At 38.4% G+C, this 144179-nt stretch overlaps 1 protein-coding gene, 2 non-coding genes and 1 pseudogene across 6 annotated transcripts; all 4 read right to left on the reverse strand.

Annotated features, from left to right (window-relative positions):
* Window positions 1-383: 383 nt before the first annotated feature.
* Fnip2 (folliculin interacting protein 2) lies at window positions 384-112208 on the reverse strand. 4 transcript variants are annotated; one of them, XM_076864247.2, is made up of 18 exons: window positions 111922-112208; window positions 59317-59443; window positions 56425-56577; window positions 53658-53758; window positions 53408-53479; window positions 51650-51750; window positions 51382-51471; window positions 49801-49872; window positions 40937-41066; window positions 33942-34143; window positions 33530-33618; window positions 30971-31117; window positions 30683-30852; window positions 24139-25474; window positions 22949-23105; window positions 9546-9746; window positions 5879-5994; window positions 384-3977 (listed from the first exon to the last, which is right to left on the reverse strand). In XM_076864247.2, the coding sequence occupies exons 1-18, from the start codon at window positions 112026-112028 to the stop codon at window positions 3899-3901; spliced, it is 3450 nt and encodes a 1149-aa protein (XP_076720362.2). In that variant the 5' UTR covers window positions 112029-112208; the 3' UTR covers window positions 384-3898. The 4 variants fall into 4 exon arrangements, with proteins under 4 accessions (XP_076720362.2, XP_076720361.2, XP_076720364.2 ...); XM_076864246.2 differs by lacking the exon at window positions 111922-112208 and adding an exon at window positions 77877-78084; XM_076864249.2 differs by lacking the exon at window positions 51382-51471.
* On the reverse strand, window positions 89634-89706 carry Trnaa-cgc (transfer RNA alanine (anticodon CGC)). Its single transcript has one exon. It is a non-coding gene; the product is annotated as a tRNA-Ala (tRNA).
* A 15442-nt stretch (window positions 112209-127650) lies between the features above and the next one.
* On the reverse strand, window positions 127651-127791 carry LOC143406618 (U4 spliceosomal RNA). Its single transcript, XR_013092253.1, has one exon. It is a non-coding gene; the product is annotated as a U4 spliceosomal RNA (small nuclear RNA).
* Window positions 127792-133005: 5214 nt separating this feature from the next.
* Window positions 133006-133796, reverse strand: LOC143406302 (ATP synthase peripheral stalk subunit b, mitochondrial pseudogene; annotated as a pseudogene).
* Between the last annotated feature and the right edge of the window lie 10383 nt (window positions 133797-144179).

The following is a 144179-nucleotide window of genomic DNA, read 5'->3' on the forward strand; positions in this document are numbered from 1 at the left end:
CAATTGCATCCCTGGAAAATTCAGTATATACCCAAATCATGTACAAAACCCACTGTGCTTTTATATAAAGCAGAACTCAATTTTCAGGTAAGATAATTTTTAAGAGGGCTTTCACCCACATGAATGTCCAGAGGGCATTTGAAGGTCTGCTGGTCCTGGGGCTATCTCACATGTTGCAGGACATTTCACGGGTCACCTTGCCCCCCACTCCTACATGCCGTGCAGTAGCCCTCACCTGTCAGTCTGCTAATCAAAAATGTCCCATTTCCAAAACACACCTGTGGAAAATCATTGATACATATAATGAACTTGTTTCTTATAAATGAGACTCTAGATTTAATTAAATTCAACAAATCACATGCAGCGCCAGGAAATGTTCAAGATAAATTCAAAAGGTTTATTGCACCAAATGCCACAGAAAAATTGATCAAAATAATACATGAACAAGTTTTAAGAAAAAATTTCCACACGTTGACATTGGTATCTATTCAGCTCATCAAGATTATAAAGTCCGATCAATTTCTCTTAATGGACTTTCAATAAGAATTCCCAGAATTTTCTCCTTATCTGCCTCAAATTTAAGCATACTGCAATCTCACTTCCTAGATATATGGTTCACCAAATTCTGACATTTAAAAGTTAACATTCAGAGGGGATGTTTGATTTAGGCAGAAATTATAATAAAATATCCCCCCAAGCAGAATTAAACAAAACAAAACAAATCGTTCACATTAACTAAGAAAAGCTAAAGACTTTTTTTTCAATGTAATGGTGAAAGTATGCAAGAATGAAATGCTCCCCAAAGTACATATTAGTGGAAAAATCCAGACATTTAAAAGAATTTTGGGGTCACTTTATATTCTTTATATACAACCAAACTCTAGTGAAGAACCTAAAAAGCTACAGACTAAATTTTTATAAAATCTGAGGACCTAATTATAAGAGCCCAAACAACAGTTTAGTATCATTTAGCAAGGGGGAAATTTCCTCCCTCCAAAAAAGTTAATTTTGAAAAATATGGTCAGTTTAAAAAGTTGCAATGTGTAAACGGCAGTTCCATGGGATGTGAAAAGATTATAGTTACTTTCATTAAAAAACAGCACACTTCAGAAAATGGATTTGAAGCCTGTACAAAAAGCTATTTAACACTGATAAAAATAAAATACTTTGGAATTATGCACAAGTATGGAAGCTACATTTCAAATTTTCATTGTCATGTTTAAAACATACACAATTACCTTTACATTCATATCACTTATCAATTTATTAAAAATAAAACTGCAACATGCTAGAAAGAGGTCCATCACAGTAACATTCACATACTTCTGCTCTGTCATGCCTCACTAGCTTGCTTGAGAAAGCAAGATGCCACAAAAGTTACACTCAACAGGTAAGACTTAAAAGTTGAAGAAACCCTAAAGTTGGAATCCTGTCAACTGAGGTAGATTTCTTTATTTTTTTTTAATTTTTATTTTTTTCTTGAGGTGGGCATGGGAGCAGGTGGGATCCCTCCAACTGTTCAGCTGAGACAGAATGAAGTCACGGGGTGGTCTGTGATGTGCGAGCGGTTGTCTCTCAACACAATCCCATGAGATTTTTTTCCTTTTTTGCTTTTAGGAAGAGGTTGAATTTAAGACAAAGACTTGAATGTTAAATATTAAAGGAGGCTTTAAAAAAAGAGCAGCAACATTCTTGGTGTGTTTTTGTAGGCGACAGATATGAGGATTCGGCTCTGACAGGAATCCCGAGTGTCACTGAGATAACCCTGACCTGTGACCCTCTTGTAGCTTCCCAATAGGTGTTTTCCTAAGAGTGAGTTTTGGAATATTAGATCAAGAGGCAAATTAAATTTTCGCAGGCATTGGGGAGCTGGGCTAGATTTTTTATGTATGGGATTGAGAATCAGTCACTTAAAGCTCAATTTTGCCCGTAAGGGTCTGATTTTCAGCACGCCATGATGCCCACATTAGAACTGAACTGATTTTCAATCAGGTTATTTTCTATGAAACCCTGGAAGTTGGTGACTGAGGCAAGGTGCCCACAACATGTAAACAAGGAGAAGGGAACCAGAGGGGAATGCTTTAAGCTGGTGCAGACGGAAGAGCTGTAATGACAGCTTTGACAATTTATTCACATGCAAGAAAAAGCAAGTGCAAGTGGCTGAGCTACAGGTGGGGTCCATTTTCCTTCCGTAACGAAACAGCAAACAATGATGTCACGGAACCAGAGAATGGAAAACACCAAACTCCAATGTTAGGCAAAAGGAAATGGAAAACTTCAATTTTGCGAAACCAAGACATAAAATGCAAATTAAAGATCTCCAGAACCTTGAAGCACCCATCTACTTTCACAGCACAAAGGAGAAAGAGGAAGGTAGCAGTTCTGACCTATTCCTAATAAATAAACAGTACAGCCATTCACCTCCATTGGAACAGCTGCAGACGCTCTCAAATATACAGACAATAATGAGAGACGAACTTATGGATAGGGTCAGGATTTTATCGAACATAAAATCTGAACTAATTCCAAATCATAAAAAAGAGGTTACCTCATATTCTTAGGAAAGAAGATTCACAGAAAGGGCTGAAATGATAACAATGTTTTGCCTTATTACATTAGCTCCTGTCTTTTGACCATCATTTTTAAAATTTTTGAAGTGTTTTACTTTATCCTGGATGTCAGGACTGTTTCATGGTCAGTAAACTAAGTTTCTTTAATATTAACAGACAATTCAAGTTTTTTTTTTTAAGTGAATTGGACTACTTATTCTTTACTTTGGTAGGTTTTATAAAATGGTCAAGTCAATTTCTGGGAAGATGTTTTGAAAAGACAGGGATTAAGAGGTGCAGAGATGATAATGTAAAAATTTAGGCCAAGTATGAACCTTTTTCTTAATGTTCAAACTAATTGCTTTTTACTGACCATCCTGAATTATTGCAGGTTTCATTTCCCATGGGGACAGCAGTGTCTTTTTAAAAGTATAAATAGTCATTTGTATAAACTATTCTAGGAAGAAAGTGGCTCTGGCTGGAAGAATTCACCCACAGAAACACTCTTGAGCTTATAGAAATAACTTTGGTAAATGGCCTCTCTTGAAAAGGCTGCTGAGAACTCTAAATCATAATGATAAAACATATGGCATCAGACTATGCTTTGCTGCTACAAACTACATCTTGATGGGATCAGGATGCTACATTGACTCTTGGGTGTATTGCACCAGCAATCCATCTCTAACCTACTTGTGACTGCATCTGGAACAAGGTAAACTCTGAGGAGAAATGAGAACAGAGGGTCCCCAAAGCACTCTCTCTCTTCCCAATAGGCAGTTTTCTTTCACATCTTATGGCAAACAGCTGCTACAGTCAAAAATGGCTTTCTTCATTTCACTTTTCTTTTCTAAAAAGCAAACTCTGACCTGGAATCCAAAGTCCTTGTTCTGACTTTAGCCTAGTGTACTCTGCTGTCTACAGCTTGCAGTGCTTAGACTTAAACTCTGAAACATTTCCTACTGGAATGTTACATACACTGTTTACCTCCCTGCTCCAAAGTCACCCATCATTATTCTGCCCGACAGCACAAGGCAATCAGTACCAAATGCTGAGTGTTCAGTGTAGTGCTTACGTTTTCCCCCACCAGAAAGGCCACTCTCTCCCCTGATTGATTCATGGGTAACAAAGGCCTAAAGTGTTCCTGAAAATCACAAATGCTAGTATTTAGAGTAAACCTGTCTTCTCTTCCAATGAAGCATCCACTCAAAAGTAACAATGCAAAACAAACGGTGGAATGACTATTTGTTTGCTCTTCTCATGCTTTGGATGTCCCAGAGAGCTTATTCCTCTCTTCTTCAGTTGAGAATTTGTTTTTCTTATTCCAAGGAAGAACTGTCCTGAGCTTCAGCTTATAGGAGTATTTGAGCCACGTAAGGAGAATGAGTACTGGCTACAGCAGTCAGCAGCGGCAGGTCATTAGATTCAATCCTGGATGTTAAAAACAGAAGGGAATGGTACTTAAAGTATTATTTCTAGGGTTCAAGCTTGCTAGATTATCACTGAAAACAAATGAAAAAGTAAAACAGATGAAAACATAAGCTCTCCCAGGGCACACAGCAAGGTGGGACAACGAGGAGGAGGTGCCAGAGCTGTGCTGCCTGAATGTGGGACATAAGGCCAATCCTCCTGCAGCAGGGTCACCAACTCCATTTACTTCAAGTCTCTCCCTGTTCTGTGTGGCCTATGTGACTCCATTCCCCCACAGTCTCCTCATTTCCCAAGGCCTACTGATTTGGCACCTAGGTTCAAGTTAGTCTTAGGAAAATGATGATGGCAGTTAATGTCTTCAAAAACCTTGGCGATCTCTGTTCAAGAAGTCGTACAACTTAGATCTCCTCTGAACTCCTGAGCCACAGTGCTCTGAGAGCAAAGTACACTAGTAAGAAGCATGAGTTCCAGACAGACACAGTTCTGGTTGCCTCTCAAAGGTGAGACGGACACAGAACGGTCACTGGCTAAATGCTGCCAGTTGTGGAGAAAAAAAAACGCTGGACTGTTTCAGCCTGTGGAACACGTCCTACTTCTTTCCCTCAAATTCCACAAATTACAAATACAAAAACAGGAGCTGACATTATTTCGTGGAGTTTTCTATTCCTTCTCCAGTAAAGCCACCTACGAATCTCATTCAGGTGGACCATGCGTTTTCTAGTACTGGAGGTGCTGCTGGTTCTGGCCATGGAAGAAGGGGATATAAAGAGAGAGGATGAACACGACAAGACCTAGAGAGGAATGCTGAGGGGAAAACATTCTTGCAGTTCTTCAGTGTTGATGGATGACTGTCAGCGTCAGGAACCAGGGGAAAGTCCTAGAAATTAAGGACTATGCCTAGCAATAGGAAACCTTATGAAGCAGACTACAATATGAGCCTGGTAAGGAGACATAAACCAAAACTAAGGGAAAGAAAACAACAGAGAGAGATTGTGAAGTAGCTGCAAGAGTGGCCATCTCAAAGGGGGAAAATATTTTTAAATGAGGTATGTAAGAAAAATGTGTGACAGAAAATGCCAAATAAAACAGCCAGTCACATCCTGGGTGTGAAAGATGAAAAGTCTGACAAGAATGCAAAGGCCAGAGTTTTAAAATAATACTTTGCTTACAGGCTTAAAAGAGAATTTAAAGGTTGGTATTATAAACACAGTATTTTCTTACTCCCATATAGGGAATCATCACCATGGATAAAGAAGACAATTTCTCAAAGACACAATACCCTGTTTGTGAGTTCTCTGTTGACACATTAAGCAGAATAACTCAAGTCAGAATTTCTCCTAGAGAAATTATGGTAAATGCCCTCGGAAGATGACATGTGTTATTAGAAACTAACATAAGCAAGTCTCCTTTTCAGTGGGCTCACAATGAAAGGCAGAAAGGGACAGTTGCTGGGGACATGTAGGCAGCACCTGAAAGCCCAGGAGAAGGGCTCTCTCTCCTTGTTGTCCAGTGGGAGGTGCCTGCAACTCCTCCTCCAGGAAGTGAGACATACACCAGAGCTACCACTGCACATCTGACAGTCTTGACTTTGGCATCTTACTGACTGACTTACTAGAAATGGACAGAATGGTATTAAATGTTCCCTTTCAAGGGTAAAATAACCAGGGAGGAGACTGACATAAAAGTACCACCAGCCCAAAGTTCCATGATGGTTTCCAGGTGTGAAACCAGGTATCAAGATACAAACAACATGCTATTCATCAAGGAGCTGAGAGGCACACGTCTGAGGGAACCTGGGCCTGGCTTTGGGTGGTGCAGGTTGAACAGGTCAGAGGATATAACATGAGGGCAAAGGCCGGCCATCACAGGGAGAAGACACAGTAGTACTTCACAGGACTCACCCCAGCACAACACCTAATTCCTTCACGTGGACTCGTGTGTGTCCCCGAAGATACTCAGACAGCATTTTGCTTTTAAGGTACATCTCCTGCAGTCTGTCCTCAAGATGCATGATGCACTGTGGAGTCAACAGCATTTACAATGAGGGCTGGAACTCAAGTGTACAGCTGTAATCTCAAACCTTTTCAAATATACTTAAAAAAAAAAACTACAAGCCCCATAACTAATAGGTATATAAACAGGTTTTTGTTAAATGACAAGATTTTCATATATTATTCTAGTGTTTTTTTTTTCAAAAAAGCATTTCCACATAGTTGATTGATATTCTATAAGTACTAGAATTGCCTTAAATAACTTCCTAATAAAATATTAAGAATTTCTTATTGTTGTAATTTTTATGGCTTAGAATGTGAATTTGCCATTAGTTACTGAACCACACAGCAATTTGTATTTTTCTTGTAAGGCATTTTTGTGAAGAACATCTTCACTATTGTTTTCTTCCTGTGTTTCAGATTATTGGGGCCTAATACATTCCCAGAAGTAGAACAACTGGAGCAAGGTCATTTTAAACTTTGTATTTTGCTTTTGAGAGTGTCTTTAACTAGGTCTTCTTAATGACAAATAAGAAAAGGCAATTATTTTCAGGACATCTTTACCCTTGGAACTGTGTCCAGCTTCAGTTTTTAGAGAATACCAACCATCTGTGTCTTTCACCAGAGGCAAGTACTTTTGTACTTGGCAGGCATGGCCACCCCAGCACCTTCAGTGAGACACCTGATGGCTCTGGCAAGGGCAATTCCATCATACATACTTTTCTTCTAGACCATTAGGCCTGCTATTTTCAAGGTAAAAAGATTAACAGATGCATTTGAAAATGTTGATCTTGACCATCTGGGCTGATCAGTGGCATGGAAAAAGTATCAGAGATTCGATCTTGTCAGCCTCTCATTGGCTCACAACCTTAGACGCATTGTGTACGGTAGATGAAACACTGCTAAGTAGCTAAGTGATATCAAAGCAGGGAGATTCCATCAGTTCTCATGGAAATGTTTCCCCCAGTGAACAGAGTGAAGTGGCCTCCAGTTAAGTTTCAGTTCCTTGTGGAGTGGAAATACAAAGGTTTCTGTAAGACTGTTCCAAAATATAAAAAAGACCATTCATATTATATTAAATCCTTGGGTCTTTGTGTATGCGTGTGTGCTATGTGGTGTGTGTGCTGGAGATTGAACCCAGGGATTCTCTACCACTGAGCCACATCCTCAGCCCCTTTTATTTTTTGAGACAGGGTCTAAGTTGCTAAGGCTGGCTTACAACTTGTGATCCTCCTACTTCAATCTCTCCATGTAGATGGGATTCTAGGCAGGTGCACTGGGTCTGATAAACATCCTTTGTTTTAAAACAGCTAATTTACAATGTTTTCACAGACTGCATGAAAAGTATATAATGCAACATGGAAATAAAGAGAATTCTTTATGAAATCAAAAGAATTAGAAAGTTTTTCAAAAAGACTTAACTTATGATGGTTTTAAAAAATTCCTCCTCTTTTATGGGATTTTACTTTGGAGATGTATTTCTTGAATTTCAAACTTCTAAAATTTTAAATAGCTATTTCATCCATTGGTACTAAAGGGCGTAATCATTTATGTTTCATTGAAACAATATAGAGAATTTTAAACTACAGATGAAATTTTCTTTGACATTGGTTTATCAGGTTAAATAAATCATTATTACAAGTTTAAATATTCTATCCAAATGAAGTAAAAAAATCAGCTATAATAATGTGTTGCTTTAATAAGCAAAATGTTGTATGTAACAAGAACTATGTATTACAGATGTTTGGCAAATACTTATGAGTAAAAACTTGAATTTTAATATGTCCTCTTTGCCCATAAAAATGGAGACATCATCCTGTAAGTCAGCACAACCCAACCTGCTTGTAGAAGAAAACCTGCCTACAAATGTAGAACGGAAAGTAAGGTCGTAATAACCCATAAATGCTTCTCATATTACCCTAAGACAGACATCCTGCAAGAGTATGCTTTAATTTAAATCCCAAATAAAGATTTTAGTAAAAATGTATTGTCAGTTTTTATTGTTCCATGAAGTTAATTAATACTGTTCCAGAAAACTAATTATTAATTGATAAGCCAATAATATCGATTCAGTGAGAGTTTATAACATTTAACTCTATTCCAAATCCTTTACATGAATTGCCTGATTTACATAAACATGAGATAGGTTCTATTATTTCTCTAGATTTGCAGATAAGGAAACTCAGGCTTTGAGAGGTCACAAAGTAAGTAGTAGAACTTGAATTTGACTCTAGCCTGGGCACTGGCCACTGGCCACTAATGTATGCATGCTGGCTTTTTAAAAAATTTTATTTTTCCGTTGTTGAATGTACTTGTATTTTTTATTTATTTATATGTGGTGCTGAGGATTCCAGTGCCTCACATATGCTAGGCAAGCGCTCTGCCACTAGGCCACAACCCCAGCCCCTACATGCTGGCTTTTAACCTGGTGTTTTGAAAGCATTATCCTATCCCTAATTTTCAGAAGATTCTCCCAGCACAGTTGTAGTCTCTCCATTTTACAAACGAGAAAGCTGAGATTCAGAGACACTCAGGATTGTGACTGGCACGCAGTAATCAATAGCAAAGCTGAGACCTTAGTCCAGTTATGTCTTTTTGCCATGCCATGCTGCCAGTTTTGATGACAATCATTATTTCAGAACACTTCTTCAAAGCCATTAAAAATCCTGACCATTTCTGAGGACTTATGGTATCACAGATTTGACTTTAAGAATCTAGGAAAGTGATCAATTCATTGGCAAATAGTATATTTAATGAATATTCATCTTCCTACATTGTTGTTACATAGCTCTGAATCATTTCCCAAGGCCAGAAAGGAGCCAGAGGTTTTGGTTCCGGACTATGCTGCAGAGAGCAGCCCTGCACAGAAGGAAGGAAAGAGCAGAGCAAGCACACTGCACCAGTGAAGCGTCTTCCCGAGGACAGCTCACCTAGACTTTTCTTAGATGCCCTTCAGCTTCCCTCCTCCTTCTGAAACATTTCTCCTTCTCTTACTAAATATATTTCCTCTTCTAATCTCTACATACATCACGTGCACACATGCACTGAAAGGTAAATACTAATTCCAGTCACTAGGGGTGAACTGCTGACAATTCGTGAGGAATTCTTAGGCTTTGTTGTTCATATTTAAAATAATGTTATGAAAGTGATCTTCAAGTCCCATTTGAAAAGGAACAACTGATACCATCTTACATATATACAGTACTTCAAAATTTAAGTGTTTCCACAAACCGTGGTCTACTTTATCCTTAATAGTTCTGTGAGGATGGCTGCATAGCAATGAGTTCTCCAAGGAGGATTTCAGATTTCTTTTATGCTGGATCCCTCCCTAATACCCTCTTTACTTTGCCATACACCTTATTAAAAAGATGTCGATCCACTCTCTGTTATTTTATGGAAGGGCTAGAGTTACTGAAATCCATCCTGTTGGCTGGTTTTATGTTGCATGTTCCATTTTAATTCATGCTAACCTCCGATTTTATTAAAAACAATATCCAGATTTCTGCTTTCATAATCAAAATGTGGCTGAAAGTATTTTTAGCTAACTTTCTCTGATGATATGAGATCACATACTTACAAAATCAGCAGGGAGGTGAAGCTTGTAAAGCTGTAAGATAGACTGAAGTAAACTGGACACCTGACTAGAGACCAAGACATCCTGGCCCAGCTTCATGTTATCCATCACTTTCCTCTGACTTGTGGCCACTTGGACACTCCACTTGTCTGTGTCTGCGATGATACAGACAGCTTCAGCTATTGGCTCATCAAGCACTGGATGCTGAAAGAGAAACACAGTAGGTCAGCTTTTTATATCTCTTCCAAGCAACACTCAAAATGCCCAGAGTGTTTTTCTTTAGCATTAGACTAACTTCCAATTTTGAAGCTGTTTAGCAACAATTATGGGAGCTACAGAAATTTAGGGTTTGATAGGGACTCAAACAGGAGTGACACTAAATCATTTAAAATTAATTAGATAAAAAGTGAGTCATGTTTTTTTTTTTCTATCAACCAGGAGGTATATTGTAACTGTTAAATTTTCATAGAGAAGCACAAGGTATGTGTCCTCCCACAATCCAAGAATTAAAAATTCATTTCTTTTTGAGACTGCATTCTCCTTTTAAGTAGTGAAAATCAGACTGAAGTATAGAATTCCATTGCCATTTTCCAATAACAAGGATAGTTAGGGTACCTTAATATTCTCTTAATGTTACAGTTTTATTCATTAAGTAAAATTTATTTAGTAACTATGTATGCTATATATATCAATCATCTAACAAACAACTAAAATCAGACTGAAGCCTGAATTATTTATCCAGGTGAGTACAAAAGGTCAAAGTTGGGCTACTGATAAACATGCTTAAAATGTGAAATTCTTTAGAATAACTGCCATAGGATGAACACAGAGCAGGCAAGGAAAAGGGCCTTAACTACATCTAATCTCCCTAAACTGATCAAAGAGGAACTGCTTTGCCACCAGCACCTCCTGGTATGCACATGTAGCACCCTGTGCGTGTGCAAATCCACATCCCAACAGGATGGCCCTGCTAGGCTCCAACTAAGAGAGGAGGAAGGGGTGAGGCTAAGAACAGCAGCAGACATGCTGACGACAAACCTCACAGCCAAGGCATGTGTGAGCACACTGTTCTAACCCTTTGTTTCCCAAAGGAAAACCAGTGCTGTCTTTCTTCTGTCATTTAATCCATTCTACCACCCTGCGCTGACCACTGGTTACTTTTGGCTGTGGAGCATAACTTCTCCCCAGTAAATTCATTCTGATTCCCCTCTGAAGAATGACCTTATTTGGATAAGCCCTGGTAAGTCTGTAATCCAGGCCTCACCCTCCCCTTTATCAAGCTGTGGTCAGTCACAGGACCCAAGCTACGTCAATGAGATGCTCCTACCCTGGAGTGGGGCACCACCGCATTCTTGCCCAGATAGCAATCAGTACAAACACCTTCATGTAGTTCATGGTTCTTTGCCTCGTCAGAGTTGCTTTGTTTTCCGTCTATTCCAGGCCTAGTTCTTTGCTCTGCCCCTTACATCAATTCTATGAGTTCCTAATATTATTCCAATAAATCCCATTCTGCTTAAGTAAATAAGAGTTGTTGGTTTCTGCTAATTACAACAGAGAACCCAAACAGACACACAACCTTGGTTGGTTTCTAAGACTTAAGCAAGTTGTGGTACTGCTGCAAACAGAAACCTAAGATGCAGTCATCCTATGATTCAGGAGATGTGGCTACCAAGTCCTGAACTCTTTTATTATAGGGGAAGCAGATTAAGTTTTATTTCTTCTCAAATTGGGGAAAGAGAAATGGCGGGATATTCTTTAGTTTTGGAGTCTGGGTCTGGGGACTGAAGAAAACAGGAGGGGAGGTTGGATAGCATCCTGATGCTGAATGTGAACCACATGAGTCTCACTTTCCTTCCTGTACACGGTAAGATGAAGGGAGAGAAATATTAGCTTCATTAAAGAAAGTTACTTAGTAAAATTCCTCTTTTTAATGTCAAAACTCTTCCCAAAGGGCTTTGACTAAATATCACAAGAAAAGTAAATAAACAAAAAAAGCCCACACTATATGTTTGCCCTTTAAAAAAATTCTCCTCCAAACCATTATTGTTTCAGATTAATCAGATCCTCTGATGATTGAGTTTTAAATGAACATATGATGGAAAGATTGACATTAAAACGTCATTCTGGGTTTGGGGTATAGCTCAGTGGCGGAGTGTGTGCTTAGCATGCATGAGACCCTGGGTGCAACCCCCAGCATTGAAAAAAAGAAATGTCATTTCCACTCAAAACACTTGTTTAATTGATGAACTTGGCAAACCATATGGATGCTCATATACATTGACTTGCTTTTCTCTTCCAAGTTAGAGAATCAATTTCAAATGTTACCTGCCCACAGGTTTGTCAAATTCTCTCATAGTATCATATCTCTTCTTTCTCCATCACCTGAGACCTCCACAAGTGCTGCCCTGTCACCATGCTCCACCCCCACCCTGTAGACTGCTGCCGGTCTCCACACCACCCACAGAAACGTGACCAGGCAACTCAGAAACTGCTAACAGGCTTCAGGATAAAAGGTCACTAGAGAACAGGAATGAGCGGAGAAAAATGAGGGTGGATGGCCGGCCTCCACCAGAGCAAGGAGGTAGCAGCCATGTGCTATTATTCTTCCCTCACTCCGATCACATGAGAAGTTACAGATGATCATTTATTCAGCTCTACCTTGTCAATATCTCACTTAACCCAAACTACTTTCCTGTAAAGAGTTCTCAAGAAAGAGAAACAAAATGCTTTGTTTTCCAGATCTTTTATAAGACTTTTCTTGACTATCGTACCTTATTGAAACAACACAATTAGCCTGGCTAATCTGAAGCTTTTCAGGATTTGTGGATCCATTTCCTGGGAATGTTAAATGCTTGGGACATTCTGATTTCAAGATTCCTGGTTACATTGGAATACACGCCCTGTTTCACATATGCTGACTTTGACCTAACTTAATCCAGGAAAAAGAAAAGCCTACGCAGTGTGGAGCAGAAGAGCAGAGCTTCTGATAATTCCACAAGGGACAATGATGAAGGCAAGGACTCTAATCAGATAGGAGCAGGCTAGAATGCCACTTTGCTCTCTTGCTAGTTGTGGAACCTTAGCAACTTACAGTTTCTACATCTGCAAGATGAAACAGTACTTAGTTCAGAGTTTCTGGTTTAATTCACAAAAGTTTTCTGTGGGAAAAATGCTGTGAAAGATTTAGCAAAGTGCCTAACACACTAGGGACTTGAACATCTGTTTTCTTTCCACATCACCCTTGCCTCTACAGACCTTGTGCCCTAAAACCTCAAACTCAAAGCTCATCAACAGTGAGACTGGACAACACTGCCCAAGTTTATGACCCTTACTTAAACCCTCACTCTCCTAAAATACCACATTATTATTTCCCTTACTGACCCAAAAACCTATGCTAGCAACACATCACCCACACTGTTAAGTTAAAGGTGCTCTTTTCCCACACACTCTTCATAGTCTGGGCCTATGCTACCCACAATATTTACCTCTCTTAAGAAGACCCACTTTCTCCAGGTCTTCAGGACCACCACCTCCTTCTCGTTCCTCAGGTTGTGGCCAGAATATCTTCCCTGATACTTTCTCAGTGTGACATTCCTCCAAGGCCTTGGTTTGGGGTCCATCCTTGCCCATGAAGCCTTCCCTCACTCTTCCTTTGACCTCCAAGAGCCTGAACTTTCTACATCATTCTCTTTGGCATTTAATCACACACAGTCTTAACTTGTTCTCAATTTCACATCTCTGTCTACTCAGTGACTTTATAAGTCACCCAAAGAGAGAAATCACAGTTATCTTTTTTCTGTAGTATTTCCTGAAATGAGTATAACAAAGTGTTGTGCATGTGCAAAACATCAATACATCCTAGCTGTGCTGAGCAATTTCTGGATTTAACCCAGTTCCTATTAAATCTTCTGCACAATTATTCATTTCTTTCCTATGTACCACATTTAAATGACTAGCATTTCATGTGATAGATAATCTTTTAATTTGACGGAGGGTAAGAAAATGCCATTCTTACATCTATGCTTCCTCCAAGTACTTATCACTTCAAATGCCATTTTCTCCTGTGCAGTGGAGAGGAACACAGTCGTCCTGGCTTTATGACTGGGAATACTGAGGCTCCAAAATTAGGTGATTAGGCTTCTCAGTGTGTCAGAAATATAATTGAGGGCCAAGTGCAGTGGCCCCAGCAGCTTAGGAGGCTGAGGCAGGAGGATCGTGAGTTTGAAGTCAGCCTCAGCAAAAAAGTGAGGTACTAAGCAACTCAGTGAGATCCTGTCTCTAAATAAAAATACAAAATAGGGCTGGGGATGTAGCTCAGGGGTCAAGTGCTCCTGAGTTCAATCCCTGATACCCCTCCCCAAACAACCCCCCATATATGTATATGTATATGTATACACACACACACACACACACAAACACACGAAAATCAAGGAACTCACAAAGTATTTCCAACTTTTAGTTCAAGGAGTTTGCAAAACCCTTTGCTACAAAAATCTCAGGACCTCACCAGAGTGGAAATTCCTTGGATTATACTTCAAGAAGTATGAAAGATGTTCTCAAGTTATTATCAACAGGAGAAAACACGGCTACTGCTATTCATATTAGTCTTGTGTAATAATTTTATATTATTTATATTAATAATAGTCTTGTGTAATAATTTTATTAAGCACCTTGCTAAGAAATTTTACTCTCCCATCTTAATGCTGCTTGTGTTGCCTAAAATATACTGTAAACTGACTCTATAATCCTCAAAGATATCTCAGCCCACATGTATATTAGGGATAGCAGGAGAGCAGAGATCTGTATTCAACCAGTTCAAAAGTCTGCCCAGATCATAATAGTACAAAATCCACCCACTGGTCCCCATACTGGGGATTGAAACCAGGGTGCTTTACCACTGAGCTACATCCCCCTTTTCACTTGCTGTTTTGAAAATAAAACAGGGTCTTGCCAAGTTGCAGAGATTGACCTCAAATTTGAAACCCTCTTGCCTCAGCCTCCTAAGAAACTGGGATTTCAGGTGTGTGCCACCATGCCTAGCCAACAATACAGATTTAACCATCAGGGATGAGCCTCTGGGAAGCTTCTTTACAACACAAAGGGAACAGGTGCCTTATGATACCTGTAACTTGAAATGATTTCCTATATCTTTGATTTTTCTAATCCATTTTATATAGCTCTGGTGAATTTTATAACTTTACTACACTGTACTAGAATTAAGAGATGCTATGTGACCAAACACCTTTCTGCAATGATTCTCATCATTAGACTATAGCACCATGATCTATTAATAATAGTCTTGTGTAACAGCTAAGAGAGAGGCCTTTAGTTACTCATGCAGAGAAAATGGGATGGTGCACACAGTGAAGGTCCCTTCCCACCACTCACTCTTAGATGAATGTCCTCAGATCCCCTGTTTTCTTCTGCCTCCTTAGGGTAGAAACCTACTGATATAACCACATCCCTCATGACCTTGGCATTAAAAATTTAACTGTGCAAGAAAGTCTTCAGTCCACCCAACTTCTTGATGGCCAAGGGTGGCAAAAAAGGACTGAGGATGTATGTGGATCACTCAGTTCTTACAAATATAAACAAAAAACACCTCTAGACTTAAATCTATCCAGAGGGAAACAACCTGGTTATCACCATTCTTAAACAATACCCTTTAGTAATATGAAGTAATCTAAGAAGTTTTCTTTTTTTAATATTTATTTTTTAGATGTAATTGGACACAATACCTTTATTTCACTTATATATTTTTATGTGGTGCTGAGGATCGAACCCAGGGTCTTACATGTACGAGGTGAGCGCTCTACTGCTGAGCCAGAACCCCAGCCCTAGGAAGTTTCTTTCACAAAATACTGAATATTCAGACATTCCTGATATGGTTTACTAAGAGAGGGCCAGGCAGAACCTCCTGTTGGTGGCCATGCCAGCAAGTGAGTCGGCTGAGAAGATACCCATCAACCCCTGCTCCCCACCAGAGGGATCTTTAGTTCCTTGATGGCCATATTGTCCCCTGCACTCACAACCACCCACACCCAGCCTGGGGGGTGTCTACCACCCTGCACACTCTTCAGTACCCTGTACATCCCATGGCTGCACACCAGTCCATAGTGCTTTGCACCTCCTGCTTATTTCTTTATATTTCTTGTGAGATTTCAAACTCCTTGAGGATGGGGGCAGGGGAAGTGGGGCTTCGACTTCTCACCTCTGTTTATCTCTTTATCTTTGATATGCTATCTCAGAAGTGTGGATTTGTTTTTATTTACCCTCCTTGGGAGGCAGTGTGCTTCTTTAATCTGAAGAATCCTTTGAATACTGTTTTCCCTATTCTTTTCTGAATATGCTATCAAATCTTTTCATTCCAGATTCCATGTCTCTTACTTGCTTTTTCACATTTTTCATGTCTTTTTGTCTCAGAGCTGCTTTCAAAAAGGTGGCCTGATGTTCAGCCTCCATTTCACAAATGCTTTAATTGTATTTTACCTGCTCTGTCCTTTAACTAACCCCCAGAGTTTCGATTTCAATGACTGTTTTTCAATATCAGAAGTTGTTTTTAGTTCTTATACCACTCTAAATAATCATTTGTCACATTATCCCCCCTGCCATTTTCAATGTTCCAGTTGCTTCCTTCCATCAGAGTAAACACTTTAAGCACAGCTACAGAATGGTTACTATAGCTGGAGAGCACTGTCTCTCCACCTGTGTCTGCTTGCTCGCCCTCACCATGGCTGTGGGTTTCCTCATCCGAGGTTTGTAGTTTCTGAACATGGGCCCATCTTGTTGGAGTTCTTTGTTGTGTTTTCTTGTATGTGTCTCATGAGCTTGAGTCAAGTGTCTGAAGCAGTGTGCTTCCGTTAGCCAGAGTCCTAGTGGCTCTCTGCTCCTGGTGTTCATGTTTATTTCTTGGGTAGGCTCTCGGGTCACTCAGGTGGAACAGAACTGGACCACAATCCCACAAACCGCACAGGCCTTGGTCTTGATTCCTCACAGGTGGCCATATTCCCACCCATGTTTCCACCTGTTTCTTTGCTGCTTTGCTGCTTACGTCTGGCGTTTTCTAGTCCCCCTTTCATGGAAAAAGCACTCCAGGTAAAGGGCTCAGTTCCAGGTTCTGAGTCTTATGTGCATGGGTAACCAGACTGCTCACCCAAGGAGAATCTCATAACCACAGCACCCAATTCCTAGGACCTGTGTCCAGAATAAGATCCAAGAGGTTTTGATTTCTACTAGTCTGAGACAAAAGGATTTCCAGTTTTTCATATGCACAGATATCATAACACGGGATTTGGATGGTAAATTTTAACTCTTGCTCTACTGTTCTGAAGGGCAGATAGGTTACCTACAGCCATTTAGTACAACATGTGGCTAGAATCCTCTTGCCTCAGACCTTTAGTAAACACAGTGCCTAGCATATGAATGGTGCTTAGTATTTTTCAAGAACTAAATCTCTGAGGTGAGACTCTCTTACTTTTCCCCAAAAGCCATCTCTAGGCTCCACACCCGTGATAGTGAACTGAGTTAGCTGGACCACCCGGGATGCCACCATCAGACTTCCAGTGTACCACACAGACTTGCAGCATTTGAAAATGCCAGGAGGGGTTAACAATTACATGATCTTATCACACCTCCATCAGAATTTTTTCTCTTGGGAACTAAGCTCAATGTCAGTCACTGAAGGCTGAAGAATTGTAAGAAGGCAAAGAAGACAAAGAGGAAAATCAACCATTGTGGACTATGGAACATTGCTAAGGGATCCTGGTAGGTATACAAGGTGGAAGACTCTGGGGAGCACTAAGATGTCATGAAGATTTGGGGGCAAAGGGAATGAGGGGGAGGCCCCAAGGTAAGGTGAGATGATCTTGGAGGGGTACAAATGCCTGGCTCTGTGTGCCTATGCCCATGACTGGCTCTCAAATTCATCCTATAGCCTTGAAGATCAGTGTGCAGCTCTTAATGGGCTTAACTGTCAGGGTGAGGTTGTGGAGAGGTGCTCAAGGTCAAAGAGGGTCACCAGAATAAAGTTATGTGAAGATGTGGCAGCCTCAAAATAAAAGAGTGTTGCTAGCTGCTGGCACAGAATGGCACAGATGTTCCAGTATATTGAGGGTAGTGAAAAAAATTAGGAAAACATCAAAATTAGACATGTGTCTAATTCTGACACAATATAAGAGACAAGTAGTCTGAGAGACCTAAAATAAGCATTTATTTATTTTTAGGTAAAGAAAACAAACACAAAGAGCCATAGGCATCATGTCTAAACACGTTACTCTTCCCTTTATTTTATTTATTATTATTTTTTAAACGTGGTGGGGCCCAGTCACACGGGGTCTCCACATTTTTATTTTTTATTTTTGTAGTTGTAGATTGACAGCATGCCTTTATTTTATTTTTGTATGCGATGTCAAGGATCAAACCCAGTGCCTCATTCTGCCACTGAGCCCCAGCCTCAGCCCTTTTATTTTTAAAAGAAAGACCATATGCCATTGTTCTTTACTTCAGAAGAAAGAGGCATGCTACCTAATGAAGTTTTACCTGTACTAACAAATACACACTCCACTAAACACAGTTTTATGGGAAATAGTCAACTAATATCAGTGAGTACTTTCAATGTGACAGTACCAGATGAGGTCCTGGGTGCGGGTATGAAGGAAGTGAGTAAGTCTGTTTTCTGCTTCATGATACCTACACCCTCCTTGGCAGAAATAAGACTTCTGACCCAGTATACATGTTTGTACAAAGTGAATGTACAATATGTACGCATGTCTGAACGTATATGCACATATACTCACACATCTGTAATGATTTCAGTTCTACTCTACATTATTCTAAAAAACTGGCCATGAAAACCCAGTTATAGGATAAAACATGTACTTTAATAAACTCTCCAAAGGCAGCTCCTAGCCCTAGGTAGTGCTGCATTCAGGTCTATAGATTAAAAGACAGTGGTACAGGCCCAAGGCATTGGCATACTCATTATCCAACCCAGGGATATAAAAGCAACAAGGATATTCTAAACAGCCGGCTTGTCCTACATAGCCGTTTCCTCTGCAACCTATTGATTCTAAGGTTGTTACTGACCGGAGGCACATGTTAACTGTGTTGCTTAAAGTAGTGATTAACTGTTTGATGGAACTTGCTGTTGTTTTGTGGTCTTACTGGTGATATCCTGCATCAATTAATTAGGTATTCATGAGCATACATCACAGCCATGCTTTTAGCAAAGCTCCTTATCTGTGCTACCGATTCCTGCATGGTTATTTCTGGAGTCAATCTGTTGCTATTCTTAAAATTAAATGGAAGAAGCTACTATATCCAAATGTTATTTCATTTTATAGATTATTCTGTAAAATGCCTGAAGCTCTGGAGCATCATTTTTAAAAAGTTATAATGTGATGTTAATTTTGGTCTTAATGACCCTGCCCAGCAGAGTTCCCTATGACATCACAGGTAAATGGAAGGAGATGCTTCAGCACTGAGTGAACGTCTGTGGTTCCATCTACTCACCTCTGACAGGAGCTTTCTGGAAAGGACAAGGATGTTGACTGGTCAGGATAGCTTAGAGTGCATCTGCATATAACCCTCTCAACTCAGACAGTACTTTCATTTCTACTAAAATAATGCTTGTCATTTTGCTCTTCATATTAGAAACATGTTGTATTGCTTTATCACTTACAAAGCACTTGCACATGTATTATCTTAATAGCTAACATTTACTGGGCATTTAGTCACATACCAGGCACTATGCTAAACATCTGATGTGAATTATCTTGCAGAATCTCCAACCAAACCTGTGACATCAATCGTGTCCATTTTATAGATTAGAAAACCAAAGAAACTTGCTTAAAGGCCGCAAAGCCATCAAGGGGTAAGCTACGATTCAAACTAAGGTCTGTCTTCAGAAGTCACACTCTTAACCACTGGACTATATTCCATCTGATCCTCTAAACACATTCTGAGACTTAGCAATGCAAATGATTTACCTAAGGTTAATGAATGAGTGGTAATGCCAAGCCCTTGATGCCAAGCTGGTGCTCTTCCACCACCCTCACTGCCCAGTGGTTTAGAAAAACCCCAATGTTCCCCAAGTCTGCAGGATTCACAAGCCCACAGGATGCAGGAGGGAAAAAGAGAAAAAAATGATTGACTTGAGGGTCATAGGTACAGTGTGCTAGTGGCTTATCCCCCTGCCTCCCCAACTTTTCAAGTCAAAGGAAAACAGGAAAGAATGCATATTTGGATGTGGCAGGGGAAAAAAAAGAAACAATATTACTTTGAACTAATTTAAGGCAGCTGTATAACCCATACATTAGGAGCACAGAAAGAGTTCAAATGACAGAAAAGAGGCAGTACACGGGCTAAACAAGAACACGTGTTTAAATATTTGAAGAACATCTAAATCTTAACATGTGAAAAGCAATGAAAAATGAAAATAATGAAGTAAAGTTAATCTTTCTTTCTTTTGTAAGAGACTTGGATAATGGAAAGAACAAAAAGAAAGTTTTAGTATTGGAAACTCTAGAAAGAAATACCTTAAGCTCTGGAGAAGAAACTCCAAATGTATCCACATTTATGTAGGACAGATTTTACATCCAAGTCATGCACTGGTCTCAAAAACAGATCAATAACCTAAGTCGATTGCCTTTAAACAGTTATTAAAAATCCTTCTCTAAAAAGAATTATGAATACCAAAGCCTGGCATTGGCCTGAACACTGAAAATTATTTATGTCCAAAAGACAGGTTTTGAAAACAAGCAATAATAAGGCTCTTTATTCTAATCTTCTCGTCCTCAGTGAGCTATTCCTTTCAGCTCGACTTGTTCTTGAGTCTTTCTCTGGCAACAACTCAAGAAACTAAATAACTAGTATACTGTGCCTTACAGAGCAGTAAGTTTATTATTTAAAAAGTACTTCTAATTTATTTTCAACAAATATTTATAAATTCAAGTTGAAAGTAAAGCAAAAACAAAATACAAAAACTAAGCCTACCACAGACCAGACTGCCAGTTTGTGAAGCAGTCTAAAGAGAACACTACTTCAAAAATAAAACTCATTATGATCAACATGTCAAGTGAAATTAGAGATCCACTAATGCTAATTGGATATATTATGAACATATTAAACTTGTGAAGATACTTTTATGAGCCCTTCACCATTTCCTATTAACACCCATGCATGGCTGCACTTTGGATGTACCCACAATCTGACAATGATATAGGCAACTGTGCATAATAACTATCTCTCTCAGGGTGACTGCAGAGTTTAAAGAAATGAGAAATGCTACAGTGTGAAAACACTACTTCTAAAAAGAGAAGATGAAATAAGAAAGGCTTTAAGAAGAATGATAGGGCAAATATGGTTGTTTTTTTTTTTTTTCCCAAATCTAAGACTGATGGTCACGAATGAAAATCTGATATTCAGAAATTGTAATTTGCCAGTCTATAGAAAATATTTTAAAATTTCATGAATGGTTTGACAGTAAGTTAAGGAGGGATATCAATCCAATAGATTACATTTCCTTCTTGGTTAATGAATTAGTCTAGGGAATTTGGGCAAAATTCCCCAGTTTGGTAAAATGTCACAGAAGATGATCCCAATAGCTCAGATGCAATCTCCTGGTGCCTCTGTCAAAAGCAGAACATAGGCTGGGCACTGTGGTACATGTCTGTAATCCCAATAACTCAGAGGCATAGCTCAAGTTTAAAGCTAGCCTCAGCAACTTAGGAAGGCCTTTAGCAACTTAGTGAGATCCTGTCGCACAATGAAAAATAAAAAAGGGCTGGGACGTGACTCAATGGTTGAGTGCCCCTGGGTTTAATTCCCAGTACCCACTCCTGCCCAACCAAAAAAAGAAGAAGGAGTCAAAAGCAGAACACAGGGCTTTGTAGAAGAAAGGTCCAATGAGCAACACCAACGTTCTCAGGAATCAAACTGCAGAGCAGAAGGAAAATACAGGTTTTGCAAATATGGATACAAACACTTAAGATGCTGGCAGAAAAGGAAATGAGGTCCTCTATTCCCCTGCCACCTTAATGTTCCAGAGAGCTACTAAACACACAAGTGCAGTCTATAAAATTGCCTGGTATCACACAGCATTTAGGACAACTCAGATAATGCCATGTGCTGAGGGCATGCTTTTATACTAGGGTTATTGATGTATGGACTTCTGAAATGATAAGTGAGTATGCTAACTATGGAAAAGGAACGATGATCTTATTTAAGGAGACAAAATCAATTTCATAGCTTCATTCGAGGAATATCCTGGTAAGGGATGGTTCTGACCACAAAGGAGGGTGGAATTAGGAATGTTTGGGTGTACATGTACACTGGGAGGGCCTTCCCCAGCTTACACCCGCCCTGCCCTCAACTCTTTACCTCCTAGGAGTCTGGAGGACATCTGCTTCCCTACTGAGCTTTTCTTCCCACTTCACACAAATATCCTCAGCCTATTTAGCCTGTGTGATGTGTGTTTAGCCTTTACAGGGTATATGCCCAAGACCAAAGATAATAAATATGCCATGCCTTCAGTTCCACCTTGCAAAAAGAAAACTTGTTGGATAAGGGGCTAGCTAACATGCCAACTTTAAATTTTCTTAATGTAATGAAGACTTTCCCTTATTGCACAAGATACAATATGCTTCTAATGAAAAACATCTATTTTTGCACATCTGCCCAATAGCAGCTCAATTAAAAACAGGCCCATCAGATTGACACAGTTTTCTTAACTGCTCAGTTCCTGTCACGCTGCAGATAGCAGAAAAGCACTTAACGGAAGCCACAAGGCAATTTTCCAGAAAGACTTGTTAATCTTTATACAGTCATCCTCACGCAACCATCAAAGTGAACTTAATGACAAATCAGTTAAAATAAATTACTTTTAAGAACTTGTAAGGATCGAATAAAAAGCAAACCATATGTGACATCTCCTCAGTCTTCCCTGTGAGGGTGTATAATTGTCACCATCTGTGCTATTTGTTCTCTTTGCCTGGCCTCCCCACCCCCTTGCCCTTCTCTGTCCTATTCTAGGCCCCAGGAGGCTGACCTCTATGGACCATAGCACTGTATCTGCATCAGCTATGCTCTTGCTCTCTGGCCTCCAGCTGGACTCAGCCAATAGGAGGATGAGAGGATGGGAGGGGAGACTGCAGCCAGCAGCCCCTCTCCCAGGCTTCAGCTCTCCACAGCTCTGCTGTCACGATCCCTCCCTTTACTTCTTCTGGCCCAGGCGTGCTTATAGCCTGTCTCTGGGTGCTTCACCAGCCCTTGTGGGTTCCCGTAACCCTGGTCACATCTCTAAAAACAATCCCTTAATTGAAGGCTCTTTATTCTAAACACCTGTTGCTGGCCACAGCCTCGGCCAACACCTTTTCAGTGGCCAGTGGCTCCAAGCTGGGGTCACTTACATGCACTGTGTGGATAAGATCAGCCACCAGGCACTGCTTCAGCTTCTCATCACTGCTGGTCCCATGAAGCACCAGATCAGGCATGTATGAGGGGCAGTAACCCGCCAGGAGAGAGCGGCCAAAGTTTCTTACATTTGGGTTGCTGATGCTTTGAGACCTAAAACAATATTTGGCACATTAAAACACACAGTTAAAAACACAGGTACTTTCTTCTTTGCATTGTCTTTGCAATGACACAAGTAAATAAAACGGATTCAGGGTGGTTGACTTTTTACTAATCCTCCCGCAAGTTGATCATTGGCATAAGAAAAGAAGGAGAGTGAGACTAATAAAAGGGAGTTTTCTTTAAAAATGGAAGCCTGGAAAAAAAAAACAAAGTATTTCCACAACCAGTTAAGATTTTGCTCTTGGACCTCATACGTTCCACCAGACGTCTGTCAAAATAGTGAAAGAGGAGGTCTGGGAGGGAGGGGGGCTCTTGCCAAGAGTCTGGCTTTAGGAATTTGACCTATCTGCATAGGGTGGTACTCACAGCAGTGTGGAAGAACAGAAGAAATCTCTAATTACTGCTTTCAGTCATCACAGACCAAATAATCAACCTGACGGAGTGTTAAGGAAGAGGTGTTGTTTCCCAACCACCTCACGCTGCTCTGAGCAGCAGGAGAGGAGGCCCGCAGCAAGCGTGATCCACCACCTCTGAGTCAAGGCATCTGCTGCCAGCCATCTACCTTCCATGTGACCACAGAGAATTAGATTCCCTGTTCCGCATACCACCTCCCTTACCTTTCCCCAAATGTCAGAAGAGCTGCAGAGACAACCCCTGGTACTCCCTTAGAGAGATGTGCCACCCTGAGCTAGTGAGCCTCCTTGGAGGAGGAGCAGGTTGGAAAACTTTTTATTTTTATTTTTTACAGTTGTAGATGGACAGCGTGCCTTTATTTGTTTAGTTTTTTATGCGGTGCTAAGGATAGAACCCAGTGCCTCACACATGCTAGGCAAGCATTGAGCTACAGCCCCAGCCCAGGTTGGAAAACTTTTGTATTGATTTATTTGGTAACAATTCTAATATTTTGAGAGAAAAAGAAAAGTACCATGTGTAAAGTAGCCCACAGTAGCCACCATGATCACAGTGTCAGGCCAGGAACACACTAGATCCCAGTCCCCTCTGCTTCCCAGCCTGCCAGCATTACCTTGGCAGAGGCAGCTCCACTTCTAAGGTCCCTTCAGTCCTGTCACCACTGTGATCTAGATCCAATGTGGCTGAAGCACATGCTTCATCGTCACTGTCTCCAAGAGCGCTATCCGAGCTTTCGTTTCTGGGAATGTCTCCTTCGATCCTGAAGTCAGCCTTCCTATCGGCATCCCCACAGGGGACATCTGCAGCAACCAAGAGGCCAGAGTCCTGCTGGACACACCTGTCGGGGGCAGGCTCTAATGAAGGTCCTTCCACATCTTTCAAATACAAACCTCTAGCTGTCTCCAGTGTTCTCCTTCCAGTTCCCGCTGCACTGTCAGTGGGAACAGCTTGGCTGAGCTGCCCAGCATCTGCTGCCACGTCAGGTCTCATACCTCTGTCCTCAGCAAAACCTCTGTCAGATTCACCTTCCTCTCCGTCAGAAGATCGATTCTGAGGACAGCAGAAATTCTTTTGAAAGCCAGGCTTGAAGGAGCACCTAGAAACCTGCTGGCTCTCAGCCACGTCAGCAGCCACACTGGACTCGGCTGAGATACTGGCCACTTCTGGGTATTGTCCACAGGCCTTCAGCCGCTCCTCCATTTTTTTGGTGCGGCTTTCAAAGTCAGACTCTGGAGATAGGGAGCTTCCAATTTGGAAAGTGACCTTTTCTACTGGAGAGTTCTCTCGGGAATGTCTGTCAGGACAAGGGCAAGGCCAGGCTGCTGACCGCTCAGGTAGCTTCTTAGTTATCTCCTCTTTCAGCTCCTCGTTGGCAGCTGGCCGGCTGATCTTTTCTGCCCCTGGAATGGCACACCTGGGAAACCTCGAAGGGACATCATATGGTGCCTCTTTTTCACTTCCTTCATCCCCACAAAGGGGATGAGGTTTCCAAGAACTGTCTAATTCTGGCTCTTGGAATCCCATGCTATGAGCCTCAGATCCCTGGTCTGGCCTCTTCTTTCCTTCTTTGTCAGGTCTGGGATCCAGGTCTCTAATGTCAGTGCCCTCTGGAGTCCCAGCTAACCCTGTGGGCCCGGGGCTCCTTCTCTCAGTCATTGCTGTTGGTAGGATGGGGGGTACCAGAGCAGGCTCATTTCTCACTGTCACTACCACATACTCGGACTCCTCCACCTCTCCTTTCTCCAAGGCTGTTACAATCTTGCTCCCATTTATAACTTGGTCACCTTCACTGTGATTCCCACTCCAGGTCAGCTGGTTCTCTTGTAGCTCAGAGCAACGGAGAAAGTAGGTCAGGACGTAAAGAATGCGCTGGACCAAATCCTTCTGCTTCCCCACCACCACGGTGCGAGTCAGTCTTACTGGAGAGCCTATAGCTCCATAAAGGTCACCTAGAGAGTCAAGATGGACACCAAGACAAAGTCCTTTTGGGTTAGCATGCATCAATATATCAGTCTTGACAAGAGTAGAACAGATAACTAAGAATGCCAACCTAGAATTACTTCCTCAGATAAACCTGATTTCTAATTTCTAGAAATGACCATGTTTTCGTTTTCCTCCAGAATGAAGAGGCAGCCACTACCTTGGTGCCTGGCAGTGGTGGTGCTGTGCTCATGAGGCCTGCTGGCCAGCAAGCTGGCCCAAGGAGGGCTAAGACCAGTGCTCTCAATATGCAACCAGACTGAACACAACATTGACTGACTGGACTGGAACTGTTCATTATATCTGCCATACCAACCTGGAGTCAGAAACCATTAAAAGATAACCAGAACACTGGAAGAAATCAAAACCAAAAAAGATACTAAGTTTTTTAAAAAAAGTTGCTATATGGTAAACATTTACAAATAAACACTTTGGAAGTTTTTATTTTCTAGTATATGCCCTTATAAATACCCTCAGATGAGTATATATCTGAGGTATATATGTGCCAAAGAGAGGCAGTAGGGTATTTATAAAAACATATATTAGAAAAAACTACCTAAAGTTAATAGATTAAGGCTGAAGAAAAAGTTTTGAGGGCAGGCTCAGTGGCGCACGCCTGTAATCCCAGCAGCTCAGGAGGTGGAGACAGGAGGATCGTGAGTTCAAAGTCAGCCTCAGCAAAAGTGAGGCGCTAAGCAACTCAATGAGACCCTGTCTCTAATAAAATACAAAATAGGGCTGGGGATGTGGCTTAGTGGTCAAGTGCCCCTGAGTTCATTCCCCAGTACCAAAAAAGGAAGAAAAAGAAAAAAGTTATGAGAACCCATCAAAAGTGCTTCTCCCTGGGGAACCACAAGGAAGTACATCTTTTGGAGAGTATTCCCTAGTGTATGGCTCCTCAGAACACTTAAAGAACATGACAGAAATAATAAAAAACATCCTCTCTATAAAAAGACTAGATTGTAAGCTAATAGAGCTTTTGCTACTCACTAAGGAATCATCCTAAAAAAGAAAAGAGTGATTCAGGGACTGTAGTGTGATGCTCAGGCTTTTGTTTGAGAAAATCTCATAGACCAAGAGCACATTCTGTTACTCTCCTCTGACTGTATGTGCCCATATTATAGTCACTTCAGAAATTTATGGGACATTTCTGTTAAATGTTAATTAAGGAGTAATTAATTAACACTTTCAAAATCTGGTATAACAAACCACACGAGAAAAGCTGCTCAGAATGACAGTATTATTTTTTAACAATCCATTTAACTTTTAGTATTGTGAGTTTTAATGACCAAGGAATAAGTAGTAAAAAATTTAAAAAAGGAAGTTATTAAAATTTATAATGAAGTATATAAAGTAATGAAAGCAATGAATGTTATCACTTTAGGGACAAATTTCATAAAATAATGCATCATTAAAATGATAGACCCATAAAAATCAAAGATTTATTGGCTCTTGACTAGAAGGCAATTTTTGAGTCCTGGACTAATGAAGCTACTAATTTCAGAGAAGACTGCTTTGTTTTCATGAGGATGATTTTTAAAAATAAAGAAGTTACACAATAAGGTGAACATACTTAACACTATCAAACTGTATACTCAGAGACAGTTAAGATGATAAACTGTACGTGACATGTTTTTACCTTAATTAATGAAAATTTAAGGAAAAAGACAGAAATCAGAGGCAAAGCAGAAGAAAAAAGGAAGAATTAAGAGGCAGAGAGAAGGCAGTGACAGCGAGTGGAGGAAGAGAGAAAACTACAGAAGAGAAAGGTGAGAAGGGAAGGAAGGCGAAGAGGGGAAAGGAGAGAGGCGCAGTAAGTTAGAGAGGAATGAACCACAGGGCTTTAGAGTACAGCCAAAAGCCAAGGGGGCAAAAGACGGGGAAAAGAAAGCACCCAGGAGACAGGGAGAGGAAAAGAAAACAGGTCTAGAGGGAAACAATGACAGGAATAGAAACTAGAAGCAGAGGGCAGAAAACATCAGGGCAGGGAGCCACAAGAACGCAGGAGCGGGGTAAAGACAGAGGAACAAACAAAGGCTGGTGGATACGGGAGCATGTGAGGGAGGAGACTGAAGCCAGGTGTGCTGATTGGTCACCACTGTGCTCACCTGTCTGCTTGGAGCCCCTGCAAAGGGCTCCCACCCCTGCAGCATCTCTGTATCACTAACTCAAGATATCTTCTAATTTCTCTTGTGAGCCTGGCTTATTTAAATGTGGTTACTCAACTTCTGACCAGGTGGTGATTTTCTTTTTTCTTTTAGCTAATTTAAAGTCTAATTTTACTGCTTTCTGAAAAATGTAACTTAAACTTTAGGTAGAAAAATGAAAAAGCAATTCAAACATTGCCCCCGCCCCAAATAAATGAAACATCTTTTAAGAAGAAAAGCTGCATTCTGTTTCCACAAACCCTTGACATTGATTAAATCCAAAGGAGGCAGACAGGAGACTCTTTCATCCGTGTCACCATAGAGTAGCTTTCAAACTTTGTGTCCTCATGCTAACAAAGAAGCACATTTTACAGAGCAGCCTCATATGCCCTCTGGAACTCACATTATACAAAAATTATACCTCTAAGATGCCTTTCAACCCACTAAATTGCTTCCGCAGCCCACTAGTGGGTAGTGATCCTCACTGTGGAAAAGCCCTTTCAAGAGGGGCTGTGTGAGGTAGAGACACAGATCACTAAGCTCCTGAGAGTGAAAACAAGGGGCTGCACCTTCTGTCTTCAACCCTCCCTGGCCGGGAAGCACTGAGAAGCCATACAGAATGGTAGGCACCGTGGTGCTAACTGTCCTGGCGAGCTCTGAGTTAAGTCTTTGAAATGATTCCAGACAGAATCTTTTCTACTTCAACCATCATTCACACTTGGCTTTCCGAAGCTAGCACATCCTCTCTTGCACCAGGGCCTTGTCTCCTCCTCACACTACTCTAATCAATAGCCAGACCCCTACTGGATTGTTTGGGGGAAGGAAGAATTGAAGACCTTCAATAACACATGATCTGCAATGAAAAATGACAAATGTGAACCCACAGGAAGGGATTTTGCCTTGTTATGCTGAAAACAGGGAATTAATGGCTCCCAATTAGTTCAGCTGCAAATGAGAAGCATGCCTAATTATAAATATATTTATCTAATTAAATGCAAACTGCTTAATTAGCATTGTTTTTAAATTGGTGACCTGGCAGCTTGAGATACTATATTTCCTTAATATCCAGCCCCCTTTCCTTCACCATTTAATACTACATTTTTAAAAGGCTACTGTCCCATAACAAGAACAACCTTCTACCCTCCCAAGGAAGAATTGTATGAGCAAGGCTGAGCCAGGCACGTTCTAGTATTTAATACTTAATACAATACTTTAATACTGGGAGCTGGCTGTATTAAAGTATTGTATTAAAATGGCTTAAATATACACAGATTCTTTAATCCATTTAGAATACATCTATTAACACTCCTCTTCCCACCATGAGATTTACATATTCCTTCTTACACATCTCATGACCAAGGGCACAAGGACAAGAAGATATTTTTATTGCTCTAAAATAAGGACAATAGGGGTGGGGTTGTAGCTCAGTAGTAGAATGCTTGCCTAGCACATGTGAGACACAGGGTTCAATCCTCTACAACTGAAAAATACTTAAAAAAAAAAAAAAGAATAATAGTAATAGGGTAGGAGTGTACACATGAATTAATGGGTAAAAAGCACTTAAAAGGGTGCTTGGCTCATTGCTTCAGCTTTTGATATTGTTATTTAAATATGCTGTTTTCTAAGACTGGAGCGCTCTTCCCTAGTTTTTTTTTTTTTTCCTTCCCCTTCTTCTTTCTGGAAAATTCCATTTTACATTTCCTCAAGTACAGCCTTCCCTGAAAATCCCCCTCATACTCTTTCTTTCTCTCTAGGGACCCCGCAATATAAATTTGCAGTAGCAACATAACAACAGTGCTTTATACAGCCATTCCAATCCCCACAGCAACCAGGAAGTAAGTCCCATCACCACCCCACTTGATAATCTGACAAATGCAGAAGTAAGCATGAGGCTGGGGTGTGGCTTAGTGGTGAAGTGCTTGCCTGGCAAATGAGGAGAGGAGGGGAAGAAGAGGAAGAGAAAAAAGAGGAAGAGGAGGAGGAGGAGGAGGAGAGGAAAAGGTAGGGGAAGAGGAGGAAAGGAAGAAGAGGAGAAGTAGAAGAAGAAACAACAACAGGCACAGAGAAACTAAGTGACTTGCCAGTGGAGGCTGAGACCCAGCAGTAGGCTGCTGGCCCCCAAGTTCCTCACCTCCTACTGTACTGTCTCCTGCATCCCTTTGTACACCCTTATTAAAGCCATAAGCAGGATGCTCTTTAGTCACGTGAATATGGATCTGCTTTGTCTGTGAGACCGCCAGCTCCCAGAGGTATTCCACTTCCCCTCCCATGTGCAGCACAGGTCTGGTATAGAGCGTGTGAGGCTCTAGAGATGCCTCTTCTCCACAGGAGCCCAAATATGCAAACCCTATTCTCACAAACCCCAAACTCTACAACCACCCACCAACCATGGTATAGAATCCCATGCCATGCCTCAGGACAAGTTTGAGAAAGTCAATATCACCTCTAATTTCTACTTATGCTATTACTGACAAGATTATAGCATGCCTCTACTTTCCTCTTTGTCTTATTCTTTTCCCATCTGAGCCACCCTCTAGCACAGTGGTTATCAAACAGGGTTTGTTTAGCTGCCCCTCTCCCAGGAACATCTGACAGTGTCTTAAGACATTTTTTAATTGTTACAACTTTGGGTTCTACTGGTATCTATAAAACAGAGTTCAGGGGTGCTGTTAAACATCCCACAATGCCTAAGATGCTCTCTTCCTACCCCCACACAACTCAACTAATAAAGAATTATCTGGCCCAAAGTGTCAATAGTGCTGAGGTTAAGAAATCGTGTGCTAGAGTGAACAGGCACTGTGAAATGGAGAATGGCTGCCCATATTCCTTTAAAAGAACAAAGCTATCAGTAGGGGAAAAGAAACGAAGGTAGTAGTCTGACAATTAGATTCTGTGGGTCACTCTTCTATTCTTTCCCTGCTCAGTGACAATTTTTGAATTACTGGTTTGGACAGTCCATATAAGCTATAAATTGTAGCATTTTTCCAATTTTGCCCCTATGTTATCTGAACAGTCAAATGAGGTACTAACCCAGCTGTGCCCAGAGAGGATTGTACGGATGTGTTTTGGCCAGCATGTTCACTGATTGAGAGGTACGTTTCTCTGAGAAGGCCTTAATGGGAGGGTGATCAACAGGCATGACAGTTGGTACCCAAGCCAGGTGGTAGGTTAACACTGCAGTCAGTAAGGCAGCAAAAAACCTTGGAGAAATGGAAGAAAATACAACCAGATTAGTCAATACAGGATGAGGCATGTCTTATGCAGCACATGCACTGGCTACAGAATTCACATACAAGCCTCCAGAGAGTTGAAGCTTACTGATTTTTGTTGATTTGTTCTATCAGAAGTGTAAACTCCTTGAGAAAGCGCTGGCAGAGCTGGGTTTTTTCCAAAGTGTTTGACATCATAGTAAGCCATACTGGTTCAGATATCCTTGGAACAGAATATAAATTCCAGATAGTCCCTCTATAGGAGAGAGAGAGAAAGAGAGAGAGAAGGGATGCATAAAACAGTCACAAATATTTTAAGATAATCTAGGTACAAAAGAACACAGGAGAATGGGGCATGGTGGCACATGCCTATAACCCCAGAGGCTTGGGAAGCTGAGGCAGGAAGATCATAGGTTTGAAGTCTGCCTCAGCAACTTAGTGAGGCTGTAGGGAGACTCAGTCTCTAAATAAAAAAGGGCTGGGGATGTGGCTCAGTAGTTAAGGGACCCTGGGTTGAATTCTTGGTACCAAAAAAGACAAAGAAAGAATAAAGGAGAAAAATTTGGATCTCTGCAGTCCTTAAGAGATTCAAGAAATATATATAAGGGATTAGCAAAGTATGAACTACAGGACAAATCAGACTCCTATATTTTATGTAAATAAAGCTTTGCTGGGACACACACATACTCATTCACTGACATACTATCTAATGCTACTTTTGTAGGATGATGGTAAAATTGAATAGATGTGACAGATACCCCTTACAGAAAAAGTATGCCAACTCTCTAACATAAAATATTCATTGTAAAAACAATTTATTTTCACCATATCCTGTTTCAGAAACTACAACTACTTAAATTTTAATATATTTTAACCTATACATAAAACATAAAAATACATATTTGTGGGGTATCATACAACAATTTTTATAGTAAAGGAGACATAGGGAGAAAGTATATATTATATAAAAAACGTGATCAGTTAATTCAACTCTCCCAATTTCTGAATAATGTTTTGATTTTGTTAGTTAAAGCACTCTATTTATTTTATAGGAAAAAACCTATAGAAGTTGCTCTTCTTTACTATACTACATACTAACTTTATACAGAGGCCTAGAGAAGATTAGGTTCTTTGCCAAGACATACAGATATTTAATGGCAAGGTTAGGATGTGAATTCAGGTCTCATTGCCGGGCATGGAGGGCTCTGCTTTACTCTATATGAGTTACAAGTGTTTTTTCAATGAGTAGAAAAACTTAGGCTCTCCACGGGGTAAAAGGCTAATATATCTCTGATTTGATAACACATCCACCCTTCCCAAATCAAGATAGAAGAGACATATTGACTTGATTTTCTGACTGTATATGAAAGAACTGGGACCTAAGAGAATTCCACCTTGGTAATACAAAAACACAGTATTTGCTGAGTTAGGTAGCAATGACAAGCTACTAGTACACAGCACCAGAATTCATTTAGTAAAACCAAGGACTCTAAATGCTGAAACTTAATTCTGTCACCATTTTGGGCGGTTGTGACTGTTGAAAAATAAGACCCATCTATGTACACAGTGAAGCTTTTTAGTTCTTTTCTTTCAGTTTCTTGAAACATTAATACTCTCATTAAAGTAGTACCCAGACTCAAGCAAAATCCAGCTTTGAGTCTGACCACAGCAGAGCAACAGGTAACTCTAGTATTGTCCAAACAAACTATGGGAGGTTTACTAATCATCAGGTTGCCATCAAAAAGCACAACTTCACAATATTCTTCAAACATGTGACTTAAGTCTTAACAATCATCAGATAATGCCTACGGTGCTACTTGAGTACTTTACATTCAAAAATCATGATGATTTCATTGTAAGCAGTATTATACAGTTGACCAGCAGATACCTTAAGCACCACAAAAATGTCCTAACATTCTAGAAATTATAAAATATATTTTATCCCTCAGCTGGGGAGTAACAGTTTGACTCATTACATGGCTACTTTGGAGTGAGATTCCATTCACCACCATGACTAGCTCCAAGAGATGGTGCAACAATTTCAATTCGGCATGGTGGGAGAGAATTCCACCTGCTACCCAGAACAGATTACCTTCCTACACAGACACCAGGAGCAAGGACTCTAGAAAAGTGGATTCCAGAGTACAAAGGTCATTAATTAGAAACTGCCTATGAAAACATATGTGGGTGATGAGATAAGTAACATCCAGACAAGGACATGTACAGGAAGACAGTGGACACAAACAAGAATTGTGCTGGCAAACTGGAACATAGGTGTTGCTGATATGCATGCTCTCCATTATGTGCTCTGGATGAGCACCTTTGAACTCAGTTTTCCACAGATGTAAAATAGGGGTAGTAGTGCTTACTCCTAGAATTGTTGTTGGATGACATGAGACAATGAACAGACTTATAAGACACACCAAATGTCAGTTTTCTCCACTTACTCTGTTCAGAACAATCATATAAGAACTGTCAGGTAGGGGTAAAGATTCTTTAGTGTTGTATTATTTAAATTTTTTGCTCCATTTGGTCTGTTTCCATCTTGAAGGGTGGAGCCACTGAAGTGACTAGCCCTTCAATTCTCCCTATAATCCTAAAATCCATGGCTGCTGCCACTGCTGCTCTTCATCAATTTCTTGTTGGATTTGCCAAAACTTGACTTTACCTGAATTCTCCCAGAGCTTCCATCAGACGGCTGATGTAAAATTGGACACGGAGGCTTGACTCTGCAATCTTCCTACAGGAGATCATGGCCTTGGTAGAGAGAAAGCAAGCCCAATCACTCAAAGAAGAAACTACCTTACAACTTATCTATTGGGCTTCATTAATTAAAAAAGTGAATTATAGTAAATTAAGCACACCCAAGGTAATAATGCCTTCAGTCATTAGAAAGCAATAATTTCCTTTCCTAAAGCAACCAGTATCGGGTAGCTAACATCAATGTTCCTAAGGATCCATCACTGCTAGGGCTGACTTAACTTCCTTAGGAAGGTGATCTGTAACATAAACAGAGATTCTGCCATCCTTAAAACCCCATAATCACTTCTCCATTTGACATTAGATTATGATGTTGTTACCTTTTCAATTGCACTCTTTAGCCTGTTCATGTGAGATTCAAAGAGGGGGAAATGAGAAAAAAAGAAGTCCTGGAAATTCCGTTGCGCTTCTTCTTTCTCACACAGGGAAAAGATGATGCTTATGGCAATTTTCTTCCTCCTAACTATGGCTGGATTAGAACTACAGGTTTCTTCAGCCAAGCTAAATGTCTCATCAGTGGACCTGAATGGAGGAAGAAAAAGTTTGAAAAGTTGCCATGCATCAATGAGTCACACTGATGGTCAACTGTCATGCCAAGGACAACACTCAGAAAGCTTATCAAAAACCCTCAGAGTCTTGGTAAAGAGTTTATCTACTTCCCGTTCATTCTCTTTTATGATTCCCTGTGTGAAAAATGAGAACACTGGCTTGCCACACATTATTATTTTAACATGAAAAGAAACTCAAATGAAAACCAAAAGTTAATTTGAATGTACCATTGTTAGACTCTCACCCTTCCCCCTGTATCATTTTGTAGACTGGTGGTATTTAGGAGTGGTATGAAATACCTGTTCACTCAAAATTCATAAGCCCTTTGTTTTGATTGACATCAACAGATAAGAATGTCAAAAAGGACAAATTGTACCCAGTATTCTAACACAGGCATTGCATTTGAATAGTCACTGGCTTTCCAGGCTAACTTTCCCAAAGATACTAAGACCACTAGATGAAACTCCTCTCAGTGCTCAGATTCAGCCATGTGATTGACTGAGCTCTCTGAGAAATTCCCCAAGCAGAAAGAATCACCTCTTCTGTTTTAGTGAAATTCTCAAAAATTTATGATTCTTTTGAGACTCTGCTTCTATGATAAAATAACCACGACGTGAATAAACTCTGAATGTATACACAATTTGTCTTATAGGATAATCCTCACTACTATGGCCTAACAAAATCTCTTATTTAACTATTGTGAAAAGCCAGAATAGCTGCCACAAAGCTGCTAATAGCAAGAGTGAGGATAAAAAAATTAATTTGCTTTGTTCTACAAAGACACTAAAGCAAAGGATATAACATTGTAAAGGAAAGCACCCTGCCTGGCACATGGTAGGTATGCAACTTCTTTTCTCTTTCTCACTACCATTTAGCTTCTATCTCTGACAAATACAGGAGGGTACTGCTGCCTTATAACACAACAGTTCCTGATGCTGGGCAGAATTCAAGGCAGTTAGCTTCCTGTCCTTGGTCCTATATTTGGTGCGGTACTCATGATCTATAAAGTTCAAATACATCCAGATTTTATAAAACATAAACAGATAAAAAGTTTTTATGGTTAGAAAAGCTAATTTTAAATTTTATTCTAATTTTAATTTTGTTCTAATCTCAGAGATGTGCTACTATGTCCCTTAACTTCACCCAAGTGCTCAGAGATGCAGGTATGGCTGATCAGCATGTAAAATGCCCTCACTTCAGACTCACCACTGGCAGCACACGATCTCTAGGTTGTAAATGTTACTTTTTAATTTTTTTTTTAGTTGTAGATAGACACAATACATCTATTTTATTTATTTACTTTTATGTGGTGCTGAGGATCGAACCTAGTGCCTCACATGAGTGAGGCAAGTGCTTCACCACTAAGCCACAACCTCAGCCTATTAATGTTACATTTTATAATAAACCATCAACTATACACTTCAAGAAATCCCTAGATCGTCCTCATCAGAAAAAATTCTTTGAGAATCTTTTAGAATATGTGATTTCACACAATGCCCCATTTTTTTCTAAAATACCTCTGTTAAAACCTTGTTTTCCTGCACTAGTTTATTTCTGTTGTCTACAAAAAAATTCTTCTGAGCTTGTACTGTCAAACATGCTTGTACTTATGTACTCTTCTTTTTCAAAAGTAAACTCTCATACCAGTCCACTCTTCATTAGGCCAACATGATCTTTAATAATCTAACAGTTACAAACACTGAACTCTGCACCTTTATTCTTCATCCATTATCTTCAGTTCTACCCAATAAATTCTCTCCTCGGTTTAACGTAGCAGAGAGCGCCACCTGCTGAATTTCTGCAAAACTTCCATAGTTGTAACAGTAGCAGCCCTCCTTGCTTCACTACATATATCCTCTAGTAAATTCTAAAGCAACTGAGTATAGTCTTGGATCCATTATGAAAACTAGAATAAGTCAGATCGCATAGTATCATAATTCCATTTTAAAAAATTATTCCATAATAAAAAAATGTTTTTAAAAATTTAAGTATACATGCCCAATACTTCCATGTATCTTTTCCCACAGGTCATCAACCATGTAAGGTGCATACGCTGATTTGTAAATGAACAAACTGAGGCAGGGTGCTTACTCAATTGCCTGGGGAACAAAAAGCTTCTTAGTGACAATGCTAGAGTTAGAACCCAGAGTTTCTGTCTCTAGTATAGGTTCAGTTACTGGGCACTGGAAATGACCAAACTCTGACCCCATTCCTCATCTGTCGGCTGGTGCTCATGTCATCTGAGGCATTACAACAGTTGGAGCACTGAGGGGAAGAAGCTAGAAGCAACCAGGTCAGCTAATGGGCTCCAGGTTGCAGAAAGACCACTGTTTAAGTTAAGTTTTTTCATTGTGATCAAAAGACCTGACTAGAACAGTTTTGGAGGAGGAAAAGTTTATTTGGTGCTCATGGTTTCAAAGGTCTCAATCGATTCATGGCAGAGTGGCATAGCAAAGAGGCTCAAGACATGGACACCAAGAAGCAGAGAGAGGCTCCTCTCACTGTGGACATATATATATAAACCACAACAGCACACCCCCAGAGACCCACCTCCTCTAGCCATACCCTACCTGGCTACAGTTACCACCCAGTTGAACCCTATTAGCAAATTAATGCACTGATTAGGTTCAGGTTCTCATACCCCAATTATTTCACCTCTACATTTCTTGTGTTATCTCACACAAGAGCTTTGGGGAAAGTCTAATATCAAAACAATACCAACCACCCTACACAATCTTATTCCTTATAAAGAGAATTTAATTAATGCTCTGAATACACATTTATGTACATTATAAGTACTTTAAGATCACAGATAAAGCAAAAACTATAATTATTTTAATATTTCTCAACAACCTATCATTGTATCAGGACTACTTGGCTTGTTACTTATGTCAGCTTTGACTTACAATGAACCTTATGAATTACATTGGACCACAGGAAATTGACATTTTTGTTGTCACAGAACATTCCATCAGCAATTTCATATGGTTTGTTCAATCATTTTTTTCCCCTAGGTACTGGGGACTTAACTCAGGGCCTTGCACATGCTAGGCAAGCAGTCAACCACTGAACTACGTCACCAGCCCCTTTCATTTCATTTGAGATAGGGTCTTCTTCAGCTCAGGCTGGCCTCCAAATTGTTATCCTCCCATTCTAGCCTCCCAAGTAGCTGGGATAATAGGTGTGGACCATCATGCCTGATTTATTCCATTTAATAAATCAAATCAAAAGGCTTTCTGGGTAATTTTATCTTGCTCCTTTGAAGTTTCAATGGCCTGAGTGGCACAATCTTTGTGGCTTTTCTTTCCTTACTAGTAGTACTGCTGGTACCACCTATCAAATGCCCAAGCTGCAAAAGCATATCACCAGGTACAGCAGGGGGCCCTGAGGTCAGTGAGGTGCCACCTGTTATGGATTCAAATATCATTCCTGACTGCCTTTAATTCTCTTAGAAAAGAAGTTTTCAGGGGCTGGGGTTGTGGCTCGGAGGTAGAGTGCTTGCCTAGCATGCATGAGGTGCTGGCTGGATTCGATCCTCAGCACCACATAAGAATAGAATATACTATGTCCACCTAAAACTAAAAAACAATATTAAAAAATGATTAAAAAAAAAAGAAGTTTTCAATTACTGTAAATTTTCTCTTGGTCAGAAGTAATAATAATTTTTGATACCTACTGTTCTCTTGTCTCTAGTGTAAGAAACTAATTTTCTTACCCACTACTTGCCAAAATGGAGTGGATTAACAGCAATATCCTTTGAATGAAGAGATTGATCTTCAGGTACAGGTAATCGAGTCAAAATGTCTTCCACATATATATTCTCAATGTTCAACGTACTGTACTCAGGGCTGGCTTCATGGGCATTAAATCTGCTCTCAGAAAGGCCCCAGGATTGGTATAATGTTCTGCAATTGGCATCTTGAATTCTTAATAATTTATCTTTGTACTAGTGTCCTTTAAGTGAAGTCTAATGTGACAATGATATTTGCACATGAGCAGGGAAGATATGGGGCAGCAGTCTACACATGGATGGGTTCAGGCCTGACAGTCAGACTTACACCAACACATCTGAAGCAGGACAGGGTGCCACAAGGTTCCAAGATGGCAGGCTGGACTTGGACCCAGACTGATGGCTATGACAGTAGTAACAGCAGAAGCAACAGTGGCCAGTTATGGGAGGGGAATAAGAAAAGAAGGGAGGGCCTCTGACAGGAACCATGGGAAGAGGCCAGCTTGTCCATCCACCATTGGAGCCCTTCCCTAAGGAGTTTACTCAAATATTTAACTTCCTGACCTAAGCCTTAAAGGAGTAAATTATCACAAAGCAAAGACATACACCTGGACACTGCAATAAAGTGAATTGGGAGTTATTAGAATCTTTCAAAAAGCTGTCATCTCTGATTCTGAAAATTGCTGCAATATTACAAAGCAATATTCACAGGTATAGAAGTAGAATATTAACGTAAAGACTGTTGTATTGGACAGAAAAAAAACCTCACTGTTTCTATATGAGCATTCAGATCAGCAAATTACTAATGAGGAAGATCATTTTAAAATTAATGTTTCCTCATATTTGAAGAAATAGCAACAGAATGCATAAACAGTCATTTTGAACAGCTTATGAGGACATTCAGTTTCTTGTAAGGTAACTACAAGTTCTAGGAAACATCAAAGGAAATATTAAATAGCCACATACAAATTTATATCTATAATTAAATTCAGATTTAACACAAAATGGACTTGTATGAAGAACTTAATCTTTTTAGAAAACTGTTCCACAAGAATCATCTGATCAAAAGTTTATCAGTCATTCATCCCAATATTGTCACATCCCAACGCCTCAGTAGAAAGATCCTTCTCTAAATAACTATAAAAAATTATTTGCCACTCTGAATTTGCCAGGAATGACTAATGCCACTTTCAATATCAACTGAAAGACAAGTTGCTAAAGTAGAAATTTCAATGATAGTGAATTTGCAGAAAAGCCTGAAAAATCTTACAATAAATCAAGACTTCATATTAAGTATTTTTATAGTAGTATATACAATTATACCAAAAATATTTTTGGAATTTATAAGTTTATGTTGCTATTTACATATCACTGTTATCTCTATTATGTTTTAGAGTAATATTTTTAAAGGCAAAGTTTTACTTTTCAGTACCTTTAACAGCATTTTTCTGAGCAAGAGGCCTGGCATTTTATTTTGCACTGGTCCCGCAAATTATATATCAGCCCTAACTGTATTCATAGGCTTTCTGAATGTGAAAGTCTTATTTTAGGTACAAATTCACTAGAGATTGATTAATTCCCAATGCCAGTCCTTACTTCAAATTAGAATTTTGAAGGATTTCAGTGGAGTGGAATGGAGAAATGCTATACTCAACTTGGGACATAAACCTGAAGGAATAAAAGAGCATTTTCAGCAAAGAGATGGCTAAGGGGGAAGGTTTCCAAGATCCATCTCTTCTGGTCACGGCTATCATAATGCCGGGGTGGGGATGGTGGTGGCGCCAACTCCTGGCAGTTGTAGTAATAGCAATGACAGTGATAACAGTAGCAATAGCAAACAAATCATGTTGGCCAATATTCTATTCACCATATGCTGTGTCCAGGCTAACACCTGACTTGCTGTATCTCATTTGGCCATCTGAACAACCCTTTTAGGCTGAAACTAATATTATTATCACTAATGCAGATGCAGAAGCAATGCTTAGAACCCAGGTTAACTTGTTCTAACATGCAGGACTTGTCCTCACAACAAGTGCCAAGCTCCTACTCATTCCACTGGAAGTCCATCAACCAAAAAGCAGCTCCTTATTGAATAATGCAGCTCTACTTTTTTCTTCCTGTCTTGCTCCCTAGAATTGTGACAGGAACAGAAAAGATGCCCTAACCTCTTCTTTCTCTGCTTATCCTTTCAGTGCCCTCTCCTCCACAGGATTCCCTACTTCCTGTGCAACCATCACTGTGTTTTCTCCTTCCTTGAGTTCCAAAGCACTTTATGCCTCCCTATAGCATGTAGTCTCTTTATACCATTATTTAGGTGAATATCATCTTCCCTACCAGTGCATAAAAGGTTAAATGCAGGCACATAGCCAAATCATTTTTACACCCTCACAGATCCCTATGGAGTCATTACTAGTTAATTTATTAAATCAATTGAAGTAAATTTTTATAGTTATATATAAAACTTCCCTTTGGGGGTGATAGAAGAAGAGTTTAGATGCTACTGATTTAAGATCAAATATATGTTTTAGACATAACTGAAGTTTAGACTACAAAACCAACAGAAATGAAGGTAGAAAGTATTTGATGTCATTTATATTTTTAATTATATTGATGCCTGTTCAGTTGGTAAATTTAAGATTTACAATAAGAATAAACCACTAATATGAATAGAGAATATGTCATATTTTCAAATACCGTATCACTCCAAGGAAGAGATTTATCCCACCCTGCATGACTTACAAGAGCTACATTGGTAAGGGACTCAAAAAGAGTGCACACTCACTTTAACACCAAACCTAGCTCAAACATGGCACAACTACTGAGATATTTCCTAGTGTCTTTTATATCAGAATCTTTTGGTAAGCTTTAATCTATTTTCTCCTTCAAATGTCTAACTTGTAAACTTTCTGGTTACACTGAGGCTCCTTGAAGATTCCGGTTCCTCCCACTGACAGCAGGCAAGCGCGATCACCCTGTGGGGCTCATCACGCTGCCTACACTAGCACTTTCCCCAGCAAGAACAAACTTGAAACTCACCTCCTTGGAAAGATGCCATTCTCTAAACTTGTCGTCTGACTTCGAAGCCAACGGCGCTGATAACTGCTAGAAGAAGATGTAGAGGAGCTTGGCGATGGGAAAGGCGTGATCAAAAGGCTGCTTAGTGAGGCTGTGAAGAAGGAAATTTTGAATTTGAAACCTGAGGTAAATGAGTCTTTACATATTATATACTGCACACCAGTAGGTTTGTATTTAGTACCACTGAACTGTAAATTTAAAATGGATAAGATGGCAAATTTTATGTTATGTGTATTTTAGTACAAAAAACTTTGAAAAAAAATACATACATGCTAAGTAACATAATTTTCAGGTTCTACCAATCATATCCAGCAGGGGGAGTCTATAATTTTTGTTTTATGAAGATTTCTACACAGCAAAGAATCCTTTATAAAGGAAACCATATTAAAGGAAATAAGGATCACAGATAAGGCATGTGCATAAATTATCAGGCTCCACATTATTTATGCAGAATAAATTATTAATCAAATGGAGACTGCAGATTTCTGATAACATGGTTCTTATAAAAACTTTATATTGTTAAGCTGGTAACTAATGCCACATTATCATGCTTACTTATAAGAATTTCTACCTCTTGACTACCTCATTACTCTTATTTTTTCTTTTTAGGTGAAATTAAGTATTTCCTTCCATTGTAGCCTGTGTCTGGACCCCAATTTCCAAATACACAATTCTTATCCTCCTATCCTCCAACCACTGCAGTCCCCTTGTCTGTCAAAGAGCAACTTCTATTCCTAAATATGCTTTCTGTTTCAATGACTTATTTTGCTTACATGAGTTTATACTTATGGAATAAATTATTTCAGACTGCAGTAATTAATATAAAAATAAAATGACTATGATTTTCTTTAAGTAATGGGGGTAAATTCTTTAATCACTACGGTTGTCGGTAAGCTCACATTCTGAGGGAGAAGAAGAAACAAACAAAAACTCCCAAGAAATGAAGAAGATAACCACAGAATGTGGCAAATCACAAGGAACAACCTTGCCACAGGGAAGAGGAAGTTTAAGAGTCAAAAACTCAGAAGCTGTTATAATTTCTTTGATGGGAGAATCTTGAGATTGATTTACTTATTTTTGCAGAAAAATGTGATCATAGTATCAGACAGTCAACACTCTCAGGACTCTGTGCTGACACAGGACTACAGTAAGCCCAGCGCAGGTCCGAACTAAGGCCTAGAGCACAAGGTTTTGATGCTGTCAAACACATTTCAACTTGCAAGGAGACATATGGGGGAAGTATTCTGCAGATAACCCTTCTCTTGTCTTCTGCAGCCATCCAAAGGAAAATGTTTGGAAATGCTCCCATCAAAATATAAAAAAAATATATATTCATGGGATCGACCCCATGTTTCTTCTCCAAGTTCATCTTATATCACCCTTTCCACACCACAACTGGCCTTCTGTTTTTTGGGGGGTTTGTTTGTTTGTTTGTTTTTGGTACCAGGAATTAAACCCAGGAGTGCTCTACCACTGAACTACATTTCCAGTCCCTTTATTTTTTATTTTGAGACAGGGTCTCACTAAGTTGCTAAGGTTGGCCTTGAACTTGCAATCCTCTGGTCTCAGCCTCTTACCTGAAAGAAGGCAGCTAGCCTTTGATTATAGATATGCTTTCTGAAATCTGGCTGTCTTTTTTCTATTCTTATTCACAAGGATTTTCTATTCCTTATTCACAAATCTGTAGTCTGTTCCTACCTAGGTATTTGCAATAACTATACCATCCCTAAAATGGTATTTGAACAAATCCTCACAGAGAATTCATGGAGACTTAATGGGGACTTCATGGAGTCCCTACTGGCATTAAAGTCTCAGCTGAAATTTCATGCTTTCAGAGGGCTATTCATGGGCACCCCATATGTTTTCTTTCCTTCATTGATAAGTGTGTGCCTACATTTCAGTGTTTATCATCCATCTCTCCTTAACTGACTATAAATTCGATGAGATCAGGGTTCATGTGTATTCTGAGCACTGATCTATCCCCATACCATACCCTAGAAGATTGTTCCATGAGATGCTCACTGAATACTGGGCCAAAAAATTCAGTTAAGGACAATAATGTTTGTCTCAATCAGTAAGTGTAACAGAAATAGAGCAGTAGAGAAACAACTTTCTAGATGAATTCACATATTGAATTTGTTTAAGGTTTCCTGTGGCTAAAGCTGTATATACAGTATTTAGATTTTCTCTTTTTAACCAACCTTCATAACCTTCATTTAAAGTTTGTTTTTGTCTTTTTGGTGGTATTGTTCTGACTACCTTTTCTATCTGTTTCTATCTGTTGGATGAAAGGGTACTACATCCCAAACACAATGGACTTTGTTCACTATGAGACTCAAAGTTCTTCTCTTCAAGTTTTTGCTTAGAAACTTGAAAATATGTAAGATGACTTAATCTAGTATGTAATTACACTCTAAAAACAACAAAATAGAAGCATTTAATGGGTCAATGAATAGAGCTGTTATTATTGTCTAAGAGGAAAACTTCATTTTTAATAGACCGAGCATATTATTTTATTGGCAAATCAAATTACACATAACACATTTTAATTCCCAAACCACAAAATTAATTTAGGAGTTTAAAAGGTCATCAAAAATGCCATTTTAAGTTTTAATAAAATTCCTATAAAGCCCCCTGAATAATAAAAAAGACAATGTTCTCACTACCATGATTTCAAAACATCTCAAATTTTAATTTCTTATCTGGGACATAAACTCTAGTCCACCCTAGGGGATCAATCCATTCTCTGCATTTATTTACCAAGTTTTTTGACTTTTGTCTATTATCCAGAGTCTGGGATCTAAGAATGAAGTACCTACAAAAACTTATGAAAAATATGTAATCTTGGTCCTTTGTTCTTCCATATGAAGTAGAAGTTTAGTCTGACTTCACAGGAGATTTTAACTCAAATTACACTGAATTTATAGATTAATTTGTAAAATGTGATCCTTCACTCCACCCAATTAGGTCTTTTAATAAAGTTTTAAGATTTCTCCATCACATATCACACATTTTCTTAGATTTATTTCTAGATCCCTTATGGGTTTGACTGCTACTTTCATTACTTTCTGATTCTAATTTTTCCTAAGCAGGTATATAAGAATGCAAGTTTAGAACCGAAAAAGCTAAAGTGAAAGAAAAAGCCATCAAGCCTGTGAAAGTGAAGATGGCAAATATTCACTCCAGGAAAATGCCAAAGGTCTAACTTGAAATATACGAAGTGGAAAGAAATAAAGAAACTAAGTTCTGTCCAAGACACCTTACAGGACATCAAACAAATATAATATGAGCAAAGCAAAGCAAGGTCAAGGCCCAGATCCTCAACAGCAGAGACACAAGCAGACATTTTTAGACCTGGATGTTTATCACCTAGATGATAGAAAGACTAAGCCAAAGGGACCAGCTCCCAAAGATACTTGTCCCACACCCAAAATGGTAACAATACAAAAGGGATCAATGCTTGCAGTACAAGCTGGGGGACACTCATTGCTGGGAGCTCGTTCTAAACTGCAGCTAAGTACTTTTATATTCTGCAATTCTATTTGAAGAGGGCAGGGCAGAAGTCCCCTATCAGAACTGTGGAGTTGAAGAGAAATTGTCTCATGGCAGCCTCCCAGGGGAGACAGGGAAGTGAGTGGGAGATGCCCTCTTAGCAGCTCCTCAGAGTCCTCCTATCTTCTTATGTGCCAGAAAGATCTCAGGTTATGTGACCAAGACTCATGCTTAAGTTCAAGCTTTTGCCTATGTGCACAGGTGCAAACGTCAACAGCATGTAGGGCCTTTCCCCTACACAAAAAATAATACCAAGACATGGGGATGAAACTCAGTGGTAGAATGCATTCTTAGCACCAAAAAACAAAATGAAAAAATAAAGAGCAGTGTCGTCCTCTTGACTCCTGCTCCTCTCTTTACTAAGCACTGAATCAGTTAAGTCAGCAAGAGGCTCAGGTACAAATGGGACATCATTGTGCATTATTCCATGGTGACCTACATTGTGAGGAATCTGACTTCATTTTTGATATTCTATTGCTGATGGCTTTGAAGCTTCATCCCATCCCCCTGGCCTCATTCTGCTCCCTCTCAGCAAACTGATGAGAAAGTCCAGGTGCTCTCTCTTTTGGTGCCAGTGGGAGGTTTAAACCACATGCAGAAACACTCACACAGTCTTACCACCAAGAAAACCCCAGTTTAGTCTCTTTTCCCTGTTCTCTCAAGCTCTTTTCTGGCCAACTTGGGAAGTCACCTACTCTCTCCAGAAAACCCTCATTATGTGAGTAAAAAGCCTTTCCACATCCTTACAGTATGTGTATGTGATATCATCAGTCTTGATCCAAACCAAATGTTGGGCAGAGTCCATTCTGTATCTGCAGAGTGGCTGAAACACAAGTTTTATCTGAACGCTTTGAAGATGTGTATTCTTATCTGGTAGAGTCACTTGAAAAGTACATACTACAAGTGTTCCTCATACCGACCTATTTGTTTTACCACTTTTGAAGACTGAAGAAATGCAGCTACAAAAAGAATGGGAAAATCGTTTTCCTTACTATGATTTGCCGACTTTGATGAAGAAAGCCTAGAGTTGAACTATGGGCAGATGACAAGGCTCAATGATGATGCTGTCTCAATCCCAGCCCTTGGAACCTCATGCTGCTCGCAGATCCAAGTCTTCTGAATTTCAGCTGACTCATCTCTTTTGAGTCAGTTTTCTATTTCTAAATTACAGCAGGCTACTCACAAGTGAAGAATTTGTGGACGCTTCTAGCTAAAAATTATTTCACTCTCTGTCTCCCTGAAGGGCCTCTGGCTTGTCCTACATTGGGTAATGTCACCACATTATCCTCTGCTTGTCTTCTCAAGTCAGAAACTGAAGAGTCATGCTTTCTCTCTTACTTCTCCCCTAAAACCCATGTCCTGTTAGTCACTGAGCCTGCAATCTGCTTAGTATGCCAGAAACCCACCTCTCTTTTCTTCCAAGGCCTTACTTAAAATAACCAACTATGCCACTAAAATAATCTCTTAAAATTTATCTTTGCACAGAAGATACATTCAAAATATCCAAAAGAAAATACAATGAAAAGGTATTTCCCCTTTATACCCCAAGAAACAAACATTCTATGAATGAGGAAACAACTAACTCTGGGACTTGGGCAAAAAAAAAATACAGAAGATGACTCTGTGTGTGTGTGTGTGTGTGTGTGTGTGTGTGTGTGTGTGTGTAAATATATATATGGCATTTTGTAGCACAGAATGTAAGACAGTGCTCAAACTAGCACCCCCAACATAGATGGGGGTATATAAAAGGAGCATAGGAATTAAGAAAAAGAGCTTCCAATAGCCAAAGCTGGGATGATTTGAGCTACAGCAATTTTTTAAAATGAAGTACTATTAGATTATAATCCAAAGTAAAAAAATAAATATCCTGGAGTTCATACTGATATAATAACCAAATAAACAAATAAATGGGAAGATGAAACATTTCTCCCATGCAGAAGGATCCCAACTAATTTATGGAGAGCCTCTGCTCTCAAGGAAGAGGACCACAATTCCCCACTCCATAGGTGGATAGTGACATCTTACCAAAGCAGAGTATGGAGAGGGGGAAACAGTCACTCTGCAGTGGAGAAACCTGACAAATATCACGTTGGCCAGGTAAACAAGGCCAGTGTCAATGGTCACAAGGCACAGTGACAGTAGGTAGCCTTGACCTGATGTGACGAAAATGGCACTTTACCCCTGTGGTCTTCCCTCCCTGGACTCACAACTTCAGCCTCATCATGAGGATAACTTCCAACATTCTCATAGTGGGGCATTCTACACAATAACTAGCCAGTACTCAAGACTGTCATGATTAACACAAACAAAGTAAGTCTGAGAACCCACCACGGCCAAATAAGCCTGAAGAGACCTGACCAATAAGTGTAATGTGGTCCTGGAATAGAAGGGCATTAAGTAAAAACCAAGGAAATAACTAAACTATGGTCTTTGGCTAATGGTCATGCTTCACTAATATTAATATTGGCTCATTCATTGTCATAATTCATACACTAATATTAAGATGTTAATAACAGGGCAGACTGAGGATGAGTTATAAGAGAACTCTGTGAAAAAAATCTTCCAAATTTTGCCGTAAATCTATAACTATTCTAACAATAAAATCTACCTTAAAAACTTTCCTGCTGGGCACGGTGGTGAATGCTTGTAATCCCAGCGGCTTGGAGGCTGAGGCAGGAGGACTGCAAGTTCAAAGCCAGCCTCAGCAACTTAGCAAGACACTAACCAACTCAGCAAGACCCTATATCTAAATAAAATATTAAAAAAAGTCTGGGGATGTAGCTCAGTGGTTGAGTACCCCTGTATTCAATCCTCAGTATCAAACAACAATAACAACAACAATACTTTTCCTATCTCTCTACTCTTTAGATAGAAGTTAAAAATTACAGAATTAAAAGACAATAAACACCATCTTACTTTCTCTACTTCTTCTGCTAATTTAACTCTAATATTTGGAGCTCCTATTCTGTTTTAGAACCGAGATCTTGGTTCCTCCACAATTTAAGGTGGGAAATAAGGAGTAGAGAATGGATTACAATAAGAAGATAAAAGAGCTCTTACGTTAACAGAGTTCTTAATCCCACCAAAGATGTGAAGCTCACACTAGTCTATGTAGACTCAGGGATATCAGAGCAGTTCCCAGGTGTGAACCTAAAGGTAAGCACATCTACCAGGACAGCCAGGGAAGCAAAACCCCTCTCAGGGGCACTGGCAGTTCTTTCCATCCCCTTTGACCCCGTCCTCTCAACAGGAGAAGCAGAGATTGGAAATACAGATTGCCAAACTACCAAACACAGCCAGTCTTCTTTCATTATCAGAATTAACCTTTGTATCATACTGTCCCCAGTTCCCAGATCTGGTTAGTTCCAAACCCCTCTCGTGGACTACAAGAAAACATTTGGCTCTGGCTGCCATGGACTTGTACTTTAATGTGAACTCAATTTTCCTGCTTCTCAAAAGGCATGGAAAAGTAGTTTTAGAGCAATATAGAATCTAAAGAATATCGAACAAGTTGCCATTTAGATTCGTACAACATGAACTAATTTTACCAATTATATTATAAACTAAAGTTACCTAGGAAAATCCAAACTTTCTTCTAATAATGTTTCTGCTGGTATTAGTTCCCTAAAAATCTCTGAATCTTTTCTGGAACAAGGGGTATAAAAAGTAAAATAAGGTTACAACAGGACAGAAATCCCGTGACATGAGCATTCAGAGGAGGCCCTGGTGGAACATTACTCATGTTCCTTCCCCCATAGACAGGTGAAAAGCTCTCACCTTTCTGCTTTGGAATTCAACCACAGCAAAGTCGGTCCAGTGCCAGTCCTATCACTGGGGACCGAGAATGGCATTGGGCTGAGGGCCACTAGGACACTAGGGTTTTTCAGTGCACACTCAGAATCTTTTGAGTAACTGATGGAACTCAAGAGTTCAGCTGACAGTGACCCACAAGAAATGAGGAAATTACCATGAGTATCATTAAATATGACAAAAGAAAAACAGTTCACTTGCACATCACATATTGCCTTTTACCTTTTCAGATTTTAAGTGAAAATTATACAAGTCTAATCAATGGGAGCTACGTTTCAGACCAAAGGTTATTAGCCCAACTTCACAGAGAAGATAATGAATACCAATATGAATCAATTTTAACAACTAATAAAACACTATATACTTTATTCATATATGTATGTTACATATGTGTGTGTAATATAAACATATACATTCATATGCATATATATAAATGACAGCAAGGGGAGCAAACTGCCACTCAGGGGCATTAGCAGCCCTCTCCATCATCTCTTTCATATATAAATATTAAATGCCAAACAGGGAGATTCAGTAACAATACATTTCATTTAACAACTTGGGAGCAGAGCTGGACAGAATGGGAGAAGGGCCCTGATATTACACAGAAGAAACAAGGATTTTTGAGGCACTGTCTGAGAGCAAGAGGCGGAAACACAAATGAATGAAAGGCCAGGAGGAAAGGCACCCAAGGTCTGGATCCAGTCTGTGCAGGGACTGCTGGCTGGTTGGCCTCTTGGTCGAAGGAGCCATGTGTCAGAGGAGAAACCAGTAGCATGCTCCTAGTACTCACTGGAAGATAGAGGAGGCCTACAGGATGTGTAATCATCAGGTAAACCCCACACACCTAAGTCCCTGGATTACTTCTCTTCTAACATAGAACCTACCTCAGATCTGAACCACAAATCAAAAGTCAAAAGCAGCATCATGTACAAAAGCAGAAACCATGGGATCCTAAAAGCAGTATTAGAAAGTTCAGGGCTAGTTAAAAAGAAAAAGTAAAGTTTAGGACTTCTGGAAGAACAGAAAGGTACCTGAGACACAACTTAGATCAGTATTCTAAGACAGAAGAAAGGGTGATCAGGTCAGTTGGCAGGCACTTCCACTGTTGTTCAAAGATTTATTTTCGCAGACACTTTCCCTCCTCTGGTTGTATACACAGAAGTCAGCAAACAAATTCCCAGTATTATTGACTCAAGGAAACTTCACTCTGGGAAGAGATTTCTCAGCATACACTAGTCTCATATGAATTTGGATATAAGACTAGTTTATGTTGCATAATCATTCCCAGATGTTACACGTCAAAATTTTAAATCTTGGGACATGAGAATATGGAGAAAAAAACAAAACAACAAATAGAGGATGAGGCTTAAAAAGTTGGAAAAACAGAAAATGGGTAACTTTTTTTTTTTTTTTAATCTTTATGGATAGTTCACTGCATTAGTTAAACCAATAAAAGGAAATACCTGATCGAGCAATGCCACTGTCCCTGTCTTCATTCTGTCCTCTGCTTGGCATATCAACTGGGGTGCTGTGTGCTGAGATAAAGGTACAAGGAAAACATGTTATTGACGTTTTGAATCCAAAGATACAAAAATTTCAAAAATGACTGCCGTAATCTTTACATTTCAAAGTAGGCTACTGCTATTGGTGATTGGCCTGTTTATTATAGAGATTAACTAGAAAGCAAAATTAAATACATAGATGATGAAAGAAAGAAGAAAACAGAAGTATCTGCCTTTATCCTACTGAAGCACATAAACTTTTTTGAATGAATTCCACCCTTTAAAAAATCCTGTATCATAAACTAATTGTGCAGATAATACAGTGATCATTTTTCAAGTGAATATTTTTAACTATTTTCCTCATTAATAGTAGTACTTACATAGCACTATATTTTCAAAATGCTTTATAATTAGTTTCAGTAGTAACTGTAGGCAACTTAGGGAAGAGAAATACTTGAAAACCATTTCATAAATTCAAAAAATGTTTCTATTTATAACCCACTCTCTTGGCAGACAGAAAACACTTATATTCCTTTTCAAATATTTCTTCCTCTACTTCTTTTCCATATACACCCATACACAGTACTATTGTCGAGTTACTTAGAAAAACTCATATGTTGGCAAGAATTTTGGAAAATCTGAAGTATTAAAAACTTATAGGAAGACTTTAGATTGGCTGGAGTTGTACTCTTAATGAGCTGCAAGGCAGATGAAATGTTGCTCAGTAAGTTTTATAATGTACAAGAAGCCCAGTGTCCTGCCTGATTGTTGTACTTGCAAGTTATTTTCTGAAACATGTTTATTTTCACAATTTTAAAGAGAGTATATCAACATGTTATCCTCACTCTAAGTAGGTGGGAGGGTGTCAGTTTCATTAGTATGTCAGTTAACTATGGTGTTTAGCATATTTCAGAATACGAAGAACAGAATGAAAAATATCATTTGCCATACTCACAATCTTAAACATTAGTAATGAAGATCCCCCACACTTGTTAATCATGCCAAGACTATAATACACATTGAACAGCCTCAGCTAGCAAGGCCAGTGAAATGTTAGAACACCTCGATGATTATAACTGTGAAGAACCTAGAAACTGCATTTACATCATTTAAATGAGAGACACAGAGAGAGAGAGATTGATCAATCTTCCATGCTCTTTAATTACAGTGACTTTTAAAAAAACTCCATGCAGATAAGGATGCAAGTGAACAAATGGAGAGAAAACACCACGGCAAAGGGAAACAGTTCATAGCAGCAAAAGAGGCCCAGGAAAATCAGAAAAAAGAATTGTCTTAGAAACCCTAAGGGCTCATTTCAGATCAAAATCAGCTTACCCTGGGATATTAGTAGAGACATTTACTATAGAGGTTCATGAGATGAATTTTCAAAAACATCATGAATTTGGCTGCATTTGAAATTATGTCTCTTATCACAAGAGCCCCTTGAATTTCTAGGAAAGCACAAATAGGACTTTTTCTGAGAACCAGTATAGGATTTATTAATGTGTGTGGGTCACACTGTACTCAGCATTCCACACAAACCTGCAAAGAAAGAAGCACTCCGGGTGAGCCGGAGAGGTCCTCCTTCAGCTGCCCCCTGCAGCAGTTTGCTGCTGCATGCTTGCAGCAGACCTGGAGACAGACACACAGAGGACGGCAAACAAAGCACACACATACACAAAAATAAATACCGATTAAAAGTAATGCAAAACCAAACCAAAACAACACAACACAACCAACTCAAATAAAGTAAAACACACCCATAATAGTGGTATTCAGAGAAAAAATCTGTTTGCGTGTCTCATTTTACCTAGGTTACTTCCGGCACGACCAGGACCCAAACTATGCTGATTCGTGTTTGGTTTTCCGGTATGAGGATCTTGGTTGATGTACTCAAAGCTGTCTTGCAAGCTAAATCCGGCGAGGAAGAGGAAAGCAAAGAGAGGAGAAAAACATCAACAGGCTAATAAAAAGCTGTTTTTTAGTGGACTCCCAAATATATACAACTGCTGAGTGACACCCAAATGCATACAACTGTATTTGATAGTCTCACATCTACCAAAGGAAATTAAATTGGCAAGTGAAGGAGAATTTGTTGAAGGAAAATAAAAGCTTTTTAGAAGTAGCCAGATCCATACAACTAAATAATTGCATTCCTAACAATTTCATATTCTTTAACAGGACAACAAACTCTAAATTCTGCTTCAGTGGCTGACACCTAGGATACTGCTATTCATTTCTAAATTCTGCTTTAGCAACTGACACTAAAGATGTTGCTATTCATTTCAAGGGTTTTACATAAACCCTCAAAATAAAATTAATTTTAACTCTTGATTAACATCTATGAATAATTCAGCAACTTTTTTCAGGGGTGAGATGCATCAGAAATTATGATTCTCTTAGGAGTTTGATTTCACAACTTCTAAAAAGTTAGAATTACTCATAAAAATGTGAGGGAAATAGATTTTAATACTGTATTCTTCTGATTTATTTATATATGGCACTGAGAATGGAACCCAGTGCCTCATGCACACTAGGCAAGCACTCAACTACTGAGCTAAAACCCTAGCCCCTATTACAATAATGTATTCTTTAACAGGAAAATAAATATCAAGACTTTAAGGATAATGTAGCATAATGAAGCCAAATAATTTTTACTTAAATCTGAGCTCAATATTTTACTATAGGGCAGTAGTGTGACAAACATTCAGGTAATTTCAAGGGGCTGAAAAAAAGTATATCTCATAATAAATAAACATCAATTCTCACATTGGCTTTAGTCATGGTAGCCCAATGTTAAGTGTTCAAACTATTTTGTTGTAGCATAAAGCAAAATTTTTACTCAGAGGTATCCAAAGATGCAGAGGAATAACATTTTAATTTCCCGGGGTTATTCATTTAACATCTAGGAATGTCCCTTATTTATACTAAGTACTTCCTTTAAATATATAACAAAATATAACAAGCATATGAAATATTTCTGTTTGAAAGTTCAAAATGTATAAATAAATGCATTGTGATAAAAATTTAAGTTAAACATTTCAGTATTTTTAGTCTATGCACAAGTGCAAAAAGAGGGGCAAATCAAATGATTACATGGTTCAAATACCTATCAATCACAAAGGCTACACTGACTGCTCAGAATAGATAGCAAGTACAGACGACCCTCCTACCACACACTGTGATTTTCCCAGAAAAAGTCATTATGTACTTCAATCCTTCAGAAATACATACTTTTAAAGACAAAATAATACTGTGGAATGGCATTAAATTGGTAATATAGTTACTCCTTTTTTCCCCTTCTATTTTCCAGAAAATTAAAACTTGGTAGCTGCCTGTAGAAATGTAGTGGATAACTGAAGGCAACCCAAAATAAAGATGCTGCTTTGTCTTTAAGGATACCCAAGAAAGTCAAAGTCCTTCCCCTGCTCAATGTTACTGGATACTGCCTAACCCTTTAAAACCCTTCTGTTAATCTAGATTCATTTTGCTTCTCATTTCAAAACGTCTGATGGCCCACAAAAAGTTACTCTATATAGAAAAAGACACATACAAAAATATGACTTACTTATTTGTACTTCCACAGAAGCTGCCCATTCTAGCAGAGAAAACTTTACTAATCATCAGTTGCGGAGGAGAACTGGAAAATAAATAGATAGATAGATAGATAGATAGATAGATAGATAGATAGATGGATGGATGGGGGAAGAAGTGCATTTTTAAATTACGGAGTCGGTATCACCATACTTATCACCATATTTCTCAAATATAATATCACCATACTTCTCAAAACTGTAGAAAAAGAAGTTCAAACTCACCGTATATAGTGTATCTTTAAGGTGGAGCCTTTATAACTCATTGCGACTGAGCCAAACATCATTTCCCCTAGCATGTTGACATCGGAAGCTGGTCTTGTGTACTACACAAAAGAAACCAAGTCAAAGTCAGTATGTGGAACTATGCGACATGCAATGCAATAGCACCAATGTTGTTATGTTGTATGCACATATAGTATGTGACAATGATTCACTGTCATGTATAATCATGCTGTGCTAAATAAAGACATTTTTAAAACTTCAAGAAAAAAAGGAAAAATATACAATGGTGCAGAAGTAAAAAAAAGAAAACAAGATTTATTAATCTCGGGGTCCCTCTTTACTGGGTAACTACAATTATTTCTTAAACCTGGAGTTGGTCATCTTACAATCACAATCTGTAATGTTGATTGCCTGGGTTTTCCCCAAAATTATTATTAATGTTCTTGATTTCTTTCTTTAAACATATTATGTTTATAGGATCCAAGTGTTCATTAGAAATCATTTTTAACATTATTATAAGAAAAAGATTATCATTATTTCCATTTATAAATTCTAAATAGATTATATTATGGAAGAAACAGGGTAAATCTTCCCTTGGTACTAAGAACTCATCCTGAGAAGAAATATAATTCAGTATTATTCAATCAAATAATTTACAGACTTGATCAAAAATGTCAATTAGTGCAGGCAGGGTTTTGTGCAGGTACAAAAGACAACAGATGGTCCAAGTGTTCTAAAATTATACAAAAATATTTCAAAAATATTTGACTCTCCCAACATCGAACCATTTTTTTTCATGCCTTTTTGTTATCCGAAAGGATGGACTATATTCTCATTTACTTTTATATTTTGGTGGTGCTATGCACAAGCTACACCCCAACCCTCTCTTTGCTTTTTAACCAGCACAGCCTAACTTCACCTCTCATGCTCCATCGATTTCATTTGCTCTAAGGATAACTTTCACCTTCCTGTCAAATCTAATGGACACTTTCCAATTTGTTTTCTTAAAACTACTACTTTGCTTTTTCAATCTCTTCTTTCTGAAATCATCCCTTAAACATGGTTGTTCCCTGGAGGGCACTTCTGCTCACTGCCTGCATTTTCAATCAAACATTCTTTGACTTTGATTTTTATGCACATAGGAATACCTGCTACATTTTTATCTCTAGGCCCAGACCTCTCCTCGGGCTCTAAAAATCCTATATCTGAATCCTTTGGGATATAGCAGTCTTAAGTACATATGCTAAGTCCTGGGGACACAATGATGGACAGGATAGAAATATCCTGAACAAACCAGTGTTCCACAGGCACCCCAGCATAGCTTGAAACAAAGTAACATTCCCTGCACCCTAACCCATCAGTCAGACTCTTTGACAGTGTGCTTTCTATCTGAGGAAAAACATGGGGATCAACCTCAACATTCTCCACTGAATTGTTTTCATTTCTTTTTCTTTTTGCAACACTGGAGATTAAACGTGCGGCCTTGTGCATACTAGGTGATGCTCTACCACTAAGCTATGCCCCCGTGTTTCTTTTCATTTACTAAAACTCCAAATGCACACATACATATATATACACACACTGACACACATATATAACCTACTTACACAAGATGGCAGAGGTGGAAAGATAAAGTAAACCAACCAGTCTTATTAACCAGGTTCCTCTGTTGGATTAGAGCTCACATCAACCTCTTCCCACCACATGCAGATAGAAACCATCTGGCTATCACCTTATTTACTAATAACCTTCTTAATTTTATAATCTGCTTTTTTTCTTGGGATATAAATTGCAATTATCAACTAGCTGAAAATTTCACTCTATAATTTTTAAATTACAAACTACTTGAGACCCCCCAAAGCACTGTACAATAAGGGCAAATGCATGGCCCAAGTCCTGATTACGAAATTAACACACTCCTATGGGCCTGTGGCTGCTGGTAATTACCCTGGCTTTGCTTTTTCAGCAACACAGAAGGCAAGATTCTACATGGGCTTAAAAGAGAAAGTTTGGTACATCACCCATCAATTAATGCCCTTCTGCCATTACTATTCAAAATTTACAAAACATTTCTACTTTTGTATCTAATTAGTCAATGTTTCTCATTTTATGGCCCTCATTCCTATCCTCTACCTCCTCAAACACACAACTCACAGTGTAAAAGAATGCCACCTGGGCTGGAGTTGTGGCTCAGTGGCAGAGCGTTTGCCTCAAATGTCGTGAGGCATTGGGTTCGATTCTCAGCACTGCATACAAATAAAAAATAAAGGTCCATCAACAGCTAAAACAAATAAATAAATAAAATTTTAAAAAAAGAATGCCAAACCAGCCCTCAAACCTTCACTCTCAAGTTTGGCCTTACTATTTATTTCTTCTGCTAGACAAAACTTTCTTCTTTCACTGGCAAGTTCTACCTTCTCAGGATGCCCATATGCATTCAAAGAATCTTTAGGAGTTCATAGGTTTATTATTCTGGATCAAAATAATAATAACAGCAAAGGAAACAAAAAAAAATTTACCTCGTTTGCAATATTTCTTCCTCATTCAGTATGTATTATGCTGTATCATCTCTGCTGGATTACAATTTTTATAGAGATAAAAGACAAAGTGTGAAAACAACACTGATGTGAAACATTTAGGATCACTCTGTTGAATACTTGTTCTCACATTCCTGAAGTAGAACCCTCCAGCAGGCATTAGCCCCTGAGGAGAAGTTACAGTAAATTACTTCAACCCATGGGGTGTTCCTACAGAAGGCATGTTTTACCTGGTACTTTGGAAGCTGCTCCTTGGTGTGTTGTAAAGATCCTCCAGAAGAACTATGGGAAGAGATGCTGCTGCTGCTGCTGCTGCTGCTGCTGCTGCTGCTACTTCCTTGGCAGCACTTGGCTGACGTTTTCACAGGGACATCCTCTGTTTTCTGGGTTAAGAGAGGCAAGCAAGGTAAAGGATACTAAGTATATCAGGCTTCATCAACAAGCTCTTCACTGGGAATTCCTTTGTCAAACCGTGCAGGAACCTGCACTACATTCAAAACCAGGAGCTCTCATAGACTTTTTCTTTAAAATTATGACAAAAATATGATTCCTTGGAGCCTATAATATTTGGGGAGGGGAAGTGCTGAAGGTACTACACAAAAACTAGTGAATTTAGACATTATTCTCCTTAATTACCAGCTTTTGTATTTCATGAAATGATAACGAAGGTTTTCAATTCTTAAAAAAATCTTTAGTTAATCATGTAAAATCATAAACTATGAAAATGATGAGGAGAAAGATGGTGATTTAAGTCTAAATTTTAAACAAGCAAATGGAACTAAGACAACAAACTATTAATTTGGACAGGCTGGGCTTGTGTTTTTCATGACACACCTCTTCTAGTATCTCTTTGAAGGTATCAGGAAAGAAAATCACGAGGTTGAAATTGTGAAAGATGAAGCCCAAACCCTGAAACAGGAGCTACTGTTAATTACACAGCATGTGATGGAAATATGGTCTTTAAAGGTTAGAGGTGACAGAGGATTATCTACTCCATATTCCCTCAACAGGGTTCAGTGCTAATTTCTTATGATAGTGACATGAAGGTATAAAGATTTACCACCATTAATTTTTTACTTCATCTTCCACCAGAAGCTATCGTTCCCTACAGAATCATCCTGCAGCATCTATGAGAAGCAGTTTCTATTCTGAACTATTTTTTTTTCCTTATACAGCTTTTGCTTGGAAAACCATGAATGCAACTGCAGCTTATCTAATCTTCAGTGTGACAGTCACACTGGTGGTCTAATGCAAATGCCTGCAGTCATGTGTTTTATACAAACTCATGACATTTTGTGCTTGCCAAGTGGGGGTGAGGGTGAAAATGGGAAAAAAATATAAGGAAAACATAAAATGTGCTGGTCCACAACAATCACTCCAGCAATGATGGCATTTGAAGTTGTACTGCTGTTATTTAACGCCACTTATGCCAGAAACATAGTCCCTCAGAGAGCCTAAAATGACAGGAAGTCCCACCTGCTTCACAGACTGTGGGACCCTTTGGCTGGCGAACAACACAGTCAACAGTCTATAATTGGACACAGCACCTGGTAGTGAGCAGAGCACCAGCTGGATTCTGTGTAGTCTCGGGTAAGCTACAAATGTTCCTGAACCTAAGCTGCTTTTTTGATTAAACAAGTGCTTCTAAGAAAGCCTATGTTCCAGATTACAGAGTTATCACTACTCTGCTATTCTGACAATTCCAGTTCGCTTGAAAACCAGTGAGGATTTTTCCCCTCCATCATAGCAGCCCTAGTGATGGGACGTGTGTCCTCAACTAAACCATCTTTGTGATGTATTCAGGGAAAAAGGGGTTTCCATCTCCTGTCCACCAATAAAGGGTCAAATGTTGGCTCACCAAAGCTTTTAATTCCAATCCACAATTAAAACCTACAGTGAATTACCAAAAGACGTCTCACCTGCTCCTCCACCTACCTAACAAGCCCAACAACTTCTATAATGATTAGCTACCTGGTACAATTCCACCTGAAGTGCTGTGGAATCCACCTTGCTAAACTGCCTTCAAACACTTCCTTTCTGCAAAAGTGATCGTTATCGAAAGCAGGGCCCCTAGGCCCCATGAGACAAAGACCAAGCTATAAACTGCTCATTAACTTAGGGCAGACATTCTACAAACTGCCAGAATTTGTTCAGTATGGGTAGCAAGCTACTGAGCATGAAAGGGATGAGTACAAAGGGAGGTATTTAATCTGTAAGCATCTGCACAAATACTGAAAAGAGAGTGAAAGGCCTAAGGATCATAATTTAGCAGTACCTTGGACTGACAGCCAAAGACTCAAGGAGGACCAGACTCTTCTCACCTTTCTTATTCTGGCTCAAAAGGGTAAAAAACTGTTCTTTTATCCCCATAGCTAGCCCCACTCACCTGCCTCACCCTACCCCTCCAAGCTCTGCCCCACCTCACCAATACCACTCTCTATTAAAAAAAAATTAAATGAATCAAATCTTCCTTGGTCAAATATGGTTGAAAAACACTCTTTTAGAAGATGAAAATGGGCACTTTATGTTAAAAAAGCTATATAAATTTGTTTAACCTAATACTATACAATACTTTAAATATCTATGAGAAACACAGGAAAGAATGATACATTACTTCTCTTCAGGCAAACGCTTTATTGCTTTCTGCATTTCAGAGTTCTGCCTTCTTCCTACATTTGATTCACATGCTTGACATACAAAAATCCTACTGGATGGAAACTGACCAGCAAATTCACCTCCAGGAAGATTTAAATACACTGTCATCTCTTGTCATGATTACCCACTAACAGTTTCATGTGTGTTTGTTAATGAACATGTGCATGCTAGCTAGGGAAGAGGGGTCTGCTTATGTTTTTTTCTAAACCATGAATAGCATGCAATATACTTTTAAGATAATCATGGATTAATAAGTGATGGGTCAATGAAGTGGTTAAAAGCCAGGCATGGAGGCACACATCTGTCTCAGCACTCAGGAGACTGAGAGATCCCTTGAGCCCAGCTTGGACAATGTAGCAAGACCCCAACTCAAAAAAAAAAAAAAAAAATTTTTAATTAAAAGAAAAGCAAAACAAGGCAGTTAAAAGCACAAATGATAAAGGTGAAAGCAAATCAGCATTTCATACCTGAGTTGCCATCTCTTCAATCTTTTGAACAGCTTTAGAATCAAACAACACTTGTCTGCCTCTCCTCTCACAGTCCTGGTAAACTATCAGGCGAATGTCACTCAAGTCAAACTCTGAACATGACCAACTGTGGATTAAAAAGGGAGAGAGAAGTTAGGTTACCTCCAACACCTGGGATGATCATGGACAAGTAAGTTTCAGCCAACACGTGTGTGTTTGAGTGTGTTTGAGTGTGTGTGTGTGTGTGTGTGTGTGTGAGAGAGAGAGAGAGAGAGAGAGAGAGAGAGAGAAGAATGATAGTGATCCCCCTCGGACCTGGGGTATGTAGGAATCAGGGGCGATGGCCTCCAATGTGGATGCCAAGGTGCCTTATAAGTACTGCCAGTTTTCATGAGAAAGGTTGGGAAGACTGCTTTAAATAATAAATCACTGGAGAGAAAGCTTCTCTTTCCAAAGCCAGTTTGGGCACAGATGGCAGCCAAAAACTGCAAGGACATGCAGAGAGGGCTAAATTTGGATGCCTGGGTTCTGAGGATGGCACACCAGAAGTAAAGGAGTGCTTAAGCTTCTGTGTCACTGAGCAGGGGACCATGTGGAACAAGTCAGTAGAGCCTTCTCACTCCCTCTTCCAGCCACCCACACTCAGGTCACATTGAGAAAAGTTATATATTCTGAATTATTATTTTCCCCTATTATGTCTGGCTCTGATTCAGAAGTTCTGAAAACCAAGTGCATCACTGCACAGCATCTGAAGTGCTAAAGATTATAGCTAGGAAGCACAGCTTGTTCCTAAGCAGACCAAAAGCTACTGGGACAAAACTACTCAGAAGAAAATACAGGTTTATTCTTCAGTAATAAATGATATCAGAGTGAGAGAACTATAGAAAAAGCAATAATGAAAACTGTACTGCTCTCGGCACATTCAGATCAATTCAATCATCACCCATTTGAGGCTCTGTGGCAGATGCCAAAGAGTCAGTGACTAACAAACAGTCCTTGCATTAAAGGTTTAATGAGGAATATCAGACTAATAAATTGTATGTAAATGTGCAGCTAAAAACTGTCAAAAGTGCAAAAAGAAAAAGCAAAGGAAGTGAGGGAGACACAGGTTTCCAGATTGAAGGAGTGGGAGAGGCAAGAAGTCCCTGAGGACTTAAAGTGACATTTAAAGACAAAACTGAAGAAGTAAGAGTTAAAGAGAGAACGAGAATAAAGAATGTACTATGAAGACTAAGGAACGTGGCAAGTGTAAGACTGCTGCACCAGGGGAAGAGACACAAAAAGAGCCTGGAGAGTGTGGCGAGGTATCGGAAAGCAGCAGAGGCAGGATCTCGCTCTCAGTGCAAGGAGAAGCCGAGGCAAACAGACGGTTGTTGAGATCAGATCCATACTGCTTAAAAGTTCAGCCGGGCTGCTCTAAGGAAAATGGGGGTGAGCTAAGACTAGAGGCAGGTACGCCAAAGAGAATGTATGAGAAGAGTTCAGGCCCTCCCTAATAAAGGCCAGAGCAACAGGAATGGAGGGAGGCTTGGAGACATCTTCAAGAGGCAGAACCGAGGTGCCAGGTGCTTAGACAGGGACTGCTGGAGGAGGATGTAAGAGAGACAGGGAACAGATGGACAGACAATTGTAAAAGTAAGAGACTGTATAAGTGAAGTTAGACGCATCTGGATTCAATCCAAACACTCTGACCTTTCATCTCCTTTGATTAAGGACAATGAATATGGTAATGCTGACCTCACAAAGTACCTGTACAGATAAATAAAACACGTAAAGCACTTCACACAGGGGGTGACACACAGTAGGGACTCTAAAGTCTTTGAAGGAGTGTGAATATCGTAATTTTTAAAGAAAATCAATACAAAGTCTGGTACCCAATCACAAACTGCATTTTGGGTTCTTTCCTTTTTCTAGCAGTGGTTAGTTAAAAACGAACATGCTCTTTTAGTGCAGCAGATTTGTTTTCTTAAATCCCAGCAGCAAAAATTACAAAGTTCTGATTGTACCTTCTTTCAACAACCTGTGTTCTAATTTATGCCCAGCCTTCTTTTCTCCTAATTTTGAGAACAGCATGGCAAGTTTATTTTGGAAAGCGCTTTTCCTCTACTCTCAGTCCAGAGGTAGTCCAAGTTCTAGATCTGGCAATGAGACATGGCCACATGACCTAAGCTGAGCTATGGGAGCCAGTCCCAAAACTTAGTTGCTCAGCTTGTAAATGGTAATCCCAGGATTGCTGGTGGCTATTTTTGCCATCACGAGGTAAGCGCCTGTTTGAAAATGAAGTCAACGTGGAGGAAAAGTAGGTGAGCAATGGAATGACACAGACTCCTGTTGGCACTTGAAACCAGCTATTCCTGAGTAAGCACTATTCCCTGAAGTTCATTTTCTGTCACAACCTAAAGTCTGATGACTGTGACTCAAACCACTGAATTTAAAATTACAAAAGGCCATTAAAACACTCTCTGAAATTATGTATTAAAACAGTCCAAGGATTGGGCCTGTAGCTCAGTGTAGGGCACTAACTAGAATGCATGAGGCTGTGGGTCCCATCCCCAGCACAACAAAGAAACAAACAGAAATCAAAATACACAGGTTGAAGTTATTAGAAGTGAGTGAAAAAAGTCAACAAAGATGTAACTGCCTTATATTTTCTTACTCTATTTTGTCTCAATAATTACATTTTTGCCAAAATAGCATTATAATTTACAAGTTGTTCCATTCTTATGATGAATGTTTCAAAATATCAATTAAACCAAAGATAGCCTATCTAGGAATAATTCAAATTTAATAATGATTATAAGACTTTATTAAAATTTCATGTTCTTTTTCAATCAAAAAAGATGGAACTAAAAGGTACAGGAGAAGTACATATGTCAGATTATTCAATTTTTTGACGCAAGTGTTTTAAAAGTATTTTATAGAAACAAGGAAAACTCTATTCTTCTCTCATATGACCACTTTCTTTAGTTTAACACCCAACCATAATTTTGACATTTATCATCTCTAATATTAGCAGAGGGAATTAACAGTTGCACAGTTGGGTAAAGGAAGAAGAGACCTGACAAAGGCCACTAAATGAGGGTTTCAGAATAAGAAAGGCCTGGGATCAAATCTGAGCTCTGCCTCCCACGAGTTTTATAGCCTTGGGAAAGTCTCCCTAGCAGATCATAGGGCATGTTGTGAAGATTAAAGGAGATAATCCAGGGAGATTCCCAGCACTCCGCCAGCTCCTTTCCCTACCACACTAACAGGGCTTGAGTTAGTAGTAGCAGTCACGTGACAAATATATTTTCATTCACAGTCACTTCAACATCTAATCGTCACTTACTATGGAATTTCTGTGAGCCCTGAACAAAGTTCCTGGGGCTTTACTGAGGATAACTCACAAACACACAAAAAAGCAAATGGTATAATATCAAATGGTACAGTCTCCATATGACTGAGGGCAACTCTTCAATAAACAATAAGCCCTGGGCTGTTTGCCTTAAAATACTGACCATTTCAGAGAAATGCATTTTAATCAAAACAATCTTGTTTGTCTGCTTTTGTTGGGAGTAAGGAAACACTACCACATCTGGTCTCAGGGGACCATGTATTATTTGCCCACTATGACTTTAAGCACAAGAAAATAAGATGGCCTACTTTTTCTTACTGTAAAATTTTAAACAAAATTACAAGTGGAAGTTTTTGGATTTTAAAATTCTATGATACTAAAATCTGCCTGGTTAGAATGGAAACTACACCTTATTTTTGGAACTACTAATGAAGAGCAGAAAGCAATAGTCAAAGTCTGAATTATTCCCTTGAAAGCTGACAAGCAAAACAGTCTTCTCTAAAATTTATAAACCCATGTGTTATGTACGGTTCTAGTCCTAATTCCTATACCTACAAATATGACCTTGTTTGGAAAGAAGGTCTTTATGGATGTAATCAAGTTAAGATGAGCTCATACTAAATTAGTAAGGACACTAATCAAATGACTTGTGTCCTCATAAGAATAAAATCAGGACAAAGACACAGAGGGAATAATGAACAAGGGAGTCATTATAGGGTTGAGGGTACAGCACAAACACAAAAAAAGCAAATGGTACAATATCAAAATCTTGTGTGCCTGGAATATGTTTCTTGCAGACAAATGATAAAGCAGATGAAGCTGGAGCGAGTTCAAGACTACTTGTGGGGGACTTTAGACGCTATGCCAAGGAATGCACATTTTGTTTTATAAGTAGGGGTGTACCAATTCCAAGTTTTCAAGAGAGGCAATAACATGATCTGACCTGCGTTTTTGAAAAAATACTGAAGTGGTTTGAGAAGAGCATTTTCAGGTCAATGGAGAGGTAGTACTGTATTTTGTCCCCAGGGTTTTAAAGAGTAATGGCAATAAGGAAGAGAGCACAGTTATATAATTTGTTGCAGGGTGATTTGCTATATCCTCCAAGACTAGTTCTATTGTCCAAGTTTACTCTTGCCTCAAACTTTTACTGGAATCAGACCAGAAGTGAGCGTAAGCCCATATCGAAAAGCATGATTTACCTTTCCTCTTTTGGTCTCCCACAAGGAAGCAACCCTCTACTGTCAAAAACAACTTCACGTAAAGAGTCTAAAGAGCAGTCTTGTGACCTAAGAATGTAAATGTTTAAAAATTCATATATGATAAAGAAATATCAAAATCAAGAAAATATTTTTTAAAAAGAAAGAAAAAAGAAAACAATAATGATAACAAAAACTGATGAATACCATGTATTTAAAAGGTAGTTCTTGCCTGCTGACTGTGTTGAGCAATCATTCAGGAACTGGAGTAAAACAATGAACGAATCATAACCCCTGCTCCAACGGGACCTACTATGTTTATGATGATATATTCCAGCTACTCTTAAACCCTAGTCTATGTTTTTAACTCTCAGCACTTCTCTACTCTCAACAAAAAAAAAAAATTAAATTACAAACAGAAATGTCTCCAAAAGTTTTGCTCAAGCAAAGTGAAGAGGGCTGAATGACAACCCGAAAAGAAAGGAAAACTGGGACTAGAGAAGTCAAAATTATGCTCAAGGTGGCATTCAGAGCTCACCTGTCAGCACAAAAATATACATTTTTTCCCCATCCAGTAGCAAGCTATTTATTTCAAGAAAAAGTTGTGTAAATAGATGGCAGTAACAGAATGGGTATTTATTTTATCTTTTTTGTTGTTGTTGTTGTTAGTTTAATACTCTTAAGAAGATGGCTAATGGGAACATAATCTGCAAATTAGTTGACTCTCCTTTCTTTCCCTATTTTGTACTTCTGCAGGCTTAGGTGTGCAAGAATTGCCTGGTGTTATTTCATAGGAAATGCATAACAATTCACCACTGAGTTACTGTCCTGTGGTTAAGAGTACACTAAAAAGTGCTTTAAGATTCCAATTTTCATAAGAAGCTTTAATATGCAATACTAAAGATATTAATTAATTAATTATTCCGTTAAATGTATCCTACTGATATCTTATCAAAAAATAATTACATTAGACACTGGTTACAATTTTTCTGTCTTTAAAAAAATAGGTGAAGGGAGGGAAGGAGAGATATGAAATCAAATTATAGTTATATTTTGTGCATGTATGAATATGTAACAATGAATCTCATTATTATGGTATTATAATGCTCTAATAAAAACTAAAAATATCAAAAGGATAGTGATATGTAAGTAAATCCTTTACTCTTAAGAATAATTTGGGATGAAGAACATATCTTACATAGTCAGCAGCATGGCATGGAAAGAACACAAGTCCCAAAGCACACTCTGCCACAATTCCTCCACACACTGTTAAGCACCTGTCCTAATCCAGTTATGGTAACAGAAATTAACTAGATTCATTTCTGACCTCAAAATGCACATAAATACCTAAGTAAACTTGGTAACAGTCCACTGCTACAGGTACTCAGATAAATGTCTAAATGGTTTATGGGGAAGTCAAAGGATGAAGAGAAGACCGTATAGTAGGGTGAAGGATGGAAGTCACAGAGGACATGATGCCTGGGACTTGGGTTAGCATTCGCCATGGTAAATAGAGCTTCTAACTCTACCTGTTTCAACTCGGGTGACTAACTGAAGAACCCTCCAATTCTAGTACTATAAACTTTCCCAAAATATGTCTGCCTTATCGTCCCATAAGATTGTCAAAAGAACTACATAAGTACAAAAGTGCTTTTATGTAGAGCATAATTCCAAGGTCAGGTGCACACTCCTTTAACAGAGATCCTCAGAGTTAGATATTTCAGAATTCAGATCCCTCAATTTTAGGAAGCTGCTTAAACTACATAATACCTACTCCATAGTATAAGATGTAATCAAACCCCAAAATCAAACAAATTAATATTTTACCAGCCCAAATTATGAATACTTTAACTAGGTGGATTAAATGGAGACTATAAATAGCCTTCCATCAGTTCAGATCAATTCCAAAAGATTTTTCAAAGATTTTAGGATTGGGGAATTATGGGATAGTGGATTGTTCATCTATGTAACTAATACTCTTTCTGAGGGAAGGACAAAAGAGGTATATGTAACTTGCAGGTCCCCTATTTTCCTGAAGATAGCTGATCCCTAACAAAGACAATAGCGAGAAGCTTTTGTTTTAAGTAGGGTATAGCTCCTAGCTTGTTTCCCACGCTTGCCACCAAAACAATGCTATAAATGGCAGCAAACATCACAAAACCACTTAAGTTTATACAGAATGTGTTCACAGCAGTGACCAAACATTACAGTATGAGTCACAATACAGATTGAGGTTTAGCTATTATGAAGTATCAAGTACAGAAGACAGTTTCTCCCATCTTTTCTGAGCTCAGGGTCATATAAGGTAAAACTGAATGAGGTGAGGTTTCCATGTGGCTCACACCACCACTACTCATGCTCCACTGCCCTGGGGCTACCACAGTGCAGAAGAAACTACATTAGAGGTCAGAAGGCCTGGGATATATATAGTCTGTGACCAGAGGAGGACAGTCTAACCTATCCTCCTCTGTAAAATGGGGTGAGGCTAAAATTATCCCCACAGGTCTGGTCCTTCCAGCTCTAACACACTATAAACCCCTGTGATCTATTAAATGTGCACAGGATACTTTGCAGCAGATGATCTCAGCCAGGTTCTAAGTGGAAAATAATCTGAATTAATTAATGTACATTGCAGTATGGTATTCTTTAACACTTCTAGATACACTCTATGCTTTGATAAGCATGCTTCCTAATAAAAACATGCCTCATCAATAAAACTTTCAAAAGATGCTTACAAAATTTAAAGGGATAAAATGTAAATCCTTTTGGAGTAAGAGGGACACTGAAAAGGCAGGTCATCCCACGCAGTTAAGATTCTGTCCTTGACCAGTTTTCCAGATTTTATTGTTGCTATTATTAATTGTTTATTCCCTAAACTCCACGAATATCTATATATGGCCCATTTCTAAATGAGCACTAATTGTTCTTTTCCAACATCTACAAACTACAAAATGCATGCACTTTAAAAAAGAAAAACCTGGCAAGAAGACTTTTGTTGTTCATCTTTGTGTGTGCATTAATTCAATATTCACCGAGATAATTTTTTTATATCCTTGTCAGCATAACCAAAGCATTCAAGACTTAATAAATTTTTGGATTACTGAAATGTACAATGGCTCTGCTAAAAAGTAACTTGCAAACACCACTGCCTCGCTTTTCCAGAAGGCAAGGTTTCCCTATTTCCAGGGAAACCGTATTCTAGTAACGATGAATGAATGGCTTTCAAAGACTGGAGACATTATTTTACATATTAATTCTAATTGTTTCACATGTTAATTAAGTGAAACAGAGATCAGGTAATATTTCTATTTTCCTAGAAGTTTCCAGAGGTCAAAAATATGATTCTCTGTGAAAGGTCTTTTTTATGTAAATTGGGAGAACCAAAATAAATAAATGATTGTAATTTGTCTCTGGTTACAAAATAATATTCCTAAAAGAGATAGTACAAACACATATACCCTTGATCCAGGAACCCCATTTCTAGGAAACCAGTCCCACATATAAAGTTGCACAGGTGCAAAACAATTATGTACAAAAAGTATTCACTGCAGCACTGTTTGGAATAGCAAAGGACTAAAAATGAACTGTTAACATAGATGGTAAAAAAAACTATAGTATGTCCATATGATATAGTGCTATTTAGATACAACAAAGAATGAGGAAGCTCCTCCTTTGCAATTCTATAGTGTAATAAACTCTAAGACATAATTCTAACTGGAAAAAAAGAAGTAGCTGGGCATGGTGGCGCACATCTGTAATCCCAGGGGCTCAGGAGGCTGAGGCAGGAGGATGGTGAGTTCAAAGCCAGCCTCAGCAAAAGTGAGGCACAAAGCAACTCAGTGAGACCCAGTCTCTAAATAAAATACAAAATAGGGCTGGGGATGTGTTTCAGTGGTCGAATGCCCCCGAGTTCAATACCCGGTACAAAAAAGTAGTAGTAGTAGTAGTATGGGCTTGGGGTACAGTTCATCAGTACAACAGATGCCCAGCACCACAAAAACAAACATGCACACACAAAGAACATTGTGTATTAAATGTTACCATATACCTACAGAAAGCTGGGTTGTTCAGAGTGGAGAAAGCAGATGACTTCCCTGCATACTGTTTACATTTCAGTCTTTCTCTTGTAATCTATAAAGTACCTAACAGAGTCAGGCACACAGTAAGTGTGCTCTAACTGCTTACCACAGCTTTGTGCCATTTGAATATTAAACTATGTGACTGTACTATCTCTTGATTAATGTAAAATAAAAAAGATGAGTACTGTAACAAAAACAACCCCTCATTTACAAAAAAAAAAAAAAATTTTAGTTATAGATGGACACAATACCTTTATTTTATCTATTTATTTTTATGTGGTGCTGAGGATCAAACCCAGTGCCTCACACATGCTAGGCAAGCACTCTACCACTAAGCCACAATTCCAGTATGCAACCCCTCATTTTAAAAATCCATTAAAGAATATATTATTGCAAGGCACAATAGTGCATGCCTGTAATTCTGGCTACTCAGAAGACTGAGGCAGGAGGATTGCAATTTGGCAAGATTCTGTCTCAAAATAAAATAAAACAGGGTTGGAGATGCAGCTCAGTAGTAGAGCACTTGTTTAGCATGTGTGAGGCCCTGAGTTCAACCCCCAGTAGTGGGTGGGACTATTATCACTTTTAGACAAATACCCTTGATACCGGTTCCTTTAAGAGGCTTCTTGGTAGCTGAAGCATGAGGCAGTGGGTGAACTCCTACAAGGAAACCACCTTAATGAATTCAAGGCATTCAGATTCAGTTTCCAAATATGTAGTTTGGTCTTAGACAATGACATTTATTGAGCTTTCTTCTCAACATTTATATATCACATCTTCCTGTCCTTCATTAATCCCTGTGTCCCCCAAGAATGGGAGAACTTTTCTCTCTAAAAAAAAGTATCCCTTTTTTCATTTGTTAAACCTATAAAAAAAAGTATCCCTTTTTTCATTTGTTAAACCTATCTATGGTTTTTAGTTTGCTATTGCTGTTCTAGTACTGTATCAAATGAATTTCCATCACACTATTTAAGTGCTCTTCTTACTACATAATTCTCATGGAGCTCAGAGACATCAGTTTCCAAGGCCTGGTGCTGGGAGGTAGACAGGACAAGTTTGTTCAGAACTACACAGCGTAGGCTAGGGTTGTGGCTCAGTGGTAGAGCGTTTGCGTAGCACATTGAGGCACTGGGTTTGATTCTCAACACCATAAATAAATAAATAAACAAACAAACAAATAAATAAATAGATCTATTTTTGAAAAAGAACATTTTTGGATAAAAATATTGTTTTTAAAAAAAACTGCTCAGCATACAACACAAATAATTGCCTAACATTTTAGAGTTGCCAAACACTTTTACAGAATTTACCTGAGCTGACCTTCACGAAATGTTCTGTGAGAACCTGTATTATATAATCTGTTTTACAATGAAGTTAGGAGACTTCAACAAGGTTATAACCAGTACAAGGCAAAGTCAGAACTCAAACCAAAGTCACCAGACTCTGGATTTTGTGCTTTCCCAACTCCACACTACTGGCTCAACACCAGTGGCAAATGAATTAGGGTAACACCCTCTGTTTCCCCATCTGAGGTGTAAAAATCTGCTCTATTTGAAAACTACAAATACTGGTAATATAATTTAAGATTGAAACTTGGAACACAAAATTATACCTACAGTGTGACTTCAATTTAAAATACCTATCTATATATAATAAGGCCTTTTAAAAAGTTGAAAAAATTAGTTCATATCACAAAGGACTTATCTCCCCGATACTAAAAAACTATAAGTTAATTTTTTAAAAGATTCATTAAAACAACAGCAAAGTAGGCAAAAGATACTGAAAGTTCACACACACACACAAAAAGAGATAGTCTTAAAACATGGAAAAATGCTAAACCCCATTTTTAAAAAGAGAAAAGGAAAGCTGGTAGCCAGAGGCAGGAGAATTTCAAGTTCAAGGCCAACCTGGATAACTTAAGAGACACCTGTGTCTCAAAATTTAACAAAAGGAGGAGGGGGCTGGGATGTTGTTCAGTGATAGAGCACTTACCTAGCAGGTACAAAGCCCTGATTTGAGAGAGAGATAAGGAAATAAAAATCAATACCTATTATTAGATTGGCCAAAATCTGAGTTGACTGTCCACACTAAATAAATACAGATAGAGATACAAAATTTTATGATCATATATGAAGGGCAATTTGTGATAGCTATCCCAAGTGCAGAGGCAGGCAGTCTAATTTAGGGGTCATCATTAGACAGCCTGTTATAGCCACACACACTAGCCAGAGTGACAGGGCCTGGCCATACAGGCGCATACACTCAAACAAAAAGCCAATTTTAATGACATGATAAAACTATCATGTTATTTAATGAGAGAAAAACAGATCATATAACTTGATGTATAATATAATTTACTGAGTACAACTTAGCTTACCCCCATGTAACAAAAAAACCACTGGAAGGAAATAAATAAAAGTGTTAATAGTTCAATTTTATGTAGTAGTATTAAGGATGATTTGGACTTTCATTCTTAAATTTGCTTGCTTGCATTTTCCAAATATTTCATAAAACTGTATTGTTTTAACATAAATCAGAAAAAAAATCACAAAATTCTTTAAAATAAATTTACAAGCCGGGTGTGGTGGTGCATGCCTGTAATCCCAGCGGCCCAGGAGGCTGAGGCAGGAGGATTGCAAGTTCAAAGCCAGCCTCAGCAATAGTAGGCGCTAAGCAACTCAGTGAGAACCTGTTTCTAAATAAAATACAAAATAAGGCTGGGATGTGGCTCAGCAGTTGAGTGTCCCTGAGTTCAATCCTCAGTACCAAAAATTAATTAATTAATTAATTAATACCAACATAAAGTTCAAAAGGAGGGCATTTAAAAAGAAAGGAGGAAAGTAGCTTCCCTGACATGAACACAGACAGGGTGCTGAGATCAGCTCTAAATACATCCACTGGAAAATTTTTTTTAATATTTCATTTAAAAGCAATCAACAGTTGAATTTGAACTTTTGACAGGTGGTATTGAAACAACTGAATCTAGAAACATACCTTACAACCTTCACAAAAATTAACTGAAAATGAATTGCCAATGTAAATGTAGCATGCAAATATAACTCAGAAAGAATAACACAAGAGACAACCTAGGTCACTTGGGTATGGCTGAGAGTTTCTGGATAAAACACCAAAGACACAACCCATAAAAGAAATTAACAAAAGGCAAAATTAAAAACTTCTACTCTGCCAAAGACACTGTAAAGAGAATGGGAAGACAAGCCACATACTGGGAGGGGGGGGTGGATATGTGTAAAAGACATATCTAATGAACGACTGCCATCCAATACAAAAACAAAAACTCTTATAAACTTGACAATAAGAAAGCAAAACATGATTTTAAAAATGGCAAACAACATGATTTAAAATAGGGCAAAGGCCTGAGCAGACATTTCACCAGAAAAGATAGATAGCAAGAATCATGCTCTACATCATGTCATTAGAAAAATGCAAATTAAAACAAAATACGAGCTATTCACTATTAAAATAGCCCAATCTAGAAGGCTAACAATGCCAAATGCTGACAAGGATATGGAGTAAGAGAAACTCTTACTAAGGGTTGGTCATAGAGACATTCGGAAGACAATCTGGCATTTTCTTAAAAAACCAAACATTACTCTTACTTTACAATCCAGAAATCAAGTTAAAAACATGTTCCCATAAAAATCTGCACACAGATGTTTACAGTAGCTTTACTGATAACTGCCAAGACTTGGAAACAACCAGGCTGTTCTTCAATGGGTAAAAAGATTATAGATGAAATATTCTTCAGGGTTAGAAAGAAATGAGCTATCAAGCCATGATACTTAAGGAAAAACCTTAAGTATATTAAGTAAAAGAAGTCATTCTGAAGAGGCTAAATACTGTATGATTTTGATCAAATGACACTCTGGAAAAGGTTTAACTGTGGAGATAGTAAAAAGATGAGTGGTTGCAGGGGCTGAAGAGAGAAGGAATGGGTACGTGAAGTACACAGTGTTTCTGGAGTAGGGAAACTAGCCTGTATGAATAATAGATAAAGCACATCATACATTTGTCCAAACCCATTAGATGTACATTACCAATAGTGAACACTGATGGAAGCTACAGACTTTGGGTGATAACTATGCGTCAATACAGGTTCATCAGTTGTTTTACAATTGGTTAAGTACACCACCCTGGTGGGAAATGTCAACAGCGTGGGAAGCCCCAGGTGCATGGGGGCAGAAGTATTATGGGAACTCTGCTCAATTTTGCTGTGAACCTAAAACTGCTCTAAATGTAGTCTAAAAGGGATTTTTTTTTTTAAATTTCAATTGTCAGAGGAATTTTTTTTTTAAATACAGGAATTTTTGGCAATAGTTTTAAAATATGTGACAGGATTATTCTCTGAATTTAGTCTGTTATGATCCGCTAGAGGGTTCCCTGTGATGATGAGAACAAGGACACATTGCTTGAGCTTCAGATATCACCATCAAGTCTGTTCCTGTTCAGCAGTAATCACAGGCCACTTCACAAGTTCCATGAGTTCCATCCACTCAGCTGGAAAGGTGAGGGTCCACTTTCACACTGCTCCAGGGAACATTCCCAGTCCTTGCCCTTTCTGCTTCTCCCAAAAGAGCAAAGGATTCTCATAAGAATAGTTCACACTAAGGTATGAGTTACTGCCTACAGAGAACAAGGGTTAAATACAAAGAAACAAGGATTGAGTAACAGGAGGTTTTGCTATCAAGTGAAGGACAGTGGGAGCAATATTAGGAGGACAGGGAACCTCTACCTCCCTCATATCATAGCATGCCACTGCTAGTCCTGCCTACTAGTAGCACACCTCTGCCCTATTCACATTCCCACAAAGGATTATTGGCCATTTGCGTTCTGAATCCAAACCATCTTTGCCCTCAGGAAACATTTTTCTTTTTAGGATGCACATCAGGCATGTTTTGCCATCTGCTGTTCACTCTGCTGAGACTGTATTTCAGCAAATATCTATGTGGCTTGCTCCCTTACATGGAAAACGGTTACTGTAAGGTAGTTTTGATTCCCTTGATTACTCAGAGCCAAGTCTTCTCATTTCTGAAAGTTAAGAGCTGAAAGGACCTAACACCACCTACACAGTAGTTCCCAAACTTGGCTCCCTTGTACAAAGCTTTACAGTTTCCACCTGCAGGAATTTGATTCAGTGATTTAAAGTGAATCAGGAACCTACGTTAAAAAAAAAAAAAAAAAAAAAAAAAAATCACTTGGGAAATTACTACCCAATCCATCATCTCTGCTTTTTTAGAAGAGAGTAGAAACAGAGATATTTGGAAACATTCCCAAAGACATAGTGAATTCAAGGCAGAGAAGACTTCCCTACCCCCAATCATGAAATCAAGGTAGAAAAGTTCTTTCCACAGGTTTTCACACATTAGAGATGAAACAATAACTTAATTTCATAAAGTTCCTCTTTTTAATTTTTTTAATTTACTTTGAGAAGGGTGATATGGAATAGTAAGAAACGGGTTTGCATTAATATCTGTTCTATAAAGACCTGAAAGTAGTTTTCTAAACTTTCTAAACTGATAGAACTTTAGATTAAACTCTTCAAATATAAAGCTTAACACATGTATTTATACCTGATATCCAAACATCCCCTTTAGGCCCATTAAAAAAAAAAAAAAAAAAAAAAAAAATTCTTAGCAATCTTGGTGTTTCCACAGACTGCGGGCTAGATTCGCTTTGGTGAGCCTGGACTGGGAGCTCTATTATAATCTTAGATGGGTCACAAGTTATGGCTCTCACCAGTTCCCATCACAGCTTGCTCCATCTCTGTTCAGCAGATATTCAGCTTTTGTCATTCTAACAATAAAAGGATAAGGCTAAGCCAGAGCCTGACTCACAACAGGAGTCATAATAGGAGAACCAGGAATCCTGGACCAGGCCAATGAGCATTCCAGTTGAGCACAGAGCTGAGCAGGAACTTGAGGGGAAAAGGCTTCAGAAGTTGCCATGGCTTGCAGACTTCAAGGCGATGAAGTAAACTCGCCTTCCGTCTGGAACACTGTCATTCTGGACATGATTACTTATGGTGACTAATAACAAGTGCTTTACCCTGTTATGTCATCAACGCTTATCAAGATGAGACCCAGATAAAAGTTTATATCAGTTGTCAGTTTCTATGAAAATCCCCTGTATTTAGACTGCTGTGAATTCATTCCCAGTAATTGACATGTCCTCAGAGAGAAAAGACGAAAGCTGGAATCTAAATCAGACACGGAACTGCAGCAATACCAGATTATCACCACATTCCTTCATGCATTTACTCAGTCTCAAATTACATCTCACAACCATCAACTAGTGGAATCAGCTCTTATAACTAGACAAAGAAAAACCCTCATCGCACACAAAATCAGTGAAAAGGGAAGGAATGCAGGAAGGACAGAAGAACTTGTGACAGTAATGACCAGAACATAGTCACACCCAGCAATGTACAACCTCCCTGGGAAGTTTGTCACAAGCACAAGACTATCAGCTGACTAGGCTTTGGTTGTTTTTTTTTTTTTTTTCTCCACCCATTTCATTCAACCTGTCCAACACCTACTTTTTCTATTAAGTAGTATCAGAGTAGAATTTCACACTGTTTCTATGTGCAGAACACAATGAAAAATATTCTTCCCACGCCTACAACCTGCATTGTACTTTATTTTAGCAGCCTTTTCCTAGACTCTTCAGAATTCTTTGGTCTGGTGCTTTAACATACTGCTATCTAAATCTGGGACTAGTTCTGCATTTCCTAGTCAGTAATCCTAGTTTCTATAAATAAAGACTGGTAGCAAATCATGGTTGGCTTATGTCTGTGAAGCAGTTCACTAGTGAAAATACACCTTGGTTTCTGCACTCACTTTCCTCTTAAAGCAACCACCATAGACAATCTAAGAATTTTCCTTTTTAAACAGAATTAGTTGACCTAAAATGTATGTGAATCCATATCTAAACTCAATCCTCTGCTTTTTCCATCCAGGGGATTGTAGTGTTTTGGTGTTGGGGCCAGGGTCTTACACATGCTAAGCGCTGGCTCACCATTGAGTCACACCCCAAGCACCCATGGTGGTAACTAAAGCAGCACAGAAAATTTCTTCTGAATTCAAATTTCAAGATATGAAACTGTAAGCTTAATTGACTCTGAAGTATTTTGTTTCAGTTCCTCTTCAGCATGTGAAGGGTATACTTTAAAACAAGAAGGTATGACAGGTTTTCTCTTACCACTGATTCACAGATATATTTGGCAAATGTTCATATAATCAGTCCTAGTCCTAGGGCCTTATCTAATTTTCTGAATAAGGCCAAAATCAAAAATTGTTAATAGCCTAGCTACAGTCCAGATTTTAAGACTGGGAAACTGGAAACAATTATTTGAACACTGCATCATATACTCAGCATCATACTCCAAAGTTACCATATCTGAATTGTTACCAAGGAGATTTGTATTGACAAAGGACTAGACAATGCCTCATGAAACTGTAGCTCTTTGTTAAATCTCCAACTTCATAAAACGAACTGAACCCCAATACCTGTCATTACAGAGGTGAAGAGGAGTGGAAGATATAGAGGACAACTTCTATCCATGAAACCACAATGAGACAATAAAAATGTTTCTTTCTGCATTGAATTATGTCTGTTTAGCACAGTGGCCACTGTTATGTATGCCATGTGACTTTAGTGTATTTGTGGAGACTTTTTTCTTCATCTTTTGAATTACTGGGGAAAAAAATCATAAGGGGGGAAGGGGGAGTAGGGGGTGTACACATCTCCCTACTGGTCAGTATGCTCAACTAAGAAAACTACCTGATATTATTGATTTCAGATAGCCAAGAGCAAAGGGTGAGTTGGAAGTCTCCCTAACTGACTGCCACATAACTCAGGCAAACAGATAACTCATGAGCACTTTGGAGCCAGATCCCCACAGCAGGAGCTTCTGTCAATAATTCACTTCTACCCCTGAGGTTGGCCCAACTCATAACAAAGCTGGATACCCGCACAATACTGCAAAGAACACATATATTCTTAAGACTGTAACAAAGGGAAGAGAAAATAAATGACGTCTACCAAGGTATCTGGTAACCAGAGATTAATTCCAATTAATTCCAAATTAATCTAAAAATCTGTCATCATTGTAAAAAATTTTTTTTAAAAAAAACCTTAGCATTAGGAAAGTAAATATAAAGGAGGTTAAGATAAAGGGGTGGCACACACCTGTAATCCCAGTGATTCGGGAGGCTGAGGCAGGAGGAGCACAAGAAGTTCAAAGCCAGCCTCAGCAACTTATCAAGGCCCTGAGCAAGACCTTGTCTCAGAATAAAAAATGAAGAGCTGGGGATATGGCTCAGTGGTTAAATCCTCAGTACAGAAAAAAAGGGGGGGGGATAAAGAAAGGGGGAATGGGTACAAAAACATTTCATTAAGTTTAAAGTGTTGCTTAAATAAAAATAGTTAAAATCCTACCCAAAACAGCCAAGTCACTGAAAGGTTAGCAGCTTATATAAAAATTTTATTTTATTTTATTTTTTAAATGGCATACACCAAATAACTTACTAGGAGAGGTAGAATTCTATAGGATAACCAAAATACAGAATACAGAAGGTCCTAATAGTATATCTCAGAATATTTTAGAAAATAATTTTAAACTATATGGTAGATTCATATTACTTTAACAACTGAGAGTGAGACCCGGAAAATCTAAGAGACCTCCCCATGGTTATAAGGCTCCTGGGCAGCAGAGCTGGGGATCTCAATCAGGATTCAGATAAACTAAGCCATTCCATTACTCTCCTATCACCCAGCTGTCCTTTCTTGATAAGAAATAGATAAAAACATTATAAAAGTGAAATCCTTATCTGAATACTCAAATGTATTTTTCTAAAATACCACATCATTCATTACCTCCTCTTCTACAAACATATCTCTTTGAGTGGACAACATATGACCCAACACTTTTGAAGTGACTTCCCCCTTCTAACTCTCCAATCTACTGGGTTCTCAGATTATAGTGAAGTATTTACCCTTTAATTAAGTTTCTCCTCAAAGATTTTTACATGACAGAAACTATATCCTGGTTATTTGTCATTCAAATCAATGAACATACTTATGAGATAAACAGCTTATAAAATGTGCTCATTTTGAGCAAATTCCTGTAAGAAAAAAACATTTAAATGAATTTAGAAACTTTATTTTATACTGTTCGTGAGAAGCAGAGCTTAACCTTTGGTTCTCCTTACTATCGACAGATAAAGATTTTGAAATGAAACACAATTCTCATAGTTTTTCCTTTCTTTCTTCTTCTTCTTGTTTTTTAATATGCAATAAAATTCTTTACAAATAGTGTTTCAATTAAGTTCCATTACTAGTGAAATTAATGAATTCTTCCAAAGTAGATGAAATAACCTAAAAGAATATACCAAGTATAAAGTTATTCTTTTTAGACAAGCTCCAGTATTAAAATTATCCCTCTCTCATGAAAAGGATTTTCCAGAGGGAGACTGGGCTCTCCTTCAGCACCCTGCCTCCACCAGAAGGCACGGGCATTCACCTACTGTGCAGCTAGGAAGTAGCACAATCCTGTGCCCTATCTACTACTAGGTATGGAGGTACTTCAGGACTACAACTTTTCCCCCATAAATAAATGCAAATAGTATTGTTCAAGTTGCAACAAAAGGACAAGGATATAGCCATTTCTTTTATGGTTGGCGCCAGCAAACATAATGAAAAGTTAAGAAAGCAGATGGGTAGTCGAAACATAAGAATCTCTAAAAAAATGCCCAAGCCTAAAACTTTTTCCCTAAAGGAAAAGTCTTCTCTGTGTACACACATCAGTAAGCCCATTTCTCCACTTTGAGGCATTACTGAAAAACATCTTTCAGGTCAATACAACTCTATCTACTTGGTACCAGTGAATTAAAACTTTCTCTGAGACTTTAAAATAGAACTAAAGTTTCAAACCTGTCATCTGGTTCCGTGTGATCAGTGCCCCTTCCAACCCCAGCACATTTTCGAGTCTTTGTGCATAAAAGCGTCTTGTAAATTCTCCCAGCACCAGAGACGACACCACTCACACATCTGGCAGAATCTTGCCAGCCTCCTGGCCGGTTTGTGGTTTTTGCTGTGCCGCCACACATCTTCGGAGTGGTTTAATGTTCTTCCGGTTTATCCCAACCATCAATGTGAACGTGGACTTGGACAAAAATCTTGAAGTTCCTTTGTTATTTGAGGAATATTCCGCAGCGAACAGCAGTTCTAAGCTATCATTTCACTCCCTATACAGTATATGAGACAAGCTACTTGGCAACAGCCTACTAATTTCCTCTTTAAGAAGCTTAAAAAAAAAAAAAAAAAAAAAGAGGAACATTTATTTGTTACGTAAATTAAGCCCATGGATGATTTAGGAAGTCAAATGCATCCATCACATTATAAAACAAGCTCTCAGCAAACCCATTATAAACATAGAGTGCAAATCCCACTTCCTACTTTTGTTCCCAAGCTTGTACTCCAGTTTGCAAAAGAAAAAACACTCAACAGGTTGAGCAGCTTGGACTGACTCACTCCATCTGCGCTCCCTAGCTGGAGATTATGTTGTAGTCAATTAATTGGTCACAAGACTATTCATATGGCTCTGGGCAGTTGCAGTGACTTGCCTTCAGCTGCAAGGTTGTTCTGACATTGGCCACACCACCCTCTTAATGGCTCTCATGTGAGCAAGTGTCAGCTGACAGGTCTTACTCTGCAACCTTGCAAAACTCTACCCATAGCAAGTGAGAGACAGCAACCAAAATGTAGGATTAAATGTATATTATGGTGATGTAGGGAGAAGGAAGTGAGTATGGACATTCTCTTGCTTTAATATAGGGAAAAAATTAGTAAGCAAAAAGAGTAACAATAATGACAAGCCATAAACCCTCAAAACTCTTGCACTGAATTCCAACATCCAAGTTGAGAAAGCCCTAGGACAAAAGCCACTTCAATTTTGACTTCTGATACCAACATACGTCATCTGAATGCAGTACACCTATGGCAATAGCTTGGCTTCTCCATGGCACATGCTAAATTGACAGTATCGAGTCAAAATCAGATTAGGAGGGGCTGGGGTTGTGGTTCAGTGGTAGAGTGCTCGCCTAGCATGTGCAAGGTCCTGGGTTAGATCCTCAGCACCACATAAAAATAAATAAAACAAAGGTATTGTGTCCAACTACAACTAAAAAATAAATATTAAAAAAAATCAGAATAGGAGAAGATGAATTAATTTTTTAGGAAGGAGAACACATTGAGCTTAAAGCTTAACTGCAGGGCCATAATCTGGTCATGGGTTAAAAAGAGATAACTTTCTCTTTTTAACAGAGAATCAGAAGATTACTTATACAGCACTATAAAAGTATTTTCAGTTTTAGGCACATGGTGATTGGGAGAGCAAAGACTGGAAGCAGAGCCTCCTCTCAACATCCTGTGCCCACCTAACAAGGGGTTCACATGTGGCTCCAAACCAACTTTTCAAATTACCTAGGGTCTGGCCTAAAAACCACAAGAGAAGAGAGAGACAGCGCCTTAAAAATGCCCCCAAACCCTATAGTTTATAAAATAGGTAATAGAGGTACTAGGGGAATACACCCCACTCTTTATGTATAAAAACTCAATTTTAGTTTTAAAACTTCAATCTCTAACAGATATTTACCTAGGATCTGATGAAAAGTCATGAAATTCTCTTTTGGAACATCTATTGTATATGAATTTTTTATCAGGTAGTTAGACACAAAACAGATGTGTGTTTTCTACATTTTCCAGAGGCTTTGAATGATGATATCAACATGTACATTTTATTCCTCATCCAGGAGGTACAAACATTGTAAATAATAAGACATCAAAATGACAACATACTTATAAAGGACATTTAAGTGAAAAAAGGATTTAGCTACATTCACAAAGAATTCTCTTAAACAGAAACTAAACTAAATGGCACAAAAAACACTAGGTCCCTTTAACCAGTCCCCTTCATTTAGGCACCCATCCTCATGTACCTTATATGTGCCAGTTGTTGTTCCTCCCTAAATTCAGTCAGCACATCTTTCAGCCACCATTTCCTTGGTAAAGTGATGTCCAAACTTAAGCTTGTAAACACAAATTGCTGCCCAACCCCTGGGGGCTCCTGATCCCAAAGTTCTGAAGTGGAATCTGAGAACTCACATTTCTAACAAGATCCAGGATGCAGGTGCTGCTGGCTGGGAACTGTCCAATTGGATAATTACTTCCTTAAGCAAAACTTCCATCTTCCCCACGAAGAATTTTTCATTCCCTAGGCCTCTGTTCCTTGTATTGCCCTATAATACTTTTTAACCATACTTGTTTTATGACAATATATGTATCTTATGTCCTAACCAGATTGTAAACACTTTGAATATAAAAACTGGGTCTTGGGCTGGGGTTGTGGCTCAGAGATAAGAGTGCTCACCTAGCATGGGTTCGATCCTCAGCACCACATAAAAATAAAATAAAGATATCGTGTTCACCTATAACTAAAAAATAAATATTAAAAAAACCCTAGGTCTTGACATTCATCTTTGTATGAATGTGCTAAGTTTTATGCATGGTAGATGCCCAACAGATAATTCCTGATGAAGCTAAGTATGTGCATTAAACCTGATACAAATCTACCTGCAACAAGCAGTACTTCTGTGACAGTCCTGTGCACACATTCTGAGCAGGAGGCACTTGCACATTCATTCTGCACTCTAACCTCATTTTCTACACCAAAAGTTCCCAGAGGCTCCCATCTTATGGTCACTAGAATCAATGTAACTCACATGGTATTTTAATGCAAAGGAAACTTGGTAATTTTAATGCAAAGGACATTAAAAAGTGAAAATGTCATTTCCTCTGTTATCCCAGGCCTTAACCCTTAATTCCACAGTATAAAATCAGATAAAAAATAATAAAGTACAGATGCACATCAAAACCACTATTGTACTTAAAATGGATGCTTCTATTTGAACCCCAATTTCTTTATATTTATTTGAGAGTTCTAAAATTTCTTCAGTAATTGAAAAACAAGCAATAACTGTATCATTATTATTTTTCTGAGATCAATTATTTTTCTGAGAATCCAGAGCATCTCACTGGGTAGAGAGAAGGTATGTTTAGACCTTTAGAGCCCTAAAGTCTGTTCTTTCCCTCAACCAATCTCCCTATTTTCTCAATTCTCTCTTTCCTGAAATGGAATAATACACTCATGCTGCTATCCATTATCATGCTGTGGACCCTACTTTTGAGTCTTAAATCATAAGCATACTATAATTTAACATCAATCTTATTTGTAACTTTACACATGGTTGAGTTCTCAACTTCCCTCACATAATTGATCCATACATTACAGAAAATAATTTGGTTTATCCAAAGTTTACAAACTTAGAAAAGTGTTTGCAACCACCGACGAGACTCCCATACTCCTCCAGCAGTTCAACATGTTGACTGGAATGTTGCTCTCTCTCTGATACTTCCACAATACAGAGAACTTCACCAGTCTGGGAGGGAGGAGCAGAGAAGTATAGTGAACTGAACCTACGTGATATGCATAAGGCAAGAAGACTACTGGTTCAGACTTTCATTTTTTGGAAATGGGTATTGAACACAGGGCCTTGCACACACACTCTACCACTGAGTTATACCCCTAGCCCACACCTCAATATTTTTGTTTTTGTTGTTACATTATGATTATACATAATAGCAAGAATCATTCGTTGTGAAATATGTAAAAACAGCTAACATAAATTGATCAATTTCATTCCCTATAACCTTCCCAGCTCCTTCTTCTTGATCCCTTTCCTCTACTCTGTTGGTCTCCCCTCAATTTTTTTTAAGTTGGTGCATTTATAATTATACATTAAAGTGAAATTCATTGTGATATATTTATATATGCACATAGCACAATTTGGTAAATTTAATTCCCCAGAACCTCTTTTACCCCTCCCCTCCTCTGTCTCCCTCTATACCCTTCCTCTACTCTATTGGTCTCCCCTGGATTTTGATGAGATCCCTTTTTTTTTTTTTTTTTTTTTTTTTAAAGAGAGAGAGAGAGAGAGAGAATTTTTTAATATTTATTTTTCAGTTTTCGGTGGACACAACATCTTTATTTATTTTTATGTGGTGCTGAGGATCAAACCCAGCGCCCAGCGCATGCCAGGCGAGTGTGTTACCGCTTGAGCCACATCCCCAACCCAAGAGATCCTTTTTTTAAAAAAATTTGCTTTTAATTGTAGATGGACAGAATACCTTTATTTTATTTATTTATTTCATGTGGTGCTGAGGATCAAACCCAGTGTCTCGCACATGCTAGGCAAGCACTCTATCACTAAGCCACAACACCAATCCAGTGAGATACCTTTTTTATTACTTTTTTCTCTCTGGCTTCCACATATGAGAGAAAACATTGAACCTTTGACTTTCTGAGCCTGCTTATTTCACTTAGGAAGATGTTCTCCAACGGGGCACAGTGGTACACACCTGTAATCCCAGGGGCTTGGAAGGCTGAGGCAGAACGATCGCAAGTTCAAAGCCAGCCTCAGTAAAAGAGAAGTGCTAAGCAACTCAGTGACACCCTGTCTCTAAATAAATACAAAACAGGGCTAGGGATGTGGCTCAATGACTGAGTGTCTCTGAGTTCAGCCCCGGTACCCCCTGCCTCCAAAAAAGATGTTCTCCAGTTCCATCCACTTACCAGCAAATAACATAATTTCATTCTTCTTCATGGCTAAGTAAAATTTCACTGTATAAATACAATTTTATACATTTTCTTCATCCCACCTAGACAGGTTCTTGGCTATTATAAAATGTGCTACTAAAACATATGTATGTATCACTCTAATATGCTGATTTTAGTTCTTTTAGATAAATACCAAGAAATGGAATACCTCAGTCATGTGGTGATTCCATTGCTAGTCTTTTGAGGAATCCCCATAGCGGTTGTACTAATTTGCAGTCCTACCAACAATATACAAATGTTCTTTTTTCCCCTACATCCTTGCCAGCTTTTTTTATTATCTGTATTCTTGATGACTGCCATTCTAACTGGAGTGAGATAAAAATCTCAGTGTGGTTTTAATTTGCATTTCCCTGATTGCTTGCTAAGGATGTTAAACATTTTTTCAAGTATTTGTTGGCCATTTGTATTTCTTTCTACATGTATGTGTGTGTGTGTGTGTGTGTGTGTAGTTGTAGATGGAGACACTATCCCTTAGTTTACTTGTTTTAATTTTATGTGGTGCCAGGGATCAAACCCAGGGTCTCACTCATTCTAGGCAAGCACTCTACCACTGAGCTACAATCCTGGCTCTGGCCATTTGTATTTCTTTATTTTAAAAAATTTCTGTTTAGTTCACTTGTCATTCATTGGTTACACTATTTGCTTGGTGTTAAGTTTTTTAAGTTATTTTTATATACATATATATATTTATAATTTATATTTATTATATTTAAAATATAATTTATAATATTTATTATAAGCATATTAAATATTTATATATTATTATTTATGTACATATATATAAATAACTCAAGAAACTTAATACCAAATAACCTAGTCAATAAATGGGCAAATTTATATATATATATGTGTGTGTGTGTATATATATGTATGTTTTTCCTCCCTCTGTCAGAAGAGTACTAGGCAAAGATTTTCTTCCATTCTGCAAGCTCTCTTCAAGTTCTTAATTATTTTCTTTTCAGTCCCTTAATTTTTTAAGCTGATGTTTGTACAATTTTCCTTCTCATATCCTAGATACTGAGTGGTCCTATAGAAAAGCACCAAGTATATGAATCAATAAATACCACCAGTCCAACCTCCTGCACATGGACAGAATCTCTGATCAACCAAAACACTCAAAGTTTCATGTTATGCTCAAACTCAATGCAGTGACCCCAGGATCTACCTCCTATTCAAGAAAGGCCCACTCTCATTCCTGATTTTTTAATTTTTTACTGAATTATTGAACGAAGGGGCAATTTACCACTGACCTACATCCCCAGTCCTATCTATTTATTTATTGAGAAACAGAGTCTAGGCTGGACTAGAACATCCTCTTGCCTCAGCTTCCCAACTTGGTGAGATTACAGGCGTGTGTCACCATACCTGGCCAATGCCTGATTTACAGTTGGGAGAATTAAAAAATCTGGAAAGTTTCAAGGTAAGTACTGATGCACTTTTGCATTCCCTTGACCTCACTCTTGAGGTTATAAAAATGTAGCAGATCACAATATGTAATAAAAATTTAGAACCTGGGTGTGGCTGCACACACTTGTAATATCAGTGGCTCAGGAGGCGGAGGCAGGAGGATCACAAGTTCAAAGCCTGCCTCAGCAACTTAGGAAGACCCTGCCACTAAATAAAATATAAAAAGGGGCTGGAGATGTGGCTCAGTGTTAAACACCCCTGGATTCAATTCCCAGTACCAAAAAAAAAAAAAAAAAAAAAAACCCTCAAAAGTCTCAATCAAAATAAATGAGTTTGAAGACAGAAAAGTCCAGTCCAATATTTTCATTTAATGAATCTTCTTATAAAGACTCTTTCTTTGCCAGTTCACATTACCTTAGTAATTAAAAAAAAAAAAAAAGGAATAAATGCAGGAAGAGAGGGAGCAGTGAGGTTCATGATCTGCAGTACCAAACCAACCTTCCCCCATAATGACTTCCATACATAACAACAACCAATCACAAACATTTCCATCTGTGACTTTCAAAGTGTGATAACCAGGAAGCAACACAAAAAGGTTACAGAATGTTGTTTCTTGATCTCAGTGCTAGTGCTATGAACAAAATATATATACTACTCTGTATAATTTAGGACCACTCAGAATACATACACTTTTCTCTATAATTTAGTATGAAACTTATTAAAAAACAAAAAAGGCCCTCATGTTGGACTAAAGCAAGCAGACTTGGGTAAGAGAGTGAGAACTTTTTTGAAGCAGCATGCCTTAGGGAAAAGGGCTTTAGAAACTGATCCAAGATTGAAACCAAGTCTGTCTTCAGAAATGCCATCAGGGGTAGCTTTTGATTACTAAGCTCAGCCCATCCTCACAATACCAGTTCAGTGTGCAACCAAAAAATAACATAGGTGCTAGCGCTATAGCTCAGTGATAGAGCACTTGTCTAGCATGCAAAAGGCCCTGTATTTGAACCCCAGTACTACATAAGTAAATAAATAACACAACTGCCCTAGTGTTAACTCAACCATCTGACTAGCTCAGCACTTAAGAAATTTGGCAATATGTACAAACTTGGTTATACAAGGTAGATGATAGTTAGCTAGATTCACTGAGGGCCTATTTTGCATGCCAGGCATTGTTCTACATGCTTCATTTAATCACAGAAAGTAGGCAGCAGTATTATCTTTTTTTAACAGGAGAATGAAGCCCAGAAAAGTTAAGGAATTGGGCCTGAGGTATGTAACATGCAGGTGGCAGAGTCAGGACTGAAACCCAGGCACTGGAATTCTTGCTCACAAGTAAACCTGCACCCCTCTCATTCTTGCACTATTCTTCCTAGTGGTGCACACCTGTGCAGGACCATCTGTGGACAGACTTGGAAAAATGTTAAGGAGGAGGCAGTTGCACATAACTGACTGATAAATTAAGAAATTTTTTCTCCACCATCTTAAATCTTACACCACTGAGAATGTTTGGAGTCTGCCTAATTTAGTCCTCTGAGGACAAGGCCCCAGTCACGTGCTTTGTAGGTGACTAAGTCTCTTGTCAGACACCTTGCCATGAACCCTGCCCTGCTCTCCTGTAAACAATCCCTGTGCAGGAGCCAAGGACATCAATGACCACACAGGATGCCTGCTCTGCTTTCCACTCTCAACTTTGTCCAGTCCAACACTAGGCTAAGGGACAGGCTCCTAAGCAGAGTGATTTTTTTTTTTCCTTTTTTTACCCACATACAGTTAGCTTAAACATATACTAAAATCAACCAGTATTAGTACTTTGACTTAAAACCAGGAACTTCCTGCCTACAAGATAATTTAACCTTCAGTTTCAAATAAAAGTTACATGAGGGGGCTGGGACTGTGGGCTCAGTGGTATAGCGCTCACCTCGCACGCATAAGGCACTGGGTTTGATCCTCAGCACCACATAAAAATAAAATAAAGGTATTGTGTCCACCTATAACTTAAAAAAAATATATATATATATATATATATATCTGTGTGTGTGTGTGTGTGTGTGTGTGTGTGTTACATGATGCTGGAGATATAGATCAATGGTTTAATATATGCTTAGTACTCTTTGGGTCTTGGGTTCAATCCTCAGCACCAAAACCAAAACAAAACAAAAAGTTACATGAAAATTCAGAATGAGCTGTAGTTATTCACTGTAATCTAGATTGTTTTCTCCACCCATGTCTCCACACTTTGAAGAACAAAGCATTTAGTACCCAGCACAAAGAAGGAAATGAGTAAATGAATGAATGAATAGCATGTCTAGATAAAAATATGTGAAACATAGAAAGATTTTTATATTGTAATATTAACTAAAAAGAAAAGGATCTGAAATTGCACAGGTACTTTGATATCAAGTGCGCTTTTTTAAAACCAAATATAGGGGAAAGGGGATGTGGTTCCATGCGTGGTAGAGTGCCTGCCTAGTATGTATAAGGCCTTGAGTTCGATTCCCAGCATGGCAAAAAAAAAAAAAAAAAAAAAAACCAGAAAACAATACCAGAGATAAATATCAAAGTGTCTTGGAGTAGCCAAACTGACTTTTTTTTTTTAATCTTCTACATCTTCTAATAACAGGCATATATCATTTACATTAATAGGTAAAATTATTTACTTCACTTTATTTTTTTTCAGGGCTAAAGACTGAACCCAGGGCCTTGCATGTGGTAGGCAAGTGCTCTGCCACTGAGCTAAATCTCCAATCCTGGGAGAACTACTTTCATTTTAAAAAAACTTCTTGCTAGTAATGATCACTAGATTTCTTTATTCTATAATAATTCTATTGTTTTTATTGTAAGGGAATTTTCAGAGTCAAAACAATCTCAGACAGCTAAAAGGAAAATAAAAAATAAATATATAAAAATGTATTTTCCCTGGAAGGGTGAAATTCTATCCACACTATTTTTTTCCTTCAACATAATAAAATATTGATATTTATGTAAGTCAGTAAAAGTCTGTAGCTGCAGCTATTATACTCTTCAAGTATTTAACTAAAAACAAAACTCCACAATTTTCCTTTATTTGGAGACTTTATTTAATACTAAGCAGCAATACAATACATATAATGAGAGGAATTTTTAAACTATACACATTACACTTTCTTTGAAAAAGTGCTACTTAAGGGTTATCTGGCCCTGGTGGTGCATGCAGTAATCCCAGCAATCTGGAAGACTGAGGGAGGAAAAATCACAAGTTTGAAGCCAGCCTGGGAAACTTAGCATGACCTTGTCTCAAAAGAAAGGATAAAAAGGCTGGTGATTCAGTACTGGGTTTAGTCCTCAGTAGTACTACAAACAAAACAAAACAAAGGTTATCTCAGTAAGTACCAGCAGGCTGGCAACATGAGGAGAAGGAGAAGAAAGGAAGGAAGGAAAGACTCCAGGAGGTCCGAGACCTAATAAATGACACAGTAACCCTGGGAGATGAGCTATAATAAAGCTGTGGTTTTAAGTAATTATTTCATTCCTGAACTTTAACACCAAAAGGAGGCAGCCAGGTCAGACCTGCTAATAGGAGGCTGTCCTAAGGCAGCCTAACTCACCATCCCCAAGAAGGGGCATCCCAGTAAAATGATTCACTCTTTCTAAAATCAGTGAGATTACCAGCAACTTAGAGAAAAACCTTCATGACTTTTTTAAAGTCCAATACCAAACATTAACCCACAATCCTTTTTCTCTAAGTATGATTTTTACACTCCATCTCCATGTTGCACAGAAATTAACAAGAGCCAACCAATTATTTCTAAGACTTCCAAAAGTTAGAAAACATTAGCAACAGAATATTATGCAACTTTTAAAGTTTAACTCTGATGTCAACCCAGGTTGTCACTAGTGTTTGGACCTTAGCAAGGTATCAATAGTCCAGAGCCATTTAGGAAGTTGAAAGCTGAGCTATTGGATTGGAATCATTCACAGTTCTCATTTTCTGAAAATCATGTGAGCAGGACACATAGTTACAAAGTAAAATAGAGGTTGACCTGAAGAACCCTGTAAAAATTCTTCTGAAACACATCTACTCACTACCTACTTGACTGAAAAGGGCTGTATAGCACTACTAGTTTTCAGGGGTCATATTTTGCCCATCAAAAACCATCATTATTCTTACAGAATCATATAATTCAGGAAATTTATGTTTGAAAGAATAATGGAGAATTCTCTGCTCCAGAATCTCCATCTTCCTTCCATTTGGATATACAGTTATAACGTAATCAAACATTTCTGTTGATGTTTTGAAACATGCAACCCGGATTAACTCAGCATGCAATAAAGAGCTACACAAAGTCCTAAAATGCTGTCAGTTCTGAGAAGTAGCTGTTCATTCGCCCCAGATCACACTGGCTGAGCATGAAGGTCCTCCTGGCAAGACTTCTCAGCCTCCTCGACCCTCTGAATCTTCCCATTTGCCTTGTTCGTTCAGGTGAGCTACATGACCGTGTCCCACATTAGACTGCTCCCTGAGTCTTCCTGGGAAGAATGTTTTGGTGAAAAGGTCTCTTTACAACATTTTAAATTAAGCATTTAAATTTTTTTAAACTTTTATAACATGGAGATACATTCATCTCAAAGATAAATAAATTATGCAATCAAATTATCATGCCAACACATAATTAATATTATTATTTTAACTACTGTAGCCATTGGGATAATCCTGGAATTACTCAGAATTGTTTATTAACCTGTTTTACAATTAAACATGCCACCAAATGGGATTAAAATAAGAGGCATAACACTCTTCTAAAAATTTTTTTTTTCCAATACAGGGGCTTGAACCCAGGGCCTCATGGTGTAAGCTATCTCTGCTACTGAGCTACGCCCCCCCCGCCCCGCTTTTTTTACTTTTTGGTACTTGAGATTAAACCCAGGGCACCCTGTACCCCCAACCTTTTTTTCCCCTTTATTTGAGATAGTGTCTCATTAAGTTGTAAAGACTGGCTTCAACCTTGCAATCCTCCTGTCTCAGTCACCCAAATTGCTGGGATTATAGGAGTGTGCCACAGTGCCCAACTCCCCAATCCTTTTCAAAAATTTTATTTTGAGACAAACTCTAAATTGCCCAGACTGACCTTGAATTTACAATAGTCCTGCCTGAGTCTCCCAAGTAATTGGGATTATAGTTGTATGGCACCAGACCTGGCCTGACACTTTTCTATAATTTATAAAGGCCTCTTCATTGCTTCTACAGCATATGATGACCTTATGTCTAAAGTATACTATCTAAAGACCCTACTCATTTGTCCTTTCAAATATTTAGTATGTCAGGTGTAACAGGGCCAGGAGATCATAAGGTAGTCTTGCTAGAAGTACCCATAGTACTATGGTCTTCTCTTCACTGACCACTGCTGACATAAAGGCCAGGTAAAAAGTTTTATCTGCCAATGGGAAGAAGGCAGTTTCCAACACAACTTCCAGTGCTACTACCTTAGTCTAAGCTCCATGTTTTTGTCAGGACTGTTGTTAGCCGCCTTCTTCTTCTTTTTTTTTTTTTTTGACGGGGGCAGGGCAGGGGAGAGTGCTGGGGATTGAACCCAGGGCCTTGTGCATGCGAGGCAAGCACTCTACCAACTGAGCTATATCCCCAGCCTGAAGAACACCTTCTTAATGGTATCACACTCAATCCTGGCCTGCTAATAAACCTATTCAATATGAGAGTCAATGATATAAAGAATATAGAGTTGCTACAACCAAAAGAATGAGATTCTAATTATAATAAGTCATACTCCATGTATATATAATGACAAAATACACTCTATTGTCATGTATATCTAAAAAGAAAAAATTTAAAAAATAAAATAAATATGTATTTAAAAAAGAATTATAGAGTTGCTAAGAATTATTCAAGGAAATCAATGTTGAGCTTAAAAGATAAGTCAGTGACAGAAGAAGATGCTTCTTTCCCGCTCTCTTTCAGTTTTCGTCTGACAAGTAACAACAGCTATATTCACCATAATATAGTTACAATTAGCCAGGCATATTGGGGCACACTTGTAAGCCAGCAATTCAGGAGGCTGAAGCAAAAGGATTACAAATTTGAGACCAGCTGGGGCACCCTGGTAAGATTCTGTCTCAAAAAATGAAAAGGACTAGGGCTATTACTCAATGGTGATTGTTCAATCCCCCATACCAAATGTGTGTGTGTGTGTGTGTGAATGCATATATATGCATATGTGTATATATGTGTATGCACATGTGTATATATATGCATACAAACAGTTAAAATGAAAAGCTTCCCATAAAATAAATTTATTATTGGCAATCTAAGAAAGACTCTTTGAGCTGGGGACCGTGGCTCTGTAGTAGAGCACTTGCCTAGCATGCACAGGCCCTGGGTTCAATCCCCATCAGAAAGAAAGAGACAGACTTTTAAAGGCTTTGAGGAGTTCTATTAGCCACAAAAACTAAGAAAGCTGCTTGGGAGTGAACAGAAATCAATTTATGAGAAGAGAAAGCTGGTAAAAGGATGTTCTGAATCAGCAGACACTCGTTTCTCTGAATCAGTTCCTCATGATAAGGCTGTCACTAGGAACTCAGGAGATGCCAGAACCAGGAGAGTCATCACCATTAGCGGTGTTCCTACTGAGACAGGATGTCACACTAGAAAAAGAACCTTGGGCTAGAAGGCATGAGATTTATCTAGTTCTGACATAGTCACTTACTATCCACATGACTGTCAGAAAAGATATTCAGACTCTCTGAGCCTCACTTTCCTTGGAGATAAACAAAAGGTTAATGATGATACTTCCGCCACCTATTTCTGAGACATGTTGCAAACGTTGAACATGAGCATTTGAAAGTCCCTTTGAAAACCTATAAAGCTCTAGACAAATGTGATGTACTATTTTTTATATACACAAGTCCAAAAGTACTCACTGTCCTATTTGAGTTACTAAGCTCAGAGACGACTACATTGTGTTTATACAACATGAAGCCAAGATAAATAACTTTGGCCACAATGACATCTGGCAAATAATAATTTTACCCAAGAAAGTCAATCACCTCCCCACCCCAACTCCACCCGCCAAAAATGCAGCCAATTCTCTTGAAGCTCCAGGCAATTAAGCACTCTAAAATAGACTCTGCAGAGTCCCTTGGGAACAGTAAATTCTAGAACAAATTAGTGCAACAACTAGAAAATTATAACTATGAAATAATTAGCTTTCAAGTTAATAAATGGCATTCTCTCTTCTAACTGATAAATCCCCTCTTCTAAAATTCCTTTCATCTAACTCTCCAAGTCAAATTTAAGTTCTTTGAGGACACAAACCAAGGGCCATCTGCTCTGTAAAAAATTCCCACAATGGCCCTTTTCTGAAAATGTTTCAACATTTGCAATGGGAAGACAGAATGAACTCTATATATAACATCTCTGAAGGACTCTATTTCTTAAGAGTTCAGAACCTCCCTAACTACAACCATGCTTCAGTTTTTCCCCTTAGCTAAACCTTAGAACAACAGTCCCTGTGTCTTACAAGTTGCCCTAGGTCTTAGTTCAGAGAAGAATTGCTGCAGGCTATATACAATTCTCATAAAAGAATGTGTAGAAGGGGTACTTATTCGGGTAATTTTGGACCTGCATTGTTCTCATAAACAGTTTTCACATTTTAGTGCTTTGACTGATTTTATAAACTGTTAATCTCTGCTCACACCTCACAATATACACCATATTAGAATGTCCTTTATGAATTCCTCTGTCAGATGAGGAACTTCTACAGGACATGTATCACTTTAATTTCTTCTGTGTTTTGCTTGTGCAGTTAAACAAACACTGAGCAGGGAAAAAGTACTTACCAAATAGTTCTTAAATTAGATTCTTTTAAATGAATCTCTTTTCTGTCATATGTACTAAGGCTGTCTTGCAAAAAGCTCTTCATCCAAGTTCTGAAAATGGTCACTCTCAAAGGGATAGCAAAACCTCATTACACCCTGGCTCAATGTGACATAGATTAAAAAAATCCTTTGAAAAATTAATTATTACACATTTAAAAACCTGATTATATACAATTAATCCAAAACACAAGCAAAAGCTAACCCTGATATTGATCTTTTTAACATTCATTTTTAGTTATAGGTGGACATAATACCTTTATTTTATTTTTATATGGTGCACAATACCTTTATTTTATTTTTATGTGGTGCTGAGGATCGAACTCAGTGCCTCATGCATGCTAGGCGAGCGCTCTACCTCTGAACCACAACCCCAGCCCCTGATATTGATTTTTAAAAGAATTCAGTTATATTCTATATGGTAGAATTGTTGTATTTACTTCATTTTATTACAGAGGAATTTCTAAGCAAAACAAGTCACTTCTTAGGGAGAAGTTTTAGTATTTTTGATAGTATTACTTTTGTTTACAAGAGCAATATCCAGGTATTCCAGCAGCAATTTTAATGGCATTACAAATACAATTGCCTCCCAAGAATCTGGCAAGCAAACCATTTAATGCAATCATTTCTAAATTAATCCTTGAAAATCCAAAGGAATAATCCCAAGGAATCAGTGCTATCCAACAGAAAGATAATGTAAGTCACATACATGTTTTTAAATATTCCAATATCCACATTTTAAAACACAAAAAGAAACCCAATATATACAAAATCTTAAAACTATTAATGAAATATTATTTCACAGTCTGTTTTTCACACTACACCTAAAAACAATTTAAAAAAGAGAGAGAGAGAGAGCATGAGTTTTACACTTAGAGAACATCTCAATTCAGACCAGACACATTCCAAGTGCCACCAGCCAAATGTGTCCAGTTTAGTGAACTAAGCAACAGTTTTCAGAAGAAGACTTACAATGGTGGTATATGTATGATTTGTCTCTGTTTGGAAAACCCATCACAATGACCAATGAGAACAGAAAGGAAACTTATAGAAAGGCTAGAATTCAGTATCCAGAATTGTCAAACTCTGAGGACAGTCAAGAGGAAGCCAACTACATCCCCAAACCCCACACAGACAGAACTGAAAGGAATCATTACCTCTATTGGCCAAATCATAAGTATGAACATTTGCCAATCTTAAGTGCTATAATATTGAAAATCACATGACAAGGGAACTGAAAATTGAAGAACTATGAGATAACAAAGTATACTCTGGAAGAATAACATCAATCTCACTCTGCAGAAGAAAAAGCATATCATTGCAATTAGCAACACCAGTACAACCCTTAACCATTCAGCTCTTCTCCCTCTCCTCCCTCAACTTAATGGATAAACACATATTGCAGGGGTTCTCCCTCAGTGTCTTTTCCTGCAGTACTAGTGGTGTTGGGCTTGTAAACAGCAAAAGAACGAATGAACCTGTGCAGTAAGAACCTTGCCAGTCATTTAATAATCTACATAGGTCTCTTTCACACCTGGACTTATAAGATTCCTGGATCATGCTTCAGGGCACTTAGAATCTGTACCCAACTTAGAATCTGTACCAACAACTGCTACTAAGGAAAAAACAGAGTTAGGTTCCTACAAACTTATAGTTTCAGTATTTTATTAATTAATTAATACATTTTTAATGTGTGTTTCCTTTTCAAGACACTTAATGTATATTGTTGCTTCATAAACACTGAACTCAGAGCCAACAATACTAACTTAAGGCTGAACCAAGCTTAACTAATATGCATTTTCTCTCAAGGGCACACCACAACTTTCTTAGTTTTAAGAACACTAGACAGCACATCAATACTACACTGATGGACACTTTCTTAAACAATGAAATCACCAACAACATCCACAAAAATGAAAAAAAATCACTGAATGTATTGCAAAAAGGTACTTGTTTACAGTATAAGAGCTGAAACACGACAGCAGAACATTGCCTTGTTTGACTTCAGTTGGGATCATGTGTAAAAGACTAAAATTGTATTGCCACTCTGCACACATCTGTGAATGGCCATAAGAGAGCCAATAATATTGATTCAGGGGTTACAAATAAATTTTAGTAAGTAGGTGAATTCACAAACATGGAATCTGCAAACAACGAAGAGTGACTGTATTGTACCTGATGGGGTCCTTCTGTGAACATTTCCTCTACAAAACTGTAAGCTCCCTGAAAGTAAATCATGTCTCATTCCTCCATCTGATCCCAGAAATTAACATAATGCTTGGCATATAAAAAGAACTCAATAAGGAGCAGGGGCTGTAGCTCAGTAGTAGAGTACTTGCCTAGTATGTGTGAGGCACTGGGTTTGATCTTCAGCACTACATAAAAATAAACAAATAAAATAAAGGTATTGTAGCCATCTACAACTAAAAGATTTTTTTTTTAAAAAGCACCCAATAAATCTTGGTTAGATGGAATTTGCCCACATTCACCTTTGCCTTCTCCTATGGGAAAGAATTTTGCTTATTCTAGTCTAAGAGTAAGATTGGATAGACTATCTCTGGGCTTTACTGTCTTTCATCTCCTAAGTGATACAACTTCTTAATTGCCCTTACATCACCACCTTTTACCTGTTTTCAAACCTTCATATGGCACATATTACAAAGTTATGGATATATACAACCTCATTTGCTACTCAATACGATGCATAGAACATGGGGGGAAATGAAACACAAGAGTCACTACTGATGGTCCATATTGACAGTCTGTAAGCTTCGGCAGAACAATGGCATTCCCAAAGAGAATTCCTCACATTTCAACAGGGACTGGTCATAACTAATAAAATTCCTAGTATCACAAACAAACCAAAATGCAAATTCTTTAAAGGGTTCTTGATATAGAAGAAACACCTAAGACCTAACAGTATTTATGGAAACTAAAAAAAAAATTTAAAAAAGGTTATAGAGGGAGGTAGAAACAATACTGTCTGAGGGTGTCAGAAAGAAACCAAAAATTCTTATCAGAAATCAGTTCCTGCTGCCTCTTCTCCACCTACCTCTCCACCCTCAGCCTTCTCCAATCCACTTAGTTTTTGAGAAAACTGGTGAACAACTTCTAACAATTATTTAGTTTTAGAACATCATATACTGATAAACTAAAAAGACAATGAGAAGTTGAACGGGGGCGGGGGGGACTATGAGCACAAATATCAAAATAATTTAAAAACATGTATTTGTCTGGGATGGGGTTGTGGCTCAGAAGTAGAGCACTAGCCTAGCACATGCGAGGTCTTGGGTTCAATCCTCAGCACCACATAAAAATAAAAGGTATTGTGTCCATCTACAACTAAAAAATAAATATTTTTTTAAAAAACCTAAGAAAATGCTAAGTACAGAAAAAAAGAATGAAAAATGTTGGACTCTACCAAGCTTAGAGACCTAAATCAACTAATAAATCATGTGCAGCACTTTTCTAAGGCCCCCTTGTGTCCACTTCTCAGTATGCTGTTAGTTCTGGTTATACAAGTTCCCATAGAACAATAGCAAATTAACCTTCACCAACTGAACCTCTCCAGGGCAGGGATACATCACAGTCATTCCATATTCCAGCAATTCACAGTACCTGGAATGTGGAAGATGTCAGTAGATGCTCTTGAATGAAGATTTACTGCAGAAATGAGAATAACAAGCCAGAGAAACTAGAATTTCTCTTCCCCAAGGCAAGTCACAAAAAAACTCCATTCTTGGCTGACCTACCTTATCTGATAGTAGATAAGACCCTAATTTCAGAATGAGTTCTGCCCCCATCTATGAGGAATGAATGCCAAAGAATCTGAACAGACAGGCCTCTTGGGATTCCCCACCTAATCCATTAGCATTACATCATATTTTTGTTCAATCACATTTCCACACAGCTGTCCATGTTTCAATCATGTCTATGCAATGAAATCTCCACTGAAACCCCAAAGGACAAGTTTCAGAGAGCCAAAGAGTTTCCTAGAGAGTAGCACTGCCCCAAAGTGCAGGAGCTCTGCACCCTTCTGCCATACTTTGCCCTATGTATCTTTTCATCTGTATCCTTTGTAATATCTTTCACAACAAACCAGTAAACCTAACTATTCCTTGGCTCTGTGAGCCACTCAAGCAAATTAATTAAACCTGAGGAGGGGATCATGGATCCATTCCCAATTTATAGATGATTGGGCAGAAGCACAGGTAAGATGATCTGAGGCTTACAGCGGCATCTAAGGTGGGGAGACCCAGATCTTTGGAACAGAGGTCTCATCCAGATAGATCTCTAGGTAGACAGTTTCAGAACTGCACTAGATTAGAGGGTGTCTGCTGCTAAAGAACCAGCTGCCCACTTGTTTGTGGTGGGGGGAAAATCCCAAAACATGTGGTATCAGAAGTGATCTATGTTCTAAGTTAGGAGAAAGTGAGTTTGAGAATGAGTTGGTTATTCCTGAAGAGGGGCCCTATAAGTACATTTGTAAGTTTACTTTTAGAACTAAGAGCATACATCAGAAACATTATTATAAAAAGGTGGTCAGAGTATTTGGTCATTCTACTGGAACCAGGTTAATATATAATATATCCACTTTCTAACAAATAAATGAACTACCTGTCCTTCATAACATAGTATATTAACTATAGGGAAAATACTTTCTGAGGGATAAAAGCCTGCTATTTTACTTTACACACACACACACACACACACACACCCTCCCTCCTCTTTTAGAGGCTTTGAATTTGGGAGCGGAGAGAAGGGGAGCATGGCTGTGAAGTCCAGTGTGGGGTTGGCTAACCTCTGCTTTTCACTACTTCCCCTGGAAAATCTGATAGATTCTTCAGAAATAAATGGCTGACCTCATTCTTCTACCATCCTCTACACCATTTAATGGATTTATCTGAGGCCCTGTCCCCTCGAGGAAGGCATTACTCCACCCAGAACTCCTCCACATGATTGCCAGGACTGAGACTGCTCACCACCACTCCTGAAGCTGGAAAAAACAGACTCATCATTTTTAGCCAGAAACTATTCTACTCTTACAGAAGCTTTTCCTTTCACATTGTTTTCACTCTTGATCAAAAAGAGAGCATCTAAGGTGAAAAAGTCAAGTGGCTTCAGCCACTACTTTATGGCCATGGCACACCTGATGACCAGAAAAAACTGAATACCAGGAAATCCTGAGAGTGTGTGTTTAGAGAGCAAGAGCTGGGGGTAGGGAGGCTGTAGCAGTAAACAGATTAAAGCCAGCGTCAACATAGGGCTCCTCCTGAGTGTAGCCTGTTGTATGTGGAACCCACTTCAACTTTTTCTTAAAGAATGCAACAACTTTTCAAGAGGCCTATCCATTATGTATATCCTCTTCTCCCAAAGAAGCTGCCCTTAATGGACAGGCCTCTTGAGGAATAAACTGCACTGAGCAGTTCATGTATTACAATTCCAAAGTGTCTATGATGAAATCTAGGTTAAACCAGGATACAGATGACCTTTTCACTGAGTGCCATGGCACACAGGGAGGCTGAGGCAGGAGGATCATGAGTTCAAAGCCAGCCTCAGCAACTTAGTGAGGTCCTTTAGCAACTTAGCAAGACCTTGTCTCCAAATAACATATAAAATAGGGCTGGGGATGTGGCTCAGTGAGTTAAGTGCCCCTGGGTTCAATCCCTGGTACCAAAAAGCAAGCAAATAAAAAAAGATGATCTTCTCTATCATCTGCCTTCTCTAAAATTACCCACCAAAGGACCCAAATAAAAGGTTAAAAAAAATGCTCACAGAAAGAAAGGAAAGCTGAGCTAAAATATGTAAGCTGATGATGGACGCTAAGGAAGCTTCTGCTTATTCATTTATTCAAATATTTGTCTAGTACATACATAGTACCAGATACTGTGTCCCAAAGTGAACAACACAGACATGACATGGTCATCCCAAGTCCTGATAGTGGAGGAGTGTTATGCATAGGCCATCAGAACCTAGAGGGAAAGGGTGCTACATACAACGATAAGTCAGAGAGAACAGGGCTAACTAACCCACTGGGGCTGTGGGTTCTATCAGCAAAAGCTTCTACCCATCAGAGTTCTTAGTATGTGCCACGCAGTTCTAACTTGGCAAGAATACACTCATTTAAATTTCACAGCCACACCAAGAGGTAGTTGTTATCATTCCCAAAGCATCAATGAGAAAGCAGCAACACACCACAGAGGAGTTAAGGAACTTGTTCAAGATCATGCAGCTATTACGTGAAGTCTGGTTCTAGCACCCACCTCCACTCCCAACCACTGCAGAAGGTAGGAGTTAGCAAGATTAAAGGAGGAAGGGAGGAGGCAAATTCCAGGCAAAGAAACTCTGTAAAGAGAAGACTCAAAATTGTTTGAGGAACTAAGACAAGCTCGTTTTTACTGGAGTAAGGAGAGTAAGGGGAAGAGCAGAGAGAAACGAGACAGGGCCACTCATGGGAAGAAGGCTGGATTTCTGAGCCCCTCAATAACAAAAAGAGGAAAAGTTATGGAAATAACACAATGGTCCAACAACATATTAGGGAATATAAACTTATGATAATTAAAAATCAATAACATATAATTTAGCTACCAAGTCATAGCCATTTTTAATAAGTGCTAAACAGAGGAACTCTGCCATATTCATAGGACTAAAAAATGGCTGAGGCACAAGACAGGAATCAAAAGACTTATGTTCAGCTAGTCAGGGTAGTGCAACCTGTAAGCCCAGTGACTCAGGAGGCTGAGGCAGGGGTGTCTCAAGTTCGAGGCCAGCCTCAGCAACTTAGAGAGGCGCTATGTAACTTAGCAAGATTCTGTCTCAAAATAAAAATATAAAAGGGCTGGAGACCTGGCTCAGGGGTTGAGAACTCCTGGGTTCAATTCTTAGTACTAAAAAAATAAAATAAGGTCTATGCTCCACCATCTGGTCCTATTCACGTATTTGTAAGGACAACTAGCTCTGTGTTCTTGGCCTGTAAACCTGTCTCCTACTCTGTAAAATAAATATAACTGCTTTGGAAAATAAAACCCATGCAAATGTCAGCTATCACCATTAAGTTCAGCCTATCAACTATACTTTGAAATTGTGATCTATATCACATTGCTACACATTTAACCAACAGGCACCTCTCTCATCATGATTTTTAGAAAAGAAAGTCATTGGAAAAACTAGTTTATATAGCATGTAACTTCAGCATCCTAAACCTCCAGCATGGCTTGTTTCTCCCTTGAAACTGTCACTACTACAATTTCATAAGCTAAACAAATCTTTCTTTGTCTTTGGCAAGGAAAAGATATGATTCAAATATCTTTTGAATACAAGTCAAGGTACCCATGCTGAGCGAGTCATTGAAGCTCCCTATTACTCAGAGCTGCAGTTCCCATAGAGAAGGAACCACCTTTTCGTAAGACAAGCTGCTTGCTCTTCCCTACAACCTGAAAATACTATTAATACAGTGAATCAGGTGGAGGAGCTGGAGGAAAAGACAATATTTAAATTTCTGAGGGTTATGAGTCACTATTTATTGAATGCTTAATAGGTGCCAGGCTCTGTGGTATAACTGACATATATTATCTCTACAGTATTCAGACAATCTTGCAAGAAAAGTGATTTTATACCCCTTTTGCGATGAAAATCCTCATTTGAAAGGATTACTCTACTAACCTCACTATACATCGGAGAACTCTCTCCATCTTCACTGTAGGGTCACCTAAAATTAAAAGTGATAAAGCCTACAAGGCCCAATCTGGTTGCAGTGTATCTTATCTCACAGAACACTCATTTCAGAGAAACCAGTTTCATTCATCATTAATTCAAGAACACCTCCAAAGGTATAAAAAGTCTTCTCTTTCTCAGTTCTACCCATCAGATCCTACCTTCTTAAAAAGTCTCCCCCAACTACTCCAGACTAAAAAGCCCACTGACCATCCTTCCTTTCTTCTTAATCTAACATTAGAGACTTGGTCCTGATTCTGCTTCATGTTATTAGTTTTCAAACTTGATATCTATTATTCACATAATTAACAGTAAGCTCCCTAGAAGTACTACTTAAGACTTCATACCTCCTCACAAACCTCATAGAATCTAGCATAGAATCTCAATTTCTTAGGTACTTCAAGTATTAATCTACAGAGAGAATACAGACCATGTATTAGTAAAGAACTGACTATATAGCTTGAATTCCCAGTTTCACTGTTAACCACTCAAGCTCAAACAAGTCTCATTTTTTTCATCTATAAATTATTATAAATGCATAACCCATAAATTAGTTAATAAAAATACCCGGCCTCAAAGAATAACTGTGAAAAATGAGAAATGGTCAGTTATTTTTTATAAACTAGAGGACTATCCCTTAAAATTCTTGAAAAGTTGCTTATAGGTATCTTAAAGATTTGGGGGAAGCCATTTGCATACATATTCTATAATTATGTCTTCACAAATTAATGAAGCCTATGATTAAAATATAACTTTATTTAAAATATTTTTAGTTGATGGACATAATACCTCTATTTATTTATTTATTTTTATGTGGTGCTGAGGATCAAACCCAGTTCCTCACATGTGCAAGGCAAGCACTCAACCACTGAGCTACAACCCCAAGCCTGACAATACATCTTTTTTTTTTTTTTTTTTTTTTGAGAGAGAGAGAGAATTTTTTTTAAAATACTTATTTCTTAGTTTTCGGCGGACACAACATCTTTGTTTGTATGTGGTGCTGAGGATGGAACCCGGGCCGCACACATGCCAGGCGAGCACGCTACCACTTGAGCCACATCCCCACCCCTGACAACACATCTTTAACAACATAAATAAAAGGTTATTTGCTTTATAAGAATCTTTTTTACAAATTTTAATTTTTCCCCCCACACAAATTTATAATTTTATAAAGCATTTTATTTTTATCTATAATCCTTACCCAATCACAATGACTGTTCTTAACTGTTTTCTTTCCAGTTCTTGGTCATACATTTGTGTATTTACTAATATATTCCCAACTTAGGTACCAATTGATGTTGCTTTTTCATTTAACATATCAAATATTTCAAATTAATACAGTCTTTATAATGATTTAACCATTACATAATACCATATGAAGTTAACATGGTAACTTAGATACTTTTCTACTGGACAACTGGTTACATTTTTAAAAATTATTTCATCATTATAATAATAACACTTAAAAGAATATCTTCCGGGCTGGGGCTGTAGCTCAGTGTCAGAACGCTTGCCTAGCATGTGTGAGGCACTGGGTTTGATCCTCAGCACCACATACCAATAAATACATAAAAATGTTATCCACAACTAAAAAAATATATCTATAAAACAGAAGAAAGAAAAAAAAGAGTTATCTCCATGTGCAGAAGCTTTTTTTAAAACATATTTGTGCACATAGTTTTCCTTTTAAAATACTAGGTCAAAAAATTTAAGTGTGGGCTGTGGAGGTACCTGCCTATAATCCCAGTGACTGGAGAGCTAAGGCAGGATTGCCAAGTTCAAAGCCAAACTAGTCAACTTAGCAAATGTTTTTAAAAACACTTTTTTTAAAAAGTTAAAGGGCAGGATGCAGCTCAGAGGTAGCATAGCCAGATTGAACTGCAGAAGAGTTTTAACAATCTAAATAGCCACTAAACTAGACAAGTGATCAAAAATGAGTAGGGTCCAACTACTAAGAGTGAGGTAGGGTACAAGTTTCATCACCACCTCATCAATACTGTTTCTCTAGGGTATTTTACTGAACAGTCACTATCACATGCCATTGGAAAGAATGTAAACAAGTGCAACCTCTCTGGAGGTTTCTGGATAATTTCTGGAAAGTATGTGTTTGTATACATATATGCATATATACACACACATATACACATGCATACACATGCATACACACATATACACACACACTGCGCGCACACACACACACACTTAAGGTTATGCATAAGGATCTTCTGGCCAGGAAGTTCACCTTTTCTAATAATAACGCCTGAAAATAACCTGAATAATTCATCAATAGGGAACTAGTTAAAATGCTTGGCTACACACTAAAATTACCTGGAAGGTTTCATAAAGAAAGACATATGAAGTCCCAGCTCAGACCAATTAAATCAGGATCTCTGAAAAAGCAGTCTGGGCATTTAAATCTTCATGTCCAATCAGACTACTGGATGAGCCGGGCCCACACCTGTAATTGCAACAGCTCAGGAGGCTGAGACAGGAGGATCACAAGTTCAAAGCCAGCCTCAGCAAAAGCAAGGTGCTAAGCAACTCAGTGAGATCCTGTCTCTAATTAAAATACAAAATATGGCTGAAGATGTGGCTCAGTGGTTGAGTGCCTCTGAATTCAATCCCCTGTACCCTCCCCTCCCCCCCAAAAAAGAACTCCTAGACAAAGTATTATATATACATTGATTCAGAGGAAATCAAGGCAATTAATAGCTAAATGCAGAAGAATACACACAGCAACTGCCATTTTTATTTTTAAAAAAGTCTTTTTCTTATATTTGCATAAAATACTTCTGGAAGGAAACAAAAGAAATTGATACAATAATGGTAGCCTTTGAGAAGAGGAATTAGAGGAATAAAGTGAGAGGCTTGTATTTCAACATATTTTATATACAGTTTGATTTTTAACCAGATACATTTAAAATTAATAATCTTGAACAAAGACAAATCATAATTTCATACAGAAGCAACTTTTCAGGAACATATGGCATCAAATAACAGTTCTGGCATAACATAGTAGGGGCCAGTTACCAACGTTTGCAGGGTCCTCTCCATGGAGTCCTGTCGCTAGGAAAGAATCAAATGGCTTCTAGGAATCCATCTTTGCCCTCTGAGTAGGGCCAGTAGTTCCTGCCACCACCTTCTGCCCTAGCAACTAACTTATTTAATGTACCATTCTAGAGCAAACAGTCACTGCCTGATATGCTTGGGGAAAATGTTTACTCAGTACCTCATTTTCTCACACAGTGTGGGCCACCATTAATGATATGTTAGTCTGATGCATACTCCTAAAGGAACAAGTCAAATTCATACATCCATTTTTAAATTAGTTTTTCAAATGGAAAAATCATACATGGAAAGCAGAGATGATTCAACCTTTTTTTCTAAAGCACTTCATGTAAGATGCAAACACATTCTCTGCAGGGTTCAGCCTACAATACTGTTTTCAGAACTAAGTGTGCTGAATCTTAGATTTAAGAGAACAGTTCATTCATTTCTATCTATAATCTATTAGTTTTACCATGCTACACAAGAATTCAAAAGAATCTAAAAAGTATAAAGAACACTCGGTCATGGTGGAACACACCTATAATTCCAGCAATTCAGGAGGCTGGGGTAAGATAATCACAAGTTAAGGGCAGCCTCGACAACTTAGGGAGAACCTACCTCAAAATAAAAATTAAAATAAAAGTGGGTTGGAGTGTAGCTCAGTGGTAGAGCTCTTCTGGGTTGAATCTCTAGTAATATACACACATAAACACACACACACACACACACACACATATACACACAGTATGTAGAAAAGAGTTCCTTATTATTAACATATACTTAGGAATTCCACAGCTTCACAAATATTAAGTTAAATATTTTAGGTTACTTCTGACAGCTGAGAGAGCTATATTACTTAAACATGTATCCTTTTAATATTTTTCTTTGGAGGTTGGGTAGGTCAATCTATCCTTTAGAACACTTACCCTTTCTGATACCAATTAATTAATATTAATAGAAATAAGGAAATTCCTTCGAGGTGCCTATAAAAACATTTCCTTTTTTAACATCATAATGTACATGAGAAACACCAAGAAAGACAATTCCCTACTATAAACATTAACATTTCAAGAAATCATATTCTGGAATACTAGAGATGCTTTAAGGATTATCACTTTCAAAACTCTTAAATTCACTCATTCATTCTCTCAACAGGTGTTTATTAAATACCAACTTCCTGCCAAGCACTGCATTAAGCACAACAAATACAATTAGCAGAGCCTGGGACGTAAAAGAACTCTCATATTTAGGCTCTAACAATACATTTTCTTACTTCATGCACAGTTACATTCAAATGCAAGTTTTAAATTTAAAAGATTTGTGGCATCAAATTTAAGAGATATTCTTGTTACTATTTCTCAATCATACTTTGTAAAAGAACTTGAGCAAGTATAGGTAGTTAGTTAAGCGGTAAATGATAACAAAGATGCTTTTCCCTAGGGCTGAGGGTATAGCTCAGTTGGTAGAGTGTTTGCCTTGCATGCAAGAAAGCCTGGGGTTCAATTCCAGCATCACACACACACACACACACACACACACACACACACACACAAGCCCCACCCCCACCCCTCCCCCTGCATAACCCTAAAGGTTTTGACTACAAGACAGAAAACAGAAAATGTCCAATTTTCTGGGCACATCGGAGAGAGAGTTGGCAGTCTGAAGTATGTATAAGGTGTTAAAGGCAAAACTGATTAGACTGGTGATTTTGCTGCTTCTTCCTAACACATCCTAAATCAACACCTGGTTCATCTCTTGAGGAATGTGCAGGTTAACATCTAACTTGTCTTCAACTTGTGAAGAATGGTGTTGCTATGACAACAAGCAACTATTCTTACTGGGAATCACAGTTCCCCTCAGATATGCAGGTTCTTGATCCATCCCCCTCAGCTTTTGAGGATGAATTTTACTGCTCCAGTACCACTCCCACTTAAGACACCCTTTGTGAATTGGTTTTCATTTTGTTTTAGATATCAATAGATAATCAAACAGCAATGGCTATTTATTTAAAGATAGAGCAAATACAACTAATTTTCTTATTTATGATTAAAAAGTTGTGAGTGTGGTGATAAAAATCATCTTCATAAAGCAATATAGACATCTCTCCTTAGCACTATGCTAGGCACAAATTCTAGAGTACAATCTACAAAATAACCAAGACCACAGGGACCAAAAAAAAAAAACTAGAAAAATATTCTAGCTGGGTATAGTAGCTCATATCTGTAATCCCAGCAGCTTGGGAGGCTGAGGCAGGAAGACTGCAAGATCAAAGCCAGCTGCAACCCTAAGCAACTCTCAGTAAGACCCTGTCTCTAAATAAAAGATAAAAAAGGGCTGGGATGTGGTTCAGTGGTTAATTGATTCTGGGTTCAATCCCTGGTACCTAAATAAGTGTGTGTATATGTATGAGAGAGAGAGAGTGAGTGAGTGTGTGTGTGTGTGTACGCGCGGGCGCGTGTTCAGGAGAGAAGAACATGATAATCAGGAATCCAGACTCATGTTAACACTAAAATCTTACATAACAGAGCACTCTTGCTACAAAAACTTACCCACAACATTATAGTATTAATGGCTGCATTTTATTGCACTTAATATGTTGTATTATTTTGATACAAACAGAAATACAATAAAAAAAATACGTAGAATGGCTGTATGAGAAGGAACATTGTTCTTTTCAGAACTCCATTATAAAGGCAGCTGGACAGATTCTGACTGAACACAAGTGGGATGCCAGCCCATCTCCTTCCATCCCCATCCCACCCTCCCATTCAAGCACTGGTTACAAAAGTGCCTGTGTGGCCATAGAAGTGAGTCATGGATGTTCCATTTACAGATGGGTGGAGTTGAGGGAAATCACTGTAACATGCCCAGTTAGTTGGAAAAGTCCATCCTGTTTTTCCTCTTTTACATAATAATCACTTTTCATAAACCTGAGATAAAGAAAGTTTGGTAAGTAGGCATTCACCAAGTATTTCAGCACTCTTATACTCAAAGGAAAAACTTACTTTTATAGCCAAGTACATGATCTCATAGCCCAGGTCTAACAATTCACACCAGGCAAAGGATTTGTACAATCAGTATAAAACATTTGTTCCTTTTGCACACACCAAGAAAAACAGTGGCTGGAGAAGTAAATCACATTACCAGCTCTCAAATCAGATTCACCCACCAGGAATTCATGCTGGCAGCCAAAGCATTTCATGAGGGCAAGGACAATCTTTTGTAACTTCCTTTGCCAAGGAAACACAAAGTCAACGTGGCTTCCTTAAACTGATCTTAGAAGCAAACCATGAGAAAGACAACCTAAAGCAATAATAACAAAAACCAAAGCTCTCCCGGAGCTATATATACTTTGTGCATTAAACCATCATATGCCTCAGTCCTTCTCTCAATACCACCTACCTAATCAAACAACAACGTGTATGTAACATGACAAATTCACACTTCACAATTTACAATTATAATACATGTTTCATATTAAAAAATGTCTCATCTAGGTCTTTCAACTTATTCAAGTTCTCTCCAAATCAAAAAGTCTGCATCATTCTTCTCTAAACATATTTCAAATAAAGCTGGAGGAGACCTGCATTCAACTCCTGAACTGCTCTGAGCCTCAGGTGAAGACTACACTAGGGTTCAAAGGATTGCAGTAACCCTGCCCAACTGGTAAAAATTTTGCACATATGCATTCCTATAATTATTAACATCACCAATTAACTTGTCCACCTAAGGTATTTAATGATCTTAGGTTTTTAAGTACATTAAAATTCCTAATAAACTTATTACTTTAATAACACAAACTATTGATTATTTTAATGAGGGAAGAAAAATTTTTTTTAAAGTATATGTGCTGCTGAAGGGAGCATAAGAGGAAAAAGTCTAGTAAGAGATTTTATTCAAATCAGGTTTCTCCTACAAACATTATTCTTACCCTACTCCCTCACAGTATAAAATATTCTAAAAATTATTTAAAATAATTTGTCACAAAAGCAACAAAAATTCATTACAACAAAATCCAAAATTAGCAACAAAAAAATAAAACCAAGAAGAATGAAATTTTCACCTACGTCTTAATAACCACTGATGTACAGTGTATATGTATATGCATAATCACATACTTTTAAAAAAATTTTTCTAAAGCATTCTTTTTCTTACCTTTATTTAATTTATTTATTTTTATGTGGTCCTGAGGATCAAACCCAGTGTCTCACAAGTGCTAGGCAAGTGCTCTACCACTAAACCACAACTCCAGGCCAACATACTTCTTTTTTAAAATGTTAATCATATACATTTACATCTTACTTTCACTTCTAGTGAGAACACCTTTGTGTGATGATCATTTTGCTTAACCAATGCCCCCTTTGGTTAAACAAGACTATAGTCTTGATAATAAAAACTTGCAACTAATCTTGAAAAAAGTAAATACACCATATTCCTAAAAATATTTCTGAATGCCCAGTCACTTCTATCCTCTATCCAGGTCTGATTTACTGGCTGAAGCATGTCTTTAATGCTCCTCTGAGCATTAAAGGGTCTATTTCATTTACTGATTACATCACCATTAAACAAACCAACAAAAACATGTACCTCGGCTCAGTCCTTTATCTGCAGGAAGAAAACAGCCTCTGAAAATGGTTCAATTTTAGGAAAACCTCAACAGGAGTATTACAAAACTTCATAACCTAAAAGGAGTTGGTAATACTTAAAATCATTTTGTACCACATTTTATTCTTTTTGAAGGATGTTTAAACTACCTCCTCAGCACAACTGTATTACATAAGACTGGTGATATCACTTTACAAATGGCAGAACTTGAGGACCAGGGAAATGTAGTTTTGTTGAAACTCACATCAACATGGTGCATGAAGTAGAACTCAACGGCCTCCTTAATCTGTTTGCCTTGGGCTTTTAACAGAACCTACAACTCCCTTCTGCACCTCTGCTAGAAATCATTAGTATACGCCTCCATGGTGTATGCTGGTATTCAGGACAAGGAGATATAATGTAAAAAAGTGTGCGAGGAGATCCAAAGCACAGGCAAGGACCTCTCCAGAAAGACTTTTAGAAAGTACTTAAAAAAAAAAAAAAAAAAAAAATCAAAGCTACTATTCATGTGCCACACATCTTAAGGGCACTAAAAATTTGACCATAGGGCTGGGGCTGGGGCTCAGCGTAGCGTACTTGCCTAGCATGTGTGAGGCACTGGGTTCGATTCTGAACACCACATATTAATAAATAAAATAAAGGTCTATCAACAACTAAAACAATATTTTTTAAAAAAATTTTGTGTACTGAAAAAAATCATGGTTTTCTCCAGAATATTCTTCATCCTGCCTCAGAAAAATCTTATTAGAAATGTTTGCATCTTGGGACCTGGCAGTGGGCAGAAAGTACAGTCCTGCCCTCAGCCATGCAAGTACAAGAGCATCAAGTAAATGTAAAAATTTTTTTCTATCAATTGTTTGACTTTTATGCATGTTATAGTTTCCAAGGTATTGTCTGTTGTTTATTCATCTATTGTCCCATGGATTGTAAATTCCAGTAGGTGCAACCATGGGTGTCCTACCTGGATTTGTACAGGTGGAGTACCAAGGCATAACACATAGACATCAGCTGCTATTTGATAACAATGATAAGCAGATTATATTATATTTATACTAACCCTATAACAGATTACTTTAAGTTGTTCTAACAGAACAATGAGGATTAGCAATAACTAGGCCATTTGGCTGGAGGTCCTCAGGACTAGGGAAAGAGGAGTAGAGTTTACTCTGGAATTTACACAGCTAACTACCAAGCAGCTGCAATGCTTTTATTCACTCCTTACATCCCAGGAGATATTCATGCCTACTCACTTCATTTAACTGGTCCACAATAAAACATTTGACAGCCAGATATTTTTCACCTCCCTGTTACATGCACATTTTAGGTGGAAGCTGGTCCATTAACTCACCAGAGACATCAAAAAAATTAAACAAAGCACCTTAAGCTAATCCTTCAAACTTGAACCAGATGTGTAAGTCACTGGACATATTTTGGCTTTTATAAAGTCCCATGTAAACCTGGTCTTAAATCCAAGGTAATCAAGAGCCCACTTCCATTTCTGACTTGAGCCACTATACAAGTCAATTTTTTGTCCTAATTTATCATTATGAAACAAAGCATTATTCAAGTCCAAACTTGTATATCAACTAATTAAAAGTGAAAAGCATTCTGAATAGCAGCAGAGAAAACTCCCTCAAATTTCAAAGACAGAATTTAAACTTCAAAAATACCATATTCATATCATATTCCTGTCTACCTCTCTTAAATGGGTAAATTCAATCTCCTTTGAGTTCTTTTTAAATTTTTCTAACAACCCGTTTCCTGGAAGCTATGTAAAGGGCTCATCCTGAACAAAATACACAAGAAGGAACAGTGACTCTATTGATCCTTTTTCTAGGTGAAATGCCAGGAAGCATGAAGAGCTGAAAATGACACGTGATACAAGCTACTTATTGGACAACAAATTTCCACTCTAATATAGTATGTGAAAACTGGAGGAATGAGAGAACAATAAGAAATCCAGAGAAGGAACTAGGAAGTACACCAAAGTAAACAAACGTCAAGGGCAAATCAATTCTGAGGGAAAGTTTAAGATAACGAGTGAAAGTCCATTATAGACATTAGACAGAAAAGGCTTCTACAAACTCTTCAACAAAAATAAAAAACATAAAAAGTTAGATCTTACTTTTGTTTAGAATTTCCCTCAAAATATGCTATAAAACTGCCCTACAAAATTATAAGAGGACCTTTCATTCTCCAGATCTAAAAGTTACACTTGTGTTTAAATGTATAAAGTATACAAATTCACACTAGGAATGCTTAACTTTTCATCTATAGGTTGTGCCTTAACTTCTAACTTGTCTACTCAAATACGAGGTACACTCTCAAGGGCAATTAATTCCCTGTATGAGGCAACCACTTCCCTGAAAAGCACACACCAGCTCCTGTTTAGTAAAATCAGTATAAAAGAATACTCAGGATCATTATTTTTTAGGTAAGGAGAGGAAAATTCTCTAGGAAGCTTTTCCCAGAAGGGCAACCCAACATCTTAAAGAGTTAAGCCAGGTGAAGGAAAGATTTGTTCAGATGTCCATTATTAATCTTATTAATCTGGTGAACACTGGTAGACTCTCCCCAACTTCCTGCATCTTTGCTGATATCTGCTACTTCACCTTCTTTTCCATTGATTATCCCTAATCAAGGATACTACTAAAAGGGGGCCTTCATCAAGTGAGGTATTCAACAGAGATCCCCAAATTCTCCAAAAACACTTACTCAAAACCTTACAGAAAATCCTAATGAGGTCAAGGAAAAAAAAAAAAAAAAACACAGTCTGTGGCATAATTTCTTTGTCCTTCATTTTACACCAATGAAAAGTCAGAACACTGTACTGAAAATGTTCCCACAAAGTGGGAATCAATTTCCCTAATATGGCAAGCCCTAAATATAACCACAATTGTTTTTGTTTAAAATATGCCCAATTAAACTTAGAGATGGAGGAAGTGGTGGTAGGCAACTGAGCAGTCAACAGAGAAAATAATGACAACACAACTCCACTATCTCCACCAGCATTTACAATGCCTTTAAATGCCCTTAGCAAGACACCTGTAACACACATGCCCCTTTTCCTACAGGCTTTGTACCCTTGATCCAGTCTGGGTTACTGAGAAGGAGAGGAAGAAATTACACACCCTGGTTCTGAAGTAATTCTACCATTCTGAGAAGGTACATGGCATCTCTAGTGCTCAGAGTAGTACAAGGCAGAAAATTCCCTGCTCAAATTATAAGGATTCAGTTAGCCTAAAGGAAACATGAGACTTTAACTATGGTAGACAAAACAAAAGAGGCAGTTCTTACAATTTTACCTTTCAAACACACACACACACACACACACACACCCCTCACAAAAAATACTAGTTATTTAATTCTCACATAACTACAGTGAGGGACTGTGGGTTTTTAAGTGGAATTCAAGAAAAGTTTTACACAAAGCATAAAACTTAATCCAAAATTCATTTCAAAGTTTCACCTGAAACTTTTAAAAGGTTTATTGTACTGGGTCTAGACCTACTGAACAATAGTCTTGCTTTTGCAAAACATTTTGCAAGACATTTTGGCCAAAAGCACCTGTCAGAGTCATAATTGGGAGTGGATGCTCACTAAAAATAAGAAAAAAGAAAAAAGAAAAAAATTGCTTGAAATCTTTTATAAATAAATAAACTTCTCAACATAAGGGTTCTGAAAGGCGATATGGGACATTTTTAAAAATAACTTAGCCCTTGAAAGCAGAATAGTATGGGAAATTTACTCCTGATTAAACTGCTTAGATCAAAACACAGGTTCTGCCACTTACTGCTGTGGTTCTTGAGAAAGCTGCTTAAGCTCTCTATGACTTTAGGTTTCTTGCCTGTAAAATGGGAATAAATAGCATCCTCCTCACGGCGTCCTTAGAGAAGGGGAGAACTCAACACAAATCATTTAAAAGAGTAAACGCTCAATAAATGCTAGCTATGATTATTCAAAGATATGTATTCAGAATATTGAATCTATTAAGTATATGCATCAGCTTTGTTAAACTGAAATCTCATACATTTCATAAAAGCATTTCACTCCCCCTTTTCACACATCATGCGGCATCAACGTTCCAAATGATGTGGAAATTACATACTTTCATTCATCCGTTGGAGAGCTTGTCATATATGGCAAGAAAGAAGAAAGATGCCTTTTTAGTGGCTGTTGCTCCCTCACAACTTCAAAATACTGTCACGCACACAATAGGCTGGTGCTGCCCTCAAAATGACAGCTCACAGCTTTGCAGGGCCCGCAGAGGCTCCAGGCGGCTGTGCCCGGAAGGGGTTCACCTCAACCACCGCCAATCTCTCAGAGCAGAGCCTGGTGCACGCCCGGGACCCCGAGAACACGCGTAACTCTTCCCAACCGGGAAGGACCCTGAGTGGTGGAGAGGGAGGGAGGAAAGTAGGAAGAGACCCTCAGGTCAGAGGGTCCCGGGTAGCACTCCGCGCGGGCGCGTGCACGGTGACAACCCCGGGCCGGGAGCCGGCGACGGCGGCGACGTCCGGGCAGCTCGCGTCCCGGCTCCCGCCCCTCTGACCAGCGTAAAGCCGATGCGGGTACCGCGCGGAACTCGCCCTCAGCGCCCCTTACCTAAAGGCGGGTCCTTCCTTGGGAGCCCTGCCCTGGGCGGACGCCGACGCTGTGCTGCCGCCGCTGCCCCTTTTGTTGAAGAGCTTCTGGAGTAGGGTCGGGGCCATGATGCTGCCGCCGCCGCTGCAGCTCCGGCCGCGCGCTCGGGGCCGGCGGCTCAGCGCGCAGCCAGGCGCGGCAGCCGCAGCGGCGGGGCCATAGCGGCGGCGGCGGCGGGGCTGCGGCGGCTAAGGATCTGCGCTCCGCGCCGGGGACGCCGGCGGCCGGTCATATGACTGGGCCGGCCCGCCGCCTCGCGCGCTGACAGTTACCTCCTGCGGGAGGAGTCCGCAGCCCCGCGGCGGCGCGGGAGGAGCGCGGCGGCCCCGGCGGCGGCCATTGGCCCGGCGGCCGCCCGCCCCGGGCGCACGCAACCCCGCGGGAGGCGGAGGCGGGAGACGGAGGCGCGGCCCGAGCAGCGGCCCCTTGCGTGGGGCGGGGCGTGGCAGCGCGGAAAGGGGACCGGGCTGGGGCGGGTGACAGCGGGGGCGCGGTTCCACCAGGGCGCGAGGCTCCACGAGGGCACGAGGCTCCTTGGAGCCTTGGGTCTCGCGTCGCCGTGAGAAGGCGGCTGGCCGACCTTTGTTCTTTCGAGACAAAGCCCTGAACTTGGGTCCTCGCGCTGCGCAGGTACGAGGACTCCTTTATAGAAGACGACTGCTGGGGAGAGGGCTTCGTGCTTGAGTTTGCTGTTTCCAAGGCCACCCAAGGTGTTGATTGGCAGGTTTCTTCCATATCCAGAGATTTCTCGGTTAAAATTTAAGCAGTTTGCCCTAAGCAGCTTAGCGAGACCCTGTCACAAAATAAAAATGAAAAAAGAGCTGGGGATGTGGCTCAGTGGTAAACCACCCTGAATTCAATCCTCAATAACCAAAAAGAAAGAAAAAAATAGATTTTAAGCAGTTTATATCATTAGTTATGCTTGGCATCTTGGGTCACCACATACCATGATTATATAAAAAGTTGCATGTGAAATGTTAAGCCCTTTTCTTTAAAATGCGTGGAGCATATTATATAGATTTAGAACCAGAGTAGTTTATAGAGGAATTGCTTTCCTAATTTATATTTAACAATAAAGGCATATAATAATATTAATATTAATAACTGCACATAATATCTGGGTTGGGGAAAGACTGAATTGTATTTGAGTTCACTTTCCTGTCCAGTCCCACCCCAGCTCCCCTGAGAATTTGTTTTGTGATGAAGGACGTTTCCAGATTTAAAGCAGCTTCTTTATGTTTTATAAGCTTTGGACTCAAAAAGTTTTTCAGATGATGGATAATAGAGCAAAAGTGAGTAAAATCTCAAGCCTACCTCCTGGGCCCTCCAACTTATTACTTTGAACAAGTCCTTTGAGGACTCTTGAAGACTCAAAAAGGCAAATGTATTTCCATGAATATAAGTAATCAAAAATATCAGGAGACTGGAAGTATAACTGAACCCTAGAGCACTGATCTGGCATTCTCAAGGCTCTGGGTTAGATCCCCAGCAAGGAAAAAAAAAAATGTTCAGGATCTAAGTTTAATTTTAATTTGCATTCCCCACCCCTCTTTAATTGTGTAGGTTTCTGGCCTTGGTTGGAAAATAGCTATGAATGAATAGCTATGAATAATAAAATGCTTCAGTTTCACAAAGGTAAGGGAAAAATGGTAGAGACTAACACTTAAATTGTTTTTTTTCTCTGAGAGTTTTTACTGTTAAGGTGGTGGCATTAGGTATTCATAATGGGGAGCAGTCATCCTTTTGCACTACTAAATGTAAGCAGAGCCCCGATTTTAACTTGGTTCTGTTTACTAAGGGTCTTCGCCTCATTAAGGTGTCCTATTTATCAGAATCCTATAAGGTAGGTATTGGTTCCATCTCTGTGACTTAACACATTGGGGTGGCCACAAATCTCCTTTTCTTACCCCATCCTTGGTCAGAAAATGCCCTTTATTATCGTAACTAAAACCTAAGTACTCCCTATGAGCCTAGAAACTTTTGTACCTACGTAAAGAACTTGACAGGTCTTCCTTGTTCCCTATGGTCAAGAACTGTCAATTCTAGCCCAGTCCAAGTATGCAATACAACCATCCAAAAGAGGGCCAGGTGCAGTAAGTAGCACAGGCCTGTAATCCCAGTGGCTCTGGAGGCTGAGACAGGTAAGAAAGAATTGAGAGTTCAAAGCCAGCCTCAGCAACTCAGTGAAGACCTAAGCAACTCAGCGACACCCTGTCTCTAAATAAAATACAAAAAATAGGCTGAGGATGTGGCTCAGTGGGTAAGCACACCTGAGTTAAAAAAAAAAAAAAATCATCCAAAATAGTCTACTCCATTAACTTAGTTATGGTCTTGACTAGGCAACAATCCATTAAGGACAAGACTTCAAGTTAAGGGAGAAAAAAGGATATGAAATGGTTCTGCTCCCTCCTCTTTCTCCTTTGCTTCCTCTCAACATCACATTCTTCCTCATTCTAGTTCTAGTCATTCCACCTGCTTTGAGTTTTCCAAGTGTACAAAAATTCTAGCCAACAAAGTTCTGGGAGATACAGCCCTAGACATCTTTCCCAGTCTCATCAATTTTCTTTTTGGCTATTCAAGGGCTCTTCAAAAACCCAGTCTTTTGTCTGTCATTCATTGGTCACTGCCTGTCGCTGAAGCTGGTCACAGTCCTGGTCTCCAGCACTGATCATATGACTCTGTATGCAACTGTCAAAGAGGAACAGGGAATATAATAATATTCTGAAAACTTGGAAATGACAGAATAACATTAATATGAAAATAAAGGACTTAAAAAGGCTGACATATATCCTGGTTCATTCTGAGTCCAGGTGACAGTTGTTAGTGTATGTTCTGCAAGTTGTTTCAGTTTGACTTCCAGAGATGGACTCTCATGGACTTTGTCAATAGCCTCCCTGGTGTGTTATACCACCTTCTTCCTGACAAAGGAGGCAAGAGGAAAAGGAGCTGGAGGAGGAGTTACTCTAGAATAAGTTTCCTTAATTTTAAGAGATATTTTTTTTTCTTCCTTTGGATATTGTATGTCTAAATTCATTGCTGCAACTGTCTTGATACAAGTCTATAGATGAAACCAGAACTGAAAATTGCAGAACTGAGATTTATAATCAAGCTGGGTCCTTGATGACATTATTGATCCACCATCCATCTAACCTAAGCTGATACTCCCAATTAGGTGAGTTAATTTTTATTATCTGAGTCCAAAAGGAATCTTTGAGAGGTTCATTGGTTTTGTTTTTCTCTGTTGCTTATTATGTTAAATAAACCTATATCTATTTATCTGTCAGTTTGCCAGAGGAAAAACCTCATCACCAATGATCCTGTTGAATTTTTCTTTTTTTTGACAGTGCTGGGGATTGAACCCAGAACTTTGCACATGATAAGCAAGTGCCATAATATTGAGCTACATTACCGAGCCTCATTTTTTCATATTTTAAGTTATTTTGCAAATCATTTAAAGAAGCAAGAATAAAAGAATACTGAAAAATATTTAATAAGTTTTAATTTAAACATAGCAAACCCAATGTTTTATCCCATATTTTCCTACATTTGAAAAAAAATAGATACCATAAATGGTAGTTTCAGTTTGAATAGAAATACTTATCCATTAACATATATGAGCCAGGAACATAATTATATATTCATTTTAAATACATCTCTGATAGTTTTAGTTCATGATTACTCTTGCTCCCTGTACCTGAAAAACACAAAACTCAAAGCTTTTGAAAACTTCAATGATTCATCATTTTGTTGAAGACAAGATAGCCATATTCTTTGCTTCTTAACTGCAAAACATTTTCATTTTTAGGTTTATATACAAAAATTAGAATTAGCAATTCATGGAATTTTTTTTCATCCCTACCTCAGACGTTTCCTTCCATTCACCTATGTATGTGCATGTTCCTTTATTATTTGTTGCCTTGAAAACTTTATAAAGTATGTTGATACATGAGATCATAAAAGATAGCAGAAAATATATCACATTTTTTTCCTTTTTATTGGTTCTTTTAAATTATATATAACATTGGGATGCATTATAAAAGCATGAAGTATAATTTGCTCTAATTCAGTCCCCAGTATTTCCTTATCCCTCCCCTGTTCCCTTCTCTCTACTCTAGTGTCTTGTGGATATACATGATGGTGAGATTCTCTGTGGTATATTCATACTTGTACATAGGAAAGTTAGGGAAGATTCATTCCACTGTTCTTCCTTTATCCCATCCTCTCTCCCAACCCCTCAGTTCCCTTCATCTATTCTGATCTTTCTTCTATTTTGATGGAATGTCCCCTCCCCCGCTTTTCCCAGATCATATGATTCCATTCCTAAATTTTTGAGAAATCTCCATACTGCTTTTCAGAGTGGTTGTACTAATTTACAGTCACATAAACAATGTATGAGTTTACCTTTTTCTCCACATCCTCACCAACACTTAGTATTATTTGTATTCTTGATAATTGCCATTCTGGCTGGAGTGAGATGAAATCTTAATGTAGTTTTGATTTGCATTTTTCTAATTGCTAGAGATATTGAATATTTTTTCATGTACTTGATGACTTGTATTTATTTTGAGAAATGAATCTTTAGCTTTTTTGCCCATTTATTGATTGGGTTATTTGGTATTTTGGTATTAAATTTTTTGAGTTCTTCATATATATTCTAGATATTAATGCCCTATTTGAAAAGCAGGTGGCAAAGATCTTCTCCCATTTTGTGGGTTCTGTCTTCACACTCCTGTTTCCTTTGCTGTACAGAGGCTTTTAAATTTGATGCCATTCCATTTATTGATTTTTTTTTTCTTGTGCTTTAGGAGTCTTGTTTAAGGAAGTCAGTTCCTATGCCAACATGTTGAAGTATTGGGCCTACATTTTCTTTTAGCAGTTGCAGAGTTTTGGGTCTAATTCCTAGGTCTTTGATCCACTTTGAGTAGACTTTTGTGCTAGGTGAGAGACAGGAGTCAAGTTTCATTCCTCTACATGTAGATTTCCAGTTGAAGAGGCTATCTTTTCTCCAACATATGTTTTTGGTTTCTTTGTCTAGTATAAGATAAGTGTACTTATATAAGTTTGTGTGTGTCTTTTATTCTATTCCATTTGTCTTTCATGTCTGTTTTAGTGACAGTGCCATGCTATTTTTATTAATATAGCTCTGTAATATAATTTCAGATCTGGTCTTCTGCTTTTAGCATCACACTTTCTGCTCATGATTGCTTTAATTATTCTAGGTCTCTAATCTTTCCAAATGAATTTTAGAACTGCTCTGTCTACTTCTGTGAAGAATGTCATTAGTATTTTGATGGGAATTGTATTGAATCTGTATAACACTTTTGGTAGAATGGCCATTTCTGTGGTTGGGGGGTAAACTGGGGATTGAACTCAGGGACATTCAACCACTGAGCCACATTCCCAGCCCTATTTTATATTTTCTTTAAAGACAGGGTCTCACTGAGCTGCTTAGCAGACTTGCTTTTGCTGAGGCTGGCTTTGAACTCAAGATTCTTCTGCCTCATCCTCATGAGCCACTGGGCTTACAGGCATACGCCACTACACCCGACAACATGGATATTTTGATACTAATTTTGCCTCTCCCAGAAAATGGGTGGTTTTTCCATCTTCTAAGGTCTTCTTCAATTTCTTTCTTCAGTGTTCTATGGTTTTCATTGTAGGGATCTTCACATCCTTTGTTAAATTAATATTTTATTAATATTTGAGTTTATTGCAAATGGGAACTTTTCCAAATTTCTTTTTTAGCATATTAATTATTGGAGTATATGAAAGTGATTGATTTAGGTACATCACACATCTTTTTTAAAATGACTTGGGTTCTAGTTGCAAAATATTGAATAAGGAAGTCATTCCCATTAAATGTCTAACTGGATGAGAATTCCATACTTTCTTTTTTATACTTAAATACATATTGTTGAGTCATCTTTCTTAGCTTGAGAAAATCATCCAGAATGTCATTTGTGAATTCACAGTCTAAGAATTCAGTTGTATGATAAGTTTCACCATCATCCTTAAAATCCAGAGTTCTTTTTTTTTATTTGCATTCATTTTCTAATTTTTCTAATATTTTGAAATGTTTCTCTTTATCAATTTTCCTTTCTTTGCTATATGGGAGGACAAATGAAAAACTCTGAATTTCACTAGTGGTTAATAAAAGATTAAAACAACAATAAACAATGCAAAGATACTATCTCCAGATTTTTTTTTTTTTAATACTCCCTTAAATGATGATGCAGTCCCAGCGGCTCAGGAGACCAAGGCAGGAGGATTACAAGTTCAAAGCCAGCTTCAGCAAAAGCTGGGCGCTAAGCAACTCAGTGAGACTCTCTCTAAATAAAATACAAAATAGGGTTGGGGATGTGGCTCAATGGTTGAGTGCCCCTGAGTTCAATCCCCAGTACCCCCTCCCCCATAAAAAAAAAGAGAGAATGCAATATTTTAGATATTGTAGTGAACCAAGAAAATTATTATCTTACAGTGAATGATTTATTTCACTATTGAATCTACCTGCTAGGTGATTACAAATTCTATACCTTTTGCCTTTTCTAGCATAGCTAGGAGTATTGTTGAGTAATGTGGAAATAATTCTTACAATAATGTTATATCAAAATGTTTTACTTGTATGAAACTAGAGGAAATCAAAATCATTAAGAGACTATAAGAAAAAGTCCAGTGGACCCTTTATGGCAATTGCAAGATAGAATGAGTTTTAGTTTTTTAAAAAACAAAATTTATTTTTTTTTTGGAAAATGAGTGTAAAAAAGAATAGAAGTTATGAAATAGTTATCCTTATAACCAGAACATCTCAGAAAAAATAAAATTCAAAATCTAAAATTGAACTGAATGAACCCTGATGGGTTAATCCGTGGTAAATTTGTCCCTCTGGCATTTGCAACAGAGCTTAATCCACCTGATAATTTACAGTGGTAATCAGTGACCCCCACAGTACTGAAATCAAGGGACATTTTCGTATCATCTTTGCAATCAAATTGATCATATCTTCCTTTTTGAAACCTGAATTATTTGGTACTGCATGTAGACTTCTGATTTTAACCAAACTTAAAGACTACTCTCTCATCCTCCAGAAGGTACTTCTCTCCCCATTCTTTAAAATAGGAAATTCTTAAAGGCTTTCCTTCTCTCTCTTCTACTCTTCTCATCTATATCCTCCCTCTCCCTAAATAAACTCACCCATCCTGTGACTTTAAATGTCATCTATTTGTTGATGACACTTAATCTTTTACCTCTGGATCTGACCTCTCTTCCCTATATTTATAATCACCTCCCTACTTGGTATATCTGCTTGGGTATCTTACAAACATCCCACACTGAACTCTTGATCTTTACTTGTTCCAAATTCTGCTTCTCTTGACATCTTCCCTGTGACATCTGCCTCTATATATTTGTTTAAAACAGAAACACAGGAAGCTCTCTTAACCCTTCTCTTCTAAATTTCAAATATTTCTTTCTGTGTACATTGCCACCGCCTTAGTCCAAGCTACCATTATGTCCGGGACTTTGGCAAGAGCCATAATTGGTACTTCCTTGCCCCATTGCCACTGCCATAGGGATCTTTCAGAAATGTAAATTGTTTCATGTCACTTCCTTGATTAAAACATTTCAGTGGTTTCTAGTAAACCTCCTAGTAATTCTCCTAGTAAACCCCAAAATTTTTAGTGTAGCCTACAAAGTCCTGTATGATTAGGTCACTGTCTACCTCCCAAATATATCTCACATCACCCTCCACCCCACACACTGGCTATCTTCCAGTCACAGTGATATGCTTTTACTTCTACCCACACCCCCCTCCCACAACTATGTCTGGTTAACTCCTGTTTATTTTTCACTGCTCAATTTAATGTCACTGATTACACATCGACTGGCTAACTCCCTTTATCTCCATTTTTAGTTACCCCTCTGATTCTGTTTTCTAGTCCCTTAAAAACACTGGAATTTAGGGCTATGGTGTGTAGCTCAGTGATAGAGTGCTTGCCTAGCATGTACAAAGTCCTGGGTTTAATCCCCAGCACTGAAAGAAAAAGAAAAGAAGGAAGACACTTCCAACTTCCAACTCCAACTTTTATTTCATAGTTTCTTTTCAGGATTAGTCGTTTATGATTCAGGAAATATTTGCCTATTTCCTAATAATACCTCTGTAGTGTTTAACTTTGGTCTAAGCATTCAATAAGAGCCTATCCAGTCAATGTATGTGTTTTAGATTCTGTAGACAGTATGTCACCTCTACAGGTAAGGTATTAGGGAGATGTACAGAAATTCTCTCCCATACTCTCAACAATAATCATGGACAGGGCGTAAAACTTAGAAAATGAAGAAAAAGTACAAAGATGAATATAATAATGTATCTATCCCACAATGTGGATAGATAGAAATAGCTACAATTAATTTGTTTGTGACCTTCCTTCTTTCCTTTCTTCTTCTTATTCATTTGTCCTTCCCTAGGACAGTAGTTCACCAAACATCATAGTTGGTTTGCAAATCATTCATTTCACATAAATTTATCTAGTTCGTGTAAATGGTCACTAGTTATTCAGTATTCTAATTAGCTGGTAACCCTCAAGTATATGTTGCATAAGCATTACTATGGAGCCAGGCATAGTGTCACATGCCTATAGTTGTTATGACTAGGGAGGATGGCAAGTTCAAGGCCAACCTCTGCAACTTAGTGAGACTGTGTCTCAAAATAAAAAATAAAATGGGCTTAGATGTAACACAGTGGTAGACCATCACTGAGTGCAATCCCCAGTACCAAAAAAAAATTACTTTGGAATTCCACTTATGAATTGTGATTTGCTCACAAGAATCTCCCTTGTGCACAATAATTTTTTTTTCCTTCAAAACTCATTAAAGTATCAGTAAAGGAATAAAACAAACAATAACCCATTAACCTATAATGACAAAACAAAGGGTGGGGAGTATGAGAGTAGAGATTTCAACAAGTGTTTGGACAAAAGTATATGGAAGATGACAGCGAATGAGGGAATAGTAATTAGTTTAGCAGAGAAGAGGAGATTGAAACCTAAATCTGAAGATGAAGGCCAGTTCTCCTGGGAGACTAAAGCTTCGGCATATGGGAGGTACCAGCTGCCCCTGAAAGTTAATTCAGATACAGGCTCAGATTAGGAGGAATGGTTGCAAGTCTCTTTGAAATAGTTAGCCCCCAGGTTTCTGTACTCAGACTGCACAGCTAGACAGCTTTCCCTCAGTGGACCAAAAGAGGGGCATTAAGTGAATGTTCTCCTCTCAGAGAAGGGGTACAGAAGAGCCCAAATATCACAGGTAGATGTGCCAGCAGTGAAAAACTTCACTGCTGGCACATCTACTTGTGAATTAAAAAAAATGTCATACTCCACATAGAAAAGGTTATTTTGGCTCATGGTTTTAGCGGTTCCAGTCCAAGATCAAGTGGACCCATTGCTTTAGACCTCTGGTGGGGTGCCAGATGCAAAATGGACAGGTGTGGCAGAGCAGAACCACTTATCTCATGACTAGAGAACAAAAGAGAGCAAGAGGAAGGGACTGGGGTCCCACTATTTCCTTCAAGGGTGTGCCCCTAATGACCTGAAGATCTGTTACTAGGCCCTACTCTTAAAAGTTCCACCACCACCTCCCAATAGCAACAGCAAGCCTTTTTTTTAATATTTCTTTTTTATTTGTAGTTGGACACAATACTTTTATTTTATTTATTTATTCTTACATGGTGCAGAGGATCCAACCCAAGGCCTTGCACGAGCTAGGCGAGCACTCAACTACTGAGCCACAACTCCAGCCCAACAGCAAGACTTTAACAGGGGCTTTTGGAGGACATTCAAGAGCCAATATTGATATACTTTGTATCTTGAATGTCCCCACCATTACCATCTAGAACCCCACCAGAGGTCTAAAGCAATGGAACCACTTGATCTTAGACTGGGACCTCCAAAACTGAGCCAAAATAAACCTTTTCTCTTCATAAATTAATCATTTCAAGTATCTCATTATAGTGATGGAAAGTTGACTAACACAAATGTGTAGTATCTCAAAATATGAAGGGGAATCTGTGAATCAATAAACACTTGTAAATATTCAATAAAAGGTAAAAATACGGTTGTGGAAAGATAGAAGAGGAAAGATGAGAATGTCAGAGAATCCTAGTGTTTATTAATAGGAATTTTAGTAAGAGCGATCAGAAAAAATAAGGAGAGCAAATTATCAGGGAGATTATAGAAGGAAATTTCCCAGACTGAAAGATAGGAGTGCTTTTTTTTTTTTTTTTTTTTTTTTTTGTATTTGTAGATGGACAGAATGCCTTTATTTTATTTATTTATTTTTATGTGGTGCTGAAGATCAAACCCAGTGCCTCACACATGCCAGGCAAGTGCTCTGCCATTGAGCCACAACCCCAGCCTAGGAGTGCCCATTATTGACAGGCTCATCTTAAAATTTTAAACAAAACTATTTCAAGTCACATCATGTTTCAGAACATCTTGGACAAAGAAAAAAAATTATAAAATCTACAGAAACAGAAAGCTGATCAGAAAAAAAACCTCAAAATTGCATCAGTATTGTTACCCTTGATAGAAAATAATAAAGCATAACCTTAAAAATTAGGGAGGGCTGGGATATAATTCAGTGAAAGAACATTTGCTTAGTATATCCTGGTTCTATCCCCAGGACCAAAAAGACAGAAAGAAAGAGAACTAAAAAAAATCTGAGGGAAAACTATTTTTAGCTTAGAATCCTTAACCAAACTAACTGTGAATCAAGTCACATAAATTATACATTTTCAGATATACAAGATCTCAAATGTTATACCTCCTGTGCATTCTTTCTTAGGAAACTGGAAGGACTACTTCATCAAAATAAGGAAATAAAAGAAGAACATGGGAGATGTGGAAAAGAAGATATAACAAGAAAAGTAGCAAGGAAAATCCTAAGGTGACATGAGGGGATATCCCAGAACTTCAAGGAAACAACAGTACCGGAAATGAGGAGGAAGAAAGAGGGCTCCAGAGGCAGCTCAGAAAAAATAAATAAATAAGTAAATAAGGTTGAAGTGTTTTCAACATTAAAAAATAAAAAAAAAATGGGATTGGGGGCTGGGATTGTAGCTCAGTGGCAGAGCACTTGCCTAGCATGTGTAAGGCACTGGGTTCAATCCTCAGCACCACATAAAAGTAAATAAAATAAAGGTATTATGTCCATCTACAACTAAAAAAATATATATATGAAATTGGGCTGGGGTTGTGGCTCAGCAGTAGAGCATTTGCCTAGCATATGCAAGGCCTTGGGTTCGATCCTCAGCACCACATAAAAATAAAGTTATGGCGTTCAACTACAACTAAATAAATATTTTTTAAAAAGAAATATATATATATGTATGTGTATATATATATGAAATCAGTCAGTATATAGCAGAGATGCTGGAACATTGGGAAAACATTAACAATAGGTAGATAAAATAATGGGAAAATAGGCAGTTATTAACTTCAAAAAAATGAAAACATGGAGGAAAAGAAGTTGCTATCATCATAGTTCACTTGGAATAATATTGATATTGACTTACCATTGACCATTGGTTTAACAAAAAATTATAATTAGGGTGCAGGGTAAGAAAAACAAAGTTGAGTTAGGGGAGAGATATTTAGTGTTTTTTCACCATGCCAGGAAGTTAACAGACAAGGACTAAAGTTGATAAATCAGCAAACAGTGGTATAAGGAGCTTGAGATCTAGCTCAGTGATAGAGCAGTTGCCTAGAATGTACAAGGCCCTAGGTTTAATCTCCAGCACCAAAATCAAGGAAAGAAAAATGGACATAAGCATATAATTTTTTTTAATATATGGAGAAAAATATTAGTGAAATTAAAGAAGTTGAGGGATAAGACTAGGTGTTGAGAAAAGTAGGGATAAGAGACTTGTTTTAATCACAAGCTTTCTAGTGCTGTTTGACTTCTAAAATGATACACATGGATATGCTTATTTCTCTTGTGTTTTCCTTTTATTTAAAAAAACAGTTTATTTTTTAATTTTAAAGGTGCATGTTAGGGCCAGGCACAGTGGTGCACACCTGTAATTTCAGCGGCTCAGGAGGCTAGGACAGGAGGATCACAAGTTCAAAGCTAGCCTCAGCAAAAAGCAAGGCACTAAGCAATTCAGTGAAACCTTGTCTCTGAATAATAATACAAAATAGGGCTGGGGATATGGCTCAGTGGTTGAGTGCCCCTGAGTTCAATCCCTAGTACAAAAAAAAAAAAAAAAAATGTTGATGTTGGGGCTGGGGTTGTGGCTCTGTGGTAGAGAGCTTCCCTAATGTGTGAAGCACTAGGTTTGATCCTCAGCACCACATAAAAATAAATAAAATAAAGGTATTATGTCCATCTACACTAAAAAATGTATATTTTTTAAAAAAAGTGAATGTTGTTCAAAGTTTTATTTTGGGGTTAAGGGTATAATTCAGTGGCAGAGTACTTGACTAACATATGTAAGGCCCTGAGTTCCATCACCAGCACAGCAAAAATAATAATGATGATTGTTGTTGTTGCTGTTGTTTCTGGGCCTGATCTGGTGAGATTTCAAACCAGTAGTAGGACTTACGAATCTGAACTTAACTAGAACCTCGAGAAATTTGGAAGCAAATGGTCCATGGATGATACTTTGAGAAACATTACTCACATCCCTGAAATAGTTACTAAGTATTGTAAAAATGTAGTTTTTTGGAGAGAGTCCATAATTTTTAGATTCTCTTTGATGCATCAAACCCAAAAATGTTTAAAAATTACTATTTTCTGCCTCCTGCTTGCTTTCCTTCCAAGAATAATTGACATTCCATTCATTATTTTAGGTGAAAAGAGGAGCTAAATATTGTAGCAGGCTAAACTTTTTATAAAATTCATGAAATGACAGAAAATACAAAGCTTTGGCTAAACTTTCAGTCCATCACTTATTATTATTGCCACAGTGAATACCAGTACATTCCTACTTGGCAGTGTATTAAATATAATCCTGGTATCCCAAAACATGTTAATGTGAATCTATTAGCACCAATACAGTGTCGACCAGTCCTGTAGTCAAGTTATATTCAATTGATAAAATAGGCTGAACATCATGGCAAATGCCTATAATCTCAGCTACTTGGGAGTCTGAGGCAGGAGATTGCAAATTCGAGGACAGCCTAAGCAACACATAATGACGCCATCTCAAAAAAAAAAAAAAAAAAGTTCACCTATAGTCATCAGTGATATCTTTAATGGCATAACAAGGTCACCTAAATAGTCCACAGTCCAACTGGAAAAGTTTAATGCAGGTATTTTGGCAGTCTTGTACCTTTGGTCAACATTTTAGTCATTTCATGTACAGTTCAGCATTTTCCAAAAATTTAAACCTTTCCAAAATTGTTTTTGTCTTTACAAAATATTACAGGAATTTATGAGATGTACTTGGATTAAACTAGACAACACAATGTGATCTAATTTTTGGTGCAGAATCACTAAAATTGAAAATATTTAATTTTGATTTATATGTTTTTTAGCCTTATACATTTAGTGAAAGTAAAAAAGTATAGTAATATACTCTAAAAGTATATTATATTATATATTTATATTATATATATTATATATTTGTCTTTATTAAGACAAACCAGTAGCCAACAAGTTAATGTTTGTTGAACAATAACATAGCATGGCCATTATTAATATTTAAGCTGACAATGCACTGACTTGAATATCAAAGGCCCCTCACCCCATGTCAAGTCATCTCTGACATTCTTAGGTATGGCCCGTAAGTCCATCCATTATCACGTACTATATCCCAGACCATGTTTCTAAGCATTTTTCTTATAACATATTTCACTTAACCCTGACAACAACCTCACGAAGAAAGTCGTAGCAGTAGTGTCATTTTACCCATGCAAAGACCAGTGCACAGTTACTTACTGTGCACTACTAGTATATAGCCAGCATTGATTTGAACCCATCACTCTGGCACCAAAATCTATCCTCTTAATTATTGTGCTATACTCTCACAAGGCCACTTGTTACAGAACAATCCCATGTACAATTTTATTAGTAAGCAGCCGACCCTTCATATATGTGGGTTCTGCACCCACAGATTCAACCAACCTTGGATCAAAAACATTTAGAAAAAAATCGCCTCTGTTCTGACTATGTACAGACTTATTTTATTTGTCATTGTTTCCTAAATAATACAGTAGAATAGTTATGTGGCATTTACTTTGTGTTAGTTATAAGGAATATAGAGACAATTTAAAGTGTAAAGTATGATTGTGTAGGTTATATGCAAATACTATGGCATTTTATATAAGAGACTTGGGCTTGGGTTTTGATATTCAAGGGGGTCCTGGAATCAATCCCCTAGGGATACCAAAGAATGACTGGTAATTTCTCACACACAGATTTTTTTTTTTAAGGATACCTTTTAAAAATGAAATTGTCAGTAACAAAATTTTTTTTCCACAGAACAGCTGTCAACCTTCTTATGCATCCTTACTTCTTACAGAACACATTTTCTGAAGTGATGACCTGGGCAACAGTTTGAAATTTCCATTTCTGTTGTAATCCTGGCAAAGGTTCCTTTTTTCAGCCCTTTCTGCGTTAATTGGCCTCTCCTGAGCTACTTCTCTTTCAAGATTTAGTATAAAGGAGATACCTTTATATAACTCTGTCTCTGGTTATCAAAGTGCTTTCTTAACTTGCCCATACTTCAATTAAGCACTTGTTCTTCTCTCTCGCTCTCCCGGCCCTGCTTCCCACTCTGGAATGCAGTGGGTTTGGGGACTGAACCCAGGAGCACTCTATTCCTGAGCTGCACCCCCATTTTTAAAATTTATTTATTTTTGGTACCAGGGATTGAACCCATGGGTGCTTAACCACAGAGCCACATCCCCAGCCATTTTTAATAAAATACTAAGTTCCTTGGGGCCTCTCTGAGTTGCTAAGGGTGGCTTTGAACTCACAATTCTCCTGCCTCAGCCTCCCAATCCACTGGGATTACAGGTATGTGCCGCAGTGACTGTCTGCACCCCCAATTTTTGAGACAAGGTCTTGCTAAAGACTTCCTTGAACTAATTCTCCTAAGCAGCTGGGATTAGAGGCATATACCACTGTGCCTGGTTTAAACACTATTCCTTGAGCTACATTTCCCAATTATTTCCTAATCAAGGTGTAAATGGGATCTAAAAGTCACTAATGTACGTTTCATTTAAAAAATATTAGAGGGCATGGAAGGCTGAGATGTGAGGATTGCAAGTTCAAAGCCAGCCTCAGAAACTTAGTTAGGCCCTAAGCAAACTTAGTTAGGCCCTAAGCAAATTTTATAAATATGAATATAACATGATATGTAAAATATTTTTGTTTTTATAGCTGGAAATGCTAGGACACCTTATTTACATAGACAAGTAGCTGAGAATGGAAGGAGTTTTGTTAACAACATTATAATTTTTGGATCCAAAATATATTTTTTAAATTGCCATGTTCTAGCGTGAAAAATTAAGTTGGTATCCAGCATGTTAAAAAAAACTCATTACAAGTTAGCATTAAATCTGAGGATATAGTTTAGTGGTAGAGTGCTCACCTAGCATGCTCAAGATCCTGGTTTAACTCCCAGTACTGCAAAGTAAGTTTTTTCCAAAAAATTAGCATTAATTTCCAGTTTTGCTTTTGTTTGTTTATGTTCATTCTCTGTAAAGACTGTCAAAATTGCCAATGCTGACTGTATTTCAAGCCATCATGGTGGGGTATGGGGAATCATTTTCAATTAGAAATAATCTTGCCTCAGATAAACCTCATTGGCTAATGATACTGTCACTGTGCAAAGCTTCCTATTGTTTTTTTAAATGAGTTTGCTATTTTCTGTTTGTTTTTTCTTTCCAGTCAATCATCACATTGCTATAATTGTCTTAAATTTAGGAGGCATATTAGGGTTCTCCAGAAAAATAAAAACAATAGAATATATATAATTAGAAGAGGGGATTTATTAGATTGGCTCACACCATCAGAGGCTGCATCTTCCTACAGTTGCCATCTGTAGACTGGAGAGCCAGGGATACCAGTAGCTGTTCAAGTCCAAGAAGCTGGAGCCTTAGAACCAGAGGGACCAATGATGTAGCCCAGCCAAAGACTGAAGGCCTGGAAGCTTCTTGAAGAGCCACTATTACCAGTCTGTGTTCAAAACTGAAGAATCTGGAGTCTGAGGTCCATAGGTGATGGCAAAAGATAATACCAATTCAAAAAGAATCAAGCATGTGCAAACTTGGCTCTCCTTCTAATATATATATATATATATATATATATATATATATATATATACAGAGAGAGAGAGAGAGAGAGAGAGTCAATATACACATATACATATGTATACATATACATATATATACACACACATATATATATATACACCCAGAAGTGGGATTGCTATTTATTACCCTTCAAAGAAAGCTTTTTGGCTCATGTGTATCTGACTCAATAGTTTTTAGTTTTTTATGATCAGCTCATCAAGTTTAAAAAATTTTAGTTGGCATATTTACCAGAGGACATTGAATTTTAGATTAATTTCAACATATTTGATGTTGTTTCAATACTGAATCTTCCCCCTCTGGGAACCCAGTAAGTCTCTCCATTTATGTAATCCTGTTTCATGTCCCATAATAAAGTTTTGTAGTTTTCATGAGTTTCACATATAGCTTTTTAAATTTAACTTTTTTTTTTTCAGTGCTGAGGATGGAACCCAGGACCTCATGTATCCTTAGTTTGCACTCTACCACTGAACTCCCAGCCCAAAATAACATATTTTGGCCCAAAATAACCTGTTTTGGCTACTGTCAATGTGTTCTTTCTCCTCTCTCTTCCCTTTGTGTCCTTCCTTCTATCTTTATTTTTTATCTTATTATCCCAAATAGACTAAACTCTTGCAGAATTGGGAATAGACCACTATTATCATTTCCTAAATGCCTAAAATAAAGCTATGCTAGACTAATTACTAAGGAAAGAAATACTTGTTGGATAAATAAATGGATGAAAGGCTTGATTCATAAACTAGAAATATATCAGGAAGAAGAATCTGGGGGATATGCCAGGAAAAGTCTCAAAAAATTATAATCCCTCAAAAATAGATGATAAATTTTGGCTTGGTGATGCCATATGGCAAGAATTTCCCCTGCCGTGTGTGATTCCAGCCACAGTGAACAGAGTCTGAGAGTTCTGGGAAAGAACTGATCTTACGCTGCTTGTCCCATGGGTTCTCCCTCATTCTTCCCAAAATGACATTGGGAAGAAACCACTAGAAAACATCAGAAGTTTGGGTTGGAGTTGTGGCTCAAAGGTAGAGCACTTGCCTAGCATGCGTGAGGCACTGGGTTCAATCCTCAGCCCCACATAAAAAAAAAAAAAAAGGTATTGTGTCAACCTACAACTAAAAACTAAATGTTTTTAAAAAAACAAAAATCAGTAGCTCATCAGCCTGAGGAGAACCCTGCCCTTCCTCCAGAGGAAATTCCTTTATAGATTCCAGCTGTTTTTCTTACTCTAGCTGTAATTCAAACCACCCTTCCCTGGCTTCTCCTTGCAGTGGCCAAAGAGCAGAATGGCCTCAGAATTCCTGAAAAGACCTCTCATTCCTCCCTACCACAAAACACTCTCAACCTTGTCAACCTTATCTACCCTGAATCTACCATGATCAATCACACCATCCCTTTATCCCTGTTTCCATCAACACTAAAAGCAGCTGTGCACTTCCAGGCACCCTCCAAGTCCCTCACACCAGCCCCGACACAGCTGACTCTCTAACACCTTCTCTTCCATTCTCCCATTCTTCCCCAACCACGTTCCCTCTGTGCTCACTGTAATGCCTAAAGTGGGCAGCATAGTCCTCACCCTGCTCTGTGAAGGCTCCCTTCCCTGCCTTGTTGGGCCTGAAACCTGAATCACCCCTGGGAGATTTCCACTTCCCCTGTAGCTATCTCTAGATCAATGGATATTCCTTCTGGCACATCCTGCTTAACGGCCTGGAGATGGAATGAGGATTCCCTTCACTCTTCATTTCCAGTTTCAAACTACTTCTCCTCCCTAAAATTTCTCAGCTTTTAGCCAGTATGGTGGCATGACCTGTAATCCCAGCTACTTGGAGGCCAGAAGAATCACTTGAGCCCAGGAGTTGGAGAGAGTTGAAGAACAGGCTGAGCAATATACCAAGATGCCCTCTCAAAAAATTTATATATATGTAGGGCACTAATCTCCAGGATATATAAAGAACTCAAAAAACTTAACACACACACACACACACAAAACAATTAATAAGTGAGTTAAGGAACTAAACAGACACTTCACAGAAGAAGAAATAAAATTGATTAACAAACATGAAAAAAAAGTTCATTATCTCTAGCAATTAGAGAAATGCAAACCAAAAGTAATCTAAGATTTCATCTCACTCTAGTCAGAATGGCAAATATTAAGAATAAAAGCAATAATAAGTGTTTGTGAAGATGTGGGGAAAAAGGTACACTCATACACAGCAAATTGATGCAACCACTATTGAAAACAGTATGGAGATTCCTCAGAAAACGAAATGGCGGGGCTGGGATTGTGGCTCAGCAGTAGAGCGCTCGCCTTGCACATGTGCAGCCCTGGGTTCAATCTTCTGCACCACATAAAATAAATAAAATGAAGGCATTGTATCCAACTATAACTAAAAAATAATAAATAAATAAATAATAAAATGATAGAGCTTTATTTAAAAAAAAAAAAAAAAAACTTGAAATGGAACCACCATTTGACCCAGCTATCCCACTCCTTGGTCTTTACCCAAAGGACTTAAAGTCAGCATACTACAGTGATGCAGCTGCATCAATATCTATAGCAACTCAATTCACAATAGCCAAATTATGGAACCAATATAGATGCCCCTAAACAAATGAATGGTTAAAGAAAATGTGGCACATATACACAATGGAATATTACTCAGCTTTAAAGAAGAATGAAATTATGGTATTTGCTGGTAAATGAGTGGAACTGGAGAATATCATGCTAAGTGAACTAAGTCAATCCTAAAAAACTAAAGGCCAAATGTTTTCTCTGATAAGTATATGCTGATCCACAGTAAGGCAGGTTTTGGGAGTGGGGGTAGGAAGAATGAAGGAACTTTGGATTGTGTGAGGGGGAATGAGAGGAAGGGTGTGGCAGTGGGGATGGAAGGATGGTAGAAGGAGACAGACATTATTACCCTATATACATGCATGATTACAGTATTGGTGTGACTCTGCACCATGTACAGCAGAGGAATAAGAAGTTGTGCTCTATTTGTATACAATGTGTCAAAATGCATTCTACTGTCATGTATAACTAATTAGATAACTAATAATATTCTAGCTTTGAATCTCCATATCATCAGATTATGCTAACTACTATCCCACATTTATCACTTGCCTTCATTTCTTAAAAAATTTTAGTAGCTGGGACAGGAGTACCCAGCATTTCAACATTCATATGGCTCAGCTTTCACATGTCTTACCTCGGTTCCTTGACCTCTTTTACTCCTATAATTTTGCCTTTCATCCTGTGTGAGTCACTCCTTATATGAGATCATCTTACATCCTGATGTAATCAATGAGTATAATTCCATGTTCTCAATGTCAAGCATCTTTCTAGAATCCTGACCTTAGTTATCCTTATACTCTGCTATCCACAACTCTACCACCTTTTGGTTACGCCTCCTTCTTCTCAGATCCTCGCATTCTTCATTGCTTAGCGTAAATTCTTACGTTATAATCACTCTATTGCAGAGAGTTCTAATTGTCTGCTAAGATCCATCCTCCTGGTCTGGGGAAGCACCTCAGTGGTAGAGAACTTACCTAACATATGAGAAGTTCTGAGTTTGATCCTCAGCACTGCCACCAAAATCATCATCATCATCATCATCATCTTTATCATCTTTATCATCTAGTCTCCCCTTTTAAAATGATAGAAGTAGAGCCTCACTTGCACACTGATTCCTGGGCTTCCTTACATTGAACTGTAGCATCGGAAATCAGAATGTACTTTGCTAATGGAACATAAGCCATTAGCCCTTAAAATGAGGGCAGTGCTTCCTCCTCAAGCTGCTACCTTGTTTCCATGATTCAGATGAGCAAAATACCTTAGGCATGGAAGAGAAACAAGATTGAAGGTCCTTCAGTTTGTAAATGATTGCTTGAAGCTGAGACCCAGTGATCTGCAGTGGTACCTTCTGATTGTGCTGAAGTAGACAAAGACATCTGTTTTAAGTCACAGAGTAAATGTTGGGTTGCTTTGTTACAGCAACCTAGCTCTATTGTTCATAATGCTCCAACTTCTCAGTGTGTGCTCATTTGCTAATACCTGATAAAACCACAACCAGATTGCAACTCTGCCTCTTCCTCACCTGTATTTACTCATACAATCTGGCCAAGAAAAACCCTCAATGATTAGTCACTCTTTAGATTCTGGAACATTGAATTCTAGTAGGCTTGTAATGTTACCTGACAATCATTTCAGATCTCCCTGGTCCATTCACTCCCCCACCTTCCTAGATAAATTATTCTCTTTGAAGCCAGAATTAGACAGGCAGGCAGTGTAGATAGGTAAATCGAGTCAGGTCAGATCAAGGAGGCCAATTTTAAGTGAGTCTGGGAAGTTGGGGATTGTCCCCTGAGGGATCTTGTAGAGAACCTGCCCCTGCTCCAACCTGTTGCCAAGGTAAACTATCCCAGGAATTTCCTCTCCCTACCGAGAGTTATAAGGTTGTTAAAGTGTCCTTGGCTACTCCACCCAGCCCTTCCCCCTTCAGCCCACCCATTTCCCACCTTTTCACCACTCTACTGAGCATTCCTGGGCCTATTCGCCTCCATACGAGGAGAAAGATAAGGGGGGAAAGCAGGAGAACAAAGGAATCCTAGGACATATGAAAAGGGCAGAACACCTCGTTTCTTGGGATACCATGATACCAACTATGGTCCCGTTCTCGGGAGAAGTCTGTTACCCCTTTTTATTTATTTATTTATTTTTTTTCCGTGTAGACTAGTTTTCATTTACTCAGTCAATTGTGCATAGCTGTCTCAACTGGGACAGATACATTTACATAACTGGCTGTGCTTGAGACTTCTTTGCGAGCAGCTGGAGCTCTGAAATGCACTTGACAATCATCTCCTTTTCCTGCTGTGCAGAGATGCTCTGTACCACGTGCTTCTCAACCAGTTTATGATGTGCTTCTGTTCCTTTCAATGCATCATATTCTGCACAGAGATATGATAAGCCAGGTGATTCTTTACCTCCTTGTATACTTTATGTAGCCATTCCCGGTAAGTAACCTCCAAGGCCATAGCAATGTTATTCCTCTGGACATCAAAAAGATAGTGGCGCTTCTGAACCATTGCCTGCAGTGACTTCTCCAACTCAATTGCATCCTGGATTTGTTTAATGGAAGTCTGCTTCACTTCTTCTAGTTGGGCAATTTTTTGCTCATCAATAAATTCACCAATAGAGGCACCATATATTTTAATTACATAGATGAGTAAACCCACTATTGATATGGCAGAGAAGGTCTCTGGGTAATCACATATATTTCTTTGGATAGAAAATACAAGATAAGACCAGTTCCAAGCATGTAGGGTCCTGTTACACCAGTTTTAGGATAAAGAAACTGGAAGAATTCCTCAGGGATCAGCCCAGGAAGAACTTTTCCTCCATATTCAGGAAGAGGTGGCTGCCCTGTATGAAAGATCCTTGTTGCCTGCAATACCCCTGGTCCTAGGACTACTGCATTCTTGAGACGGGGCTGCTTTGGCGGCAGCAGAAAGTACCACCCGGGGGAGCATGGTCAGCAAATGTCCCTGTGACCCAACCAGACTGTTACCCCTTTTTAAATAAACCCTGCTTTATATGCTTGCCTCGGTGTGCTTCTCTAATGTTCAAACATGTGGGGAAGCAAGATTGTCAGGGATAACCAGCAGTATGATAATCCTGCATCCTGATCCCTTCAGGAAAAGGAAGTTTCAGCAGAGAATTTCAACAAGCTCTTTTCATGTCCTTACTCACATTTGTGTCCACCCTCTCCATCTTGCCTTGCTTCCTATTGCTGTGGATAAACTCTATGTACTCCTGATTAAGACCACCACTTCCTGGGCTGGGGCAGTAGCTCAGTGGCAGAGCGCTTGCCTAGCATGTGTGAAGCGCTGGGTTCAATCCTTAGCACCACATAAAAATAAATAAATAAAATAATTTTTAAAAAAACACTTCCATGTCTGCACTGGATTTCATCAAAGACATTGCTTCAAAAAGTCTCCCTTTTCCCTTGCATTTTCATGTTTTTTTTTTCTCTTTCCAATGACATAAAAATATGCCTTTGTTACAGGAAGCCATCCATGAATTACATGAGTATCTTCTCTCGGTATGGTAGCCAGGGAGATTTAGGTTTGGCACTGCAAACAATCCGGAGGCTCTCCCTCTGCAATAGATTGCCCAACAAACGTGACCTTTATTTATCTCTGCTCTGCTAGAAAGATTCCTCCTAGTGTTGTAGGGACAAACGAGGCAAGGCACCGAAGATAGCAGAAAACAGTTTTATTTGGCTGCAGCCAGGTTCAGAGGGTACAGCTTTTGCTGTAATCAATCAATCCTCTGAACCCCGAGTTCAGGGAGTTTCAGAGTTTTATACCCAGCATGTAAGGGGAGGGGCTCAGAAGTTCACAGTCTGCAGAAGTTCACATAAAAGCAGCTTTTTCTTTCACTGTTCTGGGCAAGTTAACTCTTCAAGGACAACACCTGAGAAGGGGAGAGCTTCTTCTCCCCTTTTTTTCCTCCCCCTGCCAGCTGATACCATGGAGCCCATTTGTAACTTATCTTAAAAATGTAGACATCTCTGTGAAGCCCAGCTCAAGGCCAGAGGCCTTGTTTGCACATTTCTTTAAAGTACTATACTGGATGCGTTTGTGATAACTAGTAAGGGGGTGTCCAGCACCTGAAGTGCTGGTATCTTCTCAGCCAGTGGCCAAGTAAACAGGGTGACATGAAAATAGGAAGTTTATCTATATTAGACTCTTTTTCAGAGACTCTTTTGCTGACAGTCCTAAAATCAGCCATGGTGAAGAGGGCTTTTCTGTGGAGAAAGGAGTGCCACTTCACTAGTAGCTTTGGAGATGGGCATAACCCGTTGGGAACTGGACAGCCCAACTTTAACCTTTTTTGGAGAAGAACATTCTATGGAAAGTCTTTGATGTTTCCCAATACAAATAAGCAGGCGCAGGCTCCATTTTGTCAGAGTCTAGAAGCTCTAATCGGTTTGCCCACCCTGACCCTGCTTTTGGAACTATTTTCTGTGTTCTGTGGGGGATTTTTGTTTGTTTGTTTTGCCATTCTATTTTTTTTAGCTTTTATTTCTTAGCCAGCCCATTCCACCAAGGGGAACCCCATTTCACCTCTTGCGTGGGACACGGGCGAAATGTTATCATTGCAAATTGGTGCAACCACTATTTAAAACAGTATGGAGATTCCTCAGAAAACTTTGAATGGAACAACCATTTGACCCAGCTATCTCACTCCTCACTCTTTACCCAAAGGACTTAAAATCAGCATACTACGGTGATGCAGCCGCATCAATGTTTATAGCAGCTCAATTCACAATAGCCAAACTATGGAACCAACCTAGATACCCCTCGGTGGATGAATGGATAAAGAAAATGTAGCACATATACACAATGGAATATTACTCAGCTTTAAAGAAGAATGAAATTATGGTATTTGCTGGTAAATGGATGGAACTAGAGAATATCATGCTAAGTGAAATAAGTCAATTCTCAAAAACTAAAGGCCAAATATTTTCTCTGATAAGCAGATGCTGATCCATAGGGAGGGTGGGGGGAGAATGGAGGAACTTTGATTGGGCAAAGGGGAGGGAGGAGAAGGGTGGAGGAACGGGGTCAGGAAAGATGGTGTAATGAAATGAACATCATTACCCTATGTACATGTAAGAGTGCACATATGGTGTAACTCTACATTGTGTACAACCAGAGAAATGAAAAGTTGTGCTCCATTTGTGTGCAATGAATTTCAATGCATTCTGCTGTCACATATACCTAATTGTTAGAGTGTGTAAACAAGTCAGAATGGCGCCTGCAGAACTTACCTGGACTGTGATTTACCTGGACTGTGAGTTAATCTACTGAGACACTGTTTTACCTGGACTGAGACAACAAACTGTAATCTACAACAAATTGTAACTTGGTATCTTTGCTAACGGTGTCATTATTGGTATAATTTTTCCAAGGGTTTCTTGCATGGAGCCATCAATTGGCTTGGTATTGTGGCATTTTGTATCCTCCCCTTCTGCTTGTAGCACATTGTTTGTGGTGTTTGTGTAAAAACCACTATGGTCATTATTTAAATTAAACAAAAGGGGGAAATGTTAGAGTGTGTAAACAAGTCAGGATGGCACCTGGCAAATGTTAGAGTCTGTAAACAAGTCTGGATGGCACCTGGCATTTTGCCAGGGGGAGTGGTTTGTGAAGTAACTCCAGCAAGCCATTAAATGTGGAGATTTCTTATTGGTTGACTGCTGTATCTAGTTCATGCTAATTAAGATAAGCTGTGTGGAATGTATAAATACCTCAGTTGTCTTACAATAAACGGCTCCCACTCCTGCTGTATCAATCTACACAAGTTGTTCGTCACACCCCCCCCACCCCCCACCCCCGTTATTTTGCTGCAGCCGGACTGCGGCACCTAATTAGAACAAATAAAGAAAAGAAAAACAAATATGCCTTTATTTCTCCCATCTAAAACCAAACAACAACAACAACAGCAAAAACATTCAAGCTTCCTTCTGTTCCAGCTATCACTTTATCTCTCTACTCCTGTTTAATAACAAAGGCCTGGAAAAAGAGATCTATATTTATTTTAATTTAGCTTTTGTTTTCTTATTCATTCTCTCCTTTCCCCTTTCTCTCTTTTGAGGGGGAGGAGTAACAAAACAAAATGAAACAAAAACAAACAAACAAACAAGACCCAGAGGCACTTTACTACTGACTGAGTTGCATTATTTTTTTATTTTGAGATAGAGTCTTGCTAAGTTGTTGAGGCTATCCTGCAACTTGCAATCCTCCCATCTCAGCCTCCCAGTAGCTGGGATTAAAGGAGTGTGACACTATGCCTGATCCTCTCTTTTACTTAAAAAAAAGTTATTTTTGAAAAATTTCAAGCATAAACAAAGGTAGAGACATTTTTTTTGTTTGTTTGTTTGTTTTTGCAGTGTTAGGGATAGAAACTAGAGCTTTTTGCATGCTAGGCAACCGCACTAACACTGAGTTACATCTCCAACCCTAGAGAGACTCTATAATGAGCCTCATTTTATCATTACCCAGTTTCAACAATTAAAATATTTTCGAAGTGTTATTTCATTCCCTCTCCTTCCCTGAATTTTCTGGAATATTTTAAAGCAAATCCCGAACACCACATAATTTTACCTATAAACACTCCAGTACACAGAAAATGTAACAGATAATGACTTTTAAAATGCCAACCACAATACCAATATCATTTCTAACAAATCTAAATGCAGAACTAGGGTTTAAGTATCCTGGATTATCTCAAAAACTTCTCCCCATTGTAGATTTGCTCAAATCAGACATGAAGCAATTATGTCTCTGAAGTCTTTTTTCATCTCTAACAGCTTCCCTCTACCTTTTTCATGCCATTTGTATGTTTAAAAAACAAAGCAGGGATGGGAATGTGGCTCAGTGGTAGAGATCCTGCTTAGCATGCACAAGGGCCAGGGTTTCATCCCAGCCCCCTTAAAGTAAAATGTACCCACAATGTGGCCGTTTATCCCCTATTGATTACTATCATTTTGATTTAATCTGCTGTCATCTCTGGCTTCTTACCATAGTCTCCTAACTGATCCTCTTGTCACTCCTTAATTTTTATTATAGTGGTAGACGGTTTTTTCCCCCCACAGATATTAACATATTATTCATTGGACAAATATGCATGTAGAGAAAGCAAGATAGTGAGGTGGGAGCAGATCTGTGTGACCATCTGTAGAGATTAGAAACAAAGGGCAGAGATGAACAGATACTGCCTGTATAAGACTTCAGAGGAGTGCATGACATTAGTCTCTTAGTTATATATTTGCTTAGAATATTTATGGATCCATTAACTTATTCATTAATTCAACAAACTTATGGGGTGAATGTGTCTGACATTAAACTCTAAGAAAGTACCTGTATTTAAGATAATTTCTTTGCCCAGTACATAGCTAATGAGAAGTGCTGGATGGTGAACAAGGGCTGGGGTTGTGGCTCAGTGGTAAAGTGCTTGCTTAGCTTGTGTGAGGCACTGGTATTTGATTCTCAGCAGCAAATACAGATAAAATAAAGGTCCACTGACAACTAAAAAGATATTTAAAAAAATAGTGAACAAATAAAGTACTTGTACGTGCTATTAAGAAGACAAGATAAATAAAACCAATTAAAAATAGTCTTGCTAGTCCTTTGGTTTTTTTGGCATAAAAAGCTGATTAAGAGTAATGGTCTAATTGTCTTGTTTATTTATTTATCTACTTATTTATATTCTGTCTCCTTTTGCACTGGAAGAGCCACAGAACTAGGGACCTGGTCTTGTTTTCTGCTCATTCTCAATCTGAGGACACTGCCTGATGGTAGCAGAAATGTAGTTAGCATTTGTTTATGACATTTACCTGTGCAGGATTAGGGGATTAAGAAAGTGTTTTCTTTGTGTTTATGTTGCACTTGTTTTTGAAATCCTTTCCATTTTTCATCTGACACAATTAGAGAAGTTATGAAAACTCCATAATGTAATGACTCATGAGATCTAGAGTATGTGTTAGACCTAAGCACCTTGGGGTGTCTTAATTTCTAGATATGCTAGTTGTTTTTTTTTATTTAGTTGACTTATAAGCTGTTTTTTTTTTTAATACTGATTAACACTTAAAATTATAAGACTATTGTTTTAAACAGTCATGAAGAATCAAGGCATTCAATTTCTTATTTAAATTCGTGTCCTATTTCTTCACATTCCCCCCCCTTTTTAAATGCTTTTTTATTAGTGCCTTAAAGTTATACAAAATAGTGGGGCTCATTTTGATATGATCATACAAGCATGGAATTTAATTTTTCCATTTGTCTTTTAAAAATGTAGTTCACAATTAAATGTAAATTAATAGATGAGTGAAAGGAAGTCCAGTAGAGCAGAGGAAGGAGAGAGAGGGGAGGGAAGATGAGAGGGAGAAGAGGAAGGATCATGAACTTTAATCGATTTCCAATCATGGGGTGAACCAATAAGTTACTGTATATAACTATAAAGTTCTAATAAAAAAATCAGTGGAGCTGGGCACAGTGGTGCACGCCTGTAATCCCAGCAGCTTGGTGGCTGAGGCAGGAGGATCAAGATTTCAAAGCCAGCCTCAGCAATGGTGAGGTGCTAAGCAACTCAGTGAGACCCTGTCTCTAAATAAAATATAAAATAGGGCTGGGGATGGGGCTCAGTGGTTGAGTGCCTCTGAGTTCAATCCCCAGTATCCCTCCCCCCACAAAAAATAAATAAAACATAAAAAAAATCAATGGGTAATAAAAGAAAGAAAATCAAATAAAAATTCAAGGTGGTGTCATCTTGAAAATTGTAGCTAAAATTTTTTTTCTTTTAAATAAAAATGTAGTTCAGCCAGGCATAGTGGCACATGCCTAAAATCCCAGGAGGCTGAGGCAGGAGGATCACCAGTTCAAAGTCAGACTCATCAATTTAGCAAGCCCCTAAGCAGTTTAGTGAAACTGTCTCAACATAAAAAATAGAAAGGGCTGGGGATGTGACCCAGTGATTAAGTGTCCCTGGGCTCAATCCCTGGTACCTAAATAAATAAATAAAAAGTAGTTAATATCTGGTCATTCCTGTGCTCAAAATGCCCCAGTGATTTCCCCATTTCCTTAGAGTGAAAAATGAAGGCTTTGTAATGACTTAAAGGCCCTGAGAGGCCCCTAGAGGTCCTACCCCATCCATACTTACTTCTGTGACATATCTCCTCCTTGCTTATTGTACCCCAGCTACACTGGCCTTCCTGCTGTTTCTATCACCTGCTTGCACTCTTCTGAACTTGGTGTTCTGCCTGAGCTGTTCTACCCCAAGTGTTGGCATGGGTCGCTTCCTCACCTCCTTCAGGAAAGGTCTCTTTCCCTGTCAGGAAAGGACTCTTTAAAACTGTATTTCCCTAGAACTGATGGTCAAAGGGCATAAAATTTATGTTTTCATACGTGTTGCCAGAGTTCTTTCACCAATAATGTATGAACATGTACATTTCCTCATAGTTTCTCCTGGCCAATTAAAGTTATTAACTTTTGAATTTCTGGCAGAGTGCAATTGTGAAGTGCATTTCTTATGAAGGAATTATAACATTAGCTTTTTTGATATATATATATATATATATATATATATATATATATATATATATATATATATATATTTTTTTTTTAATTTTAGATGGACACAGTATCTTTATTTTATTTATTTATTTATTTATTTATTTATTTATTTTTGTGGTCCTGAGGATGGAACCCAGTGCCTCACGCATGCAAGGCAAGCGCTGTACCACTGAGCTACAGCCCCAACCCATGGAACATTAGTTTAAGAGACATTTATATTTCCATTTCTGAGAATGGTTGCCTACTTTTCTAGGGATGCTGGTTTTTCTCTTATTTATTTGTAGAAACTCTTTGTACATTAGGCAAATGAACCTTTGGTCTGTGATAGAATTTGGAATGAAATTTTTACATGCCTATGTTTTATTTATCTGGAATTCATTTTTGTACAGATGCAAAGTATACTCCTGAATTTGTTTTTTTCAAGATGGTTAACCATTTATCCCACCACCATTTATTAAATGCTTCATGTTTTCTCCATTGGTGTGAAATGCTCCTTAGGAGATCCTTAGGCAGAATTTAATGGATGGGAGCTGTAGTTGAGGTAACCGTGTGTTTTCTTCATGAAACCTGTCCTGACAGACTTCAAGCATGCCACTGAGAGCTACAAACAAGTCAAACCTGTAACATGCTGAAAGCCCACACCCAGTAAATACATGTATAATGTCTCCAAATTGTAGCTTAAGGTGTTGTGAGCACATGATTCTTATATAGTTAGTTCCTCCATCCCACATACATTCTCTCCAATAATGTCAGAGGGTGGCAGGGAATAGCCACATGGTTTCTGGTGGTTTTGTTTTGCAAACTGACTCCATTTATACTCAAAGAAGCTTAATATTTCACTCTGAGCTATACATAAAAAAGATTTTAAGCCTGCCATTGTAGCTTCAGCATTCTTGGCCTATGTAAGTACTCAACTAGCTCTGAAACGGAGCCACTGAGTGAGGATGATGAGGGCTCAAACTTTGGACATGGGTTGAAATTTTCAGAATGACAATATCATGAGACCATTAAAGGCAATTCACTTGGCATCTATTAACTAAGTCACTTTTAGTTTAATCTAGGACAAACATCTATTGCTCAATGATAATTATACTGATAATGATGACACTAAGATACTGTAAAATCCTACTAAACTTTTTGAGCACAATTCTGAATCATCAAAAATAATCTTGAGAAATACAATTTAAGGGGGCTGAGGTTGTGGCTCAGTAGTAGAGCACTTGCCTAGTATGTGTTGAGGCACTGGGTTCTATTCTCAGCCCGAAATATAAATAAATGAATAAAATGAAGATCCATCAACAACTAAAAAAAATTTAAAAAAAAAAGAAATACAATTTCAGTATTAAGATTTGGGGGCTGTATTGTTTAATGGGAATATTTACTGATTAGGGGTTTTATTCAAGATGTAGACAGAGTAAAATTAATCTTGATTCTTCCATTTTTTTTTTAATTTGAATGACTTAAAGCAAGTTACCTAATCTCCATAAACTTTAATTTTTTCACATGTAAAATGATCATAATACTGTTACAAGGATTAGTGAAAAAAAATCTATTTAAAGTACAAGTGCTGAGGCACTTCCCCATCTGACTGGCAGAGATTAAACAGCTTAAAAATACATTTGTTGGTGAGAGTTTGGTGGAACCAGACACTCTTATACATTGCTTGGGGGATATAAATTAGTACAACCATCCCATAGAAGGTTGTGGCTCAGCGGTGGAGTGCTCGCTTCGCATGTGCAGGGCTGTGGATTTGATACTCAGCACCAAATAAAAATAAATAAAATAAAGGCATTGTGTCCAACTACAACTAAAAAAAATATTTTTAAAAATGTACAAACAGACTTTTTGACCTTTTGCTAGAATTTATGAAACAGATATACGTGAGTAAATTTATATCTGTATGTGGATATTTATTGTAGTAGTTTATAATAGAAAAGGAGTGAAAACAATCTAAACCTTCATCTACAAGGAGCTGCTTTAATGGACTGACAATCAAATACCATGCTTAAGAAGGAATGAGAAGCTGGGCGTGGTGGTGCATGACTGTAATCCCAGAGGCTCAGGAGGCTGAGACAGGTGATCACAAGTTCAAAGCCAGCCTCAGCAAAAGTGAGGTGCTAAGCAACACTGTCTCTAAATAAAATACAAAATAGAGTTGGAGATGTGGCTCAGTGGTCGAGTGTCCCTGAGTTAAATTCCTGGTACCAAAGGGGGGAAAAAAAAAGAAGAAAAAGAAGAAGGAATGAGAAAACTTTTATGTTTTGGTAAGGGATATTGCCAAGATATATTGTTAATCAGAAAAATCAAAGTGTAGAACAGCATAAAAATGGAGTGGAGAGTAAATAATACATGCAGAGTTTGTCTTCTGTAGTGCTGGGGATTGAACCCAGGGCCCTGCACATGCTAGGCAAGCACTCTGTCACTGAGTTACACACCCAATCCAAGAATATGTGTGTGTGTGTGTGTGTGTGTGTGTGTGTGTGTACAAATGTATTTGCTTGCATACTCACAGAAATGCTCAAGAAAATCTCCTAAGAAGAGAGTAGCATTGATTTTCTCCAACTATGGAATTTGGTGTCTGATTAGCCAGGAAACTTTTCACTATGTATTCCTTTTCATCATCTGATTGTGTTTTGTGAATGTGTTTATTTAAAAAAATAAAATGAATATAAAACATATAGAAAACTCATGACAGAGTAAACCTGCATAAAATATTAGCACTTAAGATTTTAACTTAATGATGTAAGTATGATCTTTCACTATAATAAAGATATCTAGATAATTTTCTATTTAGCTGTTTAAAATTTAAACAATAATTTTTATAACCTATAAGTAATTTTAAACAATTAAATTGGTTTTGTAAATTACAAAGACATTTCCTTTTGTCCATGAAGTTCTACAATTTGGGCCTTTATTGTTTATATTTCTAGTAAGGTTATTAAAGCATTTAATAATTTTTAAAGATCTATTTATGCAAAGAACATGACTAGAAGGGAAAGTTTTCCTATACGAATAAGGACTTTACATGATTTAATCTTTGACTTGGAAGACAATAAGTATTATTTAACCCTTTTTCAGGTATGACTAGATTTTGAAGAGGAAATGAAAATACTGAACCTACTTGTTTATAGTTCTGAGTTTTGAGAAAATTTGGATGAATTGAAAACAAATGGAGGGGCTGGAGATGTGGCTCAAACGGTAGCGCACTCGCCTGGCATGCGTGCAGCCCAGGTTCGATCCTCAGCAACACATACAAATAAAGATGTTGTGTCCGCCGAAAACTAAAAAAAATACATATTAAAATTCTCTCTCTCTCTTAAAAAAAAAAAAAAAAAAAAAAAAAAGAAAGAAAACAAATGGAGAATTACATATATTTAGACTGTGAGCAGTTCCTCATCCCAGTAAACAGCCTCACCATCCATTCAATTGCAAATTCGAGAAAGCCAGGTGTTATCCTTTAATCCCTTCTTGTCACAGCCCATATCCAATCCCTCACCTGGTACTGTTGATTTTATCTGTATATTCCTTTCTCATCCATCTATTTTTATTTATCTTTACAAACACCACCTTAGTCCAAATTTGGTCATCTCTCATCACTACTAACTCACTCACTGTCCTCCTTACATTCATTTTGACTCCCCTCATGTTGTCTTCCATGCTAGATTCAGAAACATTCTTTGAAAACATGAATTTGAGTACTGGAGATGTAGCTCAGTGGTAGAGCACTCACCTAGCATTTTAAAGGCCCTGAGTTCAATTTCCAGAACTTCAAAT

Source organism: Callospermophilus lateralis, chromosome 8, assembly GCF_048772815.1.
Source record: "Callospermophilus lateralis isolate mCalLat2 chromosome 8, mCalLat2.hap1, whole genome shotgun sequence".
Taxonomy (NCBI): Eukaryota; Metazoa; Chordata; class Mammalia; order Rodentia; family Sciuridae; genus Callospermophilus; species Callospermophilus lateralis.

What these genes read in the sequence shown, in the direction of transcription:
- Fnip2 (XM_076864246.2), bottom strand. Translation starts at nt 78,052, where the DNA reads ATGTGTGGCGGCACAGCAAAAACCACAAACCGGCCAGGAGGCTGGCAA. An exon ending in AGCAGCTTCCAAAGTACCAG is followed by an intron (nt 53,759 to 56,424) that starts GTAAAACATGCC and finishes TCTTTTGTGTAG; the next exon opens with TACACAAGACCAGCTTCCGA. An exon ending in TTCTGTGGAAGTACAAATAA is followed by an intron (nt 51,751 to 53,407) that starts GTAAGTCATATT and finishes CGCCGGATTTAG; the next exon opens with CTTGCAAGACAGCTTTGAGT.